At 51.3% G+C, this 103,299-nt stretch overlaps 4 protein-coding genes across 5 annotated transcripts; 1 reads left to right on the top strand and 3 right to left on the bottom strand.

Annotated features, from left to right (window-relative positions):
• Window positions 1-923: 923 nt before the first annotated feature.
• On the bottom strand, window positions 924-15,167 carry LOC118689515 (interleukin-12 receptor subunit beta-2-like). The gene is made up of 15 exons (XM_036387850.2): window positions 15,110-15,167; window positions 13,872-14,186; window positions 13,370-13,484; window positions 12,973-13,148; window positions 12,605-12,744; window positions 11,837-11,981; window positions 10,173-10,252; window positions 7,472-7,688; window positions 6,401-6,601; window positions 4,962-5,063; window positions 4,730-4,885; window positions 3,564-3,698; window positions 3,173-3,260; window positions 2,454-2,553; window positions 924-2,215 (listed from the first exon to the last, which is right to left on the bottom strand). The coding sequence occupies exons 1-15, from the start codon at window positions 15,165-15,167 to the stop codon at window positions 1,823-1,825; spliced, it is 2,421 nt and encodes an 806-aa protein (XP_036243743.2). The 3' UTR covers window positions 924-1,822.
• Window positions 15,168-22,422: 7,255 nt separating this feature from the next.
• Window positions 22,423-40,584, bottom strand: LOC118689864 (interleukin-23 receptor-like). The gene is made up of 17 exons (XM_036388351.2): window positions 40,497-40,584; window positions 40,192-40,309; window positions 39,840-40,056; window positions 38,769-38,846; window positions 37,583-37,873; window positions 36,846-36,969; window positions 35,859-36,031; window positions 35,218-35,363; window positions 34,491-34,650; window positions 33,690-33,772; window positions 33,237-33,453; window positions 31,354-31,551; window positions 30,475-30,546; window positions 28,852-28,902; window positions 27,567-27,663; window positions 27,024-27,114; window positions 22,423-25,893 (listed from the first exon to the last, which is right to left on the bottom strand). The coding sequence occupies exons 3-17, from the start codon at window positions 40,009-40,011 to the stop codon at window positions 25,309-25,311; spliced, it is 2,538 nt and encodes an 845-aa protein (XP_036244244.1). The 5' UTR covers window positions 40,012-40,056; window positions 40,192-40,309; window positions 40,497-40,584; the 3' UTR covers window positions 22,423-25,308.
• A 3,945-nt stretch (window positions 40,585-44,529) lies between these two features.
• Window positions 44,530-55,529, top strand: SLC35D1 (solute carrier family 35 member D1). The gene is made up of 12 exons (XM_036388157.2): window positions 44,530-45,790; window positions 46,208-46,241; window positions 46,319-46,405; window positions 47,240-47,307; window positions 48,239-48,310; window positions 48,889-48,957; window positions 49,217-49,319; window positions 49,804-49,896; window positions 51,989-52,056; window positions 52,403-52,481; window positions 52,644-52,726; window positions 53,389-55,529. The coding sequence occupies exons 1-12, from the start codon at window positions 44,808-44,810 to the stop codon at window positions 53,495-53,497; spliced, it is 1,848 nt and encodes a 615-aa protein (XP_036244050.2). The 5' UTR covers window positions 44,530-44,807; the 3' UTR covers window positions 53,498-55,529.
• A 321-nt stretch (window positions 55,530-55,850) lies between these two features.
• MIER1 (MIER1 transcriptional regulator) lies at window positions 55,851-95,836 on the bottom strand. 2 transcript variants are annotated; one of them, XM_054515765.1, is made up of 13 exons: window positions 95,782-95,836; window positions 83,178-83,202; window positions 81,853-81,998; window positions 75,287-75,454; window positions 71,210-71,342; window positions 69,603-69,667; window positions 69,223-69,295; window positions 67,469-67,620; window positions 66,737-66,818; window positions 63,819-63,913; window positions 62,788-62,915; window positions 60,193-60,329; window positions 55,851-58,819 (listed from the first exon to the last, which is right to left on the bottom strand). In XM_054515765.1, the coding sequence occupies exons 3-13, from the start codon at window positions 81,949-81,951 to the stop codon at window positions 58,494-58,496; spliced, it is 1,458 nt and encodes a 485-aa protein (XP_054371740.1). In that variant the 5' UTR covers window positions 81,952-81,998; window positions 83,178-83,202; window positions 95,782-95,836; the 3' UTR covers window positions 55,851-58,493. The 2 variants fall into 2 exon arrangements, with proteins under 2 accessions (XP_054371740.1, XP_036243907.1); XM_036388014.1 differs by lacking the exon at window positions 95,782-95,836 and adding an exon at window positions 94,958-95,014.
• Between the last annotated feature and the right edge of the window lie 7,463 nt (window positions 95,837-103,299).

Here is a 103,299-nt window from a genome sequence, read left to right as displayed (position 1 = left end):
AGTGGGAACGTGTGGTGGCAGCACTTGGAGGAGCTGAGCCCGCCTGTAACTGTACTCACAGGGGTGGCTTTGCAAAGCCAGAGCTCTGGTTTAATGAAGCCAGCACTGACAGCCAGCTGTGCCTCTTCCAGCTGTGCCAGGCTGCTGCTTCCCCAGGCTCATCCCAAGGACCAACCTCCCTGCCTTGGGCACTCTGGGCTGCTCTGCCTCAGCCAGGTTGCACTGGGGTGTCCCCAGGACAGCCAGGCCTGGTATTCCTGCTGGAAAGGGGGTCCTGAGGGGGAATCACCTCCTGGGATGCTCAGGGACAGCACTGGGAGACTTCCAGGCTGGAGGCACAGAACTCTGGTCCTTGTCTCTTGGAGTGAGGCTGGACATGAATCCCCACATTCTGATTGATTTGGAGATTTGTGGGCCAAGGAGAAAATGAATTCCAATGTTCTCTTATCCTTAGGTTGAGGTAGAAAATCAGCATGCAGAAAAAGATGACTGGCAAAACAGTGCTTTATGAAGAAACCCCTTTTTGGCATCTCATCTGCCTTTCTAGCTCAGTTTGGTTTGCAGAGCTGACTGGAGGGGCTGAGTTGTGGTGCTCAGGCAGAGCCCTCTCACCAGGCTGGTTCCCAGGCAGGGTGTGGAGAGCAGGCAGCAGGTTCTGGTTTTTTGGATGTCTGACCCAGCTCTGAGGGAGATGTTTTCCTTCGGTGTCACCCAGCCAGGTGACACAGGTGGGAGCAGAGCTCAGAAGCCCAAAGTGCAGTGGCTGAGCTGGTATTTGGCAATACCCAAATCTGCACCTGAATGGTGGCAGCAGCAGCTCGTGTCCCTGCTTGGGGATGCAGAGGATGCTCCAGGTGAGTTCATACCTGGGCTGCTCCATCTCTAACTGCAACGTTTCAGCTTTATTTTTAATATTTAATTGTTCTCTGTAAAGCTGGAGCTTGACCAGAGAAAACAACAGGAAGCCAAGTTCAGATTTCCAACATTTTATTTATATACACACATCTGGTAAACAAAGTCATTAAATGTGTAACACCCTTGCAGCCTGTAATTAGAACACTCCAATAAATCACTTAAATTCCTCTTGACAATCCATTTGACTGAGTACAGATGCTGCCTGCTGCTTTTAGTTCTGGTGAGGAATTTTCCTGCCCTGAGCTGAGGCAAGGAAGGGGCCCTGGCCCTGGTGCTGTGTCCCCCATGGGTTTGGTGACATTGGGGACTCTGTGACTCGGTGCCAGGGGAGGTGCTGAGCTGTTCCATCCTTCCCTTTTGCAGTTCCTTGCTCTTTCTGGTGGAAATGATGATTTTTAACTCTGATTCTGGAACAGGGCTTGAGGCAGCCCAGGCTGCGGGAAGGGCTCTCCAAATGCCCCAAAATCCAGCTCTGGCATCCCCAGTGTGCCTCTGCGGAGGAGCAGCCATGTCCTAAGGTGAGATGTGACTGGGGAAGGGTTTTGTCACTTGGAGGTGCCATACGTGAGGGACTGGATTGGGCGTGCTGAAACACTGAAATATTTCATAAATGCTAAAATCCAGGCCGGGCTCACATCAAAACACACTGAAATACTCTGTAAAGTGCCAAAATCCAGGCTGAGCTCACAAAGAAACACCAAAATACTCTGTAAAGTGCCAAGATCCAGGCTGAGCTCATATTGCAAACACCGAAATACTTTTAAAATGCCAAAATCCAGGCTGAACTCACATCAAAACACACCGAAATGCTTTGTAAAGTGCCAAAATCCCCGCCGGGCTCGCACCGAAATACTCAGTAAAGTGCCAGAATTCTTGCCGGGCTCACATCGCCCCCTGCCTACCTCGCTCAGGAGCTGCCGCTGAGTTTCACTCGATCCAAAGTCAGGTTCCCTGGGCGGCAGAGGGCGGGAGGCAGGAACGCGCTCGGGAAGGCGGCGATGGGGCTGGGCTCGGGCTCGGGGGCCGGCTCCGGGGCCGGGCTGCCGGGGTTGGAGATGTACTCGGCCACGGGCTCCGGGGGCTCCATCGCCTCCAGCAGCAGCCGCTGGTAGAGCTCCGGCAGCTGCTGCTCCTCCGCCGAGCTCTCGCCGTGCCCCCTGCTGCCAGCGCTGCCCACCTCCCCCTTGTCCCCGGCCTTGGGGGGCTCGGGGCGGGCCGGGCTCTCCTCCACCGGGCTCGGTTCGGGCTCCTCGAAGGCGCCGCCGGGCAGGAAGGGGCTGGAGGGAGCGCTCAGCTCCGCCTGCGGGGGGACACGGAATGAATCCCGGCACGGATCGCACCCGCAGCCGCTCATCCCCTGCAAACGGGGGAACTACGCCTTCTGCTGGGCTTTGATTCGCCCAGCACGTCCTCCAGCGGAGATTATCTGCTGCCAGAGATTGCTGGGTTTGCTGCTTCAGGAGATTACTGGCTCGCATGGCTCCAATTGCTTTTTTGATGAAGGTTCTGGGATTAGAAGGAAAACGCCTCTAATTTACCTTGGCAGCCGCTAAACTCTTGGCCCACGTGGCGTTGGCAGGGTCGGGAATGGCTTTGCTCTGCCACTGCGGCAGGAGGAGGGACAGGAGCCACTGGAACCTGCAGCGGGGGTAAATGCAATTAGAAACGTGAATGGTGAGACCTGCAGCACCCTTGGGTGCTCCTTGGGTGTGGAATTAACCCAGGTGTGATCGTGGATCCGCCCTCAGAGCTCTTGGCTGGGTGGGGATATTTCCCAGGGATTGCTCCCCTTCGGTTTGGTTTCAAGATCTGGTTAAAAATTCACAGTATCTATGAACTACAGGTGTATTTTAAGCTCAGAGCCTGTTCTCATTATCATTCATGTACTCTGAAACCTTAATTTTGAGCAATCCTCACTGTTCCATGCTCATGAAGGGGCATGACCGTCCTGTAGGACAAGGGAGAATGGTTTTAAATTAAAAGAGGGTCGATTTAGATGAGATGGGAGTGAAGATTTTTAAAATGCACTGGCACAGGGTGCCCAGAGCAGCTGGGGCTGCCCCTGGATCCCTGGCAGTGCCCAAGGCCAGGCTGGACATTGGGGCTGGAGCACCTGGGACAGTGGGAGCTGTCCCTGCCATGGCAGGGGTGGCACTGGGTGGGATTTAAGACCTCTTTCAACCCAAACCTTTGTGGGATTTAATCCGTCCTGATAAAACCCCAGTTTTATTGGGACACAGCCGATGGATGCACTCACGCTCTCCTTGCTGGAGGCACAGAACAAAGGCAGGCTGAGAGGATGAAGAAGCTGCAGATGAGCGCCAGAGTCAGCCAGTCCCCAGCACCTGGAATGCAGAGCAGCCACCATTCAGCTCCAGCAAAAAGAGGGGAAAACCCCAAACCTTTCTGTGCTCCATGGATAAACCACCCTTCACCACAGAGGAAACATCTCAGCGCAGCACTGGGAGCTTGAGGGCAAAGAAAGAGATTCCACATCCCAACCCCAGCTGAAACTGCGAATCTTCAGCACCACGAGGCCTTCAGAAGGCTTGGAGAGCTCCAGTGACTGCAAGGGAGCAGGAAAAGCGTTCCCAGAGAGCGGGGAAGGGGATCCCAGGGCAAGGAGCCCCCTGGCACCGTGTCCTTACTGTCCAGGCAGACGCTGTCGCTGTTGCCCCGGGGCCCCTCCCCGGCCGCGGTCGCCGCTGTCATCCAGAGCTCGTGGTGCTCGCCCGGCTCCAGGCGAGGGAGGCGCAGGGAGCGAGGAGCCCCGGCGGGAACGGCTGGGGGGGAAACGGGGATGGAAATGGAGAGCCTGGCACGGGATTTACTGCCTGCACCTGGAACCGGGCTCTGGGTGAAGGTAGGAAGGGCAGGAGGAGGAAAAAGAGGAGGAGGAATAAGGAGAAAGAAAAGGAAGAAGAGGAAAAAGGATAAGGAAGAAGAGGAGGCGGAAGAAGATTAAGGAAAAAGAAAAGGAAGATGAGTAAGAGGGAAAAAAGAGGAAGAGGAAGACAGATAAGAGGAGGAATAGGAAGAAGAGGAGGAAGAGGATTAAGCAAAAAGAAAAGGAAGACAAGTAAAAGAAAAAAAGGAAGAGGTAGATGAGTAAGAGGAGAAAGAGGAAGAAGAGGAGGAAGAGGAGGAATAAATAAAAAGATAAGGAAGAAGAACAGGAGGAAGAGGAATAAGGAAAAAGAAAAGGAAGATGGGTAAGAGAAAAAAAGAAGAGGAAGAGGAAGACAAATAAGAGGAGGAATAGGAAGAAGAAGGGGAGGAGGAATGAGGAAAAAGAAAAGGAAGAAGAATAAGAGGGGAAAAGAGAAGGAAGAAGAGGAGGAGGAAGAGGATTAAGCAAAAAGAAAAGGAAGACAAGTAAAAGAAAAAAAAGGAAGAGGAAGATGAGTAAGAGGAGAAAGAGGAAGAAGAAGAGGAGGAATAAAGAAAAAGATAAGGAAAAAAAAGGAGGAAGAGGAATAAAGAAAAAGATAAGAAAAAAAAAAACAGGAGGAAGAGGAATAAGGAAAAATAAAAGGAAGATGGGTAAGAGAAAAAAAGAAGAGGGAGAGGAATAAGAGGAGGAATAGGAAGAAGAAGAGGAAGAAAGAAGAATAAGAAGAGGAATAAGAAGGGGAGGAAGAAAAATAAGAGAAGATGAGGAAGATAAGGAAGAAAAAGATAAAGAGGAATAAGAAGAGGAGGAGCAGGGAGAAGCGGGGATAAATCTGATAGCTTCAGACTGAAAGTGATCCCACAGGAGACCTTGAGCAATGACAGAGGAACAGGGGCAGCATTTCCAGCCCCAGGCACCCACCATGGACCTCGGGCTGGCCCTGCCCGTCCTTCCTGCGCAGGTAGATGTGGTACCCAGTGATGCAGCCCCTCTGCTGGGGCGCTGGGATCTCCTCCCAGGAAACCAGCACGCCGCTGGCCCAGGGGCTTGTGAACATCTGGGGCCCAGCTGATGGCGCTGCAAGGCACAGGACTGTGTTAGAGCTGAGCTTAAAACGCCCTACAAACACCTGGAAAACATTCCTGGGCTTTACCTTGAGCCGTGGAGTTTCCCCTGACTGATGCTGCCTGCCCAGCTCTGTCCTGATAAAGTGCAGACACGTGGATCTGATAGCAGACGTTATCTCTGATGTGCTCTGGGGGGAGAAATCACAGCTGCAGAGCTGCTTCTTCAGGGATTTGGGGAAGAAATCACAGCTGCAGAGCTGCTTCTCCAGGGATTTGGGGAAGAAATCACAGCTGCAGAGCTGCTTCTTCAGGGATTTGGGGAAGATATCACAGCTGCAGAGCTGCTTCTTGAGGGATTTGGGGAAGAAATCACAGCTGCTTCTTCAGGGATTTGCAGTCAGGGCAGAAATATTGCAGCAGCTGCTTAAATCTGAGATAAATCTTGTGATTATTGATAGATCTTTCATAAAGAAGGGAAAGAAATTTTCTCTGATCTACTGAGCCTGGCAGAGCCTTACTGGGCTTTAAACTGAAAATTAATGGTTTCCCACTGCCAGAGAGAGGGATGGGTGGGATATTGGGAATTAGGAATTGCTCCCTGGGAGGGTGGGCAGGCCTTGGCACAGGGTGCCCAGAGCAGCTGCGCCTGGACCCCTGGAAGTGATTTTAGTAAAAATTATAGAAATATATAGGAAATATATAGAAGATATAAAAATATACAGACTATAGAATATGGACTATATAGAAATATATAGAAATATATAGAAATATATAGAAATATAGACTCCCAGACTGGTTTGGCTTGGGAGGGACCTCAATGCCCACCCAGTGCCACCCCTGCCATGGCAACACCTCCCACCATCCCAGGCTGCTCCAGGCCCCATCCATCCTGGCCTTGGAGCCCAAATTCCCACCTGACTTGTTGCTAAGAATATTTTCCAACCAATATGGTGCCGTGCCAGCCCGGGGTGGCATTACCTGCTATCACAGTGGACAGGTGACATTACCTGCTGTCACAGGTGACATTACCTGCTATCACAGTGGACAGGTGACATTACCTGCTGTCACAGTGGGCATTACCTGCTGTCACAGGTGACATTACCTGCTATCACAGTGGGCAGGTGACATTACCTGCTATCATAGGTGACATTACCTGCTATCACAGTGGGCATTATCTGCTATCACAATGGACAGGTGGCATTACCTGCTGTCACAATGGACAGGTGACATTACCTGCTGTCACAGTGGACAGGTGGCATTACCTGCTATCACAGTGGGCATTACCTGCTGTCACAGGTGACATTACCTGCTGTCACAGGTGGCATTACCTGCTGTCACAATGGACAGGTGACATTACCTGCTATCACAGTGGACAGGTGGCATTACCTGCTGTCACAGGTGACATTACCTGCTGTCACAGGTGGCATTACCTGCTGTCACAGGTGACATTACCTACTGTCACAGTGGACAGGTGACATTACCTGCTGTCACAGTGGACATTACCTGCTGTCACAGGTGACATTACCTGCTATCACAGTGGACAGGTGGGACGGGGGCAGCCTGACCCAGCTGTGCTGGGGCTGCAGGCGTGGCTCCCTCCAGGGCTCTGCCCACTCCACCAGGTACCCCCCGAGGGGCAGGGCGGCTCCAGCAGGGGGGCTCCAGCTCACCAGGATGCTGCTGTTCCCCAGGCCCACGGCACAGACCCGCTGGGGAGGGGGCAGATCTTGCAGGGGAGAACAAAACCTGCTGTCAGCACAAGGTTCTGGCGGCCTCAGTCAAAGCAGGGATGTGGAGTTTGCTGGGTCCCGTCCACTTTGGCACCGCGGGGAGGATAAAGTGAATTATAGTGAAAGAGGAGGTGCTGGTGGCAGGGTGAGGGTTTGCTGGCAGGAGCAGCGACATTCCTGGCTTTTCTCATGGATGGGACACCCACAGCTCGGCCTGGCTGTGCCATCCCAAGCCCTGGCAGGTGCTGGCAGGGCACACCCCACCCTGCCCCGATGGAAGCACTGGGATGTGGAGCTGCTGCAGTGATTCCAGAGGAGGAACGGGGACATCCCGAGGGCTGGAGCCCCTCTGGCTGGGAGAGCTGGGGCTGGGGCAGGGTTCCAGTGCAGGAACCACGGGGACAAGCGGATCTGCACATCCCTGAGCATCACTGAGGTGAGCACAAGGCGGAGGCGCCACAATCCCTGCAGGGGTGTGGCACAGAGGGGTGTGGCAGAGCAGGGGTGTGGCACAGAGGGGTGTGGCAGAGCAGGGGTGTGGCACAGAGGGGTGTGGCACAGTGGGGTGTGGCCCAGAGGGGTGTGGCCCAGAGGGGTATGGCCCGGGGGGGTGTGGCAGAGCAGGGGTGTGACTCAGTCAGGGTGTGGCCCGGCGGGGGTGTGGCCCGGCGGGGGTGTGGCCCGGCGGGGGTGTGGCCCAGTGGGGTGTGGCCCAGTGGGGTGTGGCACAGTGGGGTGTGGCCCGGGGGGTGTGGCAGAGCAGGGGTGTGACTCAGTCAGGGTGTGGCCCGGCGGGGGTGTGGCCCGTCAGGGGTGTGGCCCGGCAGAGCAGTACCCCCGGCCGTCCCCAGCTGCAGGAGCCTTACCTGGGCTGTCCAGGTGTGTCAGGATGGTGGCAGGGGCGGAGCTGCCCCGCGGGCCGTGCGCGGTCACCGTCACCCTGTGCCCCGCCCGGGCGGTGACCCTGGAGAAGCTGGTCTGGGTGGTGCTGTGGGACTGTGCCGGCAGCTTCCCCTGCTCCAGGGCTTCCAAGGTCACGCTGTAGCTCAGGATTCTCCCTCCTGCCTCCCACCTGCTCAGAGCCTGCGGGCAGAGCGCGTCTGTCACTGGCTGTGAACAAGGTGCTGCCCCTGGGAGTGCTGGGGATGAGGCATGGAGGGACAGGACACAGGGAATGGCTTAACAGGGACACAGGGCAGGGATGGAGGGGATGTTGGGAATTGCTCCTGGCAGGGTGGGCAGGCCCTGGCACAGGTGCCCAGAGCAGCTGGGGCTGCCCCTGGATCCCTGGCAGTGCCCAAGGCCAGGCTGGACACTGGGACACCCTGGGACAGTGGGAGGTGTCCCTGCCATGGCAGGGGTGGCACTGGGTGGGATTTAAGGTCCATCCCAACCCAAACCATTCCAGGATTTATTTGTCCCACCCAATTCCAGTTTTGCTGGGGGAGCACAGCTGGGGACACGGAAACCCTTGCTGCCCTCAGGCTGAATTCACACTCTTTCTTTTTTTTCACTGAAAGCCAGACTCGTCACAAGGAAGGCAAAAAAAGATGATCAGCTGCTCAGCTGGATTTGTCAAAAGGAGCAGGTTTTGCCTGGCAGGAAAACCTTGCATTTTACTTAAAGCCACCATAAAGAATAATTTGAATTGAACCACTCAGAACAGACACCTCTGACAGTCTGTGGAGCACCACACCCTGGTTTTAGCTCCCCTCTGGGTGCCTGCAGTTGTACTCTCGGTTTCAGTTTCCTGATGTTTCTGTGACATTAATTCATTTGTTTGGCTGATGTTTGTCATAACGGAACAAAGCACAAACCAAAATGTTTGCAGTGCTTTGGCAGCAGCTCAGGACTGAGGCAGCGCTGGAAACCTGCTGAAATTAAATTTTCAACTCTTTTCCTGGGTGTTTGTGTGAGAACAAGTGCACACCCTCGGTAGGAAGTGGTCCTGAGTGTCAGCCTGGCTTGAGAGCTGCAGTGAAACCTCTAAAGGCAGTTTATTACCCCATTTTATGAATGATGCTGCAGGAAGCCACTCCTGATAAAGAAAGTGCTGCAAGATAAAGGTCTGCAAGCTGAAGCCACAAAGTCTGGGGTCACAGAATTACATGAGAATTTCTGCTTTCACTTGCAGCGTGGTGTGAACACGGTGAATTTTTTTACCCAACTCTGGTGGGTTTTAAACCAAATTCCATGTGGAATGTTCCCTGTGGGTCCCAGCTCCCAGCTCTACCCAGCAGACCCCAAAAATGCTGTCAGCTGGGGAATGTGGAGAGGGGCTTGGGATAAAGGGATGGGGGGCAGGACACAGGGAATGGCTCCCAGTGCCAGAGGGCAGGGATGGATGGGACATTGGGAATTGGGAACTGTTCCCTGGGAGGTGGGGAGGGGCTGGATGGAATTCCCAGAGCAGCTGGGGCTGCCCCTGGATCCCTGGAATGTCCAAGGCCAGGCTGGATGGGTTTGGAGCAGCCTGGGACAGTGGGAGGTGTCCCTGCCATGGAACAGGATGACATTCAGGATCCCTCCCAATCCAAATAATTTTGGCATTCCATGAAATTGCAGGCAGAAAAATGCTGATGAGCAAGAGGAGGAATAGGGAGGGGACCCTTGGGCTGTGTCCCTGTCCCTGGGAACTGGTGAAACCTTTGTGCTCCTTCCCTGCCATCCTAAAAATCATCATTTCTTCTTTCACCTGGCTCTGGTTTCATTGCCCCTCTCACCTGGCTGGGTTTTGCTGCCTCTGCTGGGCTATCCTGGGTTACAGGGTGTGGCTGGGGCTGTGTGTGTCCTCTCTGTCAGAGCTGGGGCAGTTATCTCTGTTCATGGGGCAGCTTTCTTTATCTCTCCCACAGCCAATCCTCCCTCCAGGAGATCTCTGCTGTTCACGGGCCATTCATTATTAATTATCTTCTGTCCATGGCCACCGAGTGCAGGGCTGATCCAATTCCATCATCCCATGGGGAGATGCTCCGCCCAGGGGAGGAGCCAAGCATTCCTACCTGGGTACAATCTGAGCTTTGGGACAGCACAGCAGCCTCTGCCCCTTGCATTCCCAGAGGAGCAGCTTTCCTCTCCCCTGCATTCCCAGAGGAGCAGCTTTCTGTTCCCCTGCATTCCCAGAGGAGCAGCTTTCCTCTCCCCTGCATTCCCAGAGGAGCAGCTTTCCTCTCCCCTGCATTCCCAGAGGAGCAGCTTTCCTCTCCCCTGCATTCCCAGAGGAAGCCCAGGCCCATCCACGCCACCCCTGGAGCTGCAGAGGAAAACTCCCCCCTTGTGCAGGATCCCTGCTCCAGCAGAACCACAGCTGGCACTGCAGGAGGGTCAGGTTGTGTTCTGACTCTGGCAGGTTTGTTTTGTATTGCTTCATTTTCTTTTTTTTTTTTTTTTTTCTCTAATAAGGACCTGTTGTTCCTGCTCCCATATCTTTGCCTGAGAGCCCCTTGATTTCAAAATAATAACAATTCAGAGGGAGGGGTTTACATTCTCCATTTCAGGGGAGGCTCCTGCCCCCCTGAGCCGCCACCTGTCTGTCCCAGCCAGGCCATGGGGTTTCACTGCACTCACCTTCCAGAAAAGGGAGAGGTTCTGGAGCCCCGAGTCCAGCTCCTGCTGCCGGTACCAGACATCCAGAGTCCCTGTTGGCACTGGAGACAAGGAAAAGCAGAGCAGTGGCAGTGGCTGGGGTTTGGAGCCGACAAACAAGGAGGTAAAAGCCCTGAGAAAATTCGAATTTAATCTTTTAAATGCCCCTGAAATGCTGCGGTGTGGGATAACCCAGGTTTGCTGTTGTTTGGCTGCCTTGAGGGTGGGATCAGGAGGAGAACAAGGCATAAGCCCGAGGAGAGGAGTCTGGATGTGCTGGTGCCTTTGTCCTGACCTCAGTAATCTGGATGGCTCCCAGGGGAAGCCACACATCAAAGCACAGCATTAGCTCCTGTCTTTGTATAAATTTGAGGCTCCTGAAGGGCCTTGGGCTTGGCTCCATCCATCCCAGAACAACAGGCAGCCTCGGATGAGGGCGCGTGGGGGACGTGTGGGATTTCCCTGTCTAATAAATGCCTTTAAACCAGCTTAAACCCTTGTTCCTTCCACAGTTCTGACTGGAAACTTGGTATTTTGAAGAAACCTCCCAAAATGACATCAAAGGGAAGACCTGGCTCCCAAAATCCAGCACCGGAGATGAGTGGGTAAGGACAGCTGAGGTGACAGAGCTTTGCTCCTCGGGAACCTGAGCAGCACCAGCTCATCAGTGCAAACACGAATCATGGACAGCTGGAGCAGCTGATGAGCACCCAGGGCTGTGGCACAGGCACAAACCCCTCCAGGTCAGCATGATGGGAGCAGCTTGTCCTGGAGTGACTGCACAGAGAGACTGGAACAGGAACAAGAAGCAGCAGCAGAAATAAAACCAGGGCATTGGCTGCGAGCTCAGAGCCGAAAAATCCCAATATGGGATTGCATCTGCAGCCCTCCAGCCTGGCTTTGAAAGCCTGTGAGCCACATGAACAAGGTTTTTGGCACTTCACACAAAAAGGAGCAGGAACTTCTCCTCGGAAGGGTTTGATTTTGGGTTTGGAAGGAGGCAGCTTGGGGAGAAGTTCAGCTCCTGCAGCACAGGGCGGTGAGGATGCGCCCAGAGCTGCTTGCCTGCAGCCTCCCCTTGCTCTGAGGGCACAAAGATCAGCTAAAAACCCCAGGGGCAGGGTGGGGGTGACAGCCACAAACTCAGGGTGCAACCAAAAGGGGAGAAGACTGTTGAGAGGAAGGTGGGGGAGGCAGGGAAAAGTTCACACCTCCCAAATCAATCAATGTCTCTTACAGAAATTGCTGCTGTCACAGGGGAAAGGGGAAATGGGTGACTCAGAACAGCACCAGCCCCATGGACGGGCAGTAATTCACAAAAAGGAGCAGCCAAAGGCAGGCAGGAGAGCAGAGAATCACAGAACTATTGGGGTAATCATCTCATTCCAACCCCCAAACCCTTCAGCTGCTCTCAGGGATTCCTAGTCTGGAACAGCTTTACTGTTTGCTCATTAAAAATGCAATTTTCTTACAGAAACTTCTCCCTGTTGGCTCGGGGTCTGGATCTGGAGTTTGCCCAGAGGAGCCCAGCAGGGGTTTGGGCTCCTGAGCTGGAGTTTGCTGTGGGTGCAGAGCCCAGAGCTGGGTGAGGACAGGGCAGGGCAGCTCTTTACCAATTCACCACTTTAATACCAATTAACCCTTACCTGCTGCTGGGGTGCTGCCCTGGCTGCTGCTCCAGTCACTCCACAGCCCCCGGCCCGGGAGCATCCTGCAGCTCATCTGGAACTCGTGGGCTGTGTCGGGCTCCAGCCCCTGCAGATGAAATTTCTCCCTGCCGAAGCTCTCGACCTTCAGAGGGGATGAGGAAATTGGTATTAAACTCCTGAGGAAACAAGGGCTGCAGGCTGCGAGAGGCTGAGCTACAAATTCAGACACAGATTTAAAAACCAGCAGAGGAACCCCGAGCTGAGGCAGCCTCAGAAACTCAAAGGAACCATCAGGGCCTGCAGGGCTTCATCTGAAAAATCCCTCCGTGCAAAATCCCTGTTTGGGTGATGTGCTCAGCTCCCAGCAAAGAGTCCTTTCTGCCACTTACAGCAAGAACTCCACGGAGCCATGGAATGTTGGGGTTGGGAGGGAGCTTCGATCCCACCCAGTGCCACCCCTGCCATGGCAGGGACACTCCCACTGTCCCAGCCTGGCCTTGGGCACTGCCAGGGATCCAGGGACAGCCACAGCAAATCTGGGAATTCCATCCCAGCCCCTCCCCAGGGAACAATTCCTTGCCAATATCCCAGTATCTAAATGTACCTTCTTTCAACTTCCAGCCATTCCCTGTGTGCTGTCCCTCCATGCCCTGTCCCCAGTCCCTCTCCAGCTCTCCCGGAGCCCCTTGAGGCCCTGGCAGGGCTCTGCCCCGAGCTCTCTCCTGCCCAGCAGCTGCAGAATTCCCCGAATCCCAGCAGGATTACCGTGCTCCAGCCGTGCCTGCCGAGGGGACGGTACCTCAGCCTGCAGTGCTGCGCCTGTGCCTCGCGGTGCCACACGATGGTGCAGCTGGTGGCTGAGGAATCATCAAATTCCACCCAAAAGTCGGGAGGGTGTGGCTTCACTGGCACCAAAACAGAGAAACAACCAGAGAAACAGAGAAATAAACAGAGCTCAGAAGGGCAGCACAGCCCTGGAAGGGGTTAGGTGGAGAAGAGGATTGCTGCTTCAGGCTGGAGGGGTGATTTTAACAAGAGGGTCAACGATTAATGTTTTTTCTAAGAGGTCCTGACTCTTTTCAGGTCTCCCCCAAGGTCTGGGGGTGACTGAGAGCGGGGCACTGGTGCCTCACCTATGTCTACCAGCGTGAAGGTGAGCGGCTGGGAGGAGGCATTTCCCAAGGGATTGGAGGCAGAAACCACCACGGTGTAATTGGAGTCAAAATCCAGCTTGCTCAGAGCCCCAGAGCCAAACTCCTGACCGGGAGCTTCTTCTGGAAAGGAAAAGGCACCGGTGCCGTTGGAGAGCCTGGAGCAGGAGCAGAGCATTGGTTGGATTTTCTGAGCAAGGAAGGGGAGCCCTGGGGTGTGGGGTGTCCTGGCTGAGGGAGTCCCCCCAGGCCATGGGGACAGGGTCAGCCCTGGGGTGTGGGACAGGGCTCCCTCTCCAAAGGGATGGATTGGCACAGCCTGAGGGAGCTGCTGCAGGGGACAATGCGGCATTAATTGAATTTGCACCCCAGCACTCACTCTATCCCATAGGCAGTGGGGAGGTAGGTGAGCCTGCCCTTGTGCCAGGTGCAGGTGGGACGTCCCTGTGTCCCCTTCTGGATACAGGACACGTTCCTGGGCTCATCCGGAGGGTCTGAAACAGAAACTCCTGTCAGTCCTAACATCCATGACCGTTCAGGGTCCTTCAGGCCAACACCCCCAGGCAGAGCAGGCTGCCCAGAGCTCCCTCCAGCCTGGCTCCAGTGGCTCTTCCCCAAAGATGTGGGTAGGAGACATTTGAGGGGATGCAGGGCAGGGAAGGTGTTGTTTGCTCTGGGCAGGCAGATTTGTTGAGCCTCTCTCCCTTCAGGAATATCAGAGCTGCCCAGTTCCAGCCAGGAATATTCCCAGAGGGATTCCCAGCAGCAGCCCTGGACAAAGCCAGCCCCTGGCAGTGCCTCGCAGGCTTCCCTCTCCCTCAGGGCAGCCCTGAGAAGCAATGAAGAACTTCAGGCAGTGATCAAGAAGGGATTTTCCTTACTCCCACAGTGGATGTCGATGCCACAGATGAGCGTTGTCCTGCCCCCACAGAAGCACTTGCAGGTGAAGTAGTGCCTGCCCTGGGCAGTGAGCAGGAAGGTTTTGCTCACCGAGCCCCCCCAGGCTCGGGTTTGCTCGGAGCTGTTGAGGAAAATCGCAGCCCAGCCCCGTGGGGCCGCCAGCTGGCAGGACAGGGTGACGTTGGTGCCCCCAGGGATGGCACAGCAGGGGCTGGCTGTCATGGTGCCCCTGGCGCAGACCTCTGTGGTGCCACGGGCGGCTCTGCTGGCACTCGCTGCCCCCCTCCTGCAGGCTCCTGCAAGGCAAGAGCAAAACAGCCTCAGATAGAGCCCCTCAGCTGCCTGCAGGACAGGCTGGGCTCCAGCAGGAGCCTCCCCAGGTGTTTGGTGGAGAAATTCCAGGCTCTGCACAGGAACTGCTGGGACCTGTCTGGGATCAGCAGCCCCGGGATCGCTCCCAGTCCCCAAAAACCCAGGCAAGCCCAGGTAAAAACTGCCAGCACCCTCCTTTGGTTGGGATTGGAAAAGTGCCTGGGTCAGCAGAGCTGGGGCAGGAGGTGCAGGAAGGACCTGGAGCTGCTGCAGGGCTGGAGCCAGGCTGGGACACCTGGGGGTGCTCACCTGGAGAGGAGAAGGATCCAGGCAGAGCTCAGAGCCCCTGGCAGGGCCTGGAGGGGCTCCAGGAGAGCTGCAGAGGGACTGGGGACAAGGGATGGAGGGACAGCACACAGGGAATGGCTCCCAGTGCCAGAGGGCAGGGATGGATGGGACATTGGGAATTGGGAATTGTTCCTGGCAGGGTGGACAGGTTGCTGGGATGGGATTCCCAGAGCAGCTGGGGCTGCCCCTGGATCCCTGGCAGTGCCCAAGGCCAGGCTGGACACTGGGGCTGGAGCACCTGGGACAGTGGGAGGTGGCCCTGCCATGGCAGGGCTGGCACTGGGTGGGCTTTGAGGTCCTTCCAACCCAAACCCAAATTCTGGGATTCTGTGAATCCGTTTTTTCCTGTACATGAGCTCTGCCTGTCCCGGTGCCTTTTCTCACAAACCCAACAGCTCTGCCTGGAACTGAAAACCAACCAAACTCCCTGCATCACTTATGAACCCCAGAAAGGAAGATGTTCACTGGCACTTGGGGTAGAAGCTGGAAAAACCCCACCCTAATTAGGCTGAGTGCTTCATCTGAGAGTTAATTGTGTGTGGGAAGAAGCCTCTCTTACCTGCTGTGAGGTGCAGCACCAACCACAGTGCTGAGGGCATGATCCGTGCAAATGGCATTTTGGTGCCTGGAGAGAGAGGAATTCCTGTTACCAGCTCCAAAAAAGTGGGGATATCATGTGCACATCTTTGTGGTTTTCTACTTTTTCTTCCTGCTTTACTACTTTCTACTTTACTTTGCTGTAAAGCAGAAGAAAGAGTTGTTTCAGAAAATCCCAAATGCTCATTTTGTGCGACCTTTCAAAGGAGCGTTCTCTGGTTTTGTTTGGACCCAGAGGCTGTGTTGCTCAGCCTGGCAGCAGCGCCTCAGCTCAGCCAGGAGCTCCTCGTGCGGTGCCTTCTGTAGGTGATTCGTAAGTGCCAGGATGAGCAATCTCAGCGGCTTCTTCAGGGAAATGCTCTGCCTTCCACTAAGCCTGGGGGCTGTGTCAACAGCCTGCAAACAGCTGCTGCTGACAGCAAAGCGCCCAAATATCTGGGCAAAATCCAGCCTCAAAATCCAGCCTCAAAATCCAGCCTGCCTCAAAGCCTTTGGTCAGAGGATGTGAGCTGTGATGGGAGTAAAGGATGAGAAACTGCTGAGGAGCAACTCCAGCTCAGAGCTGAGAAAAAGGGAAATTCAGGGGAATTAATAGGGGGACATTAATGGGAAATTAAAGGGAATGAATAGGGGGAAATTAATGGGAAATGCAGGGGAATTAATAGGGGGAAATTCAGGGGAATTAATAGAGGAATCAATAGGGGGAAATTAAAGGGGGATTAATAGGGGGAAATTAATGGGAAATTCAGGGGAATCAATAGGGGAAAATTCAGAGGAATCAGTAGGGGGAAGTTAAGGGAAACCCCCTCTCCCAGGTGGTACAGCAGGGAGGGAAATCAGCCTTGCTGGTTGGAGGGTACTGAAATACCCTCAGGGGGTGCTTGTGGGTACCAGCCTGGGCCTGCTCGTGCTCTTACCCCCAAAATCTCATCTGAGAGCCCCAGGCCAGCCTCTCTGGCACCCCGTGGATGTGCCCCAGGGACCCTGGCTGTCCCTGCAGCTCTGAAGTGAAAGCAGCTGTGAAGCACCACAGCTCAGAGCTGGCTTTCTACCCCACTTGTCCCTAAAAAACCTCTGCTGTGCTTTCCAAGAACTGGCAGGAACAACAGACAGGGCAGCAGAGGAAAGAGGAACATCTCAGTCATTTCAGGCACAATAACCCCAAACTTGTGCCCTAATCTCACACATCCCCAGTTCCTGGCACTGGCTGAGGTTTTGGGGAAGCTCTGTGAGGACAGTGGCACCCCAGGTGACCCCAAACCTCGGGACTGTCCCACCCCAGCCCAGGGCTGTTCCCAAAGCTGCCAGGAGTGAGGGATGGAATCAGAGCCCAGGGGATGCCAGGAGGGGACAGCGCTGCTCAGGATGGGCCTTGGGCACTGCTCTCCAGGGGCTGCTCCATCCCAGCCCGCAGGGAACATCTGGGATGGTGAGAATTCCTGGGCAGCAGCATCGCTGGGAAAACACCACGGATCCCGGGGCTGGAGCAGCCTGGGGCAGGAAAATCCCACAACAGAAGCATCCCGGGGCAAAGAAAATCCCAGGTAAGGAACATCCCAGGGCAAAGAAAATCCCAGGTAAGGAACATCCCAGGGCAAAGAAAATCCTGGGGCAAAAAAAAAACAGGTAAGGAACATCCCAGGACAAGGAAAATCCCAGGTAAGGAACATCCCAGGGCAAAGAAAATCCCAGGTAAGGAACATCCCAGGGCAAGAAAAATCCTGGGGCAAAGAAAATCCCGGGGCAGCAGCATCCCAGGGCAAGGAAAATCCCAGGACGAGAGCATCTCACAGCAGAGAAAAATCCTGGGTTAGAAGCATCTCAGGACAGGAGCATCCCAAAACATTAAACATCCCAGGACAGCAGCATCCCGGAGCAATGAAAATCCCAGAGCAGGAGCATCCTGGAGCAGGAATATCCCAGGGCAGGAGAATTTCAGGCAATGGAAATCCCGGGACAGGAGAATCCCAGGGCAGGAGAATCCCAGGGCAGGAGAATCCCGGAGCAGGAATATCCCAGGGCAGGAGAATCTCAGGCAATGGAAATCCCGGGGCAGGAGAATCCCAGGCAATGAAATCCCGGGGCAATGGAAATCCCGGGGCAGGAGAATCCCAGGCAATGGAAATCCCGGGGCAGGAGAATCCCGGGGCAGGAGAATCCCAGGCAATGGAAATCCCAGGGCAGGAGAATCCCGGAGCAGGAATATCCCAGGGCAGGAGAATCCTAGGCAATGGAAATCCCAGGGCAATGGAAATCCCGGGGCAGGAGAATCCCGGGGCAATGAAATCCCAGGGCAGGAGAATCCCGGGGCAGGAGAATCCCAGGCAATGGAAATCCCGGGGCAATGGAAATCCCGGGGCAGCAGCAGCAGCATCCCGCCGGGTGCCGCCTTTCCCCGCTGCCCGCGGCCGGGACTCGCCCCTCGGCACCGGGGGATGCGCAGCCCCGGAGGCTCGGGGGGCTCCCCCGGCACCCCCCGTGCCCCGGCCGGGGTCGCTCACCCCGAGCCCCGCGGCCGCTCCGAGCTCCGCCTGTGCCCCGGGGGATGCTCGGGACGGGACAGGAAGGGAAAAGAAAAGAAAAGAAAGGGGAAAAGGGAAGGGGAGGGAGAGGAGAGGAAATAAGAAGTAGAATTTTTGCTCAGAGCGAGGGGCTCGTCCAGAGGTTACATCCACTCTCATTTTACCTTCTCTATAAGATGATTTTTGCTTTTTCTCAGTTTTTCAGAACTCCCACAACCCACTGCCACACTTAACAGAGTTTTAAATGAATTGATATCTTGCTATTGTTGTTCCTTCTCTTTTCAGGCCATCGATGACATAAACTCAGTTTTTCTGCCTGATCGTGATCAGCTTTTCTTACCTCGGACACCTCAGCACGGGTATGCCAGGGGCAGCTCTAGAAATGACGGGACACAACACGTGCAGCCTCCAGGGACCCCAAATTCCGCCTTTGAGCCTCCAGCTCCTTTTCCTCTCCCCCCCAAAAACCCCGGAGCAACATCTGGGCTCCTTTCCCAACCTGTCAATAATTACCATCCATTTGCTGGGGGGGCTCGGGGAGTTAACACCCCACAAAATTCCGGATACCCGAAGCCCCTTTTTACCTCTCGCTTGCCCTGTGTCTTCATCCGCTCCCGTGAGCGTTCCCGTCCTGCAGAGCCCTCCCAGCCCCGCGGGGGCTTCGCTGGGACGCAGCCCCGGCCCCGCCGCCGCTCCATGCGCGCCCGGGGCCCGGAGCTCCGCCCGCAGCGGGGCCGGGCGGGTTCCGCTGCGCCGGGAGCCCGGCAGGGAAGGCGCCGATGGATGGCTCAGGTGAACGGGGCTGTCTTCTGGTGACAGGCAGGAGGAAATCACCAGTCCACCAGTTGTTTCCTTTTTACTTCTATTTTTTTCTTATTTCCTTTTTCTTCTCTTTAAAAAAAAAAAAAAAAAGTTTTGTTTTTTCTTTGTAAATTTTCTTTCCTTTATACTTTTTTTTACCCACTTTTCTTTTTTCTTTTCCCCCTTTCTCTTTTGTTCTTTCATATTTTTTTCTTTGCCTTTGTCTTGTTTTCATTTTTCTCCTTTCTTTTTCTGTCACGTTTTCTTTCTTCTTATTATTTTTCTCCTTTTTCTTTGTCCTTTTTCTTGTCCTTTTTTACCTGTTTTCCTTTTTTCCCCTTTCCTTTTTCCTTTTTTCCTTTTCCCTTTTTAATCTTTTAAAACATTTTTTATCGTTTTTACCTTTTTTATATTTTTTATCTTTATCTTTTTATCTTTACCTTTTTTATCTTTATCTTTTTTATCTTATCTTTTCATCATCTTTTATCTTTATCACCTTTTTGTTTCATCTTTTTCCCTTTCTTTTTTATCTTTTTTATATATTTTTTATCTTTTTTATCTTTTTTATCTTTTTTATCTTTTTTATCTTTTTTTATCTTTTTTATCTTTTTTATCTTTTTATCTTTTTTAGCTTTTTAATCTTTTTTATCTTTTTTATCTTTTTAAATATTTTTTAGCTTTTTTATCTTTTTTAGCTTTTTAGCTTATCTTATCTTTTTCATCTTTTATCTTTTTAATAATTTTTGGGTTTTTATTTTTAAACCTTTTTTTTCCTTTTCATCTATCTTTTTCATCAATCTTTTTAATCAATCTTTTTCATCTATCTTTTTCATCCTTTTCATCTTTTTTTTTTCCCTTTTCTTTTTCCTCCTTTTTCCTTTCCTGCTTTCCCCTCTCCCACAGTTTCAAGCCCCGAACTCCGCTTTTCCCTCCGCTCCCTCCTCCACTGACTCCCGCTGACCACAGAACCCAGGACAAAGCCGGGGAGGGACAAAGGACCAAGCCCGGGGCTCCCGGTGTCACCTCCGGGCGCTCGGGGGACGCAGCAGCGCCGGGGGCAGTGAGCGCAGCCCGGGATGTGCGGGAGAGCAGGGCAGGGCAGGGAGGGACAGAATCCCGAATTCCGGAACGCTTTGGGGTGGAAAGGACCTCAGAGCCCACCCAGTGCCACCCCTGCCATTCTATGACAGGGACACCTCCCACTGTCCCAGGCTGCTCCAGCCTGGCCTTGGGCACTGCCAGGGATCCAGGGGCAGCCGCAGCAAATCTGGGAATTCCATCCCAGCCCCTGCCCACCCTCCCAGGAACCAATTCCCAATTCCCAATGTCCCATCCATCCCTGCCCTCTGGCACTGGGAGCCATTCCCTGTGTCCTGTCCCTCCATCCCTTGTCCCCAGTCCCTCTGCAGCTCTCCTGGAGCCCCTCCAGGCCCTGCCAGGGGCTCTGAGCTCTCCCTGGATCCTTCTCCTGTCCAGGGGAGCACCCCCAGGTGTCCCAGCCTGGCTCCAGCCCTGCAGCAGCTCCATCACTCCCTCCCGGTGTCCGTCTGTCCTTCCTTGGGGCCTGGCCATGGATCTGTGGCCGGGCAGAGCCGCCCCAGCTGCAGCAGCAGGAGGAGCCGTCCCTCCCTGCAGGTGCCTGCTCTGGGGTCCCCTCTGCAGTGGCTCGGTGTTTGCCACCCCTTTGTGACTCTGCTGTCCCCAGCAGGATGGGATGAGTCACCCAGCCTGGAAAATCCCGTTGTTCAGCTTCCCCTGAGCTGCCAGCCCAGCCAGGGACGGCCCACGGGAGGGTTTGGGTGCAGCACAAATGGGATGGGGCACCACACACAGCCCCAGCTGCATCCTCCAGGGGCTCAGCCCGAGGCCTCTGCTCTGTGCTTGGGGCAGGATTCACCCCCCTCTGCTGAGGGAAGGCTTGGCTGGTTTGGGGAGCAGCAAGCACAGAGTCTGCCCTGTTAATTCATTCCCCTCTGTAACTGAGTTTGTATTCACTGTGTGCAGCCCTGTTCCTTCATCCCATCCCTGCTCCTCCATCCCATCCCTGCTCCTCCATCCCATCCCTGCTCCTCCATCCCATCCCATCCCTGCTCCTCCATCCCATCCCTGCTCCTCCATCCCATCCCATCCCTGCTCCTCCATCCCATCCCTGCTCCTCCATCCCATCCCTGCTCCTCCATCCCAGCCCTGCTCCTCCATCCCATCCCATCCCTGCTCCTCCATCCCATCCCATCCCTGCTCCTCCATCCCATCCCAGCCCTGCTCCTTCATCCCATCCCTGCTCCTCCATCCCATCCCAGCCCTGCTCCTTCATCCCATCCCTGCTCCCCCATCCCATCCCTGCTCCTCCATCCCATCCCTGCTCCTTCATCCCAGCCCTGCTCCTCCATCCCATCCCATCCCATCCCATCCCTGCTCCTCCATCCCATCCCATCCCTGCTCCTCCATCCCATCCCAGCCCTGCTCCTTCATCCCATCCCTGCTCCCCCATCCCATCCCTGCTCCTCCATCCCATCCCAGCTCCTTCATCCCATCCCTGCTCCTCCATCCCATCCCATCCCTGCTCCTCCATCCCATCCCTGCTCCCCCATCCCATCCCTGCTCCTCCATCCCATCCCTGCTCCTCCATCCCATCCCTGCTCCCCCATCCCATCCCTGCTCCTCCATCCTAACCCTGCTCCTCCATCCTAACCCTGCTCCCCCATCCCATCCCTGCTCCTTCATCCCATCCCTGCTCCTTCATCCCATCCCTGCTCCCCCATCCCATCCCATCCCTGCTCCTCCATCCCATCCCATCCCTGCTCCTCCATCCCATCCCATCCCTGCTCCTCCATCCCATCCCATCCCTGCTCCTCCATCCCATCCCATCCCTGCTCCTCCATCCCATCCCATCCCTGCTCCTCCATCCCATCCCTGCTCCTCCATCCCATCCCATCCCTGCTCCTCCATCCCATCCCATCCCTGCTCCTCCATCCCAGCCCTGCTCCTCCATCCCATCCCATCCCTGCTCCTCCATCCCATCCCTGTTCCTCCATCCCATCCCATCCCTGCTCTTCCATCCCATCCCTGCTCTTCCATCCCATCCCATCCCTGCTCCTCCATCCCATCCCTGCTCCCAGGGCTCTCCCAGTGCCATTCTCGTGGGATTTGCCCTGGGAAGGTGGCACTGGGGGCTGGCACTGATGGGGAGCCTGGTGAGGCCCAGCCACAGCCTCGCCTCTCACATCCTCTGCTCTGAATCACCAGCCTGGTTTCAGCCTGAGCTCAGCCCTGGGCAGGGCTGCTCACCCTCCTCCCCAAACCCCACAAAGGCTCAGGGATGGCAGAGGCTCCCCCAGTTCCCATAATTTTTAAGGATTATGCCCAGTTTTGCTGCGAGGCCGCCCCAGCTGCTGCTGGCTTTGCCCTGGCAGGTTTTCAGAAGGGTTCTGCTGAGCCAGGCACTTCTCTGCAGCTTTGCAGAGCCTTGGTCACAATCTGGGCTTTGATCTGCACTCTGTGTGCTCAGAAATCCCCCAAGGCCTGGGTGTTACTGAGCTCTGTGAAACCTCCCTGCCTGAAATCCAATTTTAGCCCCTGCAGTGCCTTTATCTGCCACCCAATCTCTCCACAATTTACTGACAGCCAAGCCCCGGCAGGGTGGGCAGCTGCAAGCACAGAGCAAACCCAGCAGCACCAGGTTACTCAGAGCAGGTTTCTGTCACCTCCAGCTCCTGCTCTTCCCAAGGGGTTCAAGGAGCCTTTGGTGCTGAGGCTTTGCCAGCTGCAGTAACCCAGACTCTGTAGATAAGGAGCAAATGAAGGTCACGCCATCAGTTGGTGACTGAGCTGAGCCTAAGCCCAGCTCTCTGTGCTGCCAGCCTCAAACCAGAATGAATTCCACGTCCTCCTGAATGGCAGTGGCACAAAGGGTTTAAAACTGCAGCTCAGATGCACATTAATACACTATGTATCATGTGTTAAATTTATTTATTGTCTCTTCAGTCTCGTTTCAGGTCAAATCATTTCCAGGCTGACTTTTTGGGGAGGTGAGCAAGTCCCACAGGGGAGCCTCTGGCTGATCTCTGGGGGTGCTGGGATCTCCTTGCCCCTTGAGCTCCCCCTGGTAGACAGAGACACCACAGATAAAAAGAGAATTTTTTGCTCAGAGCAAGGGGCTCGTCCAGAGGCACAACCACTCTCATTTTAGCTTCTCTGTAAGATGATTTTATCTTTTTTATACTTTTTAATATTTTAATCTAAAAATCTCATTTGGAGTTCAGAGCAGGAGTGGGTGCCTCTCTCTGCTCTCCAACCCCGCTGAGCTGCCTGCACCCAATTCCTTATTTCTTTTAACTTGTTCCCTCCTTCCCTTTACATAAAAAAGACCTTTTTTTTTATTATTTTTTAGAACTTTGGTGTTGATGAGACAGCGCTGTGGTGCATCTCTGTGGGTCCTGAAAATGATGGAATTCACTCCTGAGCTGATAAACAGGTGGGAATCTCTGCCACTGGATCCGACTGCCAACGGTAAAACCGAGCTTAAAACAGGAGAGAGAAAATTCTGATTCCAAGAATGAGGGGAATATTTGTAATATTTGAGGGAAGGAGGGAGTCCTGGGAAGTCAAAATAAATGAGCTGGGAGTGACTCTGTGATGGGATTCATGGGATGCCCCATCCTGGAAGTGCTCCAGGCCAGGTTGGATGGGGCTCGGAGCAGCCTGGGATGGTGTTTGGGATCACAGAATCCCAGAATGGTTTGGGGACCCTTAAATCCCACCCAGTGCCACCCCAGCCATGGCAGGGACACCTCCCTCTGTCCCAGGCTGCTCCAGCCCCAGTGTCCAGCCTGGCCTTGGGCACTGCCAGGGATCCAGGGGCAGCCCCAGCTGCTCTGGGCACCTGTGAAATATTCCCTTTATTAGCAGGAATATTCCCTTTATTAGCAGGAATATTCCCTTTATTAGCAGGAATATTCCCTGCATCTCCCAGGGATGAGGGGAGGGTGGCACTGGTGGCTCTTTGGTGTTTGTCCACGCTGGGAGCTGGGAATTCTCCATCCCTGCCCTGCTGCTGGGAGAGCAGGAGCTGTGCTGCTCTGCCCACGGGGATTTTCAGGATTCCTGGGGCTGGAAATGCACCCAGCAGCTCCTGGAGGGCAGGACCAGCCCCGTGTGCTGCCTGGGGAACATTTCCCCCCCGATTTTTGGCAGCTCAGGTGAAAGAACAGCACAAGTCTCAGGATGTGGACTCTGCAAAAACCCTTCCCCACCTCCTGCCTGGGCTGCTCAGAGTCCTGTGGTGTTCTTGTACAGTTTCCTTCCTGCTCAGGCAGCACTCTCTAATTTCATTTTGGGCTCCCTGCCCTGCCACACTCCCATTTCTGGGCTGGTTTGCTGCTTCTGAGGGGGAATCCTCCCCTCCTTGCCAGGTCACTGCTCCTCTGGGCACAGTGACAGATTCCTGGGGCAGGAAGGAACCACCACAGCACACACGAAGGGGTTTGGGAGTGCTCAGGACAAGCAACAAAATGAATCCATTTGTGCAGCAGCTGATGGGGAAATGCTCACAGTGCCTAGGAAAAAAACAATAGGAAAAAAATTTTGGGAATATTTTGTAAATCCCAGAACACCTGGAGATGGTTTCAGGGCTGCTGAAGGAAGGAGGCTGCTGTGTTTTACCAAAGATCCAAATCCATGCTCATGTGCTGGATAAATCCCATTTTCCTGTGCCACACTGCCCTTCCCACAGCCAGGCTGAGGGGGGCCAAGGTGCTGTGAGATGATAAATCCCTCACCCAAAGGGAAGGGTTTGGCCAGGGACCAGTTCAGAGGGGTTTTACATCAGCCTGGCAGGAGGTGGAGGTGTGTTCTTACCTGAGTGGGTTTTTATTGGGAATGGGAGGAAAATGAAATGCAGAAAATATTCCATATTCTTGGTTCCAGACACATAAATCCTCCTTGGTGCAGTGCCTGTTCATCAGGAGCAATCCAAAATATTTTCCACATCTCTGCCAGGATGTCTGAGGGATTTTTTTTATCCACTTTAGCTACAATTAGCTCCAGGAATGAAGTGCTCCAAACATTTAGGAAGGAAATGCTCCAAACGTTTGGGAATGAAGTGCTCCAAATATTTGGGAATGAAATGTCCCAAACCTTTGGGAATGAAGTGCTCCAAACATTTGGGAATGAAGTGTTCCAAACCTTTGGGAATGAAGTGCTCCAAACATTTAGGAATGAAATGCTCCAAACCTTTGGGAATGAAATGCTCCAAACATTTGGGAATGAAGTGTTCCAAACCTCTGGGAATGAAATGCTCCAAACATTTGGGAATGAAATGCTCCAAACATTTGGGAATGAAATGCTCCAAACCTTTGGGAATGAAGTGCTCCAAACCTTTGGGAGTGAAGTGCTCCAAACCTTTGGGAGTGAAGTGCTCCAAACCTTTGGGAATGAAATGTCCAAACATTTAGGAAGGAAATGCTCCAAACCTTTGGGAATGAAATGCTCCAAACCTTTGAGATGAAATGTCCCAAACATTTGGGAATGAAGTGTTCCAAATATTTGGGAATGAAGTGCTCCAAACCCTTAACAGGAGGATGATGCTGAGCAGTAATTGAAGTTATGGCATCCTGCAGGAATCTCCTGCTTGGCATCCCAGAAATCCAAGCTTTATGGGTTTTTTTTTCTTCTGCCAGTGCGAGGTAAGGTTAAAATTGGGATTTGCTGGCCCAAGATTCCCAGGCAGCCCCAAGAACCTGCAGTGGGGTAAGAAGGCAAAATTCCAGCGGGGAGCTTTGCTGCGGCTCTGCCATTGGCAATCCTGGCGCTGACACCGCCTGGGTCCCTGCTCCAGGCTTTATCCCCAGTCCCAGCTCCCCTCAGAGCAGCCCTGCCATGCTCTGGGCGAGGCCGGGTCCCTGTTGGTGGCTCTCAGGCAGGACAGCAGCTCCTCGGGCACCAGCATCTGCTCGGGGCCGGGCTCCCAGCGCTGCTCCGGGACCGATCCATGTCCATGCGCTGCCTGCCCCGGGAACTCCAGGCTGCTGTTGAGCACCAGGTTGATCTTGTCCAGCAGGCACAGCTGGGGGGTCCCTCCCTGCGTGTCCCACAGCTGGGGGACAGGGCTGGTGTAGTCCTGGCAGGAGATTCCCAGCTCTGGCTGCGGGACAGCCGCGGGCGGCTGCGCCGGGCAGATTCCAGCAGCCACGTAGCCCAGAGCGTTCCCATCGGAGAGCTGGGGTTTGTAGGCACCCAGCTGCCCTGGGGCCGGGCTCCTGGGGGCCACCACGCCCCTGGGCACCTCCCTGGGCTCGGCCACCCCTGCCCTGGCCTCGGGGTCCAGGCGCTGCGGCCGCTCCTGCGCCGGCACCTCCTGGACATCGGAGAGCGCGGGGTCCAGGAAGGGCTCCTGGAGGCTGGCGCTGGGGAAATCAGCCTTGTCCTGGGGGAATGAGGATAGATGTGCTACCTCCATCCCAGCTCTGCTCCTCCATCCCAGCCCTGCTCCTCCATCCCATCCCTGCTCCTCCATCCCATCCCAGCTCTGCTCCTCCATCCCATCCCTGCTCCTCCATCCCATCCCATCCCTGCTCCTCCATCCCAGCCCTGCTCCTCCATCCCATCCCAGCTCTGCTCCTCCATCCCATCCCTGCTCCTCCATCCCATCCCATCCCATCCCTGCTCCTCCATCCCATCCCATCCCATCCCTGCTACTCCATCCCATCCCATCCCATCCCTGCTCCTCCATCCCATCCCATCCCATCCCATCCCTGCTCCTCCATCCCATCCCAGCTCTGCTCTTCCATCCCATCCCATCCCTGCTCCTCCATCCCATCCCTGCTCCTCCATCCCATCCCTGCTCCTCCATCCCATCCCATCCCTGCTCCCTCATCCCATCCCTGCTCCTCCATCCCATCCCATCCCTGCTCCCTCATCCCATCCCTGCTCCTCCATCCCATCCCTGCTCCTCCATCCCATCCCTGCTCCTCCATCCCAGCCCTGCTCCTCCATCCCATCCCTGCTCCCTCATCCCATCCCAGCTCCTGGCAGGATTTGTTAACAGCACAGCTCTCCTTAGGGCTTGGGGCAGCCTGGCCCAGGGAGGGAATGGGATGAGCTCTCAGGTCCCTCCCAGCCCGGGGCAGCTGTGCCCACGGAATACAGAAAATGTGGGATTCAGGTTTAAAGCAAATCTCAGCTACTCCAGGCTCCCACTCCCTGGGGAATGATTCCTGAGCAGCTCCCAGTGCCTCAGATCTGGAACCTCTCCCCGTCCCTGCTCCCCACACAGGCTGCCCTCTCCCAGCTAACAGGGAATGCTGCCAGAGGAGATGGCCTCAAGTCGGGCCAGGGCAGCTTTGGGTTGGATTTTTGGGAAAATTTCTTTGTGGAAAGGGCTGTCCAGCCCTGGAGGGACGTAAAATCCCTGTGGATGTGGCACTTGGGGACACAGGGCAGTGCTAGGGGTGGTTGGACCCGATGGTCTCAGAGGGATTTTCCAACGTGGATAATTCTGTAAAGCCGAGCTTTAATCTGAGAGGAAGCAAAGCCAGGAGATCACTCTGCCCTCACCTGGAGTGACTTCACCACGGTGCTGTTCTCCACGTGGGGAAAGTCCTCAAGCATCCACCTTGGCAGGAGGGACACGAGGGTGGCCTTAACCCTTCACAAAAGGCAAAACCAAACCCCAAATGTTACTCCAGTGTGTTATTCAGATATTCCTCATGCAGGATGGAACTCTCTGGGTGGGAAGGACGCATGAAGAACACCTAGCCTTGGAAACCCCGGGCTCCCCATTCTTAAATTTCACCAATTTCATGTTTATTTGGCTTTTTTTTTTGTTGGTCTCTGCCTTACTGTAGAGCACCAAAAGTCCTTTCATACCACAGCCTGATAAATGTGTGATATTGCCCTCAGGCTGAGGCGAAAAGGACTCTATAGAGGATTTTAAAACATCCCAGAAGAAATTATTTTATATTTCTTCTATATACAAAAAAAAAAAAAAAGAAAAAAAACCCCAAACCCCCCAAAAACCCCAAACACCCTCCCCAAAAAAAGGGGTAAAAAGTTCTGAATTGGGAATAAGGAAAGAAGACATGGAGGAGAAAGGAATACCTTTTCCTGACTGATTTTTTAAACATCACAACTGCAAAAAGAATGGATAATCCGACCACGCTGAGGCTCAGGCCCAGGAAAACTCGGATGCCCTCATCTGCAGGGGGATGGAGAGGGAGGAGGTCACGGCCTCGGTGCTGCAGTCCCCCACCATTCACCATTTCCTGCCCCAGCTGCCAGAAATGCTGACGTGAATCCCTCAGCCCGGGCTGGTTTTGCTTTTGGTTTGAGAGCTGAAACAGACCGTGACCTTTACCAGAGGATGTGCCAGCAGAGCATCCCCAAACGGGAGGGAAATGCGGGGACACGTCCCTGGTCCCGGCTGCAGGATGGAGTCAGCCCCTTGCAGGATGGAATCAGCCCCTTGCAGGATGGAATCAGCCCCTTGCATGGGTTAATTTGATATTTCCCAGGGTTTGGCACCTCCCCCTTGGGCTGGGCCGTTGTGTTTTGGCCTCGTTAGAGAGCAGAACTCAAGGATTGCATTCTGTGGGTGCTGCTCATCCTTCCCTGCTCGTGGGGAAAATCTCCTTTATTGGCTCTTGTCAGAACCCAGGACATTCCTCTGGCTGCCCTGGAGGGCTCCAGACCCTGCCCAGGGGGCTCAGAGACCTCAGCACAGAGCCCAGGGACCCTGTGCCTTTGATTGAGCCCTTGGAAAAAACAATTACCAACCTTTATATGAAGAATTACAAATTAAAGGGGTTTAAGTAGAATAATAATTAGTTTGTCAGGGAGTGAAAAATAGATTTTTGGGGTTTTTAGAATGGGGGTAGAGGGCAAGATAAAGGAATCTGGGCCTGTCCAGCCTTTCTCCTTCTTCTTCTTCCTGGCCTCCATCTCCTGCTGTGATGGTGGCACTTTTGCATTGGTTTAGAGCAGAAGCTCAGTGTCTAACATGGGTGATGGGTATTGGGAAGTTATGGTAAATATTGTACAGGTAGTTTTTAGTATAAAAAGGTAACACCACCCCAGGGAAGGCAGAGTGCCTCTGTCTGTCCTGCTGAGCGGACCTGGGCAGGGCAGGAGAAAGAATTTTATAGATAAGGAACAATGAACAACCCTGAGAACGAGAAATGAAGAGCTCTGACTCCTTCTCCAAGAGCTGGGCTGGGAAAAGAGACTTTGTGACACATCTGGGGGTCACTGTGAGCAGCAGAGATTCCAAAAGGCTCTGATCCCCCCAAAGCATCTGGGAGCTCTCAATTCCCGCTGCCAGGAGCTGCTTGGGTGAAACCCGCCCAGGACAAAGCCTGGCCTAGCAAGGCAGAGCTGCCCTCCTTACCCTGGGACATCTCGCTGTAGGCGCTGCCCAGGAGCGGCTCCTCTGCAGGGGCTGCAACAGAGAGAGGGGAAAATGGCTGTGGTTCCTTCAGAGGGCTCTGGGGGACACAAAACCTGCCTTGGTTCTGTATTTTGAGAAAAATAAGCCATGGTGTAACGAGGACAATTAACCTCCCTGGAGCAATGAGTAACTCCAGCCCTGCTGGGCTCTCCACAGTGTCCCCACAGTTAAATGAGGTGTTGATCAAGCCTGTCCCCATCTACAGAACCTCTTCCCTGCACATCCCTCCCTTCCCTCAGCACCCAAAACAAGGATTTATTCCCCCTGGGGAGCTCCATCATTTTTCACAAGCACTCCCAGGTTGTTTAACAGCTTTTCCAGAGAAGTTGTGGACCCCTGGAGTGTCCCAGGCCAGGCTGAACTAGCTTGGAGCACTCTGGAATGGTGGGAGGTGTCCCTGCCATGGCAGGGGTGGCACTGGGTGGGCTTTGAGTCCCTCCCAGCCCAGCCCATTGTGGGATTCTGTGATTCCCAAAGCGCCTGCACCCCTTGGGAATGAATTTCCAGATTATTTCCGTGCAGTGAGGGAAGGTCTGCAGCTGGAGACCCTGCCGTGGCAAGAAGCCTCTTTCTGCTGAAATAAGCAGCCAGCTTTGATCCTGGCCAATTCAGCGATTCCCTTTGATCCTGGCCAATTCAGCCACTCCCTCGGGGTCCCTTGCCCCTGGTTTGGAGCCACAGGGGAGGGCCCTGCCCTGGGGACAGCACCCAGCAGCCAGGGCCGACGCGGGACACCCAGCCAGGAATGTCTGCTCGCATTTCCTGGGAACAGCTCCCTTCGCCAGGGGCTCCTGCAGAGCCACGGGGCTGCTCTGGCCCAGGAGAAACCCCTGAGCAGCTGCAGAGGGCCCATCTCAGGTGGCATCGGAGCCAGGAGCTGAGGGCACCCTCGGGTGTCCCCTCAGGTGTCACCTGCGGTACTTTGGGCTCTGACAGCCCTTGATGGCCCTGCCCAGCCCCACCTGGCCCCTCCACCCCACCCCTGCCCAGGGCGGGATCTATTTAAGCCCAGCCCTGGCCTTGAGCCCCAGCAGGGCTGGGCTGGGCCAGCTCCGGACTCAGACCCTGCTCTGGTGTCACAGCTTGGCCTCACCCAAGCCCAGCTCCGGAGGGCACCCAAAGCCACCCCAGTGATGGAAATGAGGTTTTCCTTCCCCAAACCCTTCCCCAGCGCTGACCCAGCTGCAGATGTCCCTCCCAAAGCTCTGTGCCTCCCACTCCAGGTAGGAAGGGCTGGCTCTGCCCAGCTGCTCCCTGGAAAAGCTCTTTGCTGGATTTTGCTTGATCTGCGACATCTTATTTTGAGTTCTGCATGTGCAACCTCGCTTTTTCTGCCCTGGAAAGGGACAACGACCCCACGGGTGCCTCTGCTGAAGGACAATGAGGCTCTGGCTCTGTGCAGGGAGCAAACGCCAGCTGGAGATGGGTTTGACCCCAACACATCGATTGAATGCATTTTACCCTTTCCCGCCCGGCTCGGTGCGAGGGTCTGCCCCGTTCCCAAGCCGAGGGATCCCCAAGGGGAGCAGCAGCAGTTTCCCACCCGCGGGCAGTCCGGCTCACCTGGGCTGGAGCAGGGGGCGCTGATCCCGCCGGGATAGACCGCGTACAGCCACAGGCGCGGGGGAGCCGCCCCTGCCGGCAGAGCACAGAGCTGCCTTAGAACGGGATTCCGTCCGCTGGGCTCGGCCAGGGGCTGCTGACGGAGCGGTGACAGCAGCTGGGCTGGCCCCTGGGGGGCTGCCGTCCTTCCTGGACCACCAGCTCATTTTTAAATTCATTAATCAATTAATTAAATTCATTTTCTTTCCCTCCCCATCCCCTCCTTCCCCTGGGATCTTCGCCCAGGGACCCAAATCCCACTGTCTGCCCTCAGGTCTCCAACTGCTTCCCTCCTCCTTCCCTAAGGGCTCTTCATGGCCCCACTCCCCAAAAACAAGAGGGCAGGGGCTCAAGCTCAAATGAAGCTGCCTTGATAGTCTGATTCGGATTTATAATCTAATTCGGATTGATAGTCTGATTTGGATTTATATTCTAATCCAGATTTATAATCTAATTTGGATTTACAGTCTGATTTGGATTTATAATCTAATCTGGATTGATAGTTTGATTTTGATTTATAATCTAATTTGGATTTACAGTCTGATTTGGATTGATAATCTAATTTGGATTTACAGTCTGATTTGGATTTATAATCTAATCCGGATTGATAGTCTGATTTGGATTTATAATGTAATTCAGATTGATAGTCTGATTTGGATTTATAATCTAATCTTGATTGATAGTTTGATTTTGATTTATAATCTAATTTGGATTTACAGTCTGATTTGGAGTTATAATCCAATTCAGATTTATAATCTGATTTGGATTTGCAGTGTGATTTGGATTGATAAGGTCCTGAGGAGCTGTGCCCAGCAGAAGGGGGGTTCCTGGCTGTCCTACCTGGGATGTAGGTGTGTGTGTGGTGGGGTGGGATTCTCTCCCAGCTGTACTGCTCCTGCAGGCCGTGCTGGGGGCTGGAGAGCCACTCCAGGACGAACCAGAGCAGGGGGCTCTGGCTGGGCTGGGGGCGCTGCCACCGCACCAGGACCCTGCTCTGCTGCTCAGGCTGCACCTCCAGGGCCTCCGGGGCTGGGAACTCTGTGGGGAAACAGGCAAGGGGTGTCAGTCACCCCAAACTCATCCTCGGACACGGGGAAGGGTCAGCCCAGCCCAGGGCAAATGTGGCTTTCCTGGAAGGGTTTGAAAGCTGAAGGGTGAACAGGAAACTATAGAATATGGTGGGTTTGTATATAAACACCCTCTCTATCTATCTGTCTAAATCTGTCTTTATGTATTGATCTGTATTTCATAGGAATATTCAGATTGGAAAATACCTTAAAGATCAAAGCCACCTCTGCCCCATGTCCCCAAGTGCCACATCCATGTGGCTTTTGAATCCCTGCAGGGATGGGGACTCCACCCCTGCCCTGGGCAGCTGCGCCAGGGCTGGAGAACCTTTCCAGGAGGAATTTTCCCAAATATCCACCCTGGGGCCGTTCCCTCTGCTCCTGTCCCTGTGCCCTGGAGCAGAGCCCGACCCCCCCGGCTGTGCCCTCCTGGCAGGAGCTGTGCAGAGCCACAAGGGCCCCTGAGCCTCCTTTGCTCCAGGCTGAGCCCCTGCCCGGCTCCCTCAGGGATTCTGCAGCCCCTGCCCAGCTCCCTCAGGGATTCTGCAGCCCCTGCCCAGCTCCCTCAGGGATTCTGCAGCCCCTGCCCGGCTCCCTCAGGGATTCTCCAGCCCCTGCCCAGCTCCATTCCCTGCCCTGGACACTCTCCAGCCCCTCACTGTCCTTCCACTGCCTGGCACAGCCCAGGTGGCTGTGGCCCTCCTGGCCAGCTGTGCTCCTCCCCAGCCAGATGTGGAGCTCTGCAAACCCCACACCCTCAGCTCTGAAATGCTTCAGCTGTCCCTGCTTACCAGAAACGTGCAGGGTTCTGATAAGCATCAGAGCTGAGGGAGGTTTTTCCACCTTATTTCTCTTCAGTTTCCTTTTAGTCATGTGTTTGTCCTCAGCCTGAATGGGACTTTCCCCTCCCATTGCTCATTCAGAGACTTTTTTCAGAACTAGCAAAGCGTGGCTGTGGGGGAAACCACAGCCCAGGGCACAGGGACCATAAGGTGGCCCTAAAAGGATTTAAAAGGGTTTTTTTTCCCCCTTCTTTTTCAGTTTGCAAGGACCCAGCTCCCAGTGGGGGCCGGCAGAGGCTGCAGGAGCTGGTCTGGAGCAGAGGAGCAGCCTGGCACCGTTTGCTTTGCCAGCCAACACGGGCAGGGCAAACTTAAAAATGAGTTTGTTCCTGCAGCCTTAGGAGGTGAAGGGCTGAGATTCCAGAGCCTGAAGGGGCTCCAGGAGAGCTGGAGAGGGACTGGGGACAGGGGATGGAGGGACAGGACACAGGGAATGGCTCCCAGTGCCAAAGGGCAGGGATGGATGGGACATTGGGAATTGTTCCTGGGAGAGGCTGGGATGGAATTGCCAGAGCAGCTGTGGCTGCCCCTGGATCCCTGGAAATGCCCAAGGCCAGGCTGGAGCACCCTGGGACAGTGGGAGGTGTCCCTGCCATGGGACAATGAAATGAGCTGGGCTTTAAGGTCTCTCTCAACCCAAACCACTCCAGAATTCCATGATTCCACATCCAGCAGGGGAGCACCTCCAGGGGGCCTGTCTGGAGAGCTCCGTGTCCCCGGTGGAGCGGGCAGAGCTGTGCCGGGGCTCTCCCCGTGCCCAGTCCAGCCTTTCCCCGCAGTCCGGGCAGGATCGGTCCCGGCGGTGCCCCCGTACCTTCCGGAGCTGCCGCCCAGTTCAGGGGGATGCTGGCGGGGCTGGAGGCGCCCTTGGCGTTGCGGGCGGTGACGAGGAGGCTGCGGGCTCCGGGCGGCACCAGCACGGCGCACTCGGTGCCCGGGGTGAGGCACAGCGGCCAAAGCGCTCCCGCGGAGCTCTCGGCGCTCACGGCGTAGCCCAGGATCCTCCCGCGGGCATCCCGGGCTGCCAGCGGCTGCGGGGGAACGGCGGCCGGGAGCGGGGGGATCTGACCCCCACACCCGGCCGGGACAGCCCTGCCCGGCTGGTGCCACCTTTTACCTTGTACCGGGATGGGGATTTGGCTCCCAGCCGGGCTGGCCTTTCCTGCCCTCCCCGCGGCCACAGGGCTCCGCAGCGAGGGCGGCACCGGCGCTGCTCGGGGAGGAGCGGCGGAGCCAAAGCCGCGCGGAGGCTGCCCCGAGCCCTTACCTGGATCAACACCGTCACCTCGTGGCTGCCGTTGGGCAGGGCCCGGCCCAGGCGCCGCCACACGGCGGGAGCGGCGGCGGGGGCTGCGGAGGAGCGGGGACACCGTGAACACACCGGGAATGATACCGTGAACACACCGGGAGTGACCCCGGGAATGACACCGGGAGTGACCCCATGACCCACCGGGAGTGACATCGGGAATGACACACCGGAGGGGACACTGTGACCCACCGGGGGTGACACCGTGACCCACCGGAGGGGACACCGGGAGTGACACCGTGACAGACCGGAGGGGACACCGGGGGTGACACCGTGACAGACCGGAGGGCACCCGGGGCCCGCACCCACCCTTAGCCCCTCCCGGCCGGCTGGCGGAGGAGCGGAGCGGACGGAGAGCGGCGGCGGGCGCGGCTGTTCGGGGTGAGCCCCCCCCGTTCCCCGCCGGCACCGGCACGGGAGGGCAGCGCTGCCCGGGCCGGCCGTGCCAGGCTCGTGACAAAACCAGGAGCTGGCACGGATGGGCGGAGCTGGCTCAGGGTGACCACGATTTGTCGCGACACCTTGGCCGATGTGGTTTTTCCACCAGGGCAGCAAGCAAGGCCCTAAGGACGGTGGGATCTGTTCTGTCGGGAAAGCCCCCCGAGAGCATCCAGCCCAGCCATCCCCAGCGCTGCCAAGGCCGCCACTGCCCCGTGTCCCCAAGTGCCACATCCACAGGCACTTTGAACCCCCCCCAGGGTGGGGACAGCTGTGCCAGGGGTGGCAAATGCCACAGGGGGGTGTCGCCGGCGCTGAGCCCACCTGCCTCGGGGGTGCGGTACAGGAACGGGGGGCTCCAGGCGCTCCAGGGGCTGTGGGCGCTGCCGAGCCGGCACCTGGCCTGGAACACGAACTCGGTGTCGCTCTGCAGCTCGTGCTGCCAGCGGGGACCCTCCGGTGGCACCTTGTCACACAGCTCCACCTGCCAGGGAAGCGGGCGCTGGGGCAGCGGGACACGGCGGCATGGGCAGGACCCGCCCTGTCCCCTCCGGCGCCACCTGCGGGGCACAGCCAGAGCCCCCAGCCACGCTGGCAGCGCCAGCACGGAGATTTTGGGGCTCCTGTGGCAGCGGGGATCCAGGCTCAGCCTTGGCAGCGCACAGGGGCATTCCATCCCTGCCCCTGTGTGGGTTTGGGGTGTGGGTTTGGGGTTTTTTATCTGCGGTGTGCTCTGAGCATCCCCCGGGATTTTGTGCCTTGTCCTTGCAGAGTGGAACGTTTGGGAATATTTGGAATTCCGTCTTTTTGCTCAGAAAGCTGAGCTAACCCTGCCCACGAGGCCATCTGCGGCCCCTCCCAGGTGGCATCAGCTCTGCTGTCCCCAGAGCGGGAGGACGCTCCCTGTGGCCAGGGGTGCCCATTTGAGCAGCGCCAGAGCACAGGGGTGAGTCTGGAACATCCCCAAATATTCCCATTGCCCGCAGGGTCTCCAGCAGGACCAGGACTGGCATCTCCTCCCCGGGGTTGTGAGGGGGGTTTGGGGTCTCACGTGCCACGCCAGGGTGCCCGTGGCCCTGTGCCTCTCCTGGCATTGCACGTCCCTCAGCCGGGTGAGGCTCCTCCAGCGCGTGGTGGTGCTGGCTGGGGATGTGTCCGTGGTCTCGGCGCCCATGGGCACGGGCAGAGTGGGCACCACTGCGGGCACAGAGGGAACAGCAGGGTGGGGACAGTCCCTGGGCTCAGGGGTGTCCCCAGAGTGACACTGCAGGGCAGGGTGGCCAGGCACAGCCACAGCACACCGTGCTGCTCATGGGGAGACAGAGGGATGGATGGATGGATGAGGGACAGATGGAGGGAGGAATGGATGGATGTGGAGGGAGGGATGGATGAGGGACAGATGGAGGGAGCGAGGGATAATGGAGGGATGGAAGGATCAATGGATGGATGGATGCATGGATAATAGATGGAGACATAGATGGACGGATGATGGAGACATGGATGGACAGATGGAGACATAGATGGACGGATGATGGAGACATGGATGGACAGAGGGACAGATGATGGAGACATGGATGGACAGAGGGATGGATGATGGAGACATGGATGGACAGAGGGATGGATGATGGAGACATGGATGGACAGAGGATGGATGATGGAGACATGGATGGACAGACGGACGGATGGCCGTACCGAGCTCCTGCAGGCTGAGGCGCTGAGGGGCCGAGCGGGCAGTGCCCAGCTCGTTGCTGGCCTGCACCCACACCCAGTAGTGGCTGCCATTGTGCAGCTCCCCCAGCAGCACAGGTGAGCCTGCAGGGAAGGTATTTTCTTCCTCATCATCCTCCTCGTCCTGTGCCACCACCCTGGAAGAAGAAGGCAGCCCTGTCAGTGCCCATTCCAGCACCACCCCCCTGCTGGCACGGCCACCCCGGCTCCTGGGGTGTCACAGCTCGTGACCAGGGCACGGCCACCCCCAAACCTGGCATTTGTCACCCCTAAAGCAAGCTGGGAATTCATTCCCTTCCCTGACACTGCTGCTGAGGATTTCACAGTGGGAAGGGAACTCCTTCCTTCCTTTCTGGCTGCATGCTCCAGTTTGACCCCAAATTTAGGCAGGAGCTTTGTCCCTTCTCCTCACAAAAATTCCATATGATGGGATTTAATGCCTTTAAAATTGAGTCAGGAGAACTGACAGCCTGCAGGACTGGTGCCATGGGGACCAGCCATGGCATCCTGGGTTGGGTGTGACATGCCAGGTGGGGACCTTGGTGGCATCCCAGGGTGGCACTGTGGCACACCATGCAGCAGCCAACACCTCTGCTTCAGCTTCAGGCTGGGCTTTGGGCTCTGGGCAGCGTTGGGGTCACCCTCTCTTTACCGCGGAGGGAGCTCCAGCAGCTGGAAGCTGCAGCTTCCCCGTGGTGGGGCTCGATGGGATGTGAGCAGGGCACTGCGGTGAAGCGTGCGGCTCTGGGGCAGGAGGTGACAAAACGTGAGCTGAAGGAAGTGGAACTGGGGCACGGCAGCGCCGCTGTCACCGGGAGCTGCCACCCGGGGATGCCACCGGAGCTGTCACCGGGAGCTGCCACCCGGGGATGCCACCGGAGCTGTCACCGGGGCTGCCACCCGGGGATGCCACCGGGAGCTGTCACCGGGGCTGTCACCCCCAGGTCTCACCTGCGCAGGTGGAGGCTGTGCTGGGTGGGCAGGTGCGTGGTCCGTCCCCGCTCCCAGCTGCAGAGCAGGGACTCGGAGCCCTCGGCGATGGCGCAGCTCAGGTTCCCCGGAGGGTCCGGGGGGTCTGCGGGGAGAGCCCGGGTGAGGGCGCGGCCCCCCCGGCAGAGCCAGCCCGGCTCGGGGGGACACGGGGCACTCACAGCCCGGCTCGGGGGGACACGGGGCACTCACAGCCCGGCTCGGGGGGACACGGGGCACTCACAGCCCGGCTCGGGGGGACACGGGGCACTCACAGCCCGGCTCGGGGGGACACGGGGCACTCACAGCCCGGCTCGGGGGGACACGGGGCACTCACAGCCCGGCTCGGGGGGCCCGGGGGGGACACGGGGCACTCACAGCCCGGCTCGGGGGGCTCGGGGCACGCACAGCCCGGCTCGGGGGGGACACGGGGCACTCACAGCCCGGCTCGGGGGGTTCGGGGCACTCGGGGCACTCACAGCCCGGCTCGGGGGGCTCGGGGGGACACGGGGCACTCACAGCCCGGCTCGGGGGGGACACGGGGCACTCACAGCCCGGCTCGGGGGGGACACGGGGCACTCACAGCCCGGCTCGGGGGGGACACGGGGCACTCACAGCCCGGCTCGGGGGGGACACGGGGCACTCACAGCCCGGCTCGGGGGGCTCGGGGGGACACGGGGCACTCACAGCCCGGCTCGGGGGGGACACGGGGCACTCACAGCCCGCCCGGAGCTCGGTGCCGCACACCACCCTGTCCTTCTGGTCGCAGCGGGAGAAGCAGATGACGGTGGCGAAGGGCAGCTGGAAGCGGCGCAGGTGGAGCCGCACGGCGCCGCCGGGCAGGGCCTGCAGGGAGCCCTCGGCGTGGCTGTAGTTGAGGAGGATGAGGAGCTGCCCTGGCCAGGGGCAGCCCAGCGAGGACTCGCAGCCGATGGAGATGTCGGAGCCCAGCAGCACCACGGGCCCGGGCTCGATCCACACGCGCCCCTTGCACTCCGAGCTCGCAGCACCTGCGCCAAAGCGGCTGGGCTGTCCCGGGGCTGTCCCGGGGCTGTCCCGGGGCTGCAGACCCCGGCAGGGAGAGGATCCCCTCCCTGGGATGCAGCCGCAGCACGGCTGGAGCCCGCAGCCAGGGGATTACAGCCCGCCCTGCTCACCTTCAGCCCCATGGGATGCAGGTAAACCGAGGCACGAGCGATGCCGGGGAGAAATTGTCCCCCCTGAAGGTGGGCAGGCCCTGGCACAGGGTGCACAGGGTGCCCAGAGCAGCTGTGGCTGCCCCTGGATCCCTGCAGTGCCCAAGGCCAGGCTGGACAGGACTGGGAGCGCTCTGTCCCTGCCTGCCCCGAGGTCCCTCCCAGCCAAAGCGGGGCCGGGGCTGGGCTGAGCCCCCCGCCCCCGCAGCAGCGCCCCGGCCCCGCTGACTCATCCCGGCAGCTCAGAAACGGCCCCGTTCCGCCAGTTTCACCCATTTCAGGGCTGCTCTAATATTTAAATGAGTGCAGGGAAATAACCTGCCCTCGGAGAGCTCTGATCCCCCAGATTAGCGCGGCGGGGGCGCTGCCCTTCCCTATCAGATGAAGCTCTGCAGCAGCGCCGGCTCTCAGCGCTATCGGCTCCATCTGCCCTTCCTGGAAAGGGCAGGGCTGAGCCCCGGGGCTGCAGGGACAGGGGCAGAGCTCGGCACAGGGGCTGCAGGGCCCTGGGAATGGCCCCGGGAGCCTGGGAATGGCCCCGCTCCAAGGAGGGGAGAGCGGAGGAGAAGGAGCTCAGGGCAAGGGACCCCCCAGCAACGCTCCCCTCAAAGCCCACAACTCTGGAATTGTCCTGTTCCCACCCCAAATCCCCCGCGGGTCCAGGGCGTTGCTCGGGTGCCATCCCGGTGGCCCTGTCGCCGTCACTCACCTGGGCACAGGCAGCAGAGCAGGACGGACAGCACCAAAGCCTGGCGGGCCCCCGCCATGGGCTGGGCTGCGGCATCGCCTGAGGGGCAAAAAACCATGGAGCGAATCCTGCTGGGAGCAGCGGGACGGGGAAAGGCGGTGTGGGACCGGGGCAGGGAGAGCTGAGCAGCCCCGCCTCGGAGAGGGTGGGACCGGGGGCAGGGGGCGCTGCCCGGAGCCCCCCGGTGCTGCCGGCGGGGCTGGGCTGCCACGGGCACAGCGGGGATGGGGACGCTCCGGATGAGCCCCCGAGGGTCAGGAGCAGCTGGGAAGCGTGGAAGGGCTGGGGGAGCTGCTCAGCCTGGAGAGGAGGGGCTCGAGGGGGGCAGATCCTTGGGGAGGGATGTTTGGGGGGGGTAAAGGGCAGCCAGGCAATGGCCCAGGGACAGGACAGGAGGCAACGGGGTCAGGAAATCAGGACATCCCAACTTAACCTTAAAAAAAGCTCTTTAAATGTCAGAGTGGGGCTGCTGCCCTGAGGGCTGGTCCTGCAGTCTCCATCCCTGGGGCTGCTCAGACACGTTTTTATGGCATAGAAACTCCCTGTTTCCACAACATCTTTCCCACAGGTCCTGCCCAGGCTGAGCCAGGCTCTTCCCAGCACTGAACCCCTTGAGACAGTCCCAAAATCCCAGGTCAGGCCTTCCCACCCTTTGCCTGCATCCCACAGTTGCTCAAATTTTCCCCTGCTCCCTTTGCCTCCCTCCACAGCCTCTCTGGGAGAATTCCCACCAGCCAGGAGAAGCAATCCCAGCCTCACCAGCCTCGTGGGGCTGGGTTTGGGGCTGGAACCAGCACCCACGGCCCAGACTGGTGAGGAGCAGGGAGATGCAGCTCCCGGAGGAAATTGCTCCTTTCCAACAGAAGCATCTCCCTGGAAGCATCCCCTGGAGCTGGGGTGGCCACAGCACCCCCCAGGCCCCTCTGGGGTCGCAGAGCAGATCCCAAACCAGCCCTGCCACCCCCATTCTCCTGCCTGGGCTGAACACCCAGCCAAGCCCACGCTCCCTTATTTCCCTTCCCCATGCAATACCTGCTGTCAGGAATGGCAAGTTTCCCTGGAGGGAGGCCAGAGTCCTCAGTAAAAGCTCCAAAATGCTGTTTTTCAGCCCAAACCAGGCCAGCAGCAGCAGCAGCAGCGAGTGCTCTGGTGCTTCTCGTGCGGGGTGAGGTGACCTGGTTTGGTTTTGGGGCTGATCAAGCATTCATCGTGGCTGAGTCAAACCTCAAGTGCCTCCCTATTACCTGACCTACAAAGAGAAGCTGTCAGTTCCCAAGTGCCCACGAGCCTTCTGCAAACCAGGGCAAATGAAAAAATGCATTGGGGTCCTGTGAGAAGAACTGGGAACTCTAAATCTGCCCAGCTCTGCCTCCTCTGGAATCACCTTTGTGTTTTTATTCCAGTTTAGAGGCGTTTGCAGAGTCCAGAGCCAAAGGAACGAGGCCATTTGGAGATGCTGGGCTTTGAGCTGCTCTCTGGTGAAGCCTCCTGGTGCACTAGGGCTGAGGAAATGGGAATTCAGCAGGAAGGGAGAAGCTGCTCCACGGTGCCAACCCAAATCCCACGGAACCTTCCCCGGGGGCCGTGCCAGGAGGGACAAACGCAGGAGCAGCGGGTGAGGAGCAGCAGCTGGGACATTTTGGGGTTAAATGCAGGGGCTGGGAGCTGGGCAAAGCAGGGAATGCTTACCTTGGCAGTGCTCAGGACGTGTGGAACCACCGGGAGCTGCAGCAGCCGCGCAGGGCACACAGAGCAGCCGAGTTTCCCTCCCGCTCTGAGTCAGTCCTTGGGAAAACCCAGCGTCCCCTCGAGGGGAAGGGGCACCTGGGCGTCCTGGCGGCATTTTGGGCTCAGCCTGGTGGAGCTGAGTCGTTCTGGTCTCCTCGGGAGCGCGGCAGAGTCCTGGGTGCTCTCAGGGAAAGAACTTCTGCCGATCCCAGAGGCGTGCAATGAAAAGCCCGTAAGGAACGGGGGTGTTCTCAGCAGCACTGAGAGCCACCCCTCGGTGCCACCCTCTGCCACCCCCTCGGTGCTCGTGCTGTCCCCAGCGCCGGGGATGCTCCGGGGATGCTCCGGGGCTCTGCAGCCCCGGCTCCCTCCGCCGCTCCCGCAGCCCGGCTCGGCAGAGCCCGGCGCTTCCTTCCCTCGCCTCTTCAAGAGTTAAACCTCAAAAACAGCGTTAACCTCATTAGACACTGCAACCACAGGAAACCCCGCACTGCTCCCGCCTCTGCCTCGGGGAGGAAATGTCGGGGAACAGAATTCACCCCCCGGGCAAGGCAGAGCCTCCCGCTGCCAGCGAGCCCCGGCTGCTCCGGGCTTTGCCTGATCCAGGGGGATTTTTTGTGGAAGGGAGAGCTGGCACCTCGCTGGGTGGTGCGGTTATGTAATGCATATAATGTAGATAATGTGTATAATGTATATAACGTACATAATGTATGTAATGTATGTAATGTGTGCCGTGTGGCGGCAGGAGCGGCTGGGTTTGGGTGGTTGCACACACCCCGAGCAGGACCGGGGGGTTCAGTTGTTTTGTTTTAGTGGGAATCTCACCTTTGGGATGTCCTGGAGTGCCCAATGCCCGGGGCACACAGCTGGGGCTGCCCGGCCAGCGTGCACATCTGGAGCCAGCTCGTCTCGTGTGGGGGAGGACAAGCACATCTGGAGCCAGGGCAGCACATCTGGAGCTGCACAGTGCGAGGGGATGTGGAGTTCTCCCGGGACAGGTGAGAGCTGCGGGTTCCTGCATTCCCAGCCCCATCTCCCGCTGCCCTCGGACCGACTGCGTCCTCATCTCCTCCTGAGCACCGGGGCTGCAGCTCAGAGCTCCCCGGGCAGCGGGGCCGGGCTCACACCCGGCTCTTCCCGCAGATTCCTCCTTCCCCTGCTCAGGAATCTCAGCTGCTGCCGCCTTCCCCTGAGGCAGCTCCACCGCCCCGACTTTCCAACCCCCTCGTGTCGGGAGCTCTCTGTGCTTTGCTCGGGTGTTCCTCAGGGCCTGATGGAAACTGAGGCAGGGTCAGGCTGGGTTTAGGGAGAAACTCCTCCCTGTGAGGCTGGGGAGGCCCAGAGCAGCTGTGGCTGCCCCTGGATCCTGCAGGGTCCAGGGCCAGGCTGGACAGGGCTGGAGCAACCTGGGACAAAGGGGAACAAGGTGAGGTTTGTGCTCCTCAAACCATTCCAGGAGTGTGATCCTCTGTCCAGAGGTGGAAATGAAATGCACCTTTCTGCATTCAGGTGCCCTGCAGAGGGTCCCTCCCGAGGCTGGCACGGCCCCACAGCCCCTCCAGCACAGCCGGGACGGTGCTTTGGGACGGTGCTTTGGTGCTTTGGGACGGTGCTTTGGTGCTTTGGTGCTTTGGTGCCTTAGGACGGTGCTTTGGTGCCTTGGGACGGTGCTTTGGGACGGTGCTTTGGTGCTTTGGGACGGTGCTTTGGGATCCCAGCCTGGCCCGGGGCCGGGCTCAGCCCCCCCAGCAGCCCCCAGGTTTTGGGGGCGCCGCTCCCGGAGCCCCGGCCCCGCTCCCCGGGGCTGTGCTGGGCTTTCCCCGCGCCGCCGATGGCATCAGCCCGGCACAGCCCCTGTCACTGTCACTGTCATCGCTGCTGCCACCACCCCCTGCCCTGGCCTGCAGCCCCCGCGGGGTCGGCAGGGAGATGCAAATATCATTAATGGATCGATGGAACGTTTGTCATCCTTGGTGCGCTCGGGCAGAGCAAGGAAAGGTCGGGACGGACGCGGCTCTGCTGCCCAGAGCGGAGCCCTTGTGTCACCCCCGGGCCGGGGGACACAGGTGGGGCACAGGCTCGGACCCTTCTCGCCCTGCTGGCAGCTGAGAGGGGACACTCGGATATTTGATCTTAAAGCTGCCGCGGTGGCAGCTGAGCCGGGGCTGAGGACACTGTCCCCCCGGGGGCTCCCCTGTCCCCCCGGGGGCTCCCCTGTCCCTCCGGTGGGGGTTCCGGGGACAGGGACACGCCAGAGGGACAGGAATGGGCGCTGCTGGCACGGCGCTCCGGGCAGGATCGGGTTCCTCTCCGTGCTGGAGCAGTCGCTGTTCCCTTCCCAGGTCCAAGCCCCGGGCTCGCTGCAGGAACAAGGAAGGTGATGCCAATGTCAAAGCTGTGATTTTTGGCTGGGGTAAAAGGGCACCCGAGATATGAGGAGGTTGCTCCCGGACTTTAAAGTCCGTTTGTCCTTCCTGTGAGCCGTGCCAGGGAACAGCCCCTGCTCCTTGCCGGGAAAAGCAAAGCTGGGGCAGGGTTGGCTTTTCCCCGCCGGGGGAGAGCGCCAGGCCAGCCCAGCGTGCCGGGGCGAGCAGAGCTGTGCCCCGGGGCCACCGTGCCCCGCTTCCCTGCCGAGCCTGCAGGCCCTGGCTGTGCCCAGGCAGGTCCTGGCAGCGGGAAAATGGGGAATAACCCTTCCCAAAAGGGGCTGTAAACACCGCCCTGGCCACGGGCAGTGAATGTCCCGCTGCTGCCTTCCCTCCTCATCCCAAACCAGCCCTGGAGGGGTTTAAAAGCCACATGGGATAGGGGCGGCCTTAGCAGTGCTGGAACGGTTGGGCTGGATGGGCTTTGAGGGCTTTTCCAACCTGAACGATCCGAGGATTGATGGAATTGCTGCCATTTCCAGGCTGAGCTGATCCCTCATCCCCGTGCCCGCCCCATTCCCCCCACGCCACCGGAGCAGCTCTCCCGAGGCTGCAGCTTTGTCCCTCCACCCGTGTCCTGTCCCCCCGGGGGCTCCGGGACGCTGTGGGGACGGAGCTGTGCCCAGGAGGGATCGGGCTGGGGTTCCCGCGGTGTCACCGAGGCGTGCGTGTCACCCCTGTCCCCCAGCCCTCAGTCTGCTCACTGCGCCCCGCAGGGCGGGGGCGTTTTCGCGCTCCAAGCCGCCTTGTTTTGGGATTTTTCCACTTGGCAGAGCATAGCCCGGAGGGGAAGATTTAATCTCTGAAAGGGAAGGGCCGCTGCCAAAATCCTGCGTGCGGGGTCAGCCGAGGGCAGCAGCCGGCAGGGAGCAGGGCCCCGGGGCCGCCGTGCCAGGGACAGCGCTGCCAGCCCAGCTCTGACCCGCGGCTCTGCCCTGTCCCCTGCCCGCGTTTGGTGTCCCCTTGTCCCTGCAGAGTCCCCGGCAGTGCCACCCCGTGTGTGACCTCACCCGCCCCCCCTCCTCCTGCTCATGGCCCCCACGCCAGGCCCGGGGGGTTCCCCTCACCGATGCTGCCCGCCCCAAACCCCCGGGCGATGCCCCCCTTGCTGCGCCCCCGCACCAGCCCCGTGCCACCCCATCAATGCCCCCCAAACCAGCCCCGTCCCACCCCATCAATGCCCCCCAAACCAGCCCCATCCCACCCCATCAATGCCCCCAAACCAGCCCCGTGCCACCCTATCAATGCCCCTGCACCAGCCCCGTCCCACCCCATCAATGCCCCTGCACCAGCCCCGTCCCACTCCATCAATGCCCCCAAATCAGCCCAGTCCCACCCCATCAATGCCCCCAAACCAGCCCCGTGCCACCCCATCAATGCCCCTGCACCAGCCCCGTGCCACCCCATCAATGCCCCCCAAACCAGCCCCGTCCCACCCCATCAATGCCCCTGCACCAGCCCCGTCCCACCCCATCAATGCCCCCCAAACCAGCCCTGTGCCACCCCATCAATGCCCCCCAAACCAGCCCCGTGCCACCCCATCAATGCCCCTGCACCAGCCCCGTCCCACCCCATCAATGCCCCCGCACCAGCCCCCGAGCCCTGCCCACCCCTCCCCGCAGTGTCCCCAGGCATTTCCCGTGCCATGCCTTCCCCTGGCAGAATCCCCCTGCCCCAACCCCTCCGTTCTATCCCAGCCCCCATCACATCCCCCCCCATCGATGCCCCCATCCCTGCCCCTGTGCCACCATCCCACCCCATCGCTGTTCCCCATCCCAGCCCCCTGTGCGATGTCCCCCATCCCCCTGTGTGATGTTCCCCACCCCTGTCCCCTAATCCCTGTGCAATGTCCCCATCGCTGTGCCCCCCCTGTACCACGTCCCTGTCCCTGTCGCCCGTGCCATGTCCCCATCCCTGTCCCCATCCCTGTCTTCCCACCAGGCCGTGTCCCCATCCCTGTCCCATTCCCTATACCGTGTCTCCATCCCTATCCGCACCCCTGTCCCCTATGCCATGTCCCCCATCCCTGTCCCCCCCCGTGTGCTGTCCTCATCCCTGTCCCCCCTCGTGCCATGTCCCCATCCCTGTGCCATGTCCCCATCCCTGTCCCTATCCCTATCCCCATCCTTGTGCCATGTCCCCATCCCTATCCCTGTCCCCACCTCCCCATCCCTATCCCCATCCTTATCCCTATCCCTATCTCCCCATCCCTGTCCCCATCCCTGTGCCATGTCCTCATCCCTATCTCCCCATTCCTATCTCCCCATCCCCATCCCCGTCGCCATCCCTGTCCCCATCCCTGTCCCTATCTCCCATCCCTATCTCCCCATCCCTATGCCATGTCCTCATTCCTATCCCCATCCCTGTCCCTATCCCCATCTCCCCATCCCTGTCCCCATCCCTGTGCCATGTCCCCATCCCTATCTCCCCATCCCTATCTCCCCATCCCTATCTCCCCATCCCTATCTCCCCATCCCTGTCCCCGTCCCTGTCCCCCCTGTCCCATCTCCCCCTCCCCGTCCCCGTGTCCCAGGCCCCTCCCCGCTCCCTCCCCGCTCTGTCCCGGTCCCTCCCCGCGGCTGCGCGCTCCCGCCGCTCCCGCCCCGCCCCAGCCATGTCGGTGCCGCGCAGACGCCCCGGGGCCGCGGCCGGGGGGGGGCCCGAGGGGGCGGCCCAGGGGGGAGCCCCCGCCGGAGCCCCCGCGCCCGGCGATGCGGAGCGGGGCATGGCGGCCCCGCCGCTCTGCCTGCGCCTGCTGGCCGCCGCCTTCTACGGCCTCAGCTCCTTCCTCATCGTCGTCGTCAACAAGAGCGTCCTCACCTCCTACGGGTACGGCCGAGCCGCCGGGACCCCCCCCCACCCCCCTCCCCGGGATCGGGAATTCCCTCCCCGATCGGGACCACCCACCCTGGGATCGGGATAGCGCCCCGGGATCGGGACCCCCCCACCCTGGGATTGAGGTACCTCCCTGGGATCGGAATAACCCCCCCGGGATCGGCGTGGGCACCCCCCGTGGGATGGGGACCGGGACCCCGCCATTCACTCCGGTCCCTGCGCTCGGGTCCCCCCCTGTGTCACCCCCCCCTGCCCCGGGTCTTTCCCAGCCCTTACCCCCTTTCCCCGCTTTGGGGCTGCCGCCCCCCACCCCGTCCTGTCCTCTCCCCGACCCCGGCTGTCCCCATGCGGTGTCCCCATGGCCGTGGGGCCATGTGCGGGACCCCCCTGATCCGTGCTCTCCTCCCGCAGGTTCCCGTCCTCGCTGTGCGTGGGGCTGGGCCAGGTGAGTGGGACCCCGCGGTGTCCCCGCACGCCGTGCTGGGGCTTTGGGGGCCGTGGGTGACCCCTGCTCTCTTGCAGATGGTGGCCACGGTGGCCGTGCTCTGGGCGGGGAAGGCGCTGCGGGTGGTCAAGTTCCCTGACCTGGACAGACACATCCCCCGGCGGGTGAGACCCCTCCCCAGCACCCCAATCCCCTTCCCAAACACCCAAATCCCCTCCCCGGGCTCCTTTCCCCAGCCCCAGGGTCCCTGTCCCACCAGGGGCTCTTTGGGATGCCCGTGCCCGTTCCGGGGATCCTGGAGCTCCGGGACACGTGTGTGAGTGTGAGTGTGAGTGTGTGAGTGTGTGTTTGTGTGAGTGTGAGTTTGTGTGTGTGTGTGTGTGAGTGTTTGTGTGTGTGAGTGTGAGAGTGTGTGAGTGTGTGTTTGTGTGAGTGTGAGTGTGTGTTTGTGTGTGTGAGTGTGAGTTTGTGTGTGAGTGTGAGTGTGTGTTTGTGTGTGTGAGTGTGTGTTTGTGTGAGTGTGAGTGTGTGTTTGTGTGAGTGTGTGTTTGTGTGTGAGTGTGTGTGTGAGTGTGTTTGTGTGTGTGAGTGTGTGTTTGTGTGAGTGTGAGTGTGTGTTTGTGTGTGTTTGTGTGTGAGTGTGTGTGTGAGTGTGTTTGTGTGTGTGAGTGTGTGTTTGTGTGAGTGTGTGTTTGTATGTGTTTGTGTGTGAGTGTGTGTGTGAGTGTGTTTGTGTGTGTGTGTGTTAGTGTGTGTGTGTGTTTGTATGTGTTTGTGTGTGAGTGTGTGTGTGAGTGTGTTTGTGTGTGTGAGTGTGTGTTTGTGTGAGTGTGTGTGTGAGTGTTTGTGAGTGTGGTAGTGTGAGTGTGTGTTAGTGTGAGTGTGAGTGTGAAGGTTTCCATGGCGGGTGGGAATAATTCCATTCTATTTTTATCTCCCGAGGCTGCTCGGGGAGCTCCCGGCTCGCTCCCACAGCCTTTTTCCCCTCTCCTTTCCAGACATTTCCTCTACCTCTCCTGTACTTCGGGAACCAGATCACAGGACTGTTCAGCACAAAGAAACTGAAGTAGGGATGGGTTTCCTGCCCGGGGAGGGTTTGGCCGTTCCTCGGGGCTTTCCGGGGTTGCCAGGGAGCCCTGCGGGCCCCGGGGCTGTGGGCGATGGGGCAGGAGGAGCCGCTCGGGGCCCTGCTCTTCCCTTCCTCCCTTCCTTCCCTGCCCACGCCGGGATGTGCCACGTGCGTGTTCCCAAATGCTCCCCGCGGGCAGGGAGGGACACGGGGCTGGCCCTTAACCACGGGGTGAGGTCTGGGGGTGTCCCTGGGGTCCCCCATCCCCGCAGGCTCCGTTCTAGGGGGTGTGGGAGCAGTGCCATTCCCATAAGGGAATTCCCTCCTAAGGGCAGGGGCAGGCCAATCCTATATCCCTGCTCCCATCCCATATCCCTATTCTGCTCCCATTTCCCTGCTCCCATCCCATATCCCTATTCTGCTCCCATATCCCTGGTCCCATCCCTGTCCCTATTCTGATCCCATGGCCCTGCTCCGATCCCATGGCCCTGCTCCCATCCCATATCCCTGCTCCAATCCCATATCCCTGCTCCCATCCCGTATCCCTGCTCCGATCCCATATCCTTTCTCCAATCCCATATCCTTTCTCCAATCCCATACCCCTATTCTGATCCCATACCCCTATTCTGATCCCATATCCCTGCTCTGATCCCATACCCCTGCTCTGATCCCATATCCTTTCTCCAATCCCATACCCCTGCTCTGATCCCATACCCCTATTCTGATCCCATATCCCTGCTCCCATCCCATATCCCTGCTCCCATCCCATATCCTTTCTCCAATTCCATACCCCTGCTCTGGTCCCATATCCCTGCTCTGATCCCATACCCCTATTCTGATCCCATATCCTTTCTCCAATCCCATATCCCTGCTCCATTTGGGGCTCGGGGAAGGGGTCACAGCCTCTCAGTGCTGCCCTTCCCCGCAGCCTGCCCATGTTCACGGTGCTGCGGAGGTTTTCCATCCTGTTCACGATGTTTGCCGAGGGATTCCTGCTCAAGTGAGTGCTGCCAGCCCCGGGGCTGGGTTTGGGGCCAGGCTCGGGAGGTTCGGGGCTGCCGGGCCGGGTTTGGGGCCGGGAGGGGACGGGAGGAGGGGGCGGGTTTGGAGCTGCCGGATCCATCCCATCCCATCCCATCCCATCCCATCCCATCCCATCCCATCCCATCCCATCCCATCCCATCCCATCCCATCCCGGGGGAGCTGGCAGAGAGGGATGTGCTGCTCCCCTTTGGGAGGTGCGGGGTGCTGTGCCAGCCCCAGCTCCTGCAGGGATCCCAAAGCCCTCTGGATCCCAAAGCTCTGGCTGGAGCTGCTCCGTGCCCGGCTGAGCCCCTCCTGCCCTGCCCCAGGCAGAGCTGCAGCTCCTCCAGGCTCAGTTCTTTATCTTCTAAAACAATCACAGAGATAATTGTCTAAAGTGTCTTTGCTCCTGCAGGGGTTGGTTGGGTTGGGCTTGGGTTGGGCTTGGTTTGGGGTTTTCCCCCTTTCCTCAGGAAGAAAAGCTGCTCCCTGCTCCGGGTGCTGCCAAGGACTGAGCAGCGGCTGATGCCGTGTCCTGCTGCCTCTGTTTTCCAGGAAGAAGTTTTCCTGGAGCATTCAGATGACAGTATTTGCCATGATCTTTGGTGCATTTGTGGCTGCCAGGTGAGCTGTCCCCATTCCCATATCCATTGGCAGTGGAGTTCCCTGGAGTGTCCCAAGAACAGAGGGATTCCACACTGACTTTCCCCCTGCCAGACGTGCTCTCCAGTAGGAAGGAATGTTTTCCTGACCCAAATCCCACCCCCTCCTCCCATGATGAGCTTTTCCTGCCAACTTGCTGGCTCCACAGAAGGTGGAAGGGACCTTCCAGGCGCTGTCCCTGCACAGCCAGAGCTTTAATTCCTGATTTTCCTCCTCCCAGTGCTGACTTGGCATTCGACATGGAGGGATACATTTTTATCCTCATCAACGACGCCTTAACAGCTGCAAACGGTGCCTACGTGAAACAGAAGCTGGATTCCAAGGTGGGATGAGCTCTGGCTTCCTCTGGGATGTTGGGATTTTGGTTTCTGTGAGGGCAGAGGGGGAGGCACAGCCATCCCATTCCCAAAATCCGTCCAGAGCTGGAGAGGGGCTGGGGACGAGGGACAGGACACAGGGAGTGGCTGGCAGCTGAAAGAAGGTAGATTGAGATATTGGGATATTGGGAAGGAATTCCTGGCTGGGCTGGAATTCCCAGAGCAGCTGTGGCTGCCCCTGCATCCCTGGCAGTGCCCAAGGCCAGGCTGGAGCAGCCTGGGATGGTGGAAGGTCCCTGCCCATGGGACTGGATGAGCTTTAAGCTCCCTCCCAACCCAAACCAGCCTGGAATTCCATGAGATACGAGAATTCCCACCCTCCAGCTCCTCTGTCTGGAGGAATCCCACCGGGATTCAGCTCCAGGCCCAGTGGCAGTGTGAGCAGGAGTTTCTGTTCCCACTCCAGCCCCTGGGTGTTTCCCATTTCCAGGAGCTGGGGAAGTATGGTCTGCTCTACTACAATGCACTGTTCATGATCCTGCCCACCCTGGCCATTGCCTACATCACTGGAGATGCACAGAAGGTAGGACAGCCACCCCAAAATCCACCCCAAAATCCACCCCAAAGTCCTTGGGCTCTGGCACACTGTCACATGGGGGAGCTGGGGAAGGGGGTGCCCCAAAACCACCCCAGCAGAAGGGAGCCACAACTTCTACGTTGGACTTGAACCCACAGAGTTGCTCCATTCAGGCATTTTTGTAATGCCTGAGGAATGGGGAAGTGGAGAGCAAGGAGAAGACACAAATATTATTTAAAGAAGCTGAGTAATTTTAGAATCAATGAGTTTCTTCAAACTTTTTTTTTCCTGTCCTTCTCCTCTCACTGGGGCAGTTTTGTGGAGTCACTGTGTGGGTTTGCTTTGCTTGTGGTGCCTGGAGATGATAATAATATTAATAATACTAATAAATAAAACAATAATAGTAATAACAATAGCAATAATGATAGCAATAATAATAATGATAGTAATAATAATTTACCTATGGTTCTATATACATGAAATTATTATTTATTATTACTATGATTATAATTATTTACCTGTGGTCCTGTATACATTAAATTATTAATTATTACTAATATTACATTATTATTAATTATTACTAATATTACATTATTATTATTATTATTATTATTATTATTATTATTAGCTTGTGTTGTTGTACTCATTGATGTGCAGCTGGCTCTCCTGAGCAACAAATTCCTTTTTCCTGCCTGTTTTTTTGGAGATCTCCTCCATGTGCAGGGAATTCAGATAAATTCTCTCCCCCAAAGGCTGGGGGTGTTGCCCACCCTGGGGGTGGCCCTGCCACCCCCTCTGTCCCCCAGCCTGGTGGCTTTGTCCTCGTTAGGAGCTTAAAGCCCAGGGATAATGAGCTGGGCTTAGCAGGGGTGGCAGGAGGGGTGAAGGTGGCTCAGCCCCGCCCTCCAGAGCAGCTCCCAGGGCTGGATTTGGGATAAAAGTGCTCATTTAGGAGCAGGAGCTGGGCCTGGGCAGGAAAACGTGGCTGTGAGCAGCCTCTGTTCAGCCCAGAGAGAGAAATGGCTTTTTTTAAATTTGCTTTTCCCCTGAATGAACTCCTTTCTGGGCTGCACAAAGATGTGCTCTGTGCCGGGGCTGCTGCCAGGAAACTCCAGCTCCAGGAACCCCCTGGGAAGGGCTGGGAGGGGGGCTGGGGGCCTCTCCTGTGCCTCTGGCTCTGGGAATTCCTGTGGTTGCTCTGGAGGCAGCCCAGGTAACACATCCTGCTCTGTGCAGGATTCCTGGGAAAAGGGGATGCAGGAGCTGCAGGAGGGGCCCCCAGGGCTGGAATTGGGTGTCCCTGGGGAAGGGCATTCCCAGGTGCCTGGCAGGAGCCCTGGCTGCTCTGGCATTCCCTGCCCAGCTTGGGGGGATGAGGGAGCAGCTCTTGCCCTGTGGCTGAGGCTGCCTGGTCCCTCTGGGGCAGGTGCGATTCCACCTGGATTTTGGCTCTTTCCAAGGGTGGAGGCTCCCCCACTTCCCTGGGCAAGCTTTGCCCCTCTCCCAGTGCTGCAGACATCCAGAGGGACCCCCCTGTGTGTCCCTGTGTGCCTGGGGTGCTGTCCCTGGGCACCTTGGGCAGAGCCTGGCCCCTGGGTGAGAGCCCTGAGTGTCCTCAGGGATGCTCCAGTCCCTGCAGGACCTTGCTGGCCCCTCTGGACTCTCTGTGGCACTGGACCCAGCCCTCCAGGTGCTCTCCAAACCCCAGGAGCCCAGGGAAAAGCCCTTCCCTGAAATCCAGGCTGCCTCGAGCCACCCTCAGCAGCATCTCCAGGTCACAGCTCCCTTGGGATGAGAGTTGTGGTTTGCAGGGAGTGAAAGCCAAAATGATCCAATTCTGGAGAGCAGCCAGCTGGGAGATGCCTCTCCTGAGCCCTCTGGCTTGTCACACTCATCCCCTGCCTTTTCCAGGAGGAATGAGCTGGGTGCTGAGGCTGGAGGTGCTGCCGGGGGGGATCCCCAGCTTTGGGATGTCATTCCAGGCTTGGGGTGGGGTTGGTTTTTCCTGCTGTGAGGTGCCAGCTGATGCTGGGGGGTTGTTCCTTGTCCTGCTGGGAATGGTGTGATTGCCAGGGCTCTGAAGGTGCTGTTCCTGCAGGCAGTGGAGTACCAGGGCTGGGCAGACACCTTCTTCCTCGTGCAGTTCACGCTGTCCTGTGTCATGGGGTAAGCACTGGGCTGGGAGCAGGGAAGGCACCTCCATCCCAGAAAAGGGGGATTCTGGTGCCCTGGTGTTGTTAAAAACCATCACAAATCCTCGGTCCTGCTAGGGAGACCATGCCTGAGAGCTCTGGTGGGTGGGGATTATCTCCCACCCTCCTCCAGTGCAGGTTTAGCTGAAAAAGGGGGGAAAAAAGGATGGGAATGGGCCCTGGAATCCTGGAATGCTTTGGGTTGGGAGCCACCTTAGGCTCCCCTCATTCCCTGAAGGGCAGGGACCCCTTCCCAGGCCAGGGTGGGGGGATGAGGTGGTTCCCAAGGGGCTGTCCCTGATGGTGGCTCTTTTCCACAGGTTTATTTTGATGTATTCCACAGTTCTTTGCACTCAGTACAACTCTGCTCTTACAACTACAATAGTTGGCTGCATCAAGGTGAGTGGCATTCCCTGCTCCCCAAAAAGCCCCTCACTTATCCCTTGGGAATTGCATTAACTCCTCATGTTCCCCCCCCGCATTCCCTTTTCCATAAATTCCCTTTTCCATACAATTCCCGTGTCTCAGGCTGTTTGTTCCTCCCATCTTGTTCCTTTGCAGAATATTTTAATAACCTATATTGGGATGTTTTTTGGAGGAGATTATATTTTTACATGGATGAACTTCATTGGTCTAAATATCAGGTAAGAGCAGAGGTTCATTTATGACTTGTAACTGAAAACTGGGGTGAAACTGAAACGATTTGACAGATTTAATGGATTTCCCCCCCCAAAAAAAACCCCATGGATTTGGGTTTTTGTACTTGGCCTTCTTGTGCTTGTGCTTGGGTTTTGTGCCTTGTGCTTAGGTTTTGTGGGATGTTCCCAAACTTGGTTTGTTTTAAAGCCAGGAGAACCCACAGGGCTATTTTAGCAGGAAAATGAAGCATTCCCTGAGTTACCAAGCAGAGTCATGGAATTAAGGCAGCAAAAGAAGAATTTTGGGGATTATTTCGTTTTCATTATTATTTTGGGGGGATTATTTCAATTTCAAGAATTTGGGGATTATTTCTTATTATTTCTTATTCTTCTTACTATTATTTGGGGATTCATCTTATTTATTCTTATCATTGGAAAAGTCTCCTTTCTGGGCTGTGTTGTGGGAGTCTCTCCTGTCCTTTGGGGGCGGAACAGCTCTGGAATGAAGCAAAGCCGCTGGGTTTGGGAGGAGAGCTGGGAATTCTGCTGGAGCAGATCCTGGTGCCGCGGCTCTGCCTTTCCCTGGGGGGGTGTTTGAGAGTTGGGAGTTTCCAGGAGCTGGGAGTTTCCTGGAGCTGCTCCCCACGCGCTGCCCGAATCTCTTGCAGTATTGCTGGGAGCCTGGTGTACTCCTACATCACCTTCACGGAGGAGCAGCTGAGCAAGGAGCCGGATGCTGGCAGCAAGCTGGACCTGCGGGGCAAGAGCTCGGTGTGAGCGGGGCGGGGCTGCACGGGAGCCGAGCTCAGCGCTCCTGCCCGCCCGATGCGGGCAGCGAGCCCGGGGGTGCTCTTGATTAGCACGGCTGAGATTGCTGCCTTCCTTCACAAACCCTCGGGAACACCCACCCAGCCTGCGCGGGGAAGGAGGAGCCTAATTAAGCCTGATTAACGGGAGGAATTAACGGGAGGAATTAACGGGTTTCTAATCAAGGCAGGGCTGGCAGTGGAGATGGGCACGGGCAGGGCAGGGCTGGCAGCTCTGCCCCGGGGTGTGCCAGGGTGTTCCTGGCTGGATCTGCTGATCCCAGGGGGTGGGAGGCTGGGGCTGGCTCTGGGCCCAGCCTGTTCCCTCTGGAACACGGCAATGCCCTGGGAGCTGCTCCTGGGCTGGGCCAAGACCTCCTGGATGAAGTTCACTGCTCTCTGGACTGAAGTTTTAAGCTGTTTTCTGTTGATTTCCTGTTGGTTTGGTCCATTAACCCACTTTCCAAGCTGGGTTTGCCCTCCTGGCTCTCTCAGAGCCCTGCATCCACCTCAGTCTTTCGGAGGCTGGGTGACATTCCCAGCAGGAAGGGCTTTCCTGCCCTGCTGAGCTCTGCAGCCTCCCTTGGAGCAGCCTGGGGTTGGGAAAGCTGCTGCCTTACTGGGAAGGTGCCAGGGAGGAGCTGCTGGGAGCACGGGAGAGCCAAGGTCGTCCCACCTGGCACAGCACATCAGGGAATCTGCAGCTCCCACCCCTGGAAGAGGCACAAGGACTTAAATCTTCTTTTTTTGGCAAGTACAGGGGGCCCCGTAATTCTTGTTTCCATGGAATGAATCACCCTGGGTTTGTGACCCACTAGAAGAATGGGAATTGTAGAACACTGGGCAGTGTTCAGTGATTTTTAAAGGTTGTCTTACCCAGCACTTCTTTCCAGGTCTCCTTGGATTGTCTTTTGGTTTTAAAAGAATTGTTTTTAAGCTTGGTTAAAAAGCTTTTAGTAAAATAATGTATTGAGAGATTTTTGTACCCTAACAGCTTCTCTAGACACTGACAGTGGGGGTTTTTAGGAGCTATTTGTCTAAACTGGAACTGCTGTTGGGCAAAGCTGCATTTGTTGGAGTTTACTGGAAGGTTTTGGATGGGAAGGAGATTTTCTGTGAGGGTGCAGCTCCAGCCTGGTGTGCTGGGGAAGGTGTGGAGCGAGTCAGCTGCTGCCTGCTCCAACATCCCGCTCCTGGAGCAATTCCAGAGCCACAATTCCCCTTTTTTGTGGGATTTTGTGGTCACTGCAGGGCAGTTGGGATGTCCTGGAGCAGCCCCTCAGCACATTCCCCCTCTGAGCACAGCAAAAAACAAATCCCTGATTATTTTGTCTCCCAAAATTCCATTAAACCTTGGCTTTGTCAGGGGGAGAGAGGGTCACAAACCCTTCCTGGTGTGCACAAACCCCTCAGTCCCAGCCCAGATGGGGTTGCTGGTCCCAGTACTGGTTCTGTACTGGTTGTTCTGGTTCTGTACTGGTTCTGTACTGGTTCTGTACTGGTCCTGTCCTGGTTCCCAGTGCCCAAGTGCTGCTGGGGCTCCTGCCCCCAGCTCCTGTCCCTTGCTGCAGCATTCCCAATTCCCAAACCCCAATTCCCAAATCCCTTTTTTCTCCCCCGCGTGCTCCGACTGCGCCGTGCTGAGCTCACAGCCAGCAGGGTGATTCTGCCAGAGGGGTTTTTATGATTTTCTGTTTGTTTTTGAATCTACTGGCTAGATTTGCAGTCCTAACAGAGAAGGGTTTTTAAAGCTTTTTTTGTCCATGCTGGGATCCTGCTGGATCCTGAACACTGGGAAAGCCAAGAATTCCTCTAACAGTATTTTCTATGCTATTAATTGACTAAAAAACAAATGTTTTCTATAGAGAATCTATTTACAAAATGAGCATTTTAGTGATGAAAACCTGAATGTATGGCAGGCTGTGGATGTGAGGAATGAGAGCAGAAAGGATTTATGTGCCTCTGTATTTTTGTATTTGCTTCCAATAAACCAATGAACCAAAGGTGCTGCTGCCTCACCCCTCTCTTCCCTGGCTGGAGGGGATGGGAATGCTGGGGTGGATAAATCAGGGATTTAGGGGGCTCCTCACAGCCCCCAGTCCCTGCAGGGTGAGGGAGGGATTCCAGCTTTGAATATTCCTTGAGAAGGGATTTGGGAAACATTATGGGGAATGAAGGGAACAGCTGGGAGCTGATGCAGAAAAATGGGTTTTGTTTCCATGGGTTTCAGTGCAGAGTAACAGAGTCACTGCTCTCCCATCCTCTGAGAGGGAATATTCCACCCCTCTGGAGCAAGGAAAGTCAGGAATTTTGGATGCAGACAGTAAGTTTAAAAATATTTTAATAAGCTTTTCCAGAATTGCAGACAGGGAAGGGGAATTACCGACAGTGCAAAATACTGTGTGGAAAAAATGTATCCAACTCATCTGTGGGGTTTGTGTGTGTGTGGGGGGAATTTATAGCACATTGAACCCTTTGGGAAGCCCAAGGATTTCCTGTTGGACTGGATTCCCAGCTGTACAGAAGGCTTGGAAAATGAAAGCAAAGTTAGCAGATTTCCAGGATTTTCAATAGCTTTAGTAGTGCAATGACTTATCGAGTTACAGTGGCTGCAGTTTGAAACATGAACAAAGTATTGTATAAAACACCAGCATAAACAAAAGGTAAATTAGAATTAAATATTCTTAAAGTCTAGCTGAGCATTACATAGTGGATTATGGAATGTCAGGTCTCTTCTAAGTATCACAAAAAAAAAAATAAGGAAAGATAAAAAACAAAGCAACACTCCTGAAAATATACACAGTGCTGGATTTCACACACGAGCCTGAGACAATTCATTTGGAAACTTTCCTATGGATTTTTGGGAAGTATTTCCAACTTGCAACCGAAAACAAAGAGCATCAAACTAAAACTGAAAATAGGATTCTGCTTGTGTGGAACCGTCCTTGAGGGGAGAGTTAACAGCAACCTCTGCCTCAGGCATTAATCACTGCATTCCTTAATTAACACAGGCCTTAATTAATGAACCTCACCCAGAGGCTCTCCAGGAGCAGGGCTGGCAGGCAGAGCTGATCATTCCCCAAGGTTCTGCATCCACAGCCCGTCCTCATCCCGAGGCTTGGCTCATTCCTCATCACAAAGTCCAAGGGAAGTTCAGTGGAGAAGAAACCAAATCAGCCCAAGCCCTCAGCACTGGGGTTTGGGTTGAAACATCCATTTCAAACCATTCAGTTCAACTGGAACCATAAAGAGCATAATAACCCTGCAGAGAAAATAACCAGTGAAGGATGAACAGCACACCTGTGGGGAGGAGGAGGAGGAGGAGGAGGAGGACACGGGGTCAGCAAGGGTACAATTGAACAATTTTATCCCAGATTTGAACAGAGCAGAAGTGGAGCTGGGCTGAAGAAAACAACCAAACAAAACCAAAGTGAATTGGGATTTCAAACGTTCCTGATTGCTGGATGTAAATCCTACACCCACAACTTTTCAGTGGTGCTGCTGGCAGGGTGAGCACCACCCACCCTACTGCCATTTATTCATGAGGAATTTTTGGTTCTCACACTGGAATGAGTTCTCCCCAGCTCAATGTGAAATTCCTGCTCTCCCTTGTCCAGGTGAGCGTGTCCCTGTGCACCAACACAGAATGCCAGGGTTTCCTAGGCTGGAAAAGACCTTTGAGATCATCAGGGCTCCTGCTCAGGAATTCCAGCTGCATTTCCAGGCAGCCCAGGCTCACTGCAGCCCTGCTGTGCACCCTGCAGCCTGGCAGGGCACAGGCTGGGAGCAAACCAGGGGATGATGGAGCAGCTGAACCTGCAGAAGGTTCAGTAAACTCGAGAATTTGGCTGCTGGGAGATTTCTCCGAGTTCCAAACAAAGGGAGAAAGAAAGCAAGGAAATGTGTGCAATGCAAGCAGCATGCTTAACAAAAACTGAAACACCATTATCTGCCATAAAACAAGAAAAAAAAAACACGTTTCCAAAATCAAATGCCTCCTAACCATTCTTATGTTAATTATTTACCAGTTTCTGGGAAGAAAATTAACACGTTGGTGACTAATTTTTAACTCCATTGGTTTGGTTTGGTTTGGTTTGATTTGGTTTGATTTGGTTTGGGGTTTTTTTTATTTTGTTGGTTTTTTTTTTAGAAAAGACTTCAGCAAAATAAAAGGAAGCTGACATTAGACTCAGGGTATCAACTCTCTCATAAAAGTTTACCAACTGTACAAGGTAAGAAAATTATACAAGCTTTTGTTTTAAGAAAGGACAGTTCAGTCAAGACATAAGTACTGTAAAAATCTTTCAAAGGCTACAAAGAAATCTGGAAAAATACAGAATGTATTTCTTTAGCCCAGATAAAGAATATGGAAAGACATCATTGATGTCAACAATTTTACATAGACAAACCTGACCTGGTTTATTTATTTACCTTTTAAAACTTCTATATATAAAAATAGTTGTGCTCATAACTTTCAGGATTCATGAGGGTTCCTTAATGATGGGATGACATTTTCCTCTCTCCAGCAGGAGTAGAAGTCTCTGTGTCTGCTCTGTCTTGGCTTTTCCTGTTTTAGTTTAACTTCCTGCAAAGCCCCAAATGCTTTGTTCACTTGTACACTGATTAAATGTTGTTTAATACATTAAATGCTGTATTAACACATTCTTTAATGTATTAGACTGGGAATATTTTTGCAGCAACTCACTGCTTTGTTCCTTAAATATTTAAGAGCCTTTTATCCCAGAACTGCAGCTGCCAGCTCTGAGAAATTCAATATTCTCCTGCTGCTTTTCAGCACTGAAGAAAACCAAATCATCGGATCTTTAGAGCCGACTAGAAGGTCTCAGGAAACAAAACAAAAAAATCTCAGATTGTTTATGGAACTGGACTTTGGAAGGTAACCCATCAACCCTGAAAATTTTAGACACCCAGAATTTACTCCAAGGAATAAAATCAGCTCCCAGCACTCAGTCATCCAAAGTTTCCAGCTCCTCCAGCTTCCCGTGGGAGTTGGTTTCCTGGAAGAACTCTGAAGCACCCGGGCTCTCCTTCCCATTGCTGTTAATTCTTCTTCTTTTCAGAGGTCTCTCGCTCTTTTCCTCCAGCTCAGGCTCGTTCCTCGAGGCTGAGTGAGCCAGTTTGGGGTCACTGGGGAGGTTTTCGGGTTCAAAGCCGTTTGTGTCCAGCTCTGGGTGAGGGGTTTTCTTCCCACTGCAGGGTCCATTGACGTGCAGCCCCTCCAGCTTCGCCTCCTCCTTCCCTGGCACCTCCCCTGGGCCGTTGGCAGAGACACCTGGGTGGGAGAGAAACCCCTTCAGCAAGGCTCAGCAGCACACAGCTGCCTGGGCTGCCTCAGGAAAGCACAGGTTGAACTCAAATTCATCAAAAATCCAGTGGTTTTCTCCTTCTCCTCACTGTGTGACTGATGTGCATACAAAAGGCACAGGGAAGTGATTCAAAGGAACAGAGAATGTCCTGGAATCCCAGGACCCCACGTGGGCTCTCCTCACCTAGGCTGGCTCAGGAAAACAGAGTTTGAACTCAAAATTCATTAAAAATCCAGTGGTTTTCTCCTTGTCCTCACTGTGTGACTGATGTGCATACAAAAGGCACAAGGAGTTTATGGAAATGATTCAAAGGAACAGAGAATGTCCTGGAATCCCAGGATGCAGGGGCTGCAGGTAGGCTCTGCTCACCTGGGCACTCTTCCAGGAGATTTCCAGGCTCTGAGTGAGTCCCCAGCTCCTCCCTCAGCCCAGCTCTCCTCCCTGGCTCCTGTCCCATTCCCAGCCCCTTTCCCAGCCCTCAGAACAGCTCCTGGAGCTCCCCAGGGCCCAGCTCAGGACTCCCCACAGCACTGGGGTTCCACCTCTGCACGGCACAGGGCACACAGGAACTCACAAACCCCAGTTCACAGGAAATTCCAGGGGGGATTTATCTCCTAGACAAGGCCCCTGCCCAAATGCAAACATGGAGGGGTCTTTAAAAACCAGTTTGAACTTGAAATGGGCTGCTTGTCTCTGGGAGTGCTCACCTGGAGAAGAGGAGGCTTTGGGAGAGCTCAGAGCCATTTCCTGGGCCTAAAGGGGTTCCAGGAGAGTGACTTGGGACAAGGCATGGAGGGACAGGACACAGGGAATGGCCAGGGACAGATGGGACATGGGGAGAGAGGAACAGGAGCAGCCCGGGAGGGTGGGGAGGGGCTGGGATGGAACTGCCAGAGAAGCTGGGGCTGCTCCATGCCTGCAGTGCCCGAGGCTGGCTCGGGGCACCCCGGATGGTGGCAGGAGTGCCTGGCAGGGCAGGGATGGGCTCTGCAGGCCCAGAGCAGCCCGGGATGGTGGCAGGAGTCCCTGGCAGGGCAGGGATGGGCCCTGCAGGGCCAGAGCAGCCCGGGATGGTGGCAGGAGTGCCTGGCAGGGCAGGATGGGCTCTGCAGGGCCACAGCAGCCCGGGATGGTGGCAGGAGTGCCTGGCAGGGCAGGATGGGCTCTGCAGGGCCACAGCAGCCCGGGATGGTGGCAGGAGTGCCTGGCAGGGCAGGATGGGCTCTGCAGGGCCACAGCAGCCCGGATGGTGGCAGGAGTGCCTGGCAGGGCAGGGATGGGCCCTGCAGGGCCAGAGCAGCCCGGGATGGCTGCGCCGGGGGCAGCCGGGCCCTCTCACCGTTGGGGGCGCTGCCGGAGGCGCTCTCGTCCCTCTCCGACTGGCTGGTGCTGCTGTTGGAGGCCGTGGGCGGTGGCGACGGGGCCCGGCTGGAGGCGGCGCTCTCGCTCTCGTCCAGGAGGCGGTCCATGTAATCCCTGCGGGACAGACAGACAGACACAGCTGGGACAGGATCCATGGAATCCCTGCGGGACAGACAGACAGACAGACACCCAGCTGGGACAGGATCCATGGAACCCCTGCGGGACAGACAGACAGACAGACACACAGCTGGGACAGGATCTATGGAACCCCTTCAGGACAGACAGACACACAGCTGGGACAGGATCCATGGAATCCCTGCGGGACAGACAGACACACAGCTGGGACAGGATCTATGGAATCCCTGTGGGACAGACAGACAGACACCCAGCTGGGACAGGATCCATGGAATCCCTGCGGGACAGACAGACAGACAGACACACAGCTGGGACAGGATCTATGGAATCCCTGTGGGACAGACAGACAGACACCCAGCTGGGACAGGATCCATGGAATCCCTGCGGGACAGACAGACAGACAGACACACAGCTGGGACAGGATCCATGGAACCCCTGCGGGACAGACAGACAGACAGACAGACACCCAGCTGGGACAGGATCCATGGAATCCCTGCGGAACAGACAGACAGACAGACACAGCTGGGACAGGATCCATGGAATCCCTGCGGGACAGACAGACAGACAGACACACAGATTACATGGACAGGATCCATGTAATCCCTGCGCGACAGACAGACAGACAGACAGACACACAGCTGGGACAGGATCCATGGAATCCCTGCGGGACAGACAGACAGACACACAGCTGGGACAGGATCCATGGAACCCCTGCGGGACAGACAGACAGACACACAGCTGGGACAGGATCCATGGAATCCCTGCGGGACAGACAGACAGACAGACAGACACCCAGCTGGGACAGGATCTATGGAACCCCTTCAGGACAGACAGACAGACAGACACACAGCTGGGACAGGATCTATGGAACCCCTTCAGGACAGACAGACAGACAGACACAGCTGGGACAGGATCCATGGAACCCCTGCGGGACAGACAGACAGACAGACACCCACCCAGCTGGGACAGGCTGGAGATGCTCCTGCACACCCTGCAGCTGTGGAAAGGTTTTCCAGTGGCAGAGGACAGGGATGGATGGGATTTTGGGAAGGAATTGCTCCCTGGGATGGGATGCCCAGAGCAGCTGGGGCTGCCCCTCATCCCTGGCAGTGCCCCCTGTCCCCCATCCCTGCCCACTGCATGGGCTTTGAGCTCCCTCCCAACCCAAACCATTCCATGATTCCAAATCTTTTAAGTGCTTCCAAGGTGATCCCTCCAGGCACTAAACCATTCCAGTAAAAATAAATCCCATTTGTGCACAAAACCCCCAAAGGGGTCAAGCTAAAAGCAAGTGAAAAACTCCAGAGTTCAAGACATTCCCAACTGTGCCATTTATTCCAGAGCTCCAGTTCAGGGCAGGATGAAGATGGAAACAAAGGGAGCTGGTGGATGAAACCCTTGGATGTGGTGGGAGGGCTGGAATAACTCCAGAAACTTCTCCTGACACGTAATTATCCTGGAATTCTACCCTGAATTCCCTGAATTTATCTGCAAAATCATTCAAGAACAGACAAGTCCAGTCCTTAATGACCCTGCTGCTGCACCCAACAGCAGGAAGAGACTCAAAAATGTCTCATTTGGGGAAAAATGGAAAATAGGGGAAAATGCGTGGAAATGGAAAAGAGGGGGAAAATGGAAAATAGGGGGAAAATGGAAAACAGGGGGAAATGGAAAATAGGGGGAAATGGAAAATAGGGGGAAATGGAAAATAGGGGGGAAAAACCCACCAAGAGATGGAAGGAAAGGGGGAGCCAGGCAGTCCCTGCCAGGTAAAAAACTCTCTGTAACACCCACAAAGTCCCTGATGGCAACTCTGGGTGTCCCAGAGCCCTGAAATGTTTGGAGGAACAATAATATTCCAAAGAAGGATCAAGAGAGGAGCCAGGAAGAAATGAGGAATGAAAATAATAGTAAAAAAGCTTGGCAGGAGGCAGTGGAAAGAGTGGGAGAGGCAGATCAGAGCTTTGGAATGAAGGGCAGCAGAACAAGCTGGGAGCTCTGCTCATACATTCCCTCTTTCCTCAGCAAGGATGGGAATGGGAAAGGAGCTTCCCAAAATCCCCTGGGATTTGGTGCTGTGCTGGCCAGAATGATGGACAAACAATGCACCACAAATTCCACCTGGAACTTGGGATTCATGCTTTTGTAGGACATCTATTTAATTAAAACAAGCATTTAAAAAAACCCTATTAAGATTTCAAAAGTAAACCAACCAAATCCTAACAGAAGTCAAACTCAAATTGCTCCTCACTGCAAAGTGCTGGCCTTACCCCAAATAAATGCACTTTACACATTATTTATACACACTTAGGACATTTGGTTTACACTTTGGCTGTTTTGCTGCTGCAAATTAGGCTCCAAACCCCTGAATTTTCAGCTGAGAGGAAGACAAAACAAAGACTGAACCCCAAAAATGATGAAATCAGGCACATCTTACGTGACCCCAGGGTGCAGGTTGTATTTCTTCTTCCCAAAGCGGGTCTGCTGAGCGAAGAAATCGTAACGTTCCGACTTCTTCCACATGTAATAAAAGGCCACACACTCCCCCACCGAGCGGGTCCGCACCTGCCAGCACACACAGGCAGCCTGGGTCACGTTTGGGTCAAAAATATCCAGCATTTCTAGCAAAAAGGGTCAAATTCCAACTCTAGGGGAAGGGAGGAAGGAAAAGGAGGAAGGAAGGAAGGAAGGAAGGAAGGAAGGAAGGAAGGAAGGAAGGAAGGAAGGAAGGAAGGAAGGAAGGAAGGAAGGAAGGAAGGAAGGAAGGAAGGAAGGAAGGAAGGAAGGAAGGAAGGAAGGGAAGAGAGAGAGAGAGAGAAAGAGAGAGAGAGAGAGGGAAAGAAGAAAGAAAGAAAGAAAGAAAGAAAGAAAGAAAGAAAGAAAGAAAGAAAGAAAGAAAGAAAGAAAGAAAGAAAGAAAGAAAGAAAGAAAGAAAGAAAGAAAGAAAGAAAGAAAGAAAGAAAGAAAGAAAGAAAGAAAGAAAGAAAGAAAGAAAGAAAGAAAGAAAGAAAGAAAGAAAGAAAGAAAGAAAGAAAGAAAGAAAGAAAGAAAGAAAGAAAGAAAGAAAGAAAGAAAAAAAAAGAATGAATTCCAAGGGTGGGCAGGGTCAGGCTCCAGGGAAGCAGCTCTTCCCACAGGATTTTTGCAGGATTTCTGCACTTCCACTACAAATTCTGGGCTTTGAGAAACCAATTTGGATGTAAATATTGGGAAAATATTGAGGAGGAAAAGATTCCTGCCTGGATCCTTCCCTGGAAGGGTCCAAAGCCAGGTTGGAGCAAGCTGCGATAGTGGAAGTGTCTCTGCCCATGGGATCTTTAAGGTCCCTTCCAACCCAAACCATTCCAGGATTCTGTGATTCAACAGCAAAAATGAAATAATTTTGTCCATTTCTTTATGAAGGACAAAATTGATTCATAATTAATTTGTTTTAAAATGTAAAAATTGAGAATTGCACTTCAAATTTACCTTATTTGCCTGAATCACATGGAAATCCTTGCCATAGACTTTCAGCCCTTGCTCAAAGTTCCTGCATTCTTCTTCTGTCCAAACAGATAATTCTTCTACAGGAAAATCAAAAATAACAAGCAATAAAGAAAATAATTAATTGAGAAAGCCACTAAAAGGCAACTGAAGTGACAGAAAAGATCTGGGTCCTTTCTCCAGCTGCTGATTCCACAGGAACCAGCCCAGGAATTTCACTTTTGAGCTGGTTTGTAGGGAGTGTATAATAAAATCTGGTCTGGCCTCATTGATCCTTCAGGTCAGAGTGAATCAAATGGGTTTATTGGATTCACTGGACCCGTGCTGCCCTGTGATGTGCCCAGGAGAGGTCTGGAAGCTGAGCTCCACAGTCTGAGTGCCTGAGTGTGCACAGGCAGGGCTCAGGGCTCCCCTGCACCCTCAGGACCAGGCCTTCCACGGCTGTTCTGTAAAATCAAGCTTTATTTCACCCTCCAGGGAGAATTATTTCATTGGATGCATAAAGTAAAGCTATTGTGCTCCTTTATTTAGGATTCTTTCATTTTACGTATCAGGATTTTTAATGTTATTTTTGTAAAATCAAAGGTTAATTTGCTCCTTTATTTAGGATTATTTCATTTTATGTATCAGGGTTTTAATGCTACACTCTGTCAAATAAAAATATTAATTTTCTCCTTTATTTAGAATTAACTCATTTTATGTAGCAGGGTTTGTAATGTTATACTCTGTAAAATAAAAGGTTTATTTGCTCCTTTATTTAGAATTATTTCATTTTATGTATTAGGGTTTTAAGTGCTACACTCTGTAAAATAATAAAAAAAAATTCTCCTGTATTTAAAATTAGTTTAGTTTATGTATCAGGGTTTTAATGCTACACTCTGTAAAATAAAATATTAATTTTCTCCTTTGTTTAGAATTAACTCATTTTATGTAGCAGGGTTTTTAATGTTATACTGTGCAAAATAAAAGGTTTATTTGCTCCTTTGTTTAGAATTATTTAATTTTACGTATCAGGGTTTTTAACCTTATACTTTGTAAAATCAAAGGTTTATTTGCTCCTTTGTTTAGAATTAACTCATTTTACATATCAGGGTTTTTAACCTTATACTTTGTAAAATCAAAGGTTTATTTGCCCCTTTATTTAGGATTATTTCATTTTATGTATTAGGGTTTTAAGTGCTACACTCTGTCAAATAAAAAAAAAAAATTCTCCTTTATTTAAAATGAATTCATTTTATGTATCAGGGTTTTAATGCTACACTCTGTAAAATAAAAAAATAATTTTGTCCTTTATTTAGAATTAACTCATTTTAGGTAGCAGGGTTTGTAATGTTGTACTGTGCAAAATCAAAGGTTTATTTTCTCCTTTATTTAGAACGAATTCATTTTATGTAGCAGGATTTGTAATGTTATTTTTGTAAAATCAAAGGTTAATTTGCTCCTTTATTTAGGATTATTTCATTTTATGTATTAGGGTTTTAAGTGCTACACTCTGTAAAATAAAATATTAATTTTCTCCTTTATTTAGAATTAACTCATTTTAGGTAGCAGGGTTTGTAATGTTACACTTTGTAAAATCAAAGGTTTATTTTCTCCTTTATTTAGAATAAATTCATTTTATGTAGCAGGATTTGTAATGTTATTTTTGTAAAATCAAAGGTTAATTTGTTCCTTTATTTAGAATTAACTCATTTTATGTATCAGGGTTTGTAATGTTATACTTTGCAAAATAAAAGGTTTATTTGCTCCTTTGTTTAGAATTATTTCATTTTATGTATCAGGGTTTTTAACCTTATACTTTGTAAAATCAAAGGTTTATTTTCTCCTTTATTTAGAACGAATTCATTTTATGTAGCAGGATTTGTAATGTTATTTTTGTAAAATCAAAGGTTAATTTGCTCCTTTATTTAGGATTATTTAATTTTATGTATTAGGGCTTTAAATGCTACACTTCATAAAATAAAAAATTAGTTTTCTCCTTTATTTAAAATTAGTTTAGTTTATGTATCAGGGTTTTAATGCGACACTCTGTAAAATAAAAAAATAATTTTCTCCTTTGTTTAGAATTAACTCATTTTAATGTAGCAGGGTTTGTAATGTTATACTTTGTAAAATAAAAGGTTTATTTGCTCCTTTATTGAGAATTATTTCATTTTACACATCAGGGTTTTAGATACTACACTCTGTAAAACAAAAAATTAATTTACACCTTTATTTGGAATAATTTCATTTTATATAGCAGGATTTGTAATGTTATATTTTGCAAAATAAAAGTTAATTTGCTCCTTTATTAAGACTTATTTCATTTTATCTAGCAGGGTTTGTAATGCTATGCTTTGTAAAAGAGGTTTATTTGCTCCTTTATTTAGGATTATTTCATTTAATGTCTCAGGGTTTCTAATGCTACACTCTGTAAAATAAAAAATTAATTTGCTCCTTTATTTAAAATGAATTCATTTTATGTATCAGGGTTTTTAATGCTACACTCTGTAAAACAAAAAAATAATTTACTCCTTTATTTAGAATGAATTCATTTTACATAGCAGGATTTTTAATGCTGTTTTTGTAAAATAAAAGGCTTATTTGCTCCTTTATTTAGAATTAATTCATATCTCATGTTTGTTGCATTCACTTTGATGACTGCAAGGTCTAGAAGAGCACCATAAAATACCTAAAAAACGCCCAGCTGAGCTGTCAAGAAGTAATTTTCAATTTGAAGTGGGAGCTGAAATCCCAGCTCTTTGTATTAAATATGGCCAGGAAGGGCATTTCCACACCTGCTAGTTCCATTCTCCCAGAGAACAATGAGAGATGCACTGAAATGAAGATTAACCCAACCTTGGGAGCCTGCTGGCAGCAGTCTGGGTGGGAAATCATCCTTGGGAACTGAGGGACAAACTCACCTCTGGCTGCTTTGACATTGAACCTCAGCCTCCGTAAGGACTCCTCCGTGTCAAAATTGCACTTCACCAGCTCATAGAGGGCCTGCAGGGAGGAAAGGGCACACTGGCACTGCAGAACCAGCCCCACCCTGCTGGGCCACCGCAGCGCGGCCACAAAACCCCTGACACCTCCTCAGATTAAAAATAAACCCTTGGAATCAGCCCGGTGGAACTGAGATGTATTTACTGCGTTTCCAATTCCAAATCTCTACTTGCTGAACCAAGAAAATGCCCAAGCACAGCACTGCAACTTTTTCATCCACTACACACATTTGGAAAATTGATGGAGGGTTTTTTTTTGAAGCTTTTTCATCCACTTACACACATTTGGAAAATTGATGGAGGGGTTTTTTTTGGGTATGAAGAAAAATAATTAAGTGTTCATTCATAGAGAATTTCATCATTGAAAAATTCTGTACCTGAGAGAATTAATTCATACAGATTTAAATATATATATATATATATATATATATATAAAATATTCTATTTATTTTCTATGATATATTTATTTTACATAAAGCAACATTAAGCCCAAGTTAACAGTTTAATATTCTCTGAGAGGTAAAATCCTCATCAATTTCTATTTCCAGAAGGAACAATAAAACTTCAAACCCAATTTTACCTCTTGGGAGTAAAGTGAAATAAAAAGATGATTAATTCTAGAAAATAAACTGCATATTTATTTTTTAATACCTGCTCATTGTCTTTAATGTGGGAGCCCTCAGGAATTGCATCCAGGCCCTTCTCCTCTCCCGTGCGCCTCGAGGCTTCGTTGAGGAACTCTATGACTTTATCCTCTGGTAAAAAGTCAGGATTCCAGAGCAGCTGGTCATCATTTTCATACACTGGACAAACCCCAGGGAGAGCACAAGAAAATGACATCATTTGAATCCAATGAAATAATTATAAAGGTAATTATTGTCTCAGATCAGCCTTGGGAGATCATGGGGGCACCGTTAATGTGGGAATCAGTAAAACCTCATGGATGCAGAGATCCAAATGACCTGGGTTTTGGACTCTGCCTTCAAATCCTGGCATGATCTGGGTTCTGGATTATAGAACTCATCCTGCAACTCCAGAATTTTAATCTGCACCTTTTCCAGAGCTTTCACAGGAGTTTGACAGCAGGGAAGCCACAGTAAACTGAATTTAATGGAGAAATGTGGGCCAAGTGAGATATCCCCTGATTATTTTGGAAGAGTTTTATTTTGGAAGAGCCAAGCTTTGGACTGCAGCAAAATAAAGTGAAATTCTGGCTATTAAAGTAGGAAAATATCCAGACCTTGTCTGTGGGCTCCAACAACCTGAGGAAGAGCAGCAAGGAAGGAATTTGAGCACTGATTCCAAGAGGAATGCTTGGGAAAGCACAGGGAGGGAGGTGTGGGGGAGCTCAGAGATCAATCTCTACTTGGAAAAAGTAATTTATGATGGAAATAAATATCAATAAAACCCCAGAGGTGGTAAAGAAATCATGAAATGGCTTGCAAAGAAAGCAGCTTCACTTCACCCAGGACACACGTTGGGAACAGCTCCCAGGAGTTTTCTGGGTTTTTGTTCCAGAGGATCCCACTCAGCTGAAGTTTGACTGCTCATTCAAGAAAAATAAAGAGTTCTAGGAACCCTCAGAGAATCCTGGAATGGTTTGGGCTGAAAGGACCTTAAAACCATCCAATTCCATGGATTCCCCTGGGAGGAGGGAGCTCCACTGTCCCAGGGTGCTCCAAGCCCTGTCCAGCCTGGCCTGGGATCCCCAGGGATCCAGGGGAACCCAAACCTCCCTGGGCAATGAGAGAACTGAGCCTAAACTTGGGTTCTGGGAGGGCTCCAGGCTTTGTGGTGGTTATTTAGAAGTTAAATTCTACAAAGCTACAAAGAAACCCATTCTCATTGACCTGCAGTGTGAGCAAATCCTTAGCAATGGGCTGAATGAGCAGGAAAATTTCCTTTTTCTGCTCCCAGCTGGGTTTAAATTGGATCTGCCTTTCCTGACAGCATCCAGCAAAAGCCTCTGCTTGGGATGAGGGGAAAAATTGATGGGAAAAAAAAAATCCACAAGAGCAGAACTTCTTCTTCCTGATTGAAGAGGTACAAAATGTGAAAAGCAAAGCTGCTGGTACCATTTTGCCCTCTTGACAGTGATAATCCAGGTCCAGCAGTGCAATTCCTCCATTAGCTGTTTCATCTCACATAAAAGAAATCCATAAGTGAAGAGCTTGCAGCTTGTGTGGATCACTAAATCAGAATCCAAGGGTCCAAGAGGCACCAGGCCAAGAATGAAATCCTCCTTTTCCTCTTCCTCCAGCTCTGCTGAAGCACAGGATGAGCTCGAATTTGATGATGGTGGCTCTAATTGTCACTCATTTATTAAGACACATGACATCAATCCAATCTTTTCATTCTCCTAATCAGACATGGATCCCAAGCAGCAATAAATGGTCAAATCTCACCTTTTTCATTCTCTTTGTATTTGCAGGTGCCAGCTGGAATTTCAGCTTGGAACATAGAGCCCACCATGATTTCCTGATTGGAAGAAAAAGAAGAAGTGAAGCCCCCCTGAGATTTTTTGTTAGCAAACAGGAGCATAACCACATCTTTTTTCTTCCCCTCTTGAAACTTTCTTTGTTTAAAATCTAAACCCACAATTAACAGGTTCAAAATGGAAGGCAGCTATATGGAAATGGATTTTTGACTGCTTGGGGAGGATTTAAAGACTTAAACTCTTCTATTTATGGGGAAAATCTGCAGAGGATTTAGGTGCTCCACAGAGCTCAGAGTTACCCAGTAACAGATGAATTAATTATTCATGAAATGTGGGCTGAATATTTACCTTTTTCCAGTCTTCTGAGGGAATATAATCTTCATCTTCTTCAGATTCCTCCTCTATTTCACTATCTGCAAGGAATTTCACAGACATTTGAGGCCAGAGGAGCAGGGCAGGCAGAGCCCAGCAGCCCCAGCCCTGCTCCCTCCTTATCTCAGGGACACTTTTGGGGACAACACTCGTGGCTCAGCAGTGACAAGATTAAAAAATGACCCACCCAGATTTGGATTAAGATACAAGCCAGGCTCTGAGAAATTGAGACATAAATAAAAACACCCCTAAATTTTGTTACTAAATTCACATTTCCCTTGGTTTTGAAGGATCCCATCCAAGTTTATTCTAAATTTGTGGGAATATTTTTGTGGGTTTCAAGCCCTTTTCCATCAGCTCCTGGCTTAGTTGCTGCTGTTCTTTTCCAGGGAATTTCAGGTAGATCTCAGCAGAAGGTGGGAGAAATCTGGGAGTGTTTCCTCCTGGGATTTAGGAGCCTGGGATGCCCAGCAGCACTTCCAGGAGATTATTTGGGGTAAGGACTGGCAGGGATGTAAAGCTCTTTATGGTATAGGCCAGCTGCCTTTCCCAAGGTGCTGGTTTCTGTACAGGATGGGATACAGCAGCATTGAAATTATCTATACATTAAATGACATTTTATAGACAGCTAAAAGCCGTAGAAACCTCCAAACCTAATGCAATACACTTGAATTAAGTTAATTCTGTGCTTAAAAATAGGAATTTATTGAAGATATTTGCAATCTTCTGCCCAGCTACACACTTGGCAATTGTTCATTTAAATGGAAAGGTTCCTTGGCAATTTTGGATTTAAATAAACCGCAAATTAATAATTGCATTTCTAACTAATAATTATCCAGTGTAAGGTATGGTGAGGAACCTTTTATTTGTTCAAACACAGAGCAGAAGGAATTCAAAGAGCAACAGCCATTTTTATTTTATTTTTATTGAAGAAAGAGAAAATATCTGCTGTCCCAAGCAGCCCAAAAGGGTCAGACCCCATCAGGGGAGATTCCAGGGAAATAAGAGTTCAGGGGATGCAAAATCCATTTGTAAACAAAATAAGAATGAAAATGATCAGCTCAGTGCTGGCAACAGAATCAAAACTGGAATTCTTGAAGCAAATTTTCTTCTTTGTGACCTCCCCCTTCCACTGTTTCAGGGTTAACAATTCTTGCCTTTCCCAGATTTTACTGCTTTTCTGCTTCTGAGGAAATCTGTGTTTTATTTGAAGGAAATTTCAGTTGATTCTTCCCTTCAGGTGGACTCTGAGCTCCTCTGGATGAGGACAGAGCCCAGGCTTTGGCAAATAACCAGAGCACATCAATTAATTTTAACCTGTAAAATGTCAAATTTCAATTTCAATTATTCAATTTCCCCAAACCTCCTCCTTTCTTGTAAAATCAGAGATTATTTCCTGTCCTTCCACAGAGCCAGCAGAGCAGCTCCAGCCCTCAGCTAAAACCAGAACTTTCCTCCTTTGTTTTGAGCATGATTCTCATGCACAGCAGTGCTATGGAGAGGAAATCTCAGTGTTTTTAGGGCTCAAAATGCATTTCTGGCACAGGATACTGGGATTTTGGGGCTGATTCAACTGGACTTACTGGTATCAAAATATTTACAGCGCCGAGGGCGAATGATTTCCTGGGGGTCTTGGGAAGCCACAGATGGGGCTGGGTCATCGTTGGAGGACTGGGTCTCATCTTCCTGCCCTGAGGAGTCCTTGATGGTCTCCTCCTGCCACAAAAGCAAAGAAAAATCAATGAGGGGAAAAATCAGCAGCACCTCACTTATCTCTGGCAGCGAAAAATCCGATTTTGAAGCAGATTTTTAAATATTCTTGCCAGGATTGTCGATAGATTAATCCCAAATCTGCTTTATTTGTGGCATGTCCAGGCTGAGCCACCACAAATATAACTTCTTATGGTGTGAACACATTTTGAGGTTGTTTTTTAAGTAGATAAAACTTAAATCTTTGCTTTTTTTAATCCATGAGTTTTTTATTGAATTTAGTTTCAATGAAATTTTAATTTGATCTCCAAAACCCTTTCTTGTGACTTTGCAATAAAAAGGGGAGGGATTTAGATGGAAATGGTACCTGCCATAAAAATCCATGTGAATTGAGTGGTTCAACCCCACAGGAAGAACAGGTTTGGCTCAGTACATTGAGCCAAGACCAAAAATAGGAATAAATTCCTTTATTAATAACATTTTAATGTGTGAACATACTCTGAGGTTGTTTTTAAGGGATCAATAGAACAGCCAGACTGTAACAAATCAGAAATATGGACCCAAAGGAAATCTGAATCTTTGCTTTTTTTAGTCCTCATCGTTTTTATTGAATTTAATTTCAATGAAATTTTACTTTGGTCTTTAAAATCCTTTCTCATGAATTTTCAATAAAAATGGGAGGGATTTAGATGGAAATGGTACCTGCCATAAAAATCCATGTGAATTGAGTGGTTCAACCCCACAGGAAGAACAGGCTTGGCTCAGTACATTGAGCCAAGACCAAAAATAGGAATAAATTCCTTTATTAATAACATTTTAATATATGAACATACTCTGAGGTTGTTTTTAAACAGATCAATGCCAGACTGTAACAAATCAGAAATATGGACCCAAAGGAAACCTGAATCTTTGCTTCTTTGCTTTTTTTAATCCTCATGGTTTTTACTGAATTTCATTTCAATGAAATTTTACTTTGGTCTTTAAAATCCTTTCTCATGAATTTTCAATAAAAAAGGGAGGGATTTAGATGGAAATGGTACCTGCCATAAAAATCCATGTGAACTGAGTGGTTCAACCCCACAGGAACAGCAGGGTTGGCTCAGTACATTGAGTCAAAAATCAGAATAAATTCCTTTATTTGCAGACAAACCACCACAACTACAGGAATTATTACAAGCAGAGAAAATGAAAATGATGAATATCTTTTTACTGGATTTCTGTGCTCCCAAGCCTGCTGTTGTACACTTGGTGCTCTGTGCTGGGCACACGGGGCTGTGCACTCCAGCAGAGCCCTGTCACATGTGCAGCTCAGAGCAGATTAAAAATAGCAACCAGGGAGTGCAGGGAGGGAAATGGGCTGGGAGAGCTGGAGCAGGAGAGCAGGAGAGCTCCCTGATCCCACAGTGCTCCACCCCCACAGCCTGCAGCACCCTGAGCTCACAGCCTGCACAGCCCAGGGAGCCAAAGCCAGCTGGGATCACTGCTCCCAGGGCTGGGATGGGCTGGGATGGACTGGGATGGGCTGGGATGGACTGGGGGGGGCTGATCCCAGGGCTGGGATGGGCTGGGATGGGCTGGGATGGACTGGGGGGGGCTGATCCCAGGGCTGGGATGGGCTGGGATGGACTGGGGGGGTCTGATCCCAGGGCTGGGATGGCTGGGATGGACTGGGGGGGGCTGATCCCAGGGCTGGGATGGGCTGGGGGGGGTCTGATCCCAGGGCTGGGATGGACTGGGATGGACTGGAGGGGGCTGATCCCAGGGCTGGGATGGACTGGGATGGACTGGGATGGACTGGGATGGACTGGGGGGGTCTGATCCCAGGGCTGGGATGGGCTGGGATGGACTGGGGGGGTCTGATCCCAGGGCTGGGATGGCTGGGATGGACTGGGGGGGGGGCTGATCCCAGGGCTGGGATGGCTGGGATGGACTGGGATGGACTGGGGGGGGGCTGATCCCAGGGCTGGGATGGGCTGGGATGGGCTGGGATGGACTGGGGGGGGCTGATCCCAGGGCTGGGATGGACTGGGATGGACTGGGATGGACGGGGGGGGTCTGATCCCAGGGCTGGGATGGGCTGGGGGGGCTGATCCCAGGGCTGGGATGGACTGGGATGGGCTGGGGGGGCTGTTCCCAGGGCTGGGCTAGGCTGAACTGGGATGGATTGGGCGCTGCTCCAGGGCTGGGATGGGCTGGGCTAGGCTGGGATGAGATGTGAGAGGCCTGATCCCAGGGCTGGGCTGGGCTGAACTGGTGTGAACTGGGATGGGATTGGGGATGCCTGCTCCCAGTGCAGGGCTGGGATGTGCTGGGCTGAACTGGTGTGAACTGGCATGGACTGGGAGGGCCTGATCCCAGTGCTGGGCTGAACTGGGATAGGATGGGCTGAACTGGTGTGAACTGGGCTGGGAGTGGGGGATCCTTGCTCCCAGTGCAGGGCTGGGCTGAACTGGTGTGAACTGGGCTGGGAGTGGGGGATCCTTGCTCCCAGTGCAGGGCTGGGATGTGCTGGGCTGAACTGGTGTGAACTGGGCCAGTGCTGCTGAGGGCAGAGGTGCCAGCCCTGCACTGTCCCTGTGGAGCGGCCCGGCAGGGGACAGGACAGGGGTGGCTCCTGTGGGGGACACAGGGACAGCAGAGGCAGGGCCTTCCTTCCATCAGCTGCTGAGAGCCCTGAGGACAGCCAGGATGGCATTTGTGCCAGCAGGGGACTGAGCAGTGAGGTCACAGCAGCAAGTGACACTGCAGGAGCAGCACCAAGCTCAAGCAAGTGAACATTTGGGCCTTAGTTTGATTGTGCACAGGATTACTGAGGTTGGAAAAGCCCTCCAGGACCACCCAGCCCAAGCTGGGATCCATCCCCACCCTGTCACCAGCCCAGAGCACCGAGTGTCACATCCAGGGGTTGCCTGGACACTCCAGGACACTCCAGCCCCTTGCAAAGCCTGACCACCCAATTTCCATGAGGAAATTCTCCTGAGAGAATTGTCCCTGAAAGAATTCTCCCTGCAGCCTTCATGTTACATAAGTTTCTCCCCCTCCCCTGAACCTTTCCTGATCCAATCCCACTCTGGATCTTCCTTTTGAACTGTTCAACTCCCACAAAGAACAATCCTCTCCAGCACCTGTCAAGGCAGCTTGTAAATCCCAGGAACTTCAGCTCCTGACTCAGATGTACCATTCCTCATCCCTGGGTGCCATTCCAGGGAATCTCAATTAGGTGAAGGTACCAAAAGCCCAGAATGGATCTCTTTTAAAGCCACACTTGGAAATGAAACCTCCTCCTAGGCCTCAGCTTTTGTGTTACTGACAACTCCAAAGGGTTTAGATCTTAATGGAATTCAGGATGCAGCAGCTGTGCCCATGACAGGACTCTACATTCCAAGTAGAAAAATCTCTTTTTTAAAATCAGAAAAATATTTGAAGAGAACACAGAAAAGGAGTTTGAAAATGCTAAGCTCAAAACTAAACATTTGGCAAAGATACTAGAAGCATTAGGTTGAGTTAATTCAAGTACAACCAGGCTGGAAAAACACAATTTAAAAGGCTCAAGCTGGAAAACTTGCAGGATTTCCAAGACCCAGAGCCACATTTAATCCAGCACTTTGTGCAGTTTCAATAATCAGCTTTTCTACTCCAAGTAAGTTCAGCTGTATTCCTAAAGGTGTCTGCAGGCATTTAAAATGTCAGTGCTGAGGTTCTGAGGGACAATTCCCATCCCTCACATGATGCTGCATCCAGGGATTTCAATTGCCTCTGTTTGGGATGAGAGAGATGGAATTAAGAGCAATTAAGAGAAATACAGATGGTTAATTAAGAGTAAACCTTATTAGTAAAGCAAGGTTTATGAAATCAACTCTATTACAAATTAGCTCTGTCACAACCTGGGACACCGAGTAGTGTGCGTATGCAAATCACAAATTTACATATGCAAATGAGCACTCATTTACCTTGTTTTCCCCACTGCAGCCGCTGTTGTCATCGTTATCGACATCATCATCATCTTCTCCCTCCTCCTCCTCCTCTTCTTCCTCCTCCTCCTCCTCCTCCTCCTGCAGGGGCACGGTGCCATCATAGCCGTAGCGGCTCAGCAGCTCCTGGATGGGCATGTCACTCTCCTGGGAAACCCCAACAAAAACTGGGAATTATCTGGGATATCCCACAGCAATTGCTCCTGGGAAACCCCAACAGAAACTGGGAATTATCTGGGATATCCCACAGCAATTGCTCCTGGGAAACCCCAAGAGAAACTGGGAATTATCTGGGATATCCCACAGGAATTGCTCCTGGGAAACCCCAACAGAAATTGGGATTAACTGGAATATCCCACAGGAATTGCTCCTGGGCAACCCCAACAAAAACTGAGAATTATCTGGGATATCTCACAGGAATTGCTCCTGGGAAACCCCAACAAAAACTGGGAGGAATTGCTCCTGGGCAACCCCAACAAAAACTGGGATTCACTGGGATATCCCACAGGAATTGCTCCTGGGCAACCCCAACAAAAACTGAGAATTAACTGGGATATTCCAGAGGAATTGCTCCTGGGAAACCCCAACAGAAACTGGGATTCACTGGGATTTCCCACAGGAATTGCTCCTGGGAAACCCCAAGAGAAACTGGGAATTATCTGGGATATCCCACAGCAATTGCTCCTGGGAAACCCCAACAAAAACTGGGAATTATCTGGGATATCCCACAGCAATTGCTCCTGGGAAACCCCAACAAAAACTGGGAATTATCTGGGATATCCCACAGGAATTGCTTCTGGGAAACCCCAACAGAAATTGGGATTAACTGGAATATCCCACAGGAATTGCTCCTGGGCAACCCCAACAAAAACTGGGATTCACTGGGATATCCCACAAGAATTGCTCCTGGGAAACCCCAAAAAAAACTGGGAGGAATTGCTCCTGGGCAACCCCAACAGAAACTGGGATTCACTGGGATATCCCACCGGAATTGCTCCTGGGCAACCCCCAAAAAAACTGAGAATTAACTGGGATATTCCACAGGAATTGCTCCTGGGAAACCCCAACAAAAACTGGGAATTATCTGGGATATCCCACAGGAATTGCTCCTGGGCAACCCCAACAGAAACTGGGAATTATCTGGGATATCCCACAGCAATTGCTCCTGGGCAACCCCAACAGAAATTGGGATTAACTGGAATATCCCACAGGAATTGCTCCTGGGAAACCCCAACAAAAACTGGGATTCACTGGGATATCCCACAAGAATTGCTCCTGGGAAACCCCAACAAAAACTGGGAGGAATTGCTCCTGGGTAACCCCAACAGAAACTGGGATTCACTGGGATTTCCCAAAGGAATTGCTCCTGGGAAACCCCAACAAAAACTGAGAATTAACTGGGATATTCCACAGGAATTGCTCCTCGGAAACCCCAACAAAAACTGGGAATTATCTGGGATATCCCACAGGAATTGCTCCTGGGCAACCCCAACAGAAACTGGGATTCACTGGGATATCCCACAGGAATTGCTCCATGGCACCATGGTTCTCACCACAGCACACACACCAAGAATGGCCACTATGGACTGGCAAAATTAATGGGAAATTTGGGGTCTTAAGAAAAATGTGGTGTTTCTGTGTGGGATAACGTATTTCCCAATCCTTAATTTATTTCCAGCAGACCTCCCACCCCAACAAGATCTCCTGGATGGGCATGTCACTCTCCTGGGCAAACCCCAACAAAAACTGGGAATTATCTGGGGTATCCCACAGGAATTGCTCCTGGGAAACCCCAACAAAAACTGGGAATTAACTGGGGTATCCCACAGGAATTGCTCCTGGGCAACCCCAACAAAAACTGAGAATTAACTGGGGTATCCCACAGGAATTGCTCCATGGCACCAAGGTTCTCACCACAGCACAGGGACCAGGGCACCCACACCAAGAATGGCCACTATGGACTGGCAAAACTGGAAGCTTGGGCTCTTAAGGAAAATGTGTTTTGTTTTGGTTTTTTTTTTTTTTTTTTTTTTCTGCAGGACAATTTCTTTCCCAATCCTTGACTTATTTCCAGCAGAACTCCCACCAGAACAGGATCTCCTGGATGGGTAAGTTGCTTTCGTGGGCAAAAAACCTGGGAATTAACAGGGATATTTCCACAGGAATTGCTCTGCAGCATCAAGGTTCTTACTAAACCACAGGGATCAGGGCACCCACACCAGGAATCGCCATCCCAAAAGGGATGGACTAGCAAAATTGGAAATTTGGGCTCCTGAGAAGAATGTGTGGGGTTTTTGTGCAGGATTAATTTATGTCCCAGTCCTTGATTTATTTCTAGCATGGACCAAACAGGATCTCCTGGATGAGCATGTCACTTTCCTGGGATTTAATAGGAATAATTCCACAGGAATTCTTCCACAGCATCAAGGTGAGCACTTCCCCACAATCCACAGGGATCAGGGCACCCACACCAAGAATGACCATCCCAAAATGGATGGACTGGCAAAATTAGAAGTTTGGGCTCCTAAGGAAAATGTGGGGTTTTATTTTTTTGCTGGATAATTTATTTCCCAGTCCTTGATTTATTTGCAGAAGATCTTCCACCCCAACAGGAACTCCAAGGGGCCATCAAGCTCATTAACAGGGTTTGGTTTTATCAAACCTTGAGCACCCAGAGCAATATCGGAATATTTATTGGAATATTGTGAATATTGGAATATTTACTGGTGTTCCCTGCACTGCCCAAAAGCAACTGGAAATTGTGGGTTTTAGTACAAATTGGTGGGAAACTGGGTGAGATGTGTGTCAGCAGCAATTCCTGAGCGACTCCCAGAACTCAGCTCAATCCCAACACCTGGCTGGAACATGGAATTCCACCTTTTAGGGGAAGTTGTGCTCCAGGGACAATTCCACAGAGTCCCACAGTTCTGGAATATTAAACTCCACCCAAAATGCTCCTTTCAGTGTCCCTGAACTCTCATTTCTTGGAGAGTTTGGATGGGGTGTGGATCCCTGATACCCAGGGAAGGACAGCAGGAATTTTTATTTCTCATTTATGTGAAGTTGCTTGGTTCCAAACCCATCTCCAGCTGGAAACAAATCTGCTAAAACCTTAAAAAATTGTATTTAAAAATCATGAAAAAGCTGGGCCACTCTGAGGAGACATTTCAATTTGTACTGTCAGTTCTCAGATTAATTCAAGTAGAACAAAGGCTCCTAAACCCTCACCTTTATTAATAAAAATTACTAATACATACTATTAATAAATACTTTTAATTAAATTTTGTTCATAAATAGTATTAGTAAAAATTGCTGGCTCTGCTAATTAATTCCTTTATTCCTTAGTGTCCAGCCTCTCTCCCTAGGTGAGATTTTTCAGAGCAGAAATTCTCAGGGATCATTTAAAAATTCTATCTCAAAGCATCAAATCCTTTGTTTATTATTTGCAGTTGTGTGCTTGCTCTAAATAGTTTTTTCCTAGTATCTAATGCACATGTTGGCTGATAATCAGATATTTTTAGTTATTGGCTGACCTTAGACTTCCTATCCTAAGGGCCTGCACTGATCTAATTTCTGGAAACATCCCAATAATCTCAATGACAAAAGTTGTGCTCTATAAAAACAAGAGTGATAGGGCTTATCAGCACTTCTTATCTGTGATTATTTTATTTTATTTTATTTTATTTTATTTCAAAGAACTAAGCCATTCTGCCTCTTGTTCCCCTATTCTCTGGTTAAGCTTTACACCCAGCCATACAATTAAATGGTTTTTGGTCCCCACGGTGTCACTGATGGGGAATAAATATTTTACTGACACAGACAACATGAAAGGCCTGTGCTCTTAATTAAACCTGGCAGCAGAGCCAGCAGAAAAATCATACTGAAATCATCCAAATGTTCTGCAGGATATTTTGGAAAGGAATATCCTGTCTTTAAGCACTCCCATCCCACAGAGCTGAGAATTAAAAATGAAAAATTGGAATTTGTAGGTATTTGGGAATTATGGAACAGGAATATCACTGACCCTGTGTTACCCAGCTAAGGGGGTTTGTATTTATAATATTTTTCTCAGGTTAAGCCTCTTAACTTCAAATAGTCCTTTGCAATTCCAAGAGCTCCAGGGACCAGCAACTCCCCAAGAGAAAACAAAAATTGGGATTTCTTCATCGATTCAGGGTATTGCAAAATGGAAAAGGTGAAAAAAATGAATATATTTATTTATTATTTACCCACAGCTAGAGGTAACACTGGATATGAGGGGATAAACTGAAGGGCTGTAATGTGGTGAGAGAGTTACATGAAATAGGAAGGGAAAAAAGCCAATTTTCAATCTAAACCCCACATGAGAGACATGTGGAGCTCCACTCCTCATTTAATCTACATGAAGCACATTTAGATTCACCAGCTCTTTGTTTATCTTTATGTTTTCCATTTAGTATCAACCTGGAAATTAGCAGATTAAAAAAAAAAAAGATAATTTCCACTGGAAATATAGATTAAATGGAGTAAATTAATTTCAAGTCCTATTGGCAGAATCACTTAAGCTAAATAGGATTTGAACATCAAATATTCATCTGTGAATCATTAATGATCTGTTCTGGAGGTCAACGAGGCCACAGACAGGATCTAAATTACTTTGCATTTATAATGAACCCACTTGGTAATTTAAGAATATTATTCCTGCCTGAGAAATAATTGAAGACAATACAGAAGTGACAGCAGAACCAGGAAGAAATTAGCATTTACACTGGAAATATTGATTAAATGCACTAAATTAATTTGAAGTGCTATTGGAATAATCATTCATGCTTAAATTGGGTTTGGACATCATTTCCTCTGCATCTTCCTTTAAATGAGGCTATTTCTAAGTGCTCCACTAGTTGATATCTGTATCAAAATGCACAAGAAATGTGAATTATGAGGATTTTTGGTTTAAAATAAGAACCTACAAGCACCACTCAGATGCAGTTGGAATACACAAGTTTAGTCAGATGATATAATAATTTACATTAGTTCCAAAATTCACATCCTATAGATGCAAAAAGCCACTAACCAAGCACATTATAAATATTTATGTACCATTTTCCCCCCAATTTCTTGGTAGATTTATTCAGCCTTTTCCCCCCTCTTTATTATTTATTTATTAATTTTTTTTAATTCCTGCACATTTTGTGGGTGTGGTTTGGGATCTGTTCCAGATTGCAAGGCAGGATGTGTTCTATTAGGCAGGATGTGTTCTATTACCATCTGGATGGCAGCTGTCTTTTGTCAAGTGGGCAGCTTGCCTTATCTCTCTCTGAGTGATTACAGCCACTCCTCCCTCTGGGGGGACACCTGCTGATAACAGCTATGGAATGTCCCTGCATGGCTGATAAGAACTGCAGCATCCCACTGGCAGATGTGAGCCCAGAGGGAGGAGGCAAGCATTCCTGCCTGGATATAATCTGCAGATTCTGGAACACCAGCCAAGCATTCCTGCCTGGATATAATCTGAGATTCTGGAACACCAGCCAAGCATTCCTGCCTGGATATAATCTGAGATTCTGGAACAGCAGCCAAGCATTCCTGCCTGGATATAATCTGGAGATTCTGGAACACCAGCCAAGCATTCCTGCCTGGATATAATCTGGAGATCCTGGAACACCAGCCAAGCATTCCTGCCTGGATATAATCTGGAGATTCTGGAACAGCAGCCAAGCATTCCTGCCTGGATATAATCTGGAGATTCTGGAACACCATCCAAGCATTCCTGCCTGGATATAATCTGGAGATTCTGGAACACCATCCAAGCATTCCTGCCTGGATATAATCTGGAGATTCTGGAACACCAGCCAAGCATTCCTACCTGGGTATAATCTGGAGATTCTGGAACAGCAGCCAAGCATTCCTGCCTGGATAGAATCTGGAGATTCTGGAACAGCAGCCAAGCATTCCTACCTGGATATAATCTGGAGATTCTGGAACAGCAGCCAAGCATTCCTACCTGGATATAATCTGGAGATTCTGGAACACCAGCCCAGCATTCCTGCCTGGGTATAATCTGAGATTCTGGAACACCAGCCAAGCATTCCTGCCTGGATATAATCTGGAGATTCTGGAACACCAGCACAGGTTCTGCACTGGATTCCCCAGAGGAACAGCAGCTGCCTCTTGCCCTGGATCTCCAGAGGCAGAGACTGCACCCTTCTCCAGGATCCCTGCTCCAGCAGAACCAGCCCTGGCACTGCAGGAGGGCTGAGCCACAATTCCAATGGTTCTGCTGCCAGCACCCTGACCCACAGGGTGTCAGGTTGTGTTCTGACTCTGGCTGTGTTGTTTTGGTTTACTGCATTGATTATTTTATCCTTTTATTTCCTTCCCTATTAAAGGACTGTTATTTCCTGCTCCCATGCTTTTGCCTGAGAGTCCCTAAATTTAAAATTTACAATTTTCAGCAATTCTGAGGGGTGGGGAGGGTTGACATTCTCCACTTCAGGGGAGGCTCCTGCCTGCCCTAGCAGACTCCTGGCTTTCCAAACCCAGGCAGGCTCCTGGAGGCCACCTACCCTGTTAAGATCCTCGATTTCAGACCTGAAGTTTGTCTCCCCTTCCATCATCTCCTCCTCCTCTAGTGTGCGCTCGTCGTCGAAGTCGTGCACCAGCATGTCAGCCGAGGGGTCGAACTCATGGTCATCGGAGGCTGCTGATCCCCCTGGGGGAACATCCCAGCCACAGCTCAATCCCAGCAGCCTGGAACTCTGCTGGCCTTCAGCTGTGGCTGGAGGGGAGGCTTGAAGTAGAGTTGGCAGCAAAAATTCCAGTTATGGTCCCTGGCTCCTCTGTCCCTGCCTGGCTGCCCAGGGAAATTCCCCTTGTGGGGAAATCCTGGCAGGAAGGACCAGGAATCTCCTGTACAGCAGGTCTGGAAAATTCTATTGGGGAGCATTTCACCCTTAAATGATCACAAACCTGCCTCCATTGAGCTCTACAGTGAGTCAAAAACTCACAACTAAAAACTACCTCACAACTAAAAACTACTTCACAATAAAAACTCACAACTAAAAACTACCTCACAACTAAAAACTAACAACTAAAAACTACCTCACAACTAAAAACTCACAACTAAAAACTACCTCACAACTAAAAACTCACAACTAAAAACTACCTCACAACTAAAAACTAACAACTAAAAACTAACAACTAAAAACTACCTCACAACTAAAAACTAACAACTAAAAACTACCTCACAACTAAAAACTACCTCACAACTAAAAACTAACAATTAAAAACTACCTCACAACTAAAAACTAACAACTAAAAACTACCTCACAACTAAAAACTCACAGATAAAACCAAAAAAACTCACAAGTAAAAACTCACAAGTAAAAACTCACAAGTAAAAACAAAAACTCAACAAATAAAACCTCAAAAACTAACTCGCAATCAAAAACTAACTCACAAATAAAAACTCACAGATAAAAAAACCTCACAAACAAAACCTCAGCAAATAAAACCTCAGCAAGTAAAACAAAAAAACCCTCACAAAACTGCCCCTTAATCCCAGCCCTGCTGATATTTTCCCCCTTTTCTCCTGATTTTTAATCCCAACTCTGCTCATATTTTCTCTTTTCTCCTGTATTTGAATCCCCGTCCTGCTCATATTTTCCCCCTTTTTTCCCCTGGACAATTCCAATTCCATTTTCCAGACCTTGCCCCACACTGAGGGTGTGGCAGGGAGGAGTGACTCTAAGATTTGATTATGAAGCACTCAATTATTTCTCTGAAAGAAATAAAACCTCAGGAGGCAACAACAATCCAGCTGAAGGAACTCCTGGAAAGTTTTTCCACTCATAGGATGCCCAAACCCTTGGAAATTATTAAAAATATTTACCTGGGCTTGAAGACTCAACAGAAGGCTAAAAAAAAAAAAGGAAAGAAAGGAAATTATTTAATTATTTCTGGTATGTTCAACCTGTATAAATCAAATTATTTAGCTGATAGAGAACAACTCACTTCAGAAAAATAGATTTCTAAATAATAATTTATTTTAAGAATAAATTTATAAATACATTTATTAAGGAATTATTTAAGAGGAAGCTGAGCACAAATTCCCTGTTCTCCTTCAATTCAGGGACACACTTTTTAAAGGAATCCCAGATCATAACAGGAATTCCTTACAGAATAAAGGAAAAATCAATTTAATCTGAATCTCCAACCCAGCTGTGAGGAAAAAACAAAAACACCACCAGAAAATACTATTTCTGAGCTAGAGAAAGAAAATTGTTCCCTAATAATCCAGGTAGCAGAGCCCCTCTTTGGCCCAAAATTTGGTAACCTGGTTTTTTATAACCTCCACAACCAAATTCTCCCATGAAATCCTGCATTCCCTGTGCCAGTCTTGAATCCCCTGGGGGGAAATTTGCATGTCAGCCATTCAAAGCTCATTTGTTTGGATAATTCAAGCAAATGCTCCCACTCTTTTCAGGCACACAGTAATGAAATGTTTATTTCCAAGGCAGGAAAACTGAATTTTCCCCATGGTGCTCCTGCCACCTCCTGCAAACTCAGATATTGTTTGGCACCATGGATTTTGTTACATTAATTCATGTATAATGCTGTCTTCAAGAAAAAACTTGGATTTTCTGAAGGGTTTTTCTTCTGCTTGCCTCCTTCTCAACTCAGCCTAGTGATGCAGCAAAGCAAAAGCTAAAATTGAAAAAAAATCTGTCTAATTTGAAGCTTTTTATATCAAAAGCTAAAATTGAAAAAAAAATCTGTCTGATTTGAAGCTTTTTATATCAACAGCTAAAACTGAAAAATTCTGTCTGATTTGAAGCTTTTTATATCAAAAGCTAAAACTGAAAAATTCTGTTTGATTTGAAGTTTTTATATCAAAAGCTAAAATTGAAAAAAAATTCTGTCTGATTTGAAACTTTTTATATCAAAAGCTAAAATTGAAAAAAATTCTGTCTGATTTGAAACTTTTTATATCAAAAGCTAAAATTGAAAAAAATTCTGTCTGATTTGAAGCTTTTTATATCAAAAGCTAAAACTGAAAAAAATTCTGTCTGATTTGAAGTTTTTATATCAAAAGCTCCTCAAAGTGAGAAGAGACCTTAGGGAATAATTTCCCTTACACATCTGCCTCCCTTTTGTGGGAGTCCCTAGTGTATAAATGAACTCCAAAAGTGTCCAGAATAAGGCAAATGCAGAATATAAACACTGAATTCCTTGTCAGCATCCCATCCATCCCTGCCCCTAGCACTGGGGAGCCATTCCCTGGGTCCCCTTGTCCCCAGTCCCTCTCCAGCTCTCCTGGAGCCCCTCAGGACTCCCACAGAAATTCACATTAATGGGGAAACACCACAAATGTTTTTGCCGATCGTTGCACAACACCAGGGGAAGTTTTGCTCATCACTACACCCAAAAAAGCCTTTATTTGCAAAGATTATCTTAACAAATTCCAGAGTCCAGTACTCCTGATCTGGAGCTGAATATCAGGATCAGCAGCCTGGACTGGTCTTTATTTGGTGTTTTGTTTGTCTGATGAACCTGCATAATTAATAAAATGCAATACATGATCATTAATATAAATTAAGAAAGTCTTAGTGTGTTTATTGCAGCAATCTTTGTTTGGGAACTGTGAGAAATGAATTTGTAGAGAAATCTTAAAGTGTGACCTAACTATTACTTAATTCCAATACACTATAAACATTTCTTAACCTATCAACTTTCATCACACTATATCAAAAACACCTTAAAACCAATAATCTGAGATGACCCCTTGTAAATACTACTATAATCCACCTTTCATAACTCTATTTCTCAAAAATATCTCATCTTTTGTACAAAACCACCCTTTAAAACTTGTTTTTAATTCCATTTCTCTCTCAACAATATCTATCCTATTCCATTTCTAAATCAACATTTCTTATCTCAACATTTACATAAAAATACACACTATGTGAACCTTCTGTCAGACTTGAACATTGCTCTACAAATCCATTTCCCAGAGGAAATCAAATGAATTCAATCTTCCAGGCCAGGAGAAAAGCCACAGAGAGCCTCCCCTCTTCCTCCTGGAATGGGCTGGAACCAGCACCCTGCAGGTGTCCCAAAGCAGGTGCAGGTGGCACTTGGGGACATGGATTCCATGATCTTAAAAAGTCTTTTCCAACCTTAATTCCAGGATGAAAAATTATTCCAGCAATGACTCTGCCCTCCAAGGAACAGAGGTGGATTCAAAGGCCTGAGGAGAATTTATTCTGAGGGATAAAATATTTTCCTTAGTAAACAATCAATTCTGCAAATACCATCTTAGAACTCCTGTTAAATGAAAATTACTGAGGCTTTAGCTCTGATGTAGCTCCAGGTATAAATGCCCCTTTCCAGAGCCCAGGGATATCCCAGATTCCACTGCCAGTGAGTCTCAGTTTAAGAGAAATCATTCCCATTTGAAGCTGAGCACAAATTCCCTGTTCTCCTTCAATTCAGGGACACTTTTTAAAGGAATTCCAAACCACCATGAGAATTCTTCATGGAAAGAAGGAAAAGCCTTTAAAATGTGTTGTTATTGGGAGCCTCTTACACAAATTGACACTCACTTTGCCAAAAAAAACCTCTTTTGCAAACATTCCCTGCTTCCCTGGATAATTTTGGCTGTAACAGAGGAGTTTTGAGGAGGTCTCAGCTGCAAAGCAGTTTTTGGGTTTGTCAGTCAGTAGTGCCAGCCCTGATTTGGTGGTGATCCATGCCCAAGGGGCTGACCCACCTGGGAAGGGCAGTTCTGGGGAAAGGCCTCGATGCACAAGGAAAAGCAGGACACAAAGCAGGGATCAGGGGAGCTCAGGGAGCCACGGCTCACACACCCAGCCCCAAAAGCAGCCTCTGCCTCCCTGCCCCTTTCCCCAGGCTTTGCCAGTGACATCTGCCCTGCCTCTGGACTCTCCTGTCTGCACTTCCTGCCTTTCCAGCCTGGGACGAGCTGCCAATCATGTCCTGCTTCTATTTCTAGCCCTGAGCAGTGTCACACTCCAGCTCATCTTTATTAATGCCCAGCTGCAGCCAAAAGCAGCCCTGACCTCTGGCACCACTCCAGTGCCAGCTGTGCCAGCTGTGCCAGCCCATCCCCAAGGTGACTGGCACCACCTTTCCAGCCTGTCCCTGACTTTCTCCCAGGCCTCTGTGAGTGCCAGCTGTGCTGCAAACACCAGTTTGGGGCTGGACACATGGAGAGCTGGAAAACCCTCCAGGGCCAGGCTGGCAGCACAGAGGGCGAGGGAGCAGCCTCTGCTTGAAGAGCTGTTCCAAGACAAGGCCTGCAAGGCTTGGTCAGCCCCATTCCCTGCCTCCAAGGGATGGTGGCTCTGGCCAGGGGACACCAGATGGCTTTGGGGGCATTTAAAGATGACAACTTCCTGGCACTGGCTAAGGGTGACATCACAGATCCACATTCCTAAGGATGGCATGGCCATGGGACAGGAATTCCTGGGAAAAGGCCACCCCTGTTCTTCAGCGGATCTTCATTTTCTCTCCAGCCATTCCCAGGGAAGCACAGAGCACTTTCTGCCTCAAGGGAACTCACGGGAACAACGAGCTGCCACCTACCAAAGGACAATGGGATCCAAGGCCCGGGAGAGAACAAGACAAGAGAAGGAGGGGATAGAGACAATGCACAGGCAATGCACACTGCAATTGCTCTGGAACTGCACCATCAGCAAAGGTAACACTGAGCAGCCTGCTGTGAGCTCCAAGGAATGAAAATCACCCAGAACTCCCAGCTCATGGACACTGAGCACAACTCCAGTGAGCAAGGACTCCTGCTGCATGGATCCACCGAGGATAATGCCTGGGAATGCTCCAGAGCAGCCTGAGGGGACCCAGCGCTGAGGGCTGCAGGAAACAACCTCAGGCACAGAGGGAAAGGAGACACACTGAGCCCCACAGCAGCAGCACTGCTGCAATGGCACTGCTTGATCCCAGCGGGGTTTCAGGGACCTCAGGAAGGACGGGGCTTCCCAAGGTCAGCGACACTGGCAGCAACAACAGCCAGATCACAGCCAGGGATTCCCAGGATGTGTCCAATAGGATATGGGATGGATGGGATCTATCCCTACCCTCAGGGTGTGGATATGGGACAGATGGACAGATCCCACCCAATCCATCCCCTGGATATGGGACAGATGGACAGATCCCATCCAATCCATCCCCTGGATATGGGACAGATGGACAGATCCCATCCAATCCATCCCCTGGATATGGGATAGATGGACAGATCCCATCCAATCCATCCCCTGGATACGGGACAGATGGACAGATCCCATCCAATCCATTCCCTGGATATGGGACAGATGGACAGATCCCTTCCAATCCATCCCCACGATATGGGATAGATGGACAGATCCCATCCAATCCATTCCCTGGATATGGGACAGATGGACAGATCCCATGCAATCCATTCCCTGGATATGGGATAGATGGACAGATCCCATCCAATCCATTCCCAGGCATGGATATGGGACAGATGGACAGATCCCATCCAATCCATTCCCTGGATATGGGACAGATGGACAGATCCCATCCAATCCATCCCCTGGATATGGGACAGATGGACAGATCCCTTCCAATCCATCCCCACGATATGGGATAGATGGACAGATCCCATCCAATCCATTCCCTGGATATGGGACAGATGGACAGATCCCATGCAATCCATTCCCTGGATATGGGATAGATGGACAGATCCCATCCAATCCATTCCCAGGCATGGATATGGGACAGATGGACAGATCCCATCCAATCCATTCCCTGGATATGGGACAGATCCCATGCAATCCATTCCCAGGCATGGATATGGGATAGATGGACAGATCCCATCCAATCCATTCCCAGGCATGGATATGGGACAGATGGACATGGAACGGGTGCACTGAAGCTGGCCAGTGTCTCTCAGACAGCTGTGACTGCCCAGAGGTGAAGGCAGCAGAGCTGTGTCACCCATGGGAACACCCCCAGTGTTCTCCTAAACATCTGCCTGGACTTTGGGATCTGGCCCGTCCCAGCCCTTGGGATGGCAGTGACACAGCCCCTGAGCTGGCACTGTGACAGTTCACTCAGTTCAGGAGGCAGCAGCCTTGCCCACTTTATTCCAGGCAATGCCCAGGGCTGCAGGGATGGCCAGCTCTGATTCCAGCATGTGGAATGGACTGGGATACTCCAAGTGGGATGCACTGAGCTTTCTCTCCTTCCCCTACAGCAAAACCACCTGCACAGAAGGGACAGGCACTGCACAGTTTCAGTCCTACCCACAAAACTCTTGTCTCTGCCAACACCTTTCACACTGTTTAACAGAACTGATTAATAATGAAACATCTGAAAATTTGCAGAATAATCTGCAGTGTCTACAAGACAAACACACATCCTGTCCAAATTGACTCAGTTATCCTTAATAGCTCCTGAAGTGTTACATAAAACAGTTAAAAACTAGAATTAAATTCTCTGTATATTGACAGCAATATGCCTGACAAGGCCATCAGTTCGTTCAGGTCTTGAACTCTGCAACAGCAAAATATCCCAAAGTTAATGAACTCTCCTGTGAGTTGGGCCTGGAGAAAAGAACTGGGTAAAATAGGGAATAACACCTTTTATTCCAGAGGGAATGGGTCCCTTTCCATAAGAGGAAGGCTGCAGTCCCAGCCTGCCCCTCTCTGTGCGTTGTGGTACAAATTAACTTGTGTTAAAATATTTTAAAAAAGGCCACATTTTTATCTTGGGGAGAAAATAGCAACATTGAAGCAAGGAAAAAAGGAAAACCACTTCTGGTCCTCTTTTCCAGTCCTGCATGTGAACACTTGCACAGCCCAAACTGCAGTGACATCCCTCAAATGGAAGCCTTTACTAACATCCATGGATTTTCACTTTTTTACTTTGGTGGCTACATGAGAAAATTCCTGTCCTTCCAGAAGACAAGGATCAAGAGCAGTGTTAGAGCTCACAGATCCCAAATGTGAACCTCAAAGCCTTGCAGCTTCTACCTCAGCAGAGCTGCCTTGGCCGTTCCCTTCTGAGACTGACCCCTGTATCCAGAGGACTTTTTCCCAATGTTTTTCTTTGGAAGTTTTCAAGACCAGGCTGGAGGCAGCCCTGAGCAAGTCTGGGAGACCTGAGAGCAGAGAAGGTCACACCAGAGACCTCCTGAGCTGCCTCCCACCCCAAACCATCCCACAACGCTGAGTTCTGAGATTCCTGAGAGAGCTGTGCATGTTCAGCCTGGAGAGGAGACCTTAAATCCACCCTGCCATGGCAGGGACACCTCCCACTGTCCCAGGCTGCTCCAGCCTGGCCTTGGGCACTGCCAGGGATCCAGGGGCAGCCGCAGCTGCTCTGGGCACCTGTGCCAGGGCCTGCCCACCCTCCCAGCCAGGAGTTCCTTCCCAATATCCACCTCAATCTGCCCTCTTTCAGCTTCCAGCCATTCCCTGTGTGCTGTCCCTCCAGGCCTTGTCCCCCGTCCCTGTCCAGCTCTCCTGGAGCCCCTTCAGGCCCTGGCAGGGCTCTGAGGTGTCCAGCAGGGACAGGGCAGGACAGACGGGTGACAGTGACATCAGAGTGCCAGGACAGCAGCTGATGCCCCCTGGATCCCTGCACTGAAGGACTCGGGTCCATCCCAGCCCGAAGCCCCTCCCAGGGGAGCCCGGGGCTCTGCAGTTCCTGGGGTGCCGAGGGACAGCGAGGGACAGGAGCTGCTGACAATGGCTTCTGTCCAAGGTGCCACTCCAGAATCCAGGCAGGATTCCCAAGGGATTGGCCTCAGGGAAGTGCTGCTGCTCCAGGCTGAGGAAGCTGCTGGAGGGACAGGAGACAAAGCTCCCTGAAACCTCCCCAGGAGAACTCCCCATTCCAAGAGAATTCTGGAGCACCAGACCACAATGAGAACTCCACCTGCCCTACCTGAAGGACACAATTCCACATTTCCTATTTCTTTGCACTCCAGCATCTTCCTTAACTTCTCGTAATAATCTAAAATATTGTGCCAAGAAAACTGAGATTTTATGGAGTGATTGGATCCTGCTCTAGAATTCCAGAAGCAGACAGCCCCAGTCATATGCCAGGCAGCACAAGGAAACATTCCTATGGACAATTTGTGACGTGAATGGATTAGGAGGGAAATATTAATGCAGCCTGGGGCTTCTGGCCAGGAAAAGGCTCAAAAAGAAACAACTTTACAACAATTCCAGTCTCTGCCTAAATCCCTCTGCTGCGTCAGGAAGGACTTGAAGTCCTGACTGGAAGCCCACAAACATCAGTGTTTTATCACATGTAAAAAATATCCCCAAAACTCTTCCACTATGACAAAAGAACTCAAGGGGTGCACTCTTTTTAAGATTAGAAAGGCACAGTGCCACTGTATCCCTGCAATTCCCTGGGGAATCCAAGCAGTGCCTATAACCAACCACTTTGGGGTTTATTCCCTCACCAAGGAGGGGAAAATCCAGAATTCCCAGCTCTCCTTTAGGTTCACTGGTACCTCAGTGCAGTATTCCACAAACCCTGCCCAAAATGACACAAAAACCCTAAACTATTTACAGCTAAGATCAAACAAGGAAAAATATGGTTGACTGCTGTCAATCCCTGATTTTAATGGTGATTTAGATCTGTAGGAAACCCGGATTTCATCTATTTTGACCTTGTTCTGTATCCAGGAGCTGCTCAAAACCCCTGACTGTTCAAACAGCTCAATTAGCAAACACATCAGTGATTGTGTGAACTTTCCTGCTGCTTCCTACTACACCTTAGTTCAATAAAAACACTAAGAAAGTGAAAAGGTTACTAAGAACAGTTATCAGGTCACGTATTCCTTCAGCACTCTGTCCTGAAGCTGTTCCAAAACAGAAATCAGAAAGTAATGCTCAAAATATGAAAACACAATCCAGTGACATTCTCAAAGTTGAAAATTCTTCAGCTGAAAGAAGCAGAACATTGAGGAAAAGGGACATTTTTCCAGACAATAGGGATTTATAGATGACTTCTTAAAGCACACCATGCTAATAAACTGATTTTTTGGTTGAAAACAACTAAACTTTCAGAAATTTAAAAACAATAAAGTGCACTCAAAGAAATTAGGTTGAGACATTTAACTGTCCACTGACACCAGAGGAGAGCTCCTGCTCCTTCCCATACCTTCCCAACACCATAAAATGCCAATCCAGCTTTTTAACCCCTCAGAAATTCACTCTGAGGAAGCAAAACTTTAGTTCTTATTTCAGCAAGTCAGAAAATTGAGGAACCTCAGAGGTTCTGGGTGAGAACCACAAGGAGCTGCTCAGCTGCGTGCTGGGGGTTTGGGAGGAGAAGGAATTTTGTTCCAGCCTCAGTCACGGGAAGGGAATCGCGGAACCCTTCGGGCTGGAAAACAGCTCCAGGACCATCCATTCCATCTCCAGGACCATCCACTGCAAGCACTCCCAGCCCTGCCAAGGCCACCACTGCCCCCGTCCCCAAGTGCCACATGCACAGGGGTTTTGACTCCACCCTGCCCTGGGCAGCTGTGCCAGGGCTGCACTGCCCCTTCCACTGCCCCAAATCCACCCTGAGCTGCCTGGCCCGGCCTGGGGCCGCTCCCTCTGCTCCTGTCCCTGTGCCCTGGAGCACAGCCCGACCCTCCTGGCTGTGCCCTCCTGGCAGGAGCTGTCCCCTGAGCCTCCCGGGGACCTGCTGAGTTCCAGCTCCTGTGGGATCTCTCCCTGCTTGCCCTGCAGGAAGCCTTGAGGTTCTCAGCAAGAGGGATCAGCCCATGGAAGCTCAGGGCCATGACACAAAAGCAGCAGGAGGAGCAGGATCTCCCCTTTCAGGACCTGTCAGACCCCCTGAACCCAGAACTAAACCAGCCTGCAGGTCATTCCAAGCTATGCCAAGCAAAAATCAGGGATATTTAGTCCCCAGTGCTCCCATCTCACCTCTGGCCACACACGGCCACCCTCTCACCCACTCCTAATTCACTGAAGAACAACAAAAAAACCCCAAATCCTCATCTGGTTCCCTTCATTTTTGCATGCTCAGTATCTTGGCAAGTGATAGATATCCTGTAGCAGCCTGGCTGGTGCATCCCTTCATGGAACAGAAGGAACAGCAGGAATTGGCACTTCTGGAAATTACAGCAGGTACTGAGCTGCCTCTGTTCAATACAAAAGTCTGACCCCAGCTCCTCCAGTCTGGGATCAGAAGATCTCATTCTCTCACTTACATTTCACTCCAGCACTATAAAGGCTGAATTAACAAAACCCATTCTCTTTCAGCTGCTAATCAAGCTTTTCAGCTCCAACCTTTTCTTCTCAGGAGGCTTTAAAATACTTATTTTGGAGAAAATCTCTGGGTATCAGCATTCCCTCCACCAAAACCACCCTGTAAGCAGCTTAATGCAGGATACTGTAACAGTCACAAAGCTTCAGCTGATCTTAAGTTAGAGATATTTTCTTTCCAGTTTATGCCTGGAACAAACTTCTGACATGCTGGAGTATGAGGAATCACATAAAAGTAAAAAGATCCCTAACACAGGTTATTAATCCCAATTTTAATATATATATTCAAAATCTTTTTTTTTTCCCTTTGTCTGTCCTGTATTCAAATTGCTTCTGCAAAAGTGAAGCAGCACTTTTAGTGAATTTAGTTTCACTTTCTGGCCTCCAGCCCTGCTTTCTGAAGAGCCTTCCTCTGCAACCCAACAAGTTCCAGAGCCACACTGGGCTTGGAGGGCTGTGCCTGTCACTGATCCTCTGCAACACAGGATCTAGGATGGCTGCTGAGGGCAGGAGGAGCTCCTGTGCACCCCCAAACAGCAGCACAAGGATCTAGGATGGCTGCTGAGGGCAGGAGGAGCTCCTGTGCACCCCCAAACAGCAGCACAAGGATCTAGGATGGCTGCTGAGGGCAGGATGAGCTCCTGTGCACCCTCAAACAGCAGCACAAAGTTCTAGGATGGGTGCTGAGGGCAGGAGGAGCTCCTGTGCACCCCCAAACAGCAGCACAAGGATCTAGGATGGCTGCTGAGGGCAGGAATCACCAGCCTGCCACCTTCCCATCCACACTTTGGTGATCTGTAGTCCGTCCAGACCCGTGGCTGCCACCAGAGCTACGAGGAAATGCCATGCTAAGGAGAATTCCCACTCTGCTCCCTGTGGATTTCCTAAATTCATGAAATCCTGGCATCTTTGGGCTGGAAATAACCCTAAAGACCATCCAGTTCCAGCTCTGCCCGGGGCAGGGACACAAACTGAGCTGGAAACTGTATCCAAGACCTTAAATCGCTCTGAGTATCAATTTTTTGAAATCATTACTGTTTCCCCATAGAGATGCAACAGTTGCCTGGGGATGAACTCGAGGTTCTGCAGCTCCTGAACTCATCCACAGGCGGATCAAACGCTGGCCCTGCCCCTTCACCCCAAACAGCACAAGGAATTCACCTCCAAAGAAGCCAAGATTAAAGCCCTGAGTGCAGTATTGAGCCCTCAGCCACAGGAACCGCATCCAAAAGGGCAAAGTCAAAGGCGGCCAGCCCCACATCCCGGCGGGATCTCCCTGCCCCGGGGCTGGCACTGCTGGGACAGCGAGTAGGGAGTGACCCCAGCTCAGCCCCACAGCACACAGAGGGACTGCCACAGGATATTGGGGTTAATTCACGGAAAAATGGACAAAAACTCCAGCCAAACAACCCCAATACTCTGATGGCCACAGCAAAGCTGTCTCTCCAGCTTTGTAGAAGCGGGTTTAAAACCCACAGTTTTTGGGATCGGACCTGTGATTCCCTCTGGAGATACAAAACCACCCAGGCAGGTTCTTAGAACTTCTAAGATTAGCTCAGGACGTGTTGTCCCAACAACAGGAAGACTGCTCCATTAAAGGTTGGTTTGGAAGGAAAAGAGAAAGCAATTTAAGGGGAAAACCCCATACATGCAGGAATTTCAAGGGGAGAAGCTCCATCTGTAAAATCTAAAATCTGGACACTTCCAGCTCGCCCTGGGAGCAACACCTGTCCCACAAATTTTACTTTTCCAAAGCATACTTTTCAAATTTCCATTTCTAATACATTTGTCAACACTGCTGGAGCAGCAAACAGCCCCGAGATTGGGATCTGGGCATAATTCGAGGAAAACTTCATGGAATATCCATTCATCAGTCCCCACTCCCCTCCCAAAAGGGAAAGAGCTGATCCAACTGGGACGGGCCAATCCAGCCCCCAGCAACCCAACCCTGCGATAAAGAGGCTTTTTTCCCATTTCCCCATTATTTCCCTATCATTATCATATTACATCCCGCAACACAACTCTCATTATCCCAAATAACCCCCCACTCCCCGCAAATCCTGGGAATTCCACCAGAAGGATTTCCCGGGCTACCTTTTAAGCAATTTCCCTTTGTTTTAACGATTACAAAAAAGATATTTAAAGGAAATAAAGCGACGGTTTAGCATATGCGGTCCTATAAAAACCGGGAGGCGCCGCGCTCGGTCCCGCCCGCTCCCCTCAGGCGCCTTCAGCCCCCGGGACGGCCCCGAACGGGAGCGGGCGGCTCCCTGAGGGAACGGGCGGGACCGCCGGTGCCCGCGGGCCTCCGCTCCCCGCAACAAACTTGCGGAGCCGCGCAACAAGTTCCCGGGCAGGCCTTCGCCGCTCTCACCTCAGCCATGGTCGCTGGTATTCCGGGAAGGGGTCACATCGCCGGGAAGCGCCGCCGGTCCCGGGGGGAGCGGCGGGAGCAGCGGGGACGGGACCGGGAGCGGCGGCGGGGCGGGAGGGGCGTGGCCGCGTTACGCACGACGTCACCGCGCACCGCGGGAAGCGGGCAGGGCGCGTGCGGCGGCTGTCAGTCAGGGAAGGCCACGCCTATCTGCGCCTGTCAGTCAACGGGGGACACGCCCACTCGCAAGTAATTTAGCGCTGGTTCAACCTGTCAGTCAGGGCGGAGGATACGCCCCCTTCCTGTCACTTGGGCGATTGGCCACGCCCTCGCCTGTCACGCAACGCACAGGCAAGGCCCCATCTGTCACTCAAAGTCTAAGGCCACCTCCTTACACGTCAATCAAAGCGCACACCGCTCCCCACCGCCCGGCACTCAACGCACACGCCACGCCCCCTCGTGTGTCACGATGCCACAAGCCCCGCCTGTCACTCAAAACGCGAGGCCACGCCCCTACCCCGCCGAGGCGCGGCCGCCGCGGCCCCTCATGCCCATATATGTCATTCGGCACACGCCACGCCCCCTCACGTGTCATTCTACGAGCAGGCCGCGCCCTCTCACCTGGCAATCACGAGGAGGCCACGCCCCCTCTGAGCTCATTCAATGCCCGGGCCCCGCCCCGGCCGGTGCTCCGTGCTGAGGTTCCCGCTCTCCGCTGCCCCCTCACGGCCCCCGAGTGCCCCCGGCCTCGCCCGCCGTCGCCACCGCCTCCGCATCATCGCCCTGCTCCCCCTCCCCAGCCTGGTCGCGGCCGCCGTACTCACGCGGGGAGCCGCAGAGGCGCGGGGGGTGTCTCATCGGCCGTGAGGCGAACGGGGGTCCTCGGGGAACGGGGGCTCTTGCTAGGCGTGAGGCTCTTGGGTGACACAATAACAGCTCGAGGTTACACACAACACCCGAAACACCACCCCGAATAAACAGAACAAAGATCCGGGCCCGGCGGTCGTTCACCGTGTCCTCCGTGCAGCCCCGGTGCCTCACCTGCCCGGCTCAGCGCTGTCCCGGGCCGGCGCGGGGCAGCGCCCGGCGCGCCCGTCGGGCATCGCGGCCGTCTCACAGCGAGGACACCGCGGCCTCGGCCGTGCCCCTGCAGAGGCGCGCGGCTCACGCGCGCCAGGCGCCTCCGCCCAGGAGCCGCATCCCCGACCCTCACACGGTCCCCACGGGCGGTGCCGAAAGACCCGGCGGGCGCGACTTTGCTGACTCAGGGGTGAATCCCCCGCGAGCGAGACGCCGCAGCCCCGCGGGAAGGCCGAGCGGCCGGTGGGGCGGTGTCGCGGCGGGCGCGGGCAGCGCCGGTTCGGTGACACGGGGCGGGGGCGGGACCCGAACCGGGGCCGGGGACGGCCCGGGGCTGAGGCCGCGAGCACAGCGCGGCCCGCGCGCCGCGCCGCGACCAATCGGCGGCGCCCTTGCTGGCGGCCAATCGGCGCGCCGCGTCTTGGGCGGTGTTGTCACGGTAACGGCGCGACGCCATGCAGGGGCCGCGGCCTCCGCGGTGAGTGGGAGCGGTCCGGCCTAAAGCTGCAATGTTACGGGAATTAAAAAGCTTTAAAGCCCTAAGAATGCCAAGGAAGAGATGATAAATTATAGTGCAGAACCAGTTATAACAGTTAATTTATTATAATTAATGAATGGGAAAAGTTCTTTTGGTATAAAGGGATTACATCCTTAAAAACTTAGTAATACGTAAGTTATACTATATAATTTATTATATTCTGCAATATTAAATTATATTTAATAAATTACATGTGTCCAAGATTCTTAATTATAAATGGTTTACATCCCTTAAAACAAAGGGTAGCATTTAATGAATTGTAATATGTAATAAATTATATTCTATAATAAGTCATAATAAATCAATGGTAAAAAGCCTTTATTATAAATGGTTTACATATTTGAATTAATGGGTAATAGATCATGAATAGTAGTATATAATAAATTGTATGCTATAATAAATTATATTCTATAATAAATTACATTCTATAACAAATTATAAGGCATAAGAAGTTATAACAAATAAATAGTCAAAAGCCCTATTTATAAATGGTCGAAATCCTTTACAATAATTGGTAATATGTAATTAATTATCATACACAATAAATTATAATAAATGGCTGCACTCCTTTGTTATAAATGCTTAAAATCCTTTGAAATCATTATTAATATATAATAAATTATAATCAGTAAGTGGCTGCAATCCCACAATCTTGTATTTTAAATTATTTACATCCCTTGCAATAATTGGTAATATATAATAAATCATAATCCATAAAAAATTACATTCTATAATATGTCATAATATATATAGTTTATGAGAAATAAATTGTTACAAATATTTTATTTATTAAATTATTATATTGATTATGAAGTGGTTTACATCCCTTAAAATAATTGGCAATATATAATCAATTAGAAGAATCCTTTATTCTAAATGGTTAAAATCCTTTAAAATAATTGGTATTTTATAATAAATTATAATACATTAGGAATTGGAAGAATCCTTTCTTATAAATGGCAATAAATGGTTAAAAGTCTTTAAAATAATTGGTAATATATAATAAGTTATACTCTATGAGAAATAGTAAAAATCTTTTCCTATAAGAGGTTGCAATCCCTTAACATAATTGATAATATATAATCAATATAAGAATCCTTTCTTATAAAATGTTAAAATCCTTTAAAATAATTGATAATAAATAATAAGTTATATAAAAATGGTAAAAATCCTTTCTTAAAAATAGTTTACATTCTTTAAATTTATCATATTAAATATATATATATAAATATATCATCAATTATAATATATAATAAACTATAAGAATCCTTTACTATAAATTGTTGAAATCCTTTATAACTGGCAATGTGTAATAATGATAAAAGAAATAGTAGAATCCTTTATTGTAATAGGTTGAAATCCCTTAAAATAATTGGTAATATATAATCATTTATAAGCATCCTTTATTTAAATGGTTAAAAATAGTTAAAATCCTTTAAAATAACTGGTAATTATAAAAAAATTATTTAAAATAAGTTGTGTATTATATAATAAATTATAAAAATCCTTTCTTATAAATTATTTACATCCTTTAAAATATTAGGTAATATATAATCTATTATAATAGTTAAGAAATTGTAAAAACCCTTTATTATAAATTGTTTAAAATCCTTTATAATAACAGGTAACAGTTTGATATTTACAAATATTCCCGTGTGGTGATTGCAGGGCGCGGCCAAGCCGGCAGAGCCCCGAGCTCCCGCAGAACTTCCACGGCTTCCTCGGCTTCCCTGGGAAAAGCCCCCCAGAGCCAGGGAGCCCTGCAGGTGAGAGGGGCCAGGGCCACCCGGGAGGGCTGGGGACAACCCAAAATCCACCTGGGGCATGGCCCGGAATGGTTGGCTTGGACATCCTTGGGGAAAGTGGGAGAGCCCAAAATGCACCTATGGGAAGGATCTCAGAGACCCCGGAACGGTTGGGTTGGAAAAGGTGGGAAGAACTGGAATGGTTTTGGGTTGGACGCCCTTGGGAAAGGTGAGAAAAGCTTCAAATCTACCTGCAGGAAGGATCATGGAAATCCTGGAATGATTGGGTTGGGAAGGTGGGAAAAGCGGGAAAAGCCCAAAATCCATCTGTAGGAAGAACTAAAAAGCCCTGGAATGGTTGGGTTGGGAAAGGTGGGAAGAACCCAAACCCACCTGAGGGAAGGCCTGGAATGGTTGGGTCGGGTGCTTCTGGGAAAGCTGGGAAGAGCCCCAAATCCTTGTGCAGGAAGGATCTCAGAAACTCTGGAATGGTTGGGTTGGACACCCTTGGGAAAAGTGGGAAAAGCCCAAAAAGCACCTGTGGGAAGAACCAAAAAACCTCTGGAATGGTTGGGTTGGGAAAAGTGGGAAGAACTGGAATGGATGGGTTGGACACCCTTGGGAAAAGTGGGAAAAGCCCAAAAAGCACCTGTGGGAAGAACCAAAAAGTTCTGGAATGGTTGGGTTGGGAAAAGTGGGAAGAACGTGGAGCCCCTGGAACGGTTGGGTTGGGAAAGGTGGGAAGAACCCAAACCCACCTGAAGGAAGGCCTGGAATGGTTGGGGGGTTCTTCTTCTGAGAAAGGTAGGAAGAGCCCCAAATCCACGTGCAGGAAGGATCTCAGAAACCCTGGAATGGTTGGGTTGGCACTCCTGGAAAGTGGGAAGAGCCCCAAATCCACATGCAGGAAGGATCTCAGAAACCCTGGAATGGTTGGGTTGGGAAAGGTGGGAAGGCCTGGAAGGGTTGGGTTGCCCCTCCAAGCCCAGTGACAGGAGTGGCTTTTCCCAAAGAATCCCAAAAATCTGGGGCTGGTCCTGCAGGAAGGCAGAAATTCAAACCCCTTCCAGGTGCCCTCCCTATAACACAGGGAAATTATCCTGAAAATGATTTCTATTTTTCTCCAGGTTTTTGATGACAAGGGAAGAATGTGACACCCCAACCCCTCTTCCAGCCAGACCCAAATGCTGCCAGGCAAGAAAAGTTTTATTTTAAAATAAATAAAGCATTATAAGTACTTTTTTAAAAGTAAAGGATGTATTTTAAAGTATTTATCTGTAAGTGCAGACAGGCTTTTATGCAAAATTATGAAATATAGAAATTAAAATATCAAATTAAAATATTAAAAATACCAGTTCAACTATCAAAATATGTTTACCATAACAAGAATTCTTTGCTTTAATGATATTTAAGCAAGTTACCTCTGTGTTGTTATGTGCATCCATCTCTAAAAATGCTCTTGAACAAAAAATTTGGAGTTAAAACTCCTAAATTTTGTTTCACTACATTTTCATTTACAAATCTCCAGCACAGAGGGGAAAAACAAAGTCAAAGACTTTGGGCTGACAAACTCAATTCAGTCATGCAACAAAGGGAAATAATTATTGGTGTTTTAAATGAAAAATCCTGAGCCACAGCATGATCAAAATGCAAGCAATAATTGTAATTATTCACAATTTATAATTACAATAGTAAACACTGATTTCTGAGATGAAGATTGCTTTTTCTGCCATGTTTCCCAGGCTGGCTGTTCCAAAGGACAATCCCAGGGGGTAGGATACCAACCAGGAGCAAATATATATAAAAAACAATTTAAAAATTATATTCAAAATACTTATAATTAAAATACTAATAATTAAACATAGATACTAATAATATTTAGATATAAATACTAATAATAAAAATACTAATAATTAAAAATACTTATAATTACTTAAAAGTACCTCCAGAAAATGAACACTATTTTAGTTTTTGAGACAATTTCTGCTTGTTTCTCATGCCTGAAGGACACATGGAAGCAGCACATCAACAACCAAGCCTGGCTTGGATGAGACAGAACCTCAAGAAGACCAGATTTGAGCTTGTCTGGTAAAGAACACACCCAATAATTGGACATTCCACATGTAAAATTGTATATTCTGGGATTTGTCTGATTCCCAGCATTAATTTTCCGTTGATTTGGAGCAGCCAAGGTGCTGTTTGTGTTGTGCTTGCCCAGCAGAGCAGGAGGAGGGGGAGGCAGCCCTGACAGAGGCAGAGCTGGAGCAGAGGGTGGAGGTTCTGCTGTCGGAGACAGACACGCTCTGGATGCTGGACCTGCCCACGGCCCTCGTGTCCACCGAGGCAGAGGAGGCTCCCAGGGTGCTGTGAGTCACAAATGTCACTGCAAATATTAAACCAGATTTCACATGTGTAGGGTTAAAAAATTTGCTATAAATATCGGGTTTATATTTATTTATATATATATATACATTGCTATATATATTATATATACAATATTTATATATAAATACTAAAATATATTTTATACATGTAGTGTTAAAAGAACGTTGCTATAAAAATATCAGTTTTATATATATAAAATATATATAATATTTTTTTATATATATTGCTAATATTAAAATAGATTTCATACATGTAGTGTTAAAAGAACGTTGCTATAAAAATATCAGTTTTAATTATATATATAAAATATGTATATATATTAATTTTGTATATATATTGCTAATAACAAAATAGATTTCATACATGTAGTGTTAAAAGAACTTTGCTATAAACATATCGTTTTTATTATATATATGTTGCTATATATATTATATATGTATTTTTTTATATATTGCTAATATTAAAATCAATTTTATACATGTAGAGTTAAAATAACTTTGCTTAAATATATAATTTTTATTTATATTTTACTGTTATCTATATTATATATTTTATGTATTGCTATAATAATAAATGATATGTATTTTTAGATATTATATTTATAATATTTATTATATTTATTTATTATTTTATATATTTTATAGAATATATATTTTATTATAAATTGTGGTTTTTTATATTGCTATATATATTATATATGCTATAAAGATACAGTAATTTTAGATTTTATTTTATTTTTATCATTTTTATTTCTTTTTATATTTTATTTAATTAGGCTTAGACATAGTATGAAATAGCTGATATAAGCATACTTGTGTTAAAATACCTGCTTAGATGAAATAATATCCAATAAACATATTAAAGAAGACAGCTACTACAAATATACCAACTATCAGCACTCATTGTCTAAAGACAGTGGAGGCCAGGGCCTAAACTACACAAAATAAATAAATAAAAGTATTATAAAATAAATAAATGAACAAACAAATAAATAATAAACAAATAAATAGAAATTTTAATAAAAATACCTAAAACCACAACCAAAAAATGCAGATACTATATAAAAGTAGAACTGAAGAGGAGCCATGTAAACAATTCTAAGAATATGTCAAATAGTTTAAAGAAAAAGTTTCCTCTTCATGATTATTTATGAAGATACAAGAAGCTAATGTAAGAGAAAAAATATTTAAAAGGTATCTCCAAAAAGAAGTGCCAAGATGCACCCAGCCCTCATCTCCACTCTGTGTTCCTTATCTCCTGTTGTCCTTTATGAACCTTTTTCAATTTGCAGAAGAAAAAACACGTTTTTCACAGCTGGCACCCATTTCTCTGAGTGCAAAACCTCCATTTCTTACAGCTCCCTGTTGTGGGTGAAATTCTTCCTCCCTTCCACTGAAAAACCGTGGCAGCTTAGGAAAACCCAGGGCTGGAGGAGGGTGATAATTTGATTTTCATGAAAGCAGTAAGACATTCCAAACTGCTGCATTGATTCTTGTGGGTAGCTTCTAATTATTCATTAATTAAGAAGAGTTAAAGGTAGCGGGCAGCTCCCCTTGGTCCTCCCTGAGCTACCAGAGCTTTGGTGGGAATGCTGAAACAGAAAAGGAGAAGTTTCCTTTTTGTCTCCTGCCTTTCACTCCCAGAATGAGAGCTCTGAATTCCCCAAAGCTCAGGGGCAGCTGGGAGAGGGAATTTTGCTTTTTCTGGGCTCTGTTCTCCACAGGCCATTCCTGTTTTTAGAGAAGCATCACAAAGATCAGAACGAGCTGCTGAATAATACAAAGGCTGAAATTCCATCCAGCAATCCAGAAAGCAGGACATGGCAGACATGGAAAAGCCTCTCCTGATCAGCTCCTTGTTACAGACCCTGAGAATTCCAGGCAGGATTTCCCAGGGACTCACCAGCCAGTGTTTCCTTTATTTCCCAGGGAGAGGAATAAGATTTACACAGAGATTTGTGAGGCTAAAATGACAGTGAGTACTTTGAAGAAAAAATCGTGCAAACCTTCTCTGGAGCTGCCAAAACCAAGGAGGTGCAATGTGAGACCATCACCGTGGCAGAGAAAGGTAAACCTGGCACTGATAAAAAGCATTTTTTACCTCTACCTCTGAGCAGATGTTCCCTCAATTTCCACTTCCAGAGCTTCAAGTGCAGGCAGGACACTGTGGGTTGTGGTGGCCTTTTCTGCCCTCCTAAATCTTGAATTTAGTGCTGGAACACTGAATCCATTGCAATAAAATTGTTCTTAACACTCCCAGAGAATGTTATTGTTGTGTGTAAGAGGCTAAAGAAATTAGCTCTAACATTTTTCCTTTGTGTTAGTGTGTGTAAAACCCCAAAAGTAGATCATAATCTGTTTTGAAAAGCTATTTGCCACTTTTTTGGGGCATCAGCAGGGCTCATTCCAGCCCCTGAGCACATCCAGGCAAGTTTTGGGTGGGAGGCTGGCCCTGCTCAAGGGGAGCCAAAAAACCCTGAAGGAGCTGCACCAGTCACACAACAGGAGCTGTTTTAAAGTTATTTTATCTGCTTTAGTGATCTTCTTAAGCACAGGCAACCTTTTCTGTAAATTTGTAAAAGAAGGCAATTAAAA

This window comes from Molothrus ater, chromosome 9 (genome assembly GCF_012460135.2).
Source record: "Molothrus ater isolate BHLD 08-10-18 breed brown headed cowbird chromosome 9, BPBGC_Mater_1.1, whole genome shotgun sequence".
NCBI classification, from domain to species: domain Eukaryota; kingdom Metazoa; phylum Chordata; class Aves; order Passeriformes; family Icteridae; genus Molothrus; species Molothrus ater.
The sequence above is the reverse complement of the archived record's forward strand: the minus strand, read 5'-3'. Positions and strand labels throughout refer to the sequence as shown.

What these genes read in the sequence shown, in the direction of transcription:
- LOC118689864 (XM_036388351.2), bottom strand. Translation starts at nt 40,011, where the DNA reads ATGCTTGATCAGCCCCAAAACCAAACCAGGTCACCTCACCCCGCACGA. An exon ending in CACAGCCTCCACCTGCGCAG is followed by an intron (nt 36,032 to 36,845) that starts GTGAGACCTGGG and finishes TTCTTCTTCCAG; the next exon opens with GGTGGTGGCACAGGACGAGG. An exon ending in CTACAGCGAGATGTCCCAGG is followed by an intron (nt 27,664 to 28,851) that starts GTAAGGAGGGCA and finishes ATCCCCCTGCAG; the next exon opens with ATGAGGGCATCCGAGTTTTC.
- SLC35D1 (XM_036388157.2), top strand. Translation starts at nt 44,808, where the DNA reads ATGTCCCCATCGCTGTGCCCCCCCTGTACCACGTCCCTGTCCCTGTCG. An exon ending in AGCGTCCTCACCTCCTACGG is followed by an intron (nt 45,791 to 46,207) that starts GTACGGCCGAGC and finishes CTCCTCCCGCAG; the next exon opens with GTTCCCGTCCTCGCTGTGCG. An exon ending in GCCGAGGGATTCCTGCTCAA is followed by an intron (nt 48,311 to 48,888) that starts GTGAGTGCTGCC and finishes TCTGTTTTCCAG; the next exon opens with GAAGAAGTTTTCCTGGAGCA.
- MIER1 (XM_036388014.1), bottom strand. An exon ending in GCTGCAGTGGGGAAAACAAG is followed by an intron (nt 71,343 to 75,286) that starts GTAAATGAGTGC and finishes CTTTTGTGGCAG; the next exon opens with GAGGAGACCATCAAGGACTC. An exon ending in AACCTGCACCCTGGGGTCAC is followed by an intron (nt 60,330 to 62,787) that starts GTAAGATGTGCC and finishes TCTGTCCCGCAG; the next exon opens with GGATTACATGGACCGCCTCC.
- LOC118689515 (XM_036387850.2), bottom strand. Translation starts at nt 15,167, where the DNA reads ATGCCATTTGCACGGATCATGCCCTCAGCACTGTGGTTGGTGCTGCAC. An exon ending in CCTGTCCACTGTGATAGCAG is followed by an intron (nt 5,064 to 6,400) that starts GTAATGTCACCT and finishes TTCTCCCCCCAG; the next exon opens with AGCACATCAGAGATAACGTC. An exon ending in GGGCCAGCCCGAGGTCCATG is followed by an intron (nt 3,699 to 4,729) that starts GTGGGTGCCTGG and finishes TTTCCCCCCCAG; the next exon opens with CCGTTCCCGCCGGGGCTCCT.